The 118,870-nt window shown below is 37.9% G+C and overlaps 2 protein-coding genes, 2 long non-coding RNA genes and 1 pseudogene across 5 annotated transcripts; 3 read left to right on the top strand and 2 right to left on the bottom strand.

Annotated features, from left to right (window-relative positions):
• Positions 1-8,565: 8,565 nt before the first annotated feature.
• Positions 8,566-65,392, bottom strand: PIP4P2 (phosphatidylinositol-4,5-bisphosphate 4-phosphatase 2). Its single transcript, XM_044245338.1, has 7 exons — positions 65,195-65,392; positions 41,356-41,504; positions 36,849-36,955; positions 35,347-35,470; positions 24,186-24,238; positions 10,950-11,040; positions 8,566-10,141 (listed from the first exon to the last, which is right to left on the bottom strand). Exons 1-7 carry the CDS (start codon positions 65,298-65,300, stop codon positions 9,998-10,000), a joined length of 774 nt encoding a protein of 257 aa, XP_044101273.1. The 5' UTR covers positions 65,301-65,392; the 3' UTR covers positions 8,566-9,997.
• LOC122904451 lies at positions 29,714-30,200 on the top strand (annotated as a pseudogene).
• LOC122904452 lies at positions 65,069-71,171 on the top strand. The gene is made up of 2 exons (XR_006384205.1): positions 65,069-65,212; positions 71,000-71,171. It is a non-coding gene; the product is annotated as an uncharacterized LOC122904452 (long non-coding RNA).
• A 19,147-nt stretch (positions 71,172-90,318) lies between these two features.
• Positions 90,319-92,355, bottom strand: LOC122904449. The gene is made up of 2 exons (XR_006384204.1): positions 92,243-92,355; positions 90,319-92,134 (listed from the first exon to the last, which is right to left on the bottom strand). It is a non-coding gene; the product is annotated as an uncharacterized LOC122904449 (long non-coding RNA).
• Positions 92,356-92,594: 239 nt separating this feature from the next.
• On the top strand, positions 92,595-109,713 carry OTUD6B (OTU deubiquitinase 6B). 2 transcript variants are annotated; one of them, XM_044245336.1, is made up of 7 exons: positions 92,595-92,791; positions 93,460-93,611; positions 96,001-96,081; positions 100,688-101,000; positions 102,883-102,944; positions 106,347-106,453; positions 107,244-109,713. In XM_044245336.1, the coding sequence occupies exons 1-7, from the start codon at positions 92,617-92,619 to the stop codon at positions 107,326-107,328; spliced, it is 975 nt and encodes a 324-aa protein (XP_044101271.1). In that variant the 5' UTR covers positions 92,595-92,616; the 3' UTR covers positions 107,329-109,713. The 2 variants fall into 2 exon arrangements, with proteins under 2 accessions (XP_044101271.1, XP_044101272.1); XM_044245337.1 differs by lacking the exons at positions 92,595-92,791; positions 93,460-93,611 and adding an exon at positions 98,714-98,851.
• The last annotated feature ends 9,157 nt before the right edge of the window (positions 109,714-118,870 follow it).

The raw sequence follows: 118,870 nt of genomic DNA, 5'->3' as shown, positions 1-118,870 counted from the left end.
CATCGTACTCCTTTTTTTTTTTTTAATTTATTCATTTGACAGAGACCACAAGTAGGCAGAGGCAAGCAGAGAGAGGGTTGACGGGGAGGCAGGCTCCCTGCTGGGCAGAGAGCTGGATGCGGGGCTCAACCCAGGACCCTGGGATCATGACCTGAGCTGAAGGCAGAGGCTTTAACCCACTGAGCCACCCAGGCGCCCCCATACTCCCTTTGTGGAGGCCGAGAAAAATTAAGGCCATCCCACCTCAGGTTTAGCCTTAGCATAAGTACAGCCATCTCAGACCCCTGTGCCCAAGGGCTGAACTTTCCCCTACTTCACTTTAGTTCTAAGGAGCCCCACCCTACTTTAGTTTCAGAGAACCCCCCCCACCCTGCTTTAGTAACAGGAACCCATAAATACCCCTGCCTTAACTAAGCTCAGGGTCCAAGTCCCTATTCTGCTGCGTCGGGTATACTTGGGCCCAAGCTTAAGTTTGTCAAATAAACCCTCGTTTGATTGCATCAGTGCTTGGCTCCTTGGTGGTCTCTGGAACGAGAAAACTCGTGTAACCTTCTTGGCAGAAAGCCTGCTTCTCCCTCTCCCACTCCCCCTGCTTGTGTTCCCTTTCTTGCTGTATCTCCCTGTCAAATAAATAAAATCTTTTTTAAAATTTTAACAATATAACATATACAATTACATATACATTATACAATTATTTTGTATAGATTACTATATGAAATCAACAGAAACTATTGTGACAAAAAAGTTTGAAGAAAAAAATTTTAGACCAAACTAAAATCAATAATCCATTTAGAGGAAGAGGTAAATTTTAGACAGAGGTAGTAGACTCCAAAACTTTTTAGTAATCAGTTGAAGAAGAATGAATCATATAAATACATTGAAAGTTTGGAAAATATCTTGTTGACTTGGCAAGAGATACTGGCATCTACAAAGGATAATCTAGAGCTCATCATACACTTCAACAACAGCTTGACTAGTTAGCAAGTACTTTCAAGAATATTTAAGGTTAGTCACACTGATCAAGAAAAGCTTAAAATGCTCTAAAATTATCAAGCTCATATAAGAAAGTCAACAGGTTTCCCCAACTTAGCAATACACTAAAAACTGACATGACTAAATAAGCTATGATTAAAATTAACTTTTCTAAATTTTCAATAATAAAAAATAAATTTTGATTAGCTATGCTGCAGAAAATACCAAATTATTTACTCTCACAAAGGAAATGCATTATAAAATTGTCAGATAAAGAGGCAATCAAAATACATAAAAGTACAAATACAGGGAAAAATAAGGTGGTTCAGGCAGTTAATCAAATACTTTTGTGGATTTTTTTAATAGCTGGTACTTAGCAGCTTTTTAAAATTTGTAACAGGATGCCATTCTCTCATTCTAAGTAAATACTTACTTTGGTTTAAAGAAAGATTTGGAGAATGGATTGAGGAAAAGCAAGAACGGAAATAGGAATCCCAAGAAGGATAATTCACAGTTAAATGGGTCTTTTATTAAGTAGAGGTTTTTGTTACCATATATTTGCATATCTTATTTGACCTTCACAGTACCTTCCTTTAAGTTAATAAAACCCAAAGCACAGGTAACACACATAAACAGGTTACCAGCTCTCAAGAAATGTAGTGTCTTTGACGGTATAGATTCACAAACAGTAAATTACAATTCAAGAAGCTAATTGTTCCTATAAAGGCACTCCCAGGGCGTGTGTGTGCCTGATTGGTGCTACTAAAAGCCTGAGGAGTTGGGAAAAGCTGGAGAGGCGTCAATTGTCTAGTGTTTACCAAATGATCTCCTTACTAGCCTCCTGCCAGTAGTCTGTCTCTCATTCACTTATTCCACATTTACAAACCATTTTATGGAGGATACATACAGAAGCACACAGGCATATAATCATTAGAACAAGTCATTAAAAAACCATAATAGAGACTTGGTTCTATTCAGCTTAGCTCAGGGGGGAAAAAAAAGTTTTGAAGACCTGTGCCTGTTAGGTGCCAGGCACTGAGGATACAAAGACAAACTGAAATAAGACAGTATGACTGAAGAACAATCAGCAAGAAGAGAATGATAGTCTTGAGAGTACCTATCAAGTAGGGGTGCTGGGTGGCTCAGTCAGTTAAGTGTCTGGCTTAGGTCATGATCTCAGGGTGGTAAGATCGAATCCCTGGTTTGGCTCTGTGCTCTGTGGGGAGACTGCTTGAGATTCTCTCTCTCCCTCATGCTCTCCTCTCTAAAATAAATCATTTTTTTTTTAAAGAGTACCTATAAACTAATAAAATAAACAGTAGTATGTTATATATATAGTATAAAATTCATAATATAGGTAGTATATATATTATAGTAGTTAGAAGTATATACTTGGAACAGAAGTAGTACAAGGAAAGAAATAATTATATTGGGGGTGATAGAAAGAAGAAGGGTCATGGAAGGGTTCCAAGAGGAGGTACCGCCTGAGTAGAATTTTCAAGGATAAAAAGAAGTTTACCAACTTAGGGATATTCCTTGCAGGAAGAAGGATATGTGCAAAGGCATACAGAAATGAAGCAATAGTGAATACAAAAATCCTAGTAATTCAGCACTGCAGAAACGTAAGATATGAGGCCCTGCTTGAATAAGTGGTTCAGTACCACGCTCCAGAAGGATGAGTCTTTTATCTCCTAAGGGTAAAAAGAGATACTGAAGGACTTTAGATACGAAAAGATCATATGTACACCTAAGTAACTGCTGAGAATGGTCTGAGGAGAGGGACAGGCAGTAGGTAAAGTGAGAACAGCAGCAGAGGGATTGGTTCATAGACCTTTCCGGTAGCCCAGGCAGTGTGGATGAGAACAAGGAAGGTAGGTCTGCCCATGAAGAAAGAGAAGTGCATGAACTTGAGAGAATAAAGGAGACCTGATGGACTGGAAAGGCTGTGAGAATGAGAAGTGAAAATGGCGATGCCAGTTATTGATGTGGGCAGCCAGATGGGTAGAAATAAGGAAAAGATACTGTGAGTTTCCTGAGGAGTGAGGGACTGGGATGGACCTAGAGTATAGGTGGAGGGAGGGGACCACGGTAAGAATAGGTGAGATAGGGCGCCTGGGTGGCTCAGTGGGTTAAGCCGCTGCCTTCGGCTCAGGTCATGATCTCAGGGTCCTGGGATCGAGTCCCGCATCGGGCTCTCTGCTCAGCAGGGAGCCTGCTTCCCTCTCTCTCTCTGCCTGCCTCTCCATCTACTTGTGATTTCTCTCTGTCAAATAAATAAATAAAGTCTTTAAAAAAAAAATAGGTGAGATAAATCATCTGCTATGAGAGGAAGGGGGTCAACTATGGAAAGTGTGATAAAGGGCTTTAGGATTTTGAAGTTTTCAAGTAGTATCTGTGGGAAATTTGCAGGAGCTGCTGGAGACAGGTCAACAGTGCTGAGGAGCAGGTGAAGGTGAAAATTAAAAATCGGGGGCACCTGGGTATCTCAGTCGGTTAAGCATCTGCCCCGCTGCTCATATTCTCTTTCTCTCTCACTCTCTCTCTCAAATAAATACATAAAGTCTTTTTTAAAAAGGAAATTAAAAATCTGTAGTGGTATTAATCTGTGTGTTTGTGGGATTCATTGGAAATATAGGAGAAGATAAGACTGGAAGATAATTGAGAAACTGGAAGGGCTGAAGGTTATACTCATGAATAGTGGTACGAAGAGAGTGAGGATTTTGTCAGGACAGAGGAGGAGTAGGGCCAGAGAGTGGGTATCTGAGCATGAGTTCAGAGATGGAGTGCTTCTAAGTATGAGCACCCACCGTACAGCTAGAGATGAATAACAGAAGTGGAATGGAAGGTCATTCGACTTGAGGGTATCAAAACTGAGTCCAGACCAGAGTATTAGTCCATTCACATTGACAGTTAAATCAATGACATACGGTAAGAATGAAACCAGGTACTGAAGTCGGCATTGATTATGGGAGAGTGATAAGAGATTTGTAGATGGAAGATGGTAGGTAGAGGTACTTTTTTTTTTTTTAAGGTTTTACTTTTTTTTTTTTTTTTTTTTTTGACACAGAGAGAATCACAAGTAGGCAGAGAGGCAGGCGGGGGCGGAGGTGGGGGGGGAAGCAGGCTCTCCCCGCTGAGCAGAGAGCCAGACCCTGAGATCATGACCTGAGCTGGCTTAACCCACTAAGCCATCCAGGTGCCCCAAGCAGAGGGACTTTTAAAAGAAGGAGTAACACATTGCATAAGCTAAGGAATTCTCTACAAATAGCCTAAACTTACTCTTGCTAAAAGCTTAAAAACTAATGAAAATTTAACACATTTTCTCCATAATTATTTCAATATCCAATATCTTCAGCCAAAGGTATATCTGATGTAGAAATACCTGCAGCAAGACTTTTCAGAAAAATTGATTTCAACACTGGGAACTTCGAGTAGTTCTACAACCAAGCATTAGTACCTATATATATGCATAAGCCACTCTAGGTAAATTTACAAATTTCTTGAGAAGAATGTGTATAATCACTTCCTATTTAGCAAGTTACCTTAGATGAGCTTGTAGATTAAAGATTCTCACCTGTCAATTTACAAACCATACCCACTTTTTAGACCTGTAGCCTCATCTGATACCTTAGTCTGTGGGCCAGTCCCAAAAGAATACAGGCTTTTTATTTTTCTGTTTTTCACATGGTATTCCACCCCAAGTCAAATACATGTATACTTATTCAAACATAAAGAATCTTGGTATTTAATTTGTAACTGAGCATGTAAAGTGATTTTTAAAACAAAAAACCTTTACAGATCCTTTTTAGCACTTTGTGCTATTTAAAATCATTTTAATATTGCTATCACAAGAAAAAGAATTTACATTAAAATTCATTGTATGTCAATTTTCTCGTATTTAATATGTAATATTCCTAGCCAGTTTTGTGACTTTATATTAACTATAAAAAAGAAAATAAATACATGTAATATTTTGTTACATAAAATGCTCTAAAATAAAACTGGATATAATTTCAAATTCATGAAAATATTTAAATAGTATTCTATTCTTTGTGAAATCAATACTGAGGTCAAACATTTTTCAGTTTTCTTTCCACAGATGAGTTATAGACAATGAACAGCAGGGGGCACAAAACTCAAAAGGTTTTCTGTACAAAGCAAAGCACAATAAAACCTCATGCTGTGGAAAGCAGATAAATTTTGAAAGCAGATTGTTTGATTCCAACTGGCTCCATCACATATAACCTGAACGACCTTTAATTATTTAGCCTCCCTGACTGAGCTGCTTCAATGGTAGAGTCATAACTATGACATAGAGATTAAATATTAACAAAGCTGTAAGACAGATCAATAAACACCAGTTTTTTTCGGTGTTTATTATGTGTGTGTGTACACATATATATGTACATGTGCACCAAAACACATCAAATAAGTGCAAATTTAGATTTATTGCAATTTTGAGACAGTGCACATGGAAACAGCTGTAATTTCATAACCTACAAGCAAAGTATCGCTAGATCAAAACTAAAACAAAGCTAAACAAAGGAAATGGCATTATTTACTCCAATAAAAAGCTTTTATATATAAGAAAATGTGAATGCTATTGAAAGTGGACGCAAACTGGTGTGTGCACAGTATAGTGCAGTGTTACTCAAGTATGATCCAGGAAAACCTACATCATCATCTGGGAGTACTTGTTTTGAATGCATACACCTGCGCTACTTAAAACCCAGTTTTTCAGAACGATGAGAGTGACACTTCGATTTCTTCTAGTAAAACAGAAACAAGAATATGTGCTTTTCTAGGGCACCTGTGTAGCTCAATAGATTAAGCATCTGACTTCAACTCGGGTCATGATCACAGGGTCTGGGATTGAGCAGGCTCCCCACTCAGCGGGGAATCTGCTTCTGCCTCTACCTCTGCCCCTCACTTGTGTTCTCCTCTCTCTGGCTCAAATAAATAAGTAAATAAATTTTTAAAAAGAATTATGTGCTTTCTAGGCTTCCTATGGCTATTATACTGCATGCGCTGTGAGGCGAGCACTGTGCCTGACATGGGTTATTGGATCTTCAAAATGACACATGTACTCTCACAAATGACTCACTCAAGAATAACTGAGCGTGGTTCCATTTTTTCCCTCTTTTCTAAGAACTAGACTTTTTTTTTTTTTTTTTTACTACTTTGTATAGCCGGGACCAAAAAAAATTCCTTCCTTTTCCAATTAGTGACTATGGTGTATTCTTTCAAATCACATTTTCCCAGCACTTTCTGTGTTTTGTATCTGTACCAGGCATTGGAAGGAATGCTCTACTTTCAAAAAAAAGCCTGGGTAGGGGTTCCTGGGTGGCTCAGTTGTTAAGCCTCTGCCTTCAGCTCAGGTCACCATCCCAGGGTCCTAGGATCGAGCCCCACATCAAGCTCCCTGTTCAGCAAGGAGTCTGCTTCTCCTTTCCCATTCCCCCTGCTTGTATTCCCTCTCTCATGGTCTCTCTCTTTCTCTGTCAAATGAATCAATCAATCAATCAATCAATCTGGGTATAAACTCTCACAAATTTGGATTTAATTAAAAATTTATGTTAATTCATATAGGACTAAGCTTAAATATATGATATATTAACTCTAAAAAATAAGGTTTTATCAATGAAATGTACTGGTTTGGAGTTAATAAATTTATTTTAAAACTCTTCAAGGAGGGCGCCTGGGTGGCTCAGTGGGTTAAGCCGCTGCCTTCGGCTCAGGTCATGATCTCAGGGTCCTGGGATCGAGTCCCGCATCGGGCTCTCTGCTCAGCAGGGAGCCTGCTTCCTCCTCTCTCTCTGCCTGCCTCTCTGCCTACTTGTGATCTGTCTCTGTCAAATAAATAAATAAAATCTTAAAAAAAAAAAAAGGATGCTAAATGTTTTAAAAATAAAATAAAATAAAACTCTTCAAGGATCTAAATGAAAATGTAACAGACATTGGTAATGATAACCACATAACATTCTTATCTATTCATCAAGAGCAAAACCTAACCTTCCAACTGTTAATCTACCAAAGGGGTTTTTTAAAAGTTACTATTGCCTTTTATCACCCCAAGAGAACTCCTCTTAATATTTAGTGTTTAATTTTCCTTAGTTTTTTTAACACATACACGTAAAATCGTTTTCTTCAAAAAGTGAATAACACTGTACATTTTGATTTGTAATATGATTTTGTCGCAATATTTTGTGAACCATTGCCAATTCAGTTAGATGAGAGATTTCAACATCTTGTTAATGCCTACTTACTATTTTATGTTATGAGTATACCATAATTTATTTCACCCATCTCCTATTGCTTAATTTATGGACTTCTTAGTTTCAATCCCTATTATAAGCAAAAAAGTGATAAACATATTGTACAAATCTATTTGTTCTTGTATCCAGAACACCTTTAGAATAAATTCATAGTGATGGAATTACTGTCAAAGATTGTGTGTTTGTGTGTGTGCTTTCTCATATCTTCAGAATTACAAGGATTAATCACTCTTTTTCATTCTTTGTTAATATGGTAGATAAAAAATAGTATTTTTACTGTTTTAACTTACCTTCTTTAATTATTAATAAATTGAAAAGAAGTTCATGCTTTTACTTATCATATTTCTTCTTAATGAATTGCTTCTTCATGCCTTTAGTTCCTTCCCATATTAAAAAGATTAACTTTCTACTATTTTGGAAATACAGTTTATCTTTTGGCTTTGTTTATGTTTTTTTCACACAGAAGTTTTTTTTTTTTCTTTTTATCATATAATCTATCAATCCTTTTGTTTGATTTCTGCTTTGGGGTTTTACTTAGAAAGTTTTCCTTAACACAAGATTATATTATATATTATATTCATTCACCTATATATTCTGTAACAAAATATAAAGCCCAAACCCAAAGTATAAAATTTTTTTTTATTTTTTATTTGACAGAAAGAGATCACAAGTAGGCAGAGAGGCAGGCAGAGAGAGAGGGAGAAGCAGGCTCCCTGCAGACAGCCCGATGTGGGGCTCGAGCCCAGGACCCTGAGATCATGACTTGAGCCAAAGGCAGAGGCCTAACCCACTGAGCCACCCACATGCCCCCCAAAGTATAAAAATTTAACATACCAATTCATTTAACCATTTATTCATTGATGCAACAAATATCTATGAACACAAATGCACTATGCACTGTTCTGAATGCTGAAGATAAAGCAATGAGCAAGACCACCAAAGTTCCTGCTATCATGGAATTACAGTCCAAAAGGAAAATGATCATGCAGCATATAATTTAATGTGAGATTTCAAATTTATGGGAAAGGAATGGGAGGATTAATGGGATTATTCTATATACGATGCGGTTACAACTAGCTGACCATTAAGAAAAGAAATAAATTAGATTTTTATTTCATACCTTACATCAAAAGTATTGTAAGTAGATTTAAAATTTATACTTTTAAAATGAAACCATGAAAATACTAGAAAAAAACATAAATGAGTATTATATAAAGTAACATTAGACATGTTCTTAAACATGAAAACTCCTTTAGAGTAATAACTTTAGGCATTTTGGAAACACCATCTTATTTTTAAAAAAAGGAATATAACAAGGTAGTTTTGAACAATAATCTTTATTAGTGTATTTTCAAAGGTACACATAATCCTGAGCTACTGCATTTAGACATTTATCATTTACTCTTTGAAGTTTACATGTATTTTGCTCCAAATTCTCTGATGAGTACATTTTTATACTAGTCAGGAACATAAATAATTTAAATTATTATTCTTATCTGTGGAAGAGCCAATTAATTTACTCATTATCTCTTTATCTTAATTCTACTACATTAAAGGCTTTAGAACATTATTTCTCAATTAAGCAATTTCTTTTTCAAAACTGCAAAGATGGGCAGTGTGAGAGCTGATTACTCAAATCTTGTGAATTCTTAGAAAACTATGCTGCTTTTTGTCTTTGATCTACTTTCTTGAATAAACTGGGTAACCATCAGACCAGCTATATTTGAGAAGATAAGAGTAACTACCTCTAACCTCAACATTTTAGCTAGTGTAAAATGTCATAGGTTCTCTTCTCATATAAGTAGTCCATAATTAGCCCAATAAGAAAATCTACCATGATCTAATGAAAAGGGGGGCAATCCAGTGTAAATATATCTTTGTTTAAATGGTTAAGTATTATAAAACATGTTATGTGAAATACTTCCTCCAAGATCTATAAAGGAATACATACATAATCAGCTGATTAACATTAAACTTCATAAATCTAGACCAGAACACTTAGAATTAGTAAATAAAAAAGCAGACAAAAATGAAAGACAAAAGTCCTGTGATCTTTGAGAAAAAACGTTTATCCAACATTATCTCCAACTGTGGACAAATAAATATTTTCATTCTTGTATTTTAAATTACTACCAAAATATTGTATCTTTCTACAAACAACAAAAAACAAGCATACAGTATCTAGAAATGATTTTTATCTGACAAGAATGTCAAGTCTTTGAAGGTACACTCAATTTTTTTTTTTTCCTGAATAAGGTCACTATGATCTTAGGTTAAAGTTACAGTAAGCAGTTCAAGCAAAATGCATATTGCTTAGATTTTAAAGCAAGCAATTTTGATACTGTTTAATTAAAATGAGAGTATAAATGTGAAGCTATTGTAGAAACATTTATAAACACTCCTTGGGAATACTCACAGATCGGCAAGTAATGGAATAACTGATTTAAAAATAACGGAAGGGTGATGTTATATGTAATGTTTGGTGACAAATCCAAAAATATCTTTAAGACATGTAAAAGAACATGAAGACAGTTTTATTATTCAGAGCTTGAAAACCTAGCAGCAAAACAAACTATTTGCATATAATGTAGTGCAATGAGCATTTTGTTCATAAAATACTCCCCAAGTCTTGAAACTTTATGCAGAAACCAGAAATGGAATCCATTAGGGTGAATGATTCAAATATGTCCAGAGTAGCTTATCAAGAACTGCTAGATACTCTCACCTGCATCACTGAATTATAAGCAAGCTTATGCAAAACTCTGCTCTGGGTAACTCACTCTTATGGCTCCCCAGTAACAAGCTCGGATAAGGCAGATCAAACCTAAAAGATAAGCAATCGCCCAAGAAACATAGGTTGCGTGAAATCGCCTTGCAAAATCTTGGGTGCCAACCTAAAATAGAAAGCAATACAATAACAAAAGATTAAAAACTTCAAGCAAATATTTGCTTAAAGAGCCTGTGTGGGCTTACAAGTGATTTTGATAAAATATATCCCTGAGGCCACAATATTCCTATGAAATATGAGTTGATGAATTTGTTGATTATCATTGACAGAGTAAAATTTAGCAGGACAATACGGCTAGTTATATTAACTACAAACTTTATGAAATAAACAAAAAAGCCCACTTGAACATGTTATTTCTATAAGTAACTAAATTGTCACCTAAACTCCTTCGTGTTATACGACACGATAGAGTGTTCCTAACAATATGGGACCAGGTAGGACAAAGGAGAATGGGAAGTAAATGGTACCAAAAAAAGATCAGTAACTCCTCCTCCTGGGAGAAAATAATCCCCAGTGTCAACCACTTAGCTTCAGTCGCCTCTAAAAATAAACCATCCCCATAATGATAATAAATCTGTGCTTAACTTGAATAAAGAGAAAGGTTTTTCAGAACTCCATAGTTGACCACTGCTTTTACTTTGCTATGGCACTAAATAAAAACAATGGATTTTTGCTAAATGGATGGTAAAGTCCCCAAGGTCAAGGACCTTGAGAGGAGTCCCAAAACACCTTTGAACTCCATTAAATACGGGTGCATGGACTGGGCTTCTGATTGCCCACAGTCGTAGAGAAGCTTCTGGGATGCCAGGGAGGCAGGCTCTTGGGGGATCACTGAAGTTTGTCTCAGGCCTCATCACTTACTACTGATAAAGGTGAGAATAAAGAATTCTAACAGTGAATAGAGTAATACTCACAGTTAATCCGACTCCAATGAAAATACAAATCATTCCAATGGTAATATAGGCACAGCAGCGTCTTCGGGGAAGTGCGCTACCCACTGAGGAACTGCAAAATCATGAGCAAAAGAGAGCATTATTTCCATGCAGTTTCTCCCTTTCATCCTTGGGAATACTTTTCTATGGCTCTAGTGACACATGTACTTCTGTTTATTCCTTCAATTTGAGAGACAAGAACATGCATAAAAATGCCATTTTTAATGAGCTAATATAATCATAAATGGTAAATTATATTACAGTGGCTTTAACCAAAGTTCAAGCCTTGGTTATTGACAGTATCCACAAAAGAACTACTGTGGTCAATAATGATCTTCCAATATAAAAATACATCTCAAAAAATGTATTCTAGGATGGAAAATATGTACTAGCTTACAAACAGTGCTTGATTTTTTTGCAGTTTTAACAGTATATGTTTACTGTAGAAAATTTGGAAAATAGAATAAAAAATAAAAAGGACAAAATTACCTATAATCCCACTACCATAAATAATTGACATATTTTCCTCCAGCCAATTTTTTTTTTGGTAATTTACCAACATAGTATAAGCATTTTCTGTGTCATTAAATGTTTTCAAATTGGAATTCCAATGGATGAATACAACAGAATTTAGTCAATATCCTACTTCTGGACACAGAATTTTCACTACTATAAACCAGGTAAACATCAATTAAAAACATCTGCTTAGTTTTCTTAAGATAAATTTTTAGAATTAGAATTATAATATTCAAGAGATTAACTTTTCAAAATCTGTTAATACATACTGCAAGAATCTATGGGAAATTCATAAAATCATATACTGTTATCATGCTTCTCAAGTGAAGTTTTAAATCCAGTAGTTTTTAGTCATTTACACTTTTAAGTTTTGTAACTTTCAAAAGGGTGTAAGTAGAGCAGAGATCACCCACCCAAATTAGCACTTTCTTCTTTTCCTAAGCATATATACATAAATACATCATATAGGAGGCACTGTATTAGTGAATGAGATAATGAAGTATCTGATTTGCTTTTCTATGGCCAATCAACATCACAGCTAGCACACAGTAATTGCTCAAGGAATGTATGCTGAATAAATGGAATACAGAAATGCATTACTTACTAGGCATAGTTTGGAAATGTATTATTCCACAGAGGTTAATTTTGCATAAATTAAAAATGGTTTCCTTTAAGCTCCAAATCTTTTTTAAAAAACTGCTGAATGATGTTTCAAATATATATATATACATATATATATACATATATACATATACATATATATACATATACATATATACATATATATGTGTGTGTACTGTACATATATATATATGTATATATATATATTCCTAAATTGTTAACCTGAAACATAAACATCTGGGTAACCTGGGGTCATCAATATAGTGTACAGCTTGCTGTGTGGAGTCACCAAGACATAAGATTCATTGCCTTTATAGTTAGCCTTAGACTACTTTTAATTTTAATTCTTATGCAGGCATTTGGTGATGTTCCCTGCCTTTATACCTCACCACTGGCTGTCGTTTCTCACTTATTTACCTATGTATCTGCTAATACAGATAATTAATCTGCTATGGATTACAAGACAAGTCAGTTTATTAGAATTATATATTAAGTAAGTCAAAAGGTCCTAAATGAATTTTGGAGCCACTTTTCTGTGAGCCAAAGAATCCACGTTAGTACATTAATTTCAGTGCATGAATTCTCCTTAGAAAACCCATGCCCAGTTTTCATCATCCAGCTTACACAATCGCTACCTCTGGGAAGTCTTCCCAGAAAAGAAATAACCTATTGTTACTCTACAACTCAACTGGGACAAATGAGCAACAAGCACCTACTGCATCGATTAGGAAATCTCGTGGTGTCTGTATGCAGAATGTAGTACTGTTCTGCATGTGCTAAACCTCTGTATGTATATGAATACATACGAAACGATGCTTCTGTGACCTGCTCTTTTTTGTTTGCTTTACACTCTACATGAGACTCTTCCATACTTCTATGAGGAGATCACACTTATTCATTTTCACAACTATCTTCCGTTATACGAAAGCACCAGTTTACTCATTCTCCCTGTCAATGGACAGGACAGTCAAGGGGTTTATTGCCTTGATTTTTGGCTACTATAAGAAAGCTGTTTTGAACACTTCTTTATGTCTCCTATGAACATATGCAGGAATTTCTCGAACATATTCTTAGAACAGAATAGCTGGGTTGTACTGGAGACATATCTTCAACTTTAATAAATGCTAAATTTATACCCTCACTGTCTTGATATGAGAGCTTCCAATGTTCCACCCACACCGACACTTCAACACTCGGTATTGTTTTCATGCTTGACAATTTCATGGGTGTGAATGGTATTTTGCTGTGGTTTTAACATGACTTCGGGCAAGACTGAACATCTTTTCAAATGCTAGTTGACTACTGGTTTTCTTTATTAATTGTTTGTTCATATTATTATCGCTTTGTTTTGAGCTCTTTAGCTTACTGACTCACAGGTGATATTTACACAGTCTGCATACTATTCCAGGAAGCTATCTATTCTATTTATATCTTCTTTTAGTCTGTGGGTTTGTTTTTTAAAATCAAGATTAACCTTTACCTAAAAACCAAACAAGAGCCATTACTAAACAAATAGTTTTAAAATATTATGAAAATCCATGAAAAGAAGACTCGGCATCGGTTCTAAACCTGAAAAAGCACACTTTAGAAAGACTATTAATTCTACACTCCTGCCAAATGATGACCTTAAAGTGCCAAACACAAAAAAATCTCTTAGGACCATTTTCCCAATAGGTAATTTGTCCCTAACTTGGCCCCTCCCTTCTCTAACTATACACAGAGTCCTGCTGAAAGTATGCAGTTTTAGCTGACTTTACAATAGAATGTAACAATGAAAACAGGTTCTTGATATTGACAATGTTACCAAGGGTTTTTTGTCCTTGTTGTTGTTGTTTTAAATCCAACAGTTGGTCACAAAGGTAAAGTATTACCAAGGCTCTTTTGTTGTTTCTTGATCATGTCTGACTCATCCAACCTTCAAGCACATGCAAGGGTCAATAGTTTTCAAGCAGCAGAAGCCTGAGGCCACTTAAGAAATAGGATTGTAGGGCACCTGGGTGGCTCAGTGGGTTAAAGCCTCTGCCTTCTGCTCAGGTCATGATCCCAGGACCCTGGGATCAAGCCCGGAATCCAGCCCCACATCCGGCTCTCTGCTCAGCAGGGAGCCAGCTCCCCTTCCTTTCTCTCTGCCTGCCTCTCTGCCTACTTGTGATCTCTGTTTGTCAAATAAATAAATAAAATCTTTTAGAAAGTAAGAAAGGAAGGAAGGAAGGAAAGAAGGAAGAAAGAAGTAGGACTGTGAGGTGAATCCATCTGGGTAAGAACTTTATCCTGCCACTTAGGGGAGGAGTGGGGGTGGGTACCACATGCAGGTGGATGTCGTTCCAGCAGGGGGAGCTAGTAATCCGGATAGAGGTAGTCTGCTCCTGACCCTTTACAAAGCTCCTTCCTTCATATGATATACATTTTAGTGAGTTCATAGATTGTCTCAAAACCACGGTTCACAGAGTGTGCCAATAACTGAGAAAATTCTTGGTTCTTAAAAATTTTTAAACTACACCCACTAGGAATCTTGCAAACAGTGGGGTGAAAACCGTGACAGCAGTTTCAGCTCTGATGGCACAAAGATGCTACTGTCACTGAGGATTCTAGCCTGTGGTTTTAAAAATTCATTTTAAATAACATCTTCTGATAACTGAAGTGAGTTTTTATTCACAAAATCTATATAATGTAAGGTAATTCTAATACAGTAAAACTTATTAACATTTCCCTTTCAGGTTTGTACTTTCTTCTGCCTTGTGTAGGAAATTCTTTCCTACCTGTTATAAAAATATTTTTAAAATCTTCTAAAAATATTAGATTTTACCTTTTCATATTTCTGTCTTGATCCACAAAGGCACAGTCCTTATAATTCTCAATTTTTATTTTACTTATTTTGAAGTCATATTATGTGGTGCACACAAATCCAGAATTTATGTGTGGTTTTTTTTTTTAATTCACTCATTCATTCATTCATTTTAAAGTAAGTTCCATGCTCAGAGTAGATCTTGAACTCATGACCCTGAGGTCACATGCTCTACTGACTGAGCCAGCCAGGTGCCCCTAGAGTTTATGTTTTTGATGAAGTGACCATAATAATAACTCTTTTTACTCTAAAGCATATGAGATACTTAAGGTACCTACTAAAATGCTATAAGAGACATCCAGAATACAGTGGCTTAAACAGTTTATTTCACAGGTAACCTGGGTGGCTCAGTCGGTTTAGCATCTGCCTTCTGCTCAGGTCGTAATTCAGGGTTCTGGGATTAAGCCCCTCTTCGGGATCCCTGCTCCACACAGAGCCTGCTTCTTCCCTCCCCCTCTGCCTGCTGTTCCTCCTGCCTGTGATCTCTTTCCTCTCTCTCTCTCTCTCTGCCAAGTAAATAAAAAAATTTTAAAAGTTTATTTCTCTTACATATGAGAATTCAAAGGTAAATGTACACCTTAGGTTTGGTAGACTGCTCTGTTCTGTGATTTAACTGCTATTGCCAGACAACACAGGTGACGAATCTCCTGCCGCAGATGCCTTTTCCAGCCCAATGGAAGAGGGGAGAGAAAATTAAGACAAGTTTTGCCTTGGGGCGCCTGGGTGGCTCAGTGGGTAAAAGAAAAGTTTTGCCTTAACTGAAACACATGACTACGAACTTCCTCAAGAGAGGCTTGAAAATGGAGTTAGCTGAGTGGCCAGTCAGACTCTGAAAAGTTCTTCTGGTACAAGGAAGAAGAGGAGAGCAATCTGCTCTTTTAATTAATATTAATATTATTATTTTTATGTTGGTTAGTGTTTGTATGGGATCTTTCCTTTGGTGAAGGTTTTGTGATTTGATCTTTTTCCCATTTTTTACTCTCATCCTATGCTCTCGTATTTCACGAGTTTATTCTTCAAACTGCACAAAGACGGACCTCAGTCTAGTCTGATAATTTGTAGCAAGCCCTGCTGACAGTTTCTGTCTAATTACACTATTCTGAAAGCTGATATATATATATGGATTATTTCTGCTCTCTTATATTCACTTTCTGTAGTTTCTGTATTTCCTATGATTTTCCACCCTCTTTTCTGGACTTCTTGTGGATTGACTATAATTCTATTAATTTCCATTTTCCACCTACTATTTAGAAAGTTTTACAATTTATTTGTACTAATTTAGCAGTGACATGTAAAATTTAACATACATAACATTTAAAATCTAAAATTGTAAATCTACCCTCCCAATAAAAATAGGAATTTTAGAGAGCTTTAACTTCAAATATTCTGCTCCCATCTTATATGCTCTTGTTCTGCAATATTTCAATTCTGTTATATTTTTATTTCTCCAAATTCATTGGCATTAATATTATCATTACTGTTATTTTTGCTATTTAATACAATGATCCTGATGACTATTTACAAGATTACTTTTTATTCTTGCCTTGTAGAAATTTCTTCTGGGATATTTTTCTATTTTCCCTAATTCATCCTTTAGTAGTTTCTTTGGTAAGGGTATCAAAATGGTAAATGTTCTCGACTTATTACTGTTGTTTGTGGTTCATTGGTCTGCATTTGAAAGCACTTTTGTTCTGCCTTCATTATTCTACTATGGCTTAGATTGGTTTATAATACCAGTTTGACAGTTAATTTCCCTTAATCCTTTTAAGTATTTTTATATTTATCTTTTGGGTTCCATTGTTGCTGTTAAGATGTTTGTTGACAGAACTCTTATCATTTTTCATAGTTAAAAAGTCTGTTTTGGGGAGCCTGGCTGGTTCAGTAGGTGGAGCTTGCGACTCTTGGTGTCTGGGTCTTGAGTTTGAGCCCCACACTGAGAGTGGAAATTACTTAAAAATTTTTTTCTGTTAGAAAAAAATCCGTCTTTTCTCTCTCTGCTTTTGGTATCTTCTCTTCATCGTAGGTTTCCTGCAATTTCGCTACAATGCATTTGCTTATTTTGAACGGATTTCACTGCTCTTTTTGAATCTAAGGGTTTGTATCTTTCATAGATCTGAAAATCCTTAGGGATTAACTCTTCAAATGCCCCATCTCATTCTTTGCTTTTGCCGTCTAGATCAGATATATTTCAGCTGCTCTCATACATATTTGTCGCAACACTACTCCCACCTGTGTGCCCCTGACGGATTCTGGGTAATTTACCTACATCTCTCTTCTAATCCACAACTTCAGTTTTCGGCTTCATCTGCTGCTTTGTATTTGCATTGTAATTTCTGTAAGTTTTATTGTTGCTTTTAAAATCTATCTGGTTATTGTTTTTGCTAAGTAAATGTGTTATTTTGAGACAACTGCAGACTCATGAATAATACAGAGAGATCTCATATTTTTTTTTATGCAATTTCTCCAATGGTAACCTCTGGCAAACTCTACAGTACAGTATTATAACCAGGATATTGGCACTGATACAATCCACTGATAGTCAGATTTCTTGCTTTACTTATACTCATTTGTGTATGTGTGTATTTAATTCTACACAATCTTATCATATGTGTAGTTTTAAGTATCCATCAGCACTGTCAAATACAAAACAGTTCCAACACTATAAGGATGCTTTTATAACCACACTTACATCCCTCCCACCTGCCTACCCTCTGCACCCACCACATTATCACTAATATGTTCTCTATTTCCACAATTTCGCCATTTCAAAATGTTACATAAATGGGATCCTACTGTAGGCAACCTCATGGCACTTTTTTTTTTTTTTCACTCAGCCTACATTCATCCAAGCTGTTGCATATGTCAATAGCTCATTCCTTTCATTGCAGAGGTAGTATTTCAAGGTATGGAAGTACCACGGTTTGTTTAACCATTCACTCATGGAAGAACATTTGGGTTATTTCCAGTTTGGGTCTATTAAGAATAAAGTTGCTATGAAAATTTGTGTACAGTTTCTTGTGTGTGCCTGGTCATTTTTTAAAATTTAAATTCAATTAGCCAACATATCATACATCATTAGTTTCAGATGTAGCATTCAATAATTCATCAGTTGTGTATAACACCCAGTGCTTATCACTTCATGATCCCTCTTTAATGCCCATCACCCAGTTGTCCCATCTGCCCATCGACCTCTCCTTCCTCAACCCTCAGTTTGTTTCCCAGAATCAAAGAGTCTCTAGTTTTACCTGTTTTCTCATTTCTGTTTTTTTAAAATATTTTACACATGGCTACAGCATATTCTGTATCTAATAATTATATCTGAAGTCCTTGGGAATCTAATTATACTGTTTGTTTCTGATGCTGATTCTGCTTATAGTACCTTGTTTCCTCATGTGGTTGGCAATTTTTGTTGAGAATTTATTTTGGCAGTTCTTAATATAAAAAATTTGTAAGAATGGTTTGGGGTGGCTTCATCACAGAGAATTTTCATTTGCTTTTCCCAGGCTCCCTAGAATGATACAAACCCTAAACCACTTTAAATTGCTTTCGGAGGGGCGCCTGGGTGGCTCAGTGGGTTAAAGCCTCTGCCTTCGGCTCGGGTCATGATCCCAGGGTCCTGGGATTGAGCCCTGAGTTGGGCTCTCTGCTTCACAGGGAGCCTGCTTCCTCCCCCTCTCTCTCTGCCTGCCTCTCTGCCTACTTGTGATCTCGGTCTGTCAAATAAATAAAATCTTAACACACACACACACATACACACACACACACATACACACACACGGAAGATTAGTTGGCAGAGCGTAAGGAAAATGGATATGTGGGTTCAAAGTGCCTATGGACACCCAGGTTGAAATAACAATACGGAAAATAGTGAAAACAGATTGCATATTTATATCTGAAGAGATCTGGGGTGATTTAGTGGCATATTGGTCAAGATTTAATGGCATATATATGACAGAGGAAACTATGAGAAAACCAAGACCTAGTGTGGTCAAGTTGCAACCCTGAAGAATTGCAATATTTAACTACTTGGAAGAGAAAGTGAAGTCAACAAAGGAAATATCAAAGGAATGTTCTCAGACGTGGAAAGAAAGAAGGAGAAAGTGGTACCTAGAAACCAAGAAAAGAACAAATTTTAAGGAAAAAACCGGGATGATCAACAGAACCAAATACTACAGAGAAAAGCAGAATCAGAGGAATGATCAGATCTATTAGAATCTGCAATTGGGGGACGCCTGGGTGGCTCAGTTGGTTAAGCAGCTGCCTTCGGCTCAGGTCATGATCCCGGCATCCTGGGATGGAGTCCCACATCCGGCTCCTTGCTCAGCAGGGAGCCTGCTTCTCCCTCTGCCTCTGCCTGCCATTCTGTCTGCCTGTGCTCCCTCTCTCTCCCTCTGACAAATAAATAAAATCTTAAAAAAAAAAAAAAAGAATCTGCAATTGGGATGTGAATTTTGTCAAAGCGAATTCCTCACCCCCTAGTGGAGCTGATGGCTAACTGCACTTCACCAAAGACAGAATGGGTGCCATTATCAAACGGAAGGATAAGCACGGAAAGGGAGAGAACTGCCTCCATCTGAGAAGAGAAAATGAAGTACGTGAAGACACAGGCAGCAGATAGCCAGGCAGCGTGAAGACGAAGGAGTTCATGGATAGCCTCAGTCCTATCAGGAGTGGGAAGGCAAGTCGTCTGCTGAGGCTGAGTGAGTTATGTAGAAGGTTGGGAGTTTAAGAGGAACAGTAAATTTCTAGAGATAATTGCTTAGGAGAATGGGAGAGGGAACTAATCAGAGACCCTTCAAAATGGAGTATCAAGCAAGGGTTTCACTGTGTAAAGCTACACATTTGGAAAGAGATAACCAATACAGAATTCTTTTCAGATGTCAGTTACTCGGTAAAGGAAGGGAGAAGCAGTGGCCATACTTATCCAAGATTGGTGGTTTGAAGAGTGGAGGGATATGAATTTCAAGGGATGCTAGTCAATCTAGCAAACCTAGAGTCTCTTTATATCTAATATGTTCAAACTGAGTTTAGCATCTGTCTGCCAGACATAGTTCTTCTAAATGCTATCTTAGTAAATAGTTCTATAGCCTCTCAGATGTAAAGTCATCCTCTACCCCCAATCTCTCTCATACCTTCACATTCAATCCTATCTATTCTGTTTCCTTAACATCACATCTACACTTTGACTCCACTGTACCTCAGTACTGATAGCTCCTTCTACAAGGAACCATCCTGCATTCTTTTTTTGCATCATTCACACTCATCTTTAATAACTTACTTCATATGCCACCTCCCAACCAGAAGCCTTCTCTCAAGTTGCCTTTCCCTCCAATCTGGGTTAGAGGCTCTTGAAAGCAGAAAATGATAGGTGAACCTCTTTCAAAGGATTTGAAACTTTATTCTAGTTGACTCTTCTCTTCCTTATACCCACAAGAATCAGTTCCCTGAAGACAAGGTTATACCTTTTATTTTAAGCACCTAGTACCTAGCACAGGACTACTTACTCAATTCATAAATAATTATAAAAGAAAGCACTAAAAACCAAAATAAGAGAAAGTAAGAGCCCACTATTGTTTAAAATGTCAGGAGATGACCCACAAAGGAGGACGTCAGTGATACAGAGAAATGATAGCCAATAATAACTCTCATGGATTAAACTGCCATCTTTACCAGTCTTAGGTCTTTATAATAATACAGTCCAAGTACTACTTCAGAACACTAGGACTACAACTCCCCTTCTGCAGTGGCCACAAGCCACCCACTGAAAGAGCAACCTCACCTTTAGCTCCAATGGAAAAAGACTGATAGGAAAAAAAATGCTTTTGGTCTCTGGATCCACTGGGGGATGCTTTCCTACACATGTTTTGGGATGGTTTCATAGTAATGATTTAGTAACCCCTTTAACATAACATAGCTTTAGGATACTTTATACTTGTGTTTAAAAAAAAAAAAAGAAAAGAAATAAAATTTCTGGGTGGCACAGGGTTAAGCATCTCTCACTTTCCAGCTCATGATCTTAGGGTCATGGGATCAAGCTCCACTTCCGGCTCCATGCTCAGTGGGAAGTCTGCTTAGGATTCTCTCTTCCCCTCTTACAGCCTCTCCCCCTGCATTCACATTCTCTGTCTCACTCTCTCAAATAAATCTATTAAGAAAATTTTTTTTTAATTTTTTTTATTTTTAATTATTTGACAGACAGAGATCACAAGTAGGCAGAGAGGCAGGCAGAGAGAGAGAGGGGGAAGCAGGCTCCCCACTGAGCAGAGAGCCCGACGAAGGGCTCGATCCCAGGACCCTGGGATCATGACCTGGGCCGAAGGCAGTGGCTTAACCCACTGAGCCACCCAGGTGCCCCTATTAAGAAAATTTTTAAAAGTAAAAGAAGTAAGATTCCTTGGACTCTTATCTCAACAGATGACTCATCATTTTGTTATGAAGAAGAACCTTCAAAGGGAAAACAAATGTAGATACAAGCCATGAGTTTCATGTGATAACAGTATCTTTAGTCAAATAAGTAACGGATGCCCTGAACCCTCCCATGTTTAGCATGTGATTCCATTTCCACCTTTGGGTACTCACAATCCCCTCTTGGGAACAGCCGGGGCCAGGAGACTGGGTCACCTATGAGGTGATTCCAATTCCATAAAAGTCCCTTTAAGAATGATTTTAAGCTGACTTATTCCATGTGCATTTCTATGCAAGTTGTTCCTTAAGTAATTGATATAAATTCTTAACATTAATACACTGTCTTGTGATTTTTTTTTAAAGATTTTATTTATTTATTTGACAGATAGAAATCACAAGCAGGCAGAGAGGCAGGCAGAGAGAGAAGAAGGGAGGGAAGCAGGTTCCCTGCTGAGCAGAGAGCCTGACGTGGGGCTCGATCCCAGGACTCTGGGATCACGACCTGAGCTGAAGACAGAGGCTTTAACCCACTGAGCCACCCAGGTGCCCTGTCTTGTGATATTTTAACCAATTATAGACTATCTAGACATTCAACTCTTCTTTATTATTAGCGAAACATTGCCACTGTTCTAAAACAATGACGCAAGCAAATCACGTAGGCAAAATCCTTAACCTCTCTAACAGTTCCTCATCTGTAAAATGAGGGTTGTAATTCCTGCATTCCAGGATTGCTGGAAGGATTACAGCTAATACATCTCTGTAGAGAAAGGAACCATCACTGTGCTTAGCATACAATCTACTAATCACAGGAACTTTTTGCTATTTCCCGTGGAATTTTTATTTATTTATTTACTTATTTTCCCTTTTTTTAAGATTTTTTTTTTTTTAGAGAGGGAGAGAGAGCACACACTAGCATGTGCATGCATGCAGAGGAAGGGGCAGAGGGAGAGGCAGCGAAGCCCAAGCCCACTCCGTGCTAAGCAGGGCCTCCCACTGGGTTTGACCTCACAACCCCTGAGATCATGACCTGAGCTGAAACTGAGAGTCAGATGCTTAATGGACTGAGCCACGCAGGTGCCCCCTTCCATAGAATTTTTATCCCAATTTAATGTTCTTATGAAGATAACTGCCATTTATTTTTTTTCATTTTTGTGAAAATATAGCTAACACACAGAAATATTTATCATTCACATAGATATTCACATATTTATGTGGGGGAGTGTCTCTCAAGTATCTATTTTTCTGTATATTATTTGGGGTTATCCACCTAGCTTCTCCATACAGACTTGTACTGAATTCAACAAGGTTAAGAATTCAGTTGGTTAATTTCACAAATAAATTAAAAGGAAATGTCTGTTCCTCTGAAGCTAGAAATATGCTGTAAATAAGTTACTCTTATAAGGCTAGATTTGGTTGGAATTAGATCTAGCAGAGATAAAAGGAGAGATTTTGTTACATATACTCTACTCAGATACTTTTCAATTCCTTTCTCCTAGAGATCATTCTTAGGATTTCCTCAAAATAGGTAAGGTGTTTATATCATACTAAGGACCACACCAATTAAACTATGAACTCATATTTTCAGTTTTTAAAAGCTGAACTGTCAAAACATTGCAGTTAAATTTCCTTACTAAGTTACAATTCACACAAATAAGTGGAGAACAATAATCGCTAAATTAAAATTTTATCAACATAAATACTGTACAGAAAGAGTTAATAGATAGCAGGCCTGGGATAGCTACCCTTAGAAAGGCCTGCTTTCAGGATTGACCTTGGCTGGCATCTGTGAACTTAAATAAAACGTTCCCACAATTACCTACCTGATAGGAGTGGATCACTGTGCCCAAATTGTCCATGCAAACAATATGATTTATGCTGAATACCTGCTTTCCTTCTGAGAGTTTAGAAATTTGATACGTGCTATGCAGGAGATGCCTTGTGACCAACTCCAATAAAAACCTTGGTCACAGTCTCTAATGAGCTTCTCCAGTAGATAATTTTCACCTGTGTTGTAACAATTCCCTGGTGGAGGAATTAAGCCCTCCTGTGTGACTCTATAGGAGGCGACTCTTGGAAACTAGCACCTGGTGCCTTCCAGACTTTGTCCCATGTGCCCTTTTTTTTTTTTTTTTTTTCTGATTTTGCTTTGTATAATAAATCATAGCTATGAGTACAAATAAATACGAATTCTGATTAATCCTCCTAGAAAATCACAGAATCCTGGGGTAATCTGGGAACCCCCCAACAGAGCTGCCATAAAATATCTTTAATCAAAATATCTTCTATTTTTTCCCATATTTATATTGCCTTTTGTTAATTTCCTTAGGTACACTACTTGGGAATAGAGAAAAACATACTGAATAGTTAAGACAGGCAAATAATTATATACACTTTGCTATCAGAGAATAATCTCACTGGACAAGACATGAAAAAAGTTAACAACTATCTAATTACAAACCTGCAAACATTTGGTATTTTTCTTAGATTACAGCCCATCTTTTAAATATAAATTTTAGATTATTTGCATAGATTATAACCTCTTAGAACATTTATAAATCCTCACCAGGTTACTGATAATTTTAGTAATTTCTTCTTAGAAATTGATTTTCCTTTGGAGAGTAATAATCAAGCCCAATCATTTTCATTTCAAAATGGAATATATTAATCAGTTAAAAGACACTTTTTTTTTTTAGTTTTGGAAGCATAAATATATTAAACATGTATTCATGTCTTGTATGTCTTCAAATCAAAATCTACCAACGTGAGAATTCTGCTCTTTAAACTGTTCTCAAGTACCTCCCAGTAGCATTTCCAGTGGTAGGGAAACTTACATTTTTTTGCAGTGTGGGCATTTTGCCAGAGTGTTGAACCTCAGTTCCATCCACTGTAAATAAAAAGAAAAGATTGAAAAGAAAAACAACTGAAAACTATCCAATCTGATAAAATATTTTTTTTAGTTCAAATGTTACCAGGGATCACAGCAGAAATAACCCCCTTCTCAGGGTTATAGGAGCTTTTCCCTTCAACACTTCTTCCACTCCCTTAAAATAAAGTTTGGGATTCTCCTCTGCAACAGTTCCCATGACTTGCCCAAGCTTCTGACGCAATCTAGGTTGGCTCTATTAATGAAATCCAAACGTACTGCTGTAATTACTGTCATTTCTTCTAGTCTTAGGTCTCAGTTCATTCTCAAGGAAGGAAAACATATTTCATGGACATTTGAAAACATTTTGCCTTTAAATCTTGAGCACTAAGGGTGCCTGGGTGGTTCAGTCAGTTAAGCGTCTACCTTAGGCTTAGGTCACGATCCCAGGGACCTGGGATGAAGGCCAGAGCTAGGCCCGTTGCTCAGCAGGGCATCTGCTTCTCCCACTCCCTCTGCCCCTACCCTCCACCCCTGCTTGTCTCTCTCACACGCTCTCTCTATTGCAAATAAATAAAATCTTCTTTTAAAAAACCTTGAGGACTAGCCTTTGAAATATATGGATATTTAAATTCATTACTAAAATACAGCTATTTATAATCTAATTACATGGGAAACCCACAAAGTAAATAAACTAAACAAATGAGATATGGAGAGAACTCAAGTTAGGCAGGTCTCTCTGTTTTGTCCTTGCTTATTCTATGTAACAAAAAGATACTCCTAGGGTGCAAATTTTCTTCCCTGTGAATGTAGGTAATAGAATGAACTATCTTCCTTGTTACTGAGATACTTGAAATGGTTTACTGGTAGTGGGTTAAAGTCTTTGAAAGAATATGCCATTTAAATTTAAAGTATCTTAACCATCTTAATCTTAACCACAAAATGTATATTCAAAAGTGCCTTTTTCATCTTCCATTTTGCTTGCTTTTCTATCTTCCTTCTTGCAAAGGTTCTATTTCCTTTAGAGTTTTAGGAGAATTTTTTAAGTACTTCAGTTTTATCATCAAAACAACTTTTCTTTTATTAAAATTAACTTCTGCTTATTTTGATTTGGAATCACTTTGGTCTCTTTCCGTAACTTTCCAATTCTAGGCATAGTAGGGTTTCAATAAATTATACATATCCAAATGTTTTCCACACAATAGAGATTAACTTTTAGAAAGTATTTAATGCATAAGTTTTTTCTTAAATTTTTAACAATTATTAAATTAAAAAAACAAATCTGGGTTTTCCTAGACTCCTCTTTCTTCACTTTCATTTGAAACCTCAAAGGAAGTTAGTTATGCTGCAAATGCTCTCTCAGAGTAGGCACATAGAGTCTCAAGATAAATGAAACTTTACATGAATGTTCACTCTCTTTTCAAAATGATTATTTTTCAACATCTGAGAATGCCAAACCAAGGCTACATTTTTTGTTCAAGCACCAGTAAATCTTGCTTTCATACTCACTTTGTAACAAGTTAACTTATTGCAAAACTTATTCTTAATAGTAAAAATGTCAGAATTAAGGTGCTAAACAAAGATTTCTAGAGTTCTACAGAATATTAAGTGAAGAATCCAGAAATCTTACTGGGCATTTTTTTTTCTTTTCTTTGAGAATGAGAGAGAACATGGGGAAGGGACAGAGGAAGAGAGAAAATCTTAAGCAGGCTCCATACAAGCAGCACAACTCTGAGATCATGACCTGAGCTGAAATCAAGAGTTGGACGCTTAATCACCTGAGCCATCCAGGAACCCCTTTTTTATGTTATTGTAATTCATTTTAGGACAGTTGCTAAACTTATAAAGTCATTTCAAATTTTATTTATAAATAACAAATTTAGGTTGCTCATAGTTAAAAGAACCAAAGTAGTTAAGGAGGCAGTTATGAAACCCTTGAGCAAAGAGGAACTCAAAATCCAAGTTTGAAGCCTACTATGTTGGTATAGGAATTCCAGAATTTTTAATGGTCAACCTAAGGAGATGACTTAGTCCAGTATTACCATTTAATAGTGCTCTTCATTTCAGCACAGATTATGCACGGTAAATTGAATTATAACTAAAAACAGTTAAGACTTTATTATGTAATTAGTAAATTAAATAGCCAGCAACATAACACATTGGGTTTTGTTATCTCCAAGTACTCACTTAAATGCAGCAAACTAAGAAAAGCACCTATTCTTAGAAATAATTTTGTCATACTCTATTCAAGTGATTGCAAATACCTGTGCTTATGAAAGGAAGTTGACTTACTGCTGTTTTTTATCTAAAGCGCAGCCTCTTCTCTCTTAGAATTTTATTGCCACAACTTCAACAGGGGAAAAAGACCAAAATTATCTATTTTCTATCAGGAAGATTAAAGGCAACTTCTCTAAAACACCATCATTTTTAGCGGGGGTCATCCAATATTTGACTTATTTTTAACCATTCTATGTAACAGATAAACTTAGTTTCCCCAAGATACACTTTTTAAATCAATCTTAGAAGGCCATAAGAAAGTTATACTGCTAAAAATGGATCCTTTGATAGTACCCTACTGGATTTTATTTCTTAATGGATACAATAAGTGACTGGTGTCATAGCTTTGAATTATTCACTTTAAAACTATTGCTACTCTCTGCAATCACACCAAACCATATGTCCTGTGTCCAAGTAAGGAAAATCTGACCCTAACTGAAGGTACTACCCAGGCTCACTTGAAAGCAAAGTTTGAATCATCATCGGTGATTCAGGTACATACTGTAGATTGTTTTTATTGGGGTGTGACAACCCCCCAGTCAGATACTTGTTGACAAAGCATCTGGACCTGCCTTTCATCAGCAAGAGAGAACACCTGCCCCAAAATTAAACTCCACTGTTCAGTGTCTTAAGAAACTTTTTCATTTTTCATGCAGGGCTAGCTAAAAACTATGTATTCCCTTTATTCTTCTTTTCTAAGCAATATTCCTTAAAACATTATTCTGGGGGTGCCTGGGTGACTCAGTGGGTTAAAGCCTCTGCCTTCAGCTCAGGTCATGATCCCAGGGTCCTGGGATTGAGCCCTGCTTTGGGCTCTCTGCTCAGCAGGGAGCCTGCTTCCTCCTCTGTCTGTCTACTTGTGATCTCTGTCTGTCAAATAAATAAATAAAATCTTTAAAAAAACAACAACAACATTATTCTGACTAGATGATGTCCTCAAAATAGTTTAGAGGTGAAAAATGTTTGTAGGGGAGCCTGAGTGGCTCAGTCAATTGAGCATGTGACTCTTGGTTTTGGCTCAGGTCCTGGTCTCCAGGTCTTCAGATTGAGTACCACCGCATCAGCTTCTTTTCTGCTCAGTAGGAAGTCTGCTTGGAAATTCTCTCCCTCTGCCCCTCCCAGCTCCCAACATAAATAAATAAACCTTTAAAAAAAAATGTTGTAAATACTACATTAAAACTCTTCTTGGATAGTAAAACTAGCACATTCTAAATGTGCTAAAGAAAAACTGTAAAAAAAAACTGTGTTTAGTTTTTTATTTACCCTAGCATGGAACTCTTTATTCACATAGCACCTATTATTATCCTATAAAATGAGTGTTCTATTGATTGTACTTTGGAAAACACAAATCTGACTTTTCTAAACATCCCCCATGGTTCCAGCCAGCTTGTGAAATAGAATGTGAGCAGTATGAATTCATAGTAAATTTAACTTCAGCATTATAACATTGATACATTAGATGATATTATAAACAGAAGGTTGTTGAGGACACAGTCTATTATATTGTTCTTTTATCTTAAGCCATGGAAATAATTCTCTTTCCGGTCACAGTATTCCAGTAAACCCTCTCTTATGCGATCTTTAAAAAAAAAAAAGAAAATCATGAATACCTTTTAATGGATCATGTTTTCCTCCTTTCATTGACTCTAGAACATGCACAGCTAAAATTCAGACTAATTTTAACAACTGCACAGGATTAAATATTATGCATATTTATATTCTTAAATATGATTTATCCTGTTTTTCTGCCCTGGTTTTCCACTGTTCCTGATTCTTTCATATTTCCTTTCCAATGCCACTGAACTTTATAACTTGTCTCAATTGTTTCTAGGCCTCCTAAGGCAAGGCTGAAACAAGGTAGAGAAAAAGTAAGTGAATCCCACAAGTTAAAAGCTTGAAAGACAAAGAACATACTACAGAGGATATAAGACTTTGTGATCAGCATAATAATGAGGATAAGGCAAAATTCTTGAGTCAGAATTAAGAGATCTGCGGTCTATTTATTCTTTATGACACTGAATAGGTCTCATTAATTGGAAACTCTCAAAAGTAATAGCCACCCCAGAGGAATGTAATGTGTTCCCCTAACCACCAAAACCTTCGTTTTCTAGAAATTTTTAAATCATCTTTAAATACCGTGTATTAATTCAAAACAGCCTTTCCTGCTAAAGAATTAAAGATTTTAGACATATTTACTGTGCTAATATGCTAATATGTTTCACTTGCCTGCACTAAATACTAAGTAAATGAGAGCTAGTTTTAGAAGTTAGTCTCTGGGTTGCACATTACTTTAGTAATTTTCTCCTAGGGTGAAAAGAACTAAACACATAAACTGCTTTTTGAAGTAATAAAAACCATGTCACATACATTATCTTTTAACCTCTCCATTTGGATCATTCTCTAGAATTTACTGCCAGATGATTTTAAAAAATTAAATATGAACTTTTTAGTCTTTTTGATTTTCCTTTTTCCCTCATTCCCTTATCTACCCTATTGTCAGTATGTCAATTCTCTCTGAAAAGCTGGATGCTATTTCCAACAATCATCTTCACTTTTCTGGATAATAAAAGGTCAAACATCTAGTCTTGTACCTCTTCAGGGTTACCCTGATGCAATCCTTTCTAAATAGCACTTATATATACAGAATTAACTATAAAGCTCTACTAAGCTTTCTGTTACTCTTAGGGTAATGTTACTTCCTCTAGGCTATTAATTTTGTGTGTGCATTAAGAACACTGCTATTTCCCACTGTAGTCTAAACACATTCCATGTAATTGTTGTTTTAATTGTCTTTGTTCTTCAGTTAGATTAGAAAACTCCATGAAGACAGGAAATGTGCCGTCCTGTTTCCCCAGCATGTAGCCCAGTGCCTGATATGCACTCAGTATATGCTTTTGAACATATGAAATCAACTCACTTAGATTGTGGCTATAAGATTATCCATGGCAAGGATTTAAAATATAAACTACAATTAAGCAAAATGCAAATATAATTACAGAGGGAAACTCTCTGAAGGAAGTTGAAATCTGTTTTGGAAGATTTTAAAACAGTATTTCAAAATATAATTTGCTCACATATAAGAAAGAAAATAAATATATTTAATATATATTTAACTTAGTCAAATCACTTGATATCTATCAAAACCTACGGAGTCTCCTATACTACAGTAAAGCAGTATAACCTCACTCTGTGCAGCTGTAGCTGGGTGGCTACTGGAGAATGTTGGCCCCATTGGAGGAGCGCAGTGGGGTGGTCCACGCAGGATGCCATGGGGCCAGTGCTAACAGACCTTGGAGAAGGTAGTCACTGAACTTCAGGTGCCTCCAGGCACTTGCGCCCAAGACATCCAGTGTGGCCTGCAGAGCCAACATGTGGCGTTGGCCCTGGGGGGTTGTGAGATTATTAAGGGTGAATTCTTTGATTCTACAGCAGCTGATGAGGGAACGTGACCTTGTCACAAATGGTAAGTTCTCATCCTTTTCATGGCTGGTCCATATTGTTCTTACAAAGACAAAAAGAGATCCCACAAATTGTTGGACTTCTCTTCTAGAATCTGAATATGCAACCTTGGGTATAAGACCAAATATTGAGAAAACTTACATTAGAGAGATTCCAGAAAGAAAATCCTGCTTTTGACCTCAGTGGAGCAGAAATCTCGGGAAACTACACTAAAGGTGGAACAGATTGCTCAAATTTTGAGAAATAACCACTACTTCTTCTCGCTGCATTCTATGGATCCCAGCAGGTGTTGCCAACTTAATCAAAGGCACCAATTATGTGGTAGACAGAAAATGTGGAACAAATGGAATGGGTATGCAGGTTGTTTTCAATTTGGGATTATTATAAATAATGCTGTTGGCAACAACAACAACAAAACAAAGGAAAATGTGGATACCCGCAGTTAACAAACTGCAAAATATCTTTAACTGTAGTTCTAAAAATTGCATTCAAATATGATGTACATAGGAAACATCTTAAATACCGTGGAAACTATTCTACTGATAGAGAGTAACTCTCTATGTAACTTCTAAGTTCCAGTAACTTCATGTGTTTTTGCTCAGCATGACGTTTCATATGCTGCATTTTACTAATTTCCTATTTAACTTGTATTTTTAATACAAAAAAATTAGGTATAGATCATGTGAAATGACTGGGTACCTTTAGGGACAATTAAATTTTTCTTTCAGTAAGTATAATAAAAGAGTAATGTTTAATAAAAAGTAATAAAAGCAAGAGTAATGTTTAATACACTTTTCTAAATAGGAAAAAAAAAAGCAGTATATAGTAGTTTTCAAAAAGAAGTTTGTTAACTATTCCCACCAGCTATATCTAATTTATGTACTTAGTCACTGACTTAATCAATAAAACATAAATGCAAGGAAGATTCATCTTCTCCTACTAGATTGGAAAAATCCTAGCAATTCTGATTAAATGTAGTAAATTAGATGCATGCATTTCCATTTCCTTTCCCAAACTTGACCAAAATGATAGGAAACGAATTTAAAAATGTATACGACCACATGGATAAAGAGGAGAAATAACCTCAATTTTTGGACACTGGAAAGTTAATGGAGACTTGGCAGCTGGCTTAGCGAAAGGGATACTGAAAGTTGAGGGCTGTCAGCAGAGAGCTATGTCAACGCAAAGCTGCTTCACACTGAAGAAAGGCAGAGCAATTCAGCTCTTGGGGCTACTACGTGTTTTCTAAGGTGGGGCTGGGAGTAGTGAGACAAACAGCAGTATGGGCTGTAGACTCTTCCCGACACACAAAACCAGAAAGCCCTCTCTCCCCAGTACATGCAAAAACAGAAGGATTTATCCTGAGAAGAAACTGGACTAGAGAGCTTGTGAACGTAGAAACACCAGGCATAGCAGAAGGCAAGAATAAAACATCCTAAAAAGAAAAAAACTAAGTTAAAATCTACGGTTTGAATAGTGGATAAGACATTCTCCTCACGACCTTTCTTAACTCCTAAATGCCATCTCCCAGGCATAACACTCGCAAGAAACTGCGGGATTGTTGCCCTGAGAAACTTGTCCTCAAAGAAGACTTCTTGATACCAAGAGTTGACAATTCTTCAAAAATGAGAAAAGGGAGAAGAAAAAAAGAGTGGAAGAAGAAGAAGGAGGAGAGATGAGGGAAGGAAGGAAGGAAGGAAAGAAGTTTCACTCCTGCTACGTAAATAGAGCTTCCAATCAGTGCTGACCCTCAAATATAAATGAACTCTTCAGTTAAAATCTCTATTACAAAAAAAAAGAAGAAAGAAAGAACGAAAGAGTGGGGAGAAAACAGAGACAAGGCATAAAGAAGAAGAATACCTCAGGAAAAAAAACCCGGAATTAATAGTTTCAGAAAGATACCATAGAAAAGAGAATGCTCTTTAGAAAAAGGAAAAAATCAACCAAAGAACACAGGAAAACTCTTCAAAATTAAAAATTAAGTTAAATAACCTGAAATTAAAAGTTTGGATTAAGATTAGAGGACATAGCTGGGTAAGTTTCCCAGTAAGTAAAGGAAAAGGCAAACTAAAAAGAAAATGTTGAAAGAAAGAAAGAAAGAAGAAAAGGAAAAAAAGAGAAAAGAAAAGAAAGTCAATAATTCAGGTGATCTAAAGAAGGATTCTAGAAAGAATGAACAAAGAAAATAGTGCGGACTTTAAGAGGACCCACTGAGTACCCAGACAATGAATTCAAACATATTCTCCCTCCCTAAGACACATTTTTTTTTTAAATTTGAGAATAGGTGCCATACAAGGTCACATTAGTTTCAAGTGAACAACATAGTGATTCAACTATAAGTTATGCTATACTCAGCAAAAGTGTAGCTACCATCTGTTAATACAACGCTGTTAACAGTATTGACTCCATTCCCTATGATAAGCCTTTTATTCCATGACTTACTCATTCTATAACTGCAAGCCTGTGTCTCCCACTCCCCCTCAACACTCATCCCACTACACACCCCACTCTGGTAAAAAATACAAGTTTGTTTTCTGTATTTATGGGTCTGGTCTGTTTTTTCATTTATTTTGTTTCTTAGATACCACTTATGAGTGAAATCATATGTTTGTCTTCCTCTGTCTGACTTATGTCACAAAGCATAACATCATCAAGATCCATCCATGTTGTCACAAATGGCAAGGTCTCATCCTTTTTACGGCCGTGTAATATTCATGTGTGTGTGTCTATGACATCTCCTTCAACCATTCTAAGACACATTCTAATGCCATTTCAGAGCACCGGAGAAAATGAAAGAAGAAAGGAATATAAAGAGAAAAGAAAATCAGAAAGGACATGGAATCAGAGCTGCAGCTGAACTTCTTGACGACAGTGGGGAAAAATCTTTTTTTTTTTTTAATTTTTGAGAGGAAACAATTAGCGACCTATAATTCTACATCTGGACAAACCATAAAGTAAATGTGAGATAAGATTAAAAACTATTTAAGAGGGATGTATGGGTGGCTTAGTCAGTTAAGTGTCTGCCTTTGGCTCATGGCACCATCCCAGGGTCCTGGGATCAAGTCCCACAACAGCCTCTCTGCTCAGCAGGAGTCTGCTTCTCCTGCCTGCTGCTCCCCCTGCTTGTGTTCTGTATCTCCCTCTTTCTGACAAATAATAAAATCTTTAAAAAAAAAAAAAAAAAGACAGAGAGAGAGAGAGAGAGAGAACTATTTAAGAGGGGGGCCTGCGTGGCTCAGTCAGTTGAGTGTCTGCCTTTGGCTTGGGTTGTGTCCTCAGGGTCCTGGGATCAAGTCCCGCATAGGGCTCACTGCTTGGCAGGGAGCTTGCTTCTCCCTCTCACTCTGCTTGTGTTCTCTCGCTCTTTCTCTCAAGTAAATAAATAAAATCTTTAAAAATAAAAACCATTTAAGAAGTAAAAGTTGTCAAATTTATTTCCTTGCATTGCATTTTCTCAGAAAGCTAAGAATGGATGTGCTACACCAAAATGAAGGAATAAACCAAGAACTGTGAGGAGGACCCAGGATCCAAGACAGGAAAAGGAAAAAGGAATTCCTAGGATAATGATGAAGGGAAATCCCGTGATGGCAGCTGTTAGCTGGAAACCTCAATAATAGATTCCTGATGTGTATGACTATATTGATAGTAATTTTACAGTCCTTTAAAAGAGTATGGGAAGAAATAATGATTTGTACATAGAAAAGTAAACAAATTCAAAAGGAGGAGAGACAATTCTTCTTTTTTTTTTAAAGTAATCTCTACTTTCAATGTGGGTTTCAAACTCATGACCAGGAGATCGGGATTTAGATGCTCTACTGACTGGGCAGGCCACCAGCAAAGCACTCCAGAAGGACGACAGACAATTATTAACAAAAAAATTAACAAATTCTGAAAAGCCATACAGTACTGAAATATAGTATATAATACCTGGCTCAGCTGTGAACATAATTTACCTAATCATAAAAAAGGTAAACACTAAGTATTATTTAATTAAGTAAAATATTAAAATTTTACTGAGGCCACGGAGTAAAGAGAAGGACAAAGACTGGGGGAAAGGGTGTTGGGAGCTAAGTCTTCAACCTGCATTGTACAGGGTGATAGGGAATATCTAAAATTGCCTAATCAAAAGGAAAAAAGAATAAGCAAACAATTTAAACACATGTAGGTAAATACCAGGAGAGCTGCTGAAAGAGTTCAAAGTATGTGAGGAACGGTATTTAGGGATGCTATTTTCCCTATCAATGTTATAATCCCATTTGACATTAGAATTATGTACATGAATTACTCTACTAAAAAAAAAAAAAAAAGTAGAAGGGAAAAAAAGCAAATCATCTACACTGTCTTAAATGGGCTTGTCTCCTAGTTCATCCCAAGGCAGTAGATCTTGTGATGGGAGACCCCTGTGTCGTCAGACCTGCCCCTGCTCACACTCTGCAAGTTTTCCTTAACACTTAGGTTCTAAGGAAAATATGCTGTCTCCTATGAAGGCTGAATAACAAAAGAAAATCTTCCCGACAGAGTAAAGCACTATGAAATTAACTTTTAAAAACCAAACTTAGGGGGTGCCTGGGTGGCCCAGTTGGTTGAGCAACTGCCTTCAGCTCAGGTTATGATTCTGGAGTCCTGAGATCAAGTCCCGCATCAGGCTCCCTGCTCAGCAGGGGGTTTGCTTCTCCCTCTGCCCCTTCCCCTGCTCATGCTCTATCTCATTCTCTCTCTCTCTAATTTAAAAAAAAAAAAAAAAAAAATCTTAAAAAAAAAAATCACCGAACTTAGGGTTTAAAGTCAAAAGTAGTAACACAAGAGCTCTTGTTCTTTACAAGAACTTTTGCACATATATATATATATATATATAAAAAACCACTTTCACCTTCTTACTTTTTTTCCAAGTAGTTTACCTAATTATGGACACCAGAGTTAATTCCCTTTACTCCAAGTTTCACTTTTAAAAATCAGGGAAAAATTAGTAAATTATAATAAGAATTTTTCTCAACTCTAGAAACCACTAAGCAGGGCCACTACATGAGATTGTGCACTTTGTTTTTTGCTGAGGGGAGGTGACAGTAAAGCTAAGATTTAGCCACTTACCAACCAAAGACACCCATGTTGTTAAGCCCAGAAAGAAAGGGCACTGTTTCCCATTAGCCTACCCAGAGAGGCCCCTTTTTGCAAATGAACCAATCAGAGGATGCACCTTTTGTCTAATTCACTAAAGATGTAGGACACCCTAGCTGAACCTCTGATTAACTGTCTTTCTTAAAAGGGCTTTCTTTTAATCGTCTGATTAATTTGGACTTGGACAAAACTAGAAGAGCTTGAGCCGTAGTCAAAACTATATGATCACATCTACATGTACAGACTGATGCCACTATGACAAATGTCTGGTTACCTACCAGGAATGTGTTTCCACAATGCCCACACACGACCCTTGTACCTTCTGGCTGGACTGGCAATGCAGGTTGAGCTGGCTGTTCTTCAGAAATAAGCATTACTGGGCTAAGGTTAATTATGCGTCTACTGTGGAGAGAGAAAGAAAACAATTTCATTATCCCACAAATGGATGGAGTGCAAAACCTGTAATATATGGTACGGCACTGAAAATAGATTACAATTGTTTTATAAATTTTCAGGCTTCGAAGCCAAATTCACAGAAAGTGGCAATAATTTCGAAAGCAAAAAAAGAAAGCTGTTTCATATTTGTGATGGAAACCATATATTATGGTGTTGTTTCTAACCAATGGCCTTGGGAACCATTTAACTGCCATTTCCAAATTCTTACAAGTTCCAATCAGAAAATCGTTATCATTCCCTATCTAGGAAGACAAGCTGAATTTGGTAGAAGACTACACAAGTTAAAACATCCTACATCAACAAATACGCATGTACCATGAAGGTGCCAAAGTGCTCACAGCCAAATTTCTCTGGGTAAGCTAGAGTTCTTTGATGTCTGTTTAACCAGAGATGGTCAAAAAGGAAAATGGGTGGTTTCTTTCCTATCTATTCCATCAGATGGAGTTGCAAATGACACATATCATGGTTAAAAAGCCAGAAATCACAGAAAAAACACAGTGAATGTTTTGATATACTCCTATCTAGGCACATCTATAATGGCATTTGATAATGGCCAATAGCTCCCAAATTTCTTGCATAGGTTATGCTCAGCAAACACAAGTATAGCACACAGTGAGGTACACAATGATGATTAACACACTTCCAGGTTAAGATGAATTAAATCAAAGGTAAACTAGGTGGTTACTTTTGGGGTTTTTAAGTTTCTTTTTCTTTTAAACATATTTATTTGAATCGATCTTAATCACATCATATATATTCACATCATATATATATATATATATATATATATATATGTATATACATGACAGTTAGGTGTCCCCTCCCTTCACTGATAAAACAGATATCTAAAGTGGCTTGCAAATAGAAACACCTTTGCTGCAACCGTTTAAACACCTGCCTGCCTGCGTTCCAGACTGGGTTTACTCTATCTGCTCAGATAACACTGGTCTGCAGGCTGCAACCAGCAATCTCAAAATACCCTTATTACAAGCGTTCTTAATAACATCACTGTATAAATAACAATGGGGATAAGGGGTTACTTATAAGTTTAAGGAGTCACTAGTCTATTACAGTGCATTAAGTACTTATTTAACATCAAGAAAACTTTCATTGCTCATTCAAGAATATTATATCTTACAAATACTTGTGATCATTAATTTCAAACTAAACACATCATTCTTTTAACAAAGAAAAAATAATAATCTCAGTCCTGTAATTAATTTGAGGACAAAGACTATTTAGAACAAAGCCTGGCACATATGAGTCTTTAATAAGTACTTGTTGGATGAACAAATGAATGAATGAATGAATCTTTATCTCTTACCAGTTAGGTCTCGGACATCCTATTCGCCGAGATGTGTCCTTACAAATGAGGAGACAATTACAAGGGCATCTAACATATTTCTTCCCTGTTGGGGGGTTTTTGATTGGCTAGATAAGGGAAGAAAATGCAAACACAGCAAATTAACCGAAGGACAGATTGCCAAAGCTTGTTTGTATATAAAAAGGAAATGACTCCTTAAAAACTTAGGCCCCCCATAGTGCTACCAAAGTACAGGTTAAGGAAAAATGCATCATAAGTGGTTTTAAATAGCTCAAATGTTGGCAAGCACTCTATGAAAATCTGGGGCTGCACAGATGTAATTGTGAAGGGCATATTTCAAAATTAGTTGGCAGTGCCCTTTTAATATGAGAAGAAAAATTAAGTTCACAACAAGAATTGTTTTCCCTTTAAAGTTTAAAGACCAAAGTCAACTAACTGTGCTACCAGGTGCAAACATTCACTGAAGTTCCTTGACCTACCTATTTGGGAGGTGCAAACTCATTAGGAATATTGGGCAAAAAGTAGTATATAACAAATTTGAACTTTCCTTCACTGCTAGAATGTAAGAAATGATTAATCTTATTACATCTTTTAACTTAAAAAAGGAACAACTTGCAATAATTCTTAATGTTACCATTTTTTAAAACTTTACAGTAAATTTAAAAAGCAAGAATAGGGGCACCTGGGTGGCTCAGTGGGTTAAAGCCTCTGTCTTCAGCACAGGTCATGATCTCAGGGTCCTGGGATCGAGCCCTGCATCCAGCCCCTGCTCTCTGCTCAGCAGGGAGCCTGCTTCCCCCTCTCTCTCTACCTGCCTCTCTGCCTACTTGTGATCTCTGTCTGTCAAATAAATAAATAAAATTTAAAAAAAAAAAAAGGAAGAATAAATACCAAAGAAAACCCTCCTTTAAATGAGGAATTAGCGGGATGCCTGGGTGCCTCAGTCGATTAAGCATCTGCCTTTGGCTCAGGTCATGATCCCCAAATCCTGAGATTGAGACCCATATCAGGCTCCCTGCTTACGGGGAGCCTGCATCTCCCTCTCCCTGGGCTGCTCCCCCTGCTTGTGCACTCTCTCTCTCTCTCTCTCTCTCTCTCCTTCTCTCAGTCAAATAAATAAATTAAAAATCTTTAAATAAATAAACAAGAACTTAGGCTTGTTAGAGTAGATAACCAATGAAGCAGCGAGACGACTAGCTCATCACTCCTGGGCATACCTACCTAACTGCATAGCTTGAATCCAAACATCCGGGAATATCAGACAAACCCAAACTGGAGAAACATTCTATAAACCACCTTGCCTGTACTCTTGGAAAATGTCAAGGCAATCAAAGACAAAGAAAGACTACATTTCAGACAAAGGGATATTAAAGAGACATGATATCCAAATACAACATGGAATTCTGGGTTCACTCCTGGACCATATTGTTTGTGGTTTTTAATGGAACCATTGAGCAAATATGAGTTAGTTCCAAAGACCAGATAATAGCCATTGTATTAATGTTAATTTCCTGCATTTGATCATTGTACTATGATTATATAAGTGGATGTCCTTTTTTTTTTTTCTTTGTAAGGAAAATTCACACTAAAATGTTTAGGGGTAGAAGAACACCATGTCTGTGATTGTCTTAAAAGTTTCTTTTTAAAAAAAGATTATTCATTTAGAGAGAGAGAGCCAATGTGACATGATATTAACGTATTTGCAGAATGTGAGTACAGGGTTCATGGAATTCTCTGTACATAATATGTACTATTTTTTGGTACCTTTTCTGTGAATCTGTAACACATTTCAAAAAAAATGAGAAATTTAAGTAAACAATCTTATTAGAAATATATAAAAATTATTAGTAAGTCATCAACAATTTATTAAACTATGTAACAGATAAAATCTGAATATCTAAAATTTATAAACATCCAGAATGTGTTACTATCCAATCTAAAAATATCAAGAAAACCAGAAATTGGGTTAATTCCTATACATCCAAATTTCCCCATTAAGTAAATATGTACTTGGCAAATGACAAACTTTTTTATATTATAGTCCCAACTTATTTCTAGACCTCAGTTCCCTCATTTATAAAATAAGGTGAATGAACTAGAAGAACTGGTCTTTATTGTCTGCCCACGCCTTGTCATGTCTGACCTACAGGGAAATGGGGGTGAAAATGGCATTGTCCTTATGCATAAGTTCTAATGTTCTTACTTAGTAAAATGACCTTGTATGTCCCTGGCACTGTGCTGGACACTTTACCCCTGTAATCTCAATGCAACTCTATTAGGTAGATGTTATTATTACACCACTCTACAAGGGGAAACCACAGAGTCCCAAGGATAGATAACTACCAAGCAGCAGAGCCAGGTAGGATTCAAGACCCAGTCCATCAGCCTCTAGATCTCAGACTCATAATAATCAATCATGCAGCCAATTAGCTCCACTCTTCCTCCAGGACTTCTCGACTTTTCCATTAACTAGCTCTAAAAATTGCTTCTCCCTTAACCTTAAATTCTGTATTCTCTAAACCTTGCTAAAATTTTTCTGTCTTTTCTCTTCCCCAACTTCTCTCATTTCTTTCCCAATTCTATCTACTAAAATAAGAAGGACTTTCATTAGCCTTATTTTTTGTTTGTTTGTTTGCTTGCTTGCTTTGTTATGTTTCTTTTTCTTTTTCTTTTTCTTTTTTTTTTTTTAAAATCTCCTCAGAAATATCAGGTTCCTATCAGGGGAACAGACTCACTGATCTCCTGTTTTAGGTGACATGAGGAGAATGAACCATAGTGAAACTGAGCAGGAGACAGAGATAGTGAACAGAAGGGAGTTAGTTGCTCTGTTGGGGCATTTACCTGTTCTTTTCGACCCAGAATTTCTCCAGAGAAGCTGCTAGTTGCCTAAGACCTCTTCACTCATAAATTCAAGATCAATTACACTGCAAACATTGGCAAATCATCTGTTAAAACACTCCTCACACACATTTGCCCTCTCTTCTCTTTCCCTGTAATGTAACTGATTCCACACATTAGTATTAGTATTTATTAGTATTCCACACAGCAGTATCATTAGATACTACTCATTTTCTCTAGAATATTGAGAAATACTTACACTTCCTTACTTAACAGGAGTTATAATGATATAAAAATGTCAGTGCAATTTTCTTTATGTCCAGAAGTAGTTTATTTGTACCCACATCCTATTGTTCCGGAATAATGAACTCATCACTTTTGAGTATCCAGATTGAGGCTGTTAGCTAAATCCAGAGCCTGTTCTGTTTACCTCCAAGAGTAAATATAAAGCTTTACAAGTTTTTTTTTTTTTACTCATCAAAGAAAAAAAATTTGTAGGGATGGTGGAACAGAAGAAAAAAATCAACAGTAGCATCAAATCGAGAAAACACCTTTCAGGTATTGGGTGTTTTTGTTTTGTTTTGTTTTAAATTGTCAGCTATGTCTCACAACTCTTATTTGGTGGTTAACTCTAAAATGAACACTACGGAGGTTAATGTCAGGTTTGCTAGGGAGTGTTCAACCTAAAAAGAAAAGAGCTGTTTTTGCCAGTATCACCTCTATTTACACAGTAAAGCTCATCTCCAAATGATGTCCCTTATAAAAAATACATACTTACAATAAAACATATTGCTTCACGACCTAAGGTTTTATTTTATGACTTTTCTATAAAAGATATAAAGCCCAATAAACATGTTTCATTTTTCTTAGAGACATAATAAACTCTGGCTGATTTTTTTTTTTTGAGAATTTTCTAAGAAGGAAAAAATATACAAATACCAACAACTGATATTTAATTGCAGATTTTGAGAGACATTGAAATTTTTAAAATAAAGCCTAACCATAAAAGTAGAAATATATTTAATCTAACTAATACCACTTCATTACTTGAAACTAAATATTCTACTTAAAATGTAGTTGTTCTTCTCCAGGTTCAGCTCAAAAAATATGTGCTCTTCAAATTTTTTGAACATTTCTCTAAATTACTATCAAGCAAATAGCATAAAATACCAAGCTATTTGTAAACACTTTGGCACAGGTGTCAGTAATAAATGCATAATCTAAAGTCCAGAAAAACCATACAGACATCCTACAGATGTAAAACAAGTTTAAATAATTTTCGACATCTTAAGTACAAAGTCCACATTTGAAGTAAAATTTGGCATATCTTTGTTTTGTGAAAATCAAAAGGTATTTAGTTGTGATGTGGATAGACACTGAGGATAATTGTAAGTACCTGACTAGGATCAGTCTCGTGTTAGAAAATAAAGAGCCAAATGGCATTATATTTAAATTCACCATGAGATTTTCATAATGGAATTAGCTTTAAACACCCAGAGACATGATTGATGGTAAAAGAGAACTAGAGAGAAGAAAGAAAGGATGAGAAAATATGGCCATGTCTATATGCAGGCCACATCTACCTTTAAGTAACATTACTGGAGTACTTCCTTAAGAGACAAAACGTCAGATAATAATTTATGCTTTATTAATGGAAATCCTCACTTACCGTAGCTTCATTGCAAACCGTGCACTTAACCACATGCTGGTGAAGCTTGCCATCTAAGTTGATGAGAGATTGGCACACGCGGCAGTTTATTACTGGAATACCACTGGCATCAGGGCTGGCAATGGCTGTATACGGAGGTGGGAGTTCCGCTGAAAAGGTTATCAGTCACTGAATCAGAGCCAGCGTTTTACAGAGAATAGAGGCAAAGCAGAAACTATCACAAATGACCTCATTCTTGTATTTATGTTTTCAGAGCTAGCCAACTTATCCTAGTTTCAAAGCACAAACAACACATGGGACTACATTGTGAAACAGAATAATTCTTCCTCTGATAAAACTAAATCATGTTTGCCTCAGTCTACTCAAATGATCTTTATTCCTTTTACTAACCTATACACAATATACCCACTCTGTTCCTGCATAAACTCGTAGAGCTTGTAATGGGAAAGTGATGATTCACGCCTAAAGAATGTGACGCTAATGATCTGATTACCAAGAAAGAGAAATAGTCAGTGAGAGCAAAGTTTCTAAATCACTTACAAATACCCATAAATTGTGCAGCTGCCAGGCTGTGTTTACAAAGGGACCAGTATGTAACTGTTGGTCATGTCAATAACAGGTCAGTCTTGGGGGCAGTTAAGGAGAGACAAAAGGAAAACTAAACATATCATCATGGAACAGAGCTAACTAGAATGGAACAATGCTAATTTGCAACATACAACAAAAACAAACTTAACATTTTCTTATCTCAAACTTGTAACGTTAACATTGAAAATCCAGGAAATACACTTAAGCATTTATGGGTAAAAAACATGATGTCTGTGATTTGGTTTAAATACTCTAAGACAACAATGGTTTAATAGATGAAACAAGATTAGCAAAATATTGATAATGAATAAATACAATGACATAGAAAGTCATCTTGTTGTTGTGTGGAAATTGCCAGAACAGAGGCACCTGAGTGGCTCAGTTGGTTGGGCAATCTACCTTTTGGTTTTGGCTTTTGTTGTGATCTCGTGGTCCTGGGACTGAGCCCCATGTGTGTCAGGGTCTGTGCTCAGTAGGGAGTCTGCTTGGGATTCTCTCTCTCCCTGTCCCTTTCCCTCTGCCGCTCCCCACTGTGTGCTCTCTCTCTCTCTCTCTCAAATAATTACATAAACCTTAAAAAAGAAAAGAAAATTACCAGAATACACACACACACAGTTTTTTGAATCCTAAGTTTGCCTGATTGGGTGAAGAGTGGAAGCCCAGTTTCAGAATCATGCTCATCTACCAGAAGTTGTAGAAGTCAGAAAAAGAGAATCCAGATGCACTACTGTGGAATGGGAATTTCGAAAGGGGACACCCTGACCGCATTGTGTAGTTACCTCAATTACAGGCATAGGAGGCCCTTTCGAGGAAAGGTATAGTCTTAGGACTTCTAGACAGGGCCACACCTCAACACGTGATTCATGACTGAAGCCCCACTAAAGAGAACAAGTATTGCAAAGGGCTTCTGTGATACTGTAAAACTCAATCACTATAGCTAATCATGAAAAGACTTATTTTTGAAACAGAGATTTTCCTCTGCACAGAATAGATTCTGAATTCTGTGTTATTTTTTAAAGCATAGCATAAACATAGTATGTTTAAAATTCACGTATTGCCACCTGGCATCCTTGAGATTTATCATATAGATTTTGTTTTAGACTAGCAAAGGATTAGCAATCAGGGGTGCCTCGGTGGCTCAGTTGGTTGAGGCTCTGACTCTAGGTTTCAGCTCAGGTCATGACCTTGGGGTTGTGGGAGTGAGACCCCAGTCAGGTGCCATGCCCAGCAAGGGGGTGGAGTCTGCTTGAGATTCTCTTCCTCTGCCCCTCCCCCCACTTACACGCACATGCACTCTCTCTAAGATAAATAAAAAATAATAATAATGAATGATTCATGATAAGCTAAATTTCCACAGCAGTTAGGCCCTGAAAGAGGCCACTTTGAAATGACAACATGCATACATTTCTGGGAGGCTTCTACCAGAACACTGCCAAATACTGAACTTGAAAAGAAGCTATAGATGTCTTAAATTATAAAAATAGCCTTAAATCCTTGAAAGAATTTAAGGTTGATCCAGAGTGATTTGTAATGTATTAATCAAGAAGGAAAAACAGGTTAAAGGAACAATGACTCAACAGTACATTGGAGCCCTTGCAATTTGCAGATTACTTTATCAGAGCTCAATAAAGAAGGTATTGTTCTGGGGAAACAAATACATACCTCACTAGAAATTCTAGACACACTGCCTGGTGTTTAATAATAAAATATTGCTTTAATAATTATTAGCATTATTAATAAAAGTAGTTTCATCTCTTGCCTTTTCCTGAGTTATGAAGTAACATGAAGTAGATTCTCCCATCATTCCAGGTCTCCATCTTACATAATATGACAGAAAAAAAATTTAAAGACAAGAGAATTTCACCAAGAAAACAAGTGCATTGAGGATGAGGGGATAAAGGAGAAGCCACACACTGCAGCATACACAAAAGGCCAGGAAAGCCCATCTACTCCAACAGGCAAAAGCTTTGCTCAAAAGAATCTAAAAATCCAGGGACGCCTGGGTGGCGCAGTTGGTTAAACGACTGCCTCTGGCTCAGGGCGTGATCCTGGAGTCCCGGGATCGAGTCCCACATCAGGCTCCCAGCTCCATGGGGAGTCTGTTTCGCTCTCTGACCTTCTCCTCGCTCATTCTCTCTCTCACTGTCTCTTCTCTCAAATAAATAAAATAAAATCTTTAAAAAAAAAAAAAAAAAAAGAATCTAAAAATCCCAATGGGGGGGTTACAAAAGCATTTAAAGTGCATCACAGCCGACAAAACCCTGTGAATTTTTTCTCTAAGATTTGTACTACATAATTTGTAACCTGTCAAAAAAAAAAAAAACTTTCGATTATGACAAAAATACGCTTGAATCTTCTGGAGGCTTGAGAAGAAGAGGGAGGGGAAAAGAAAAACAAGTGAGGATCAGAAATTTACAATGGGAGAGACTGTAAGCATGAGACCAGAGCTGTGTCTGGCTTGTTTAGGACTGACTCCCCAGTACTTGTCTCAGTGCCTGGTCTACGGTAGATGTCCGGTGACTATCCATTGGATGGGTGGGTGGATGGATGGGTGAATCACTTGAAATTTATCAGACACATCAATTTCTCTTGCGAAAATAACACTAAGTATATTACTGCTGCTCTCATTGAAGAGGAGCTTGGGTCCTAGCAGGTGAGCGAGCCTCACTGAAAAAAGGGTCTCTACTATAGAGGAATACCCTCCAGATCATGCACTGACAGAGGTGAGGTAGTCAGGAGACACTGGTCTGGCCCACCAGATGAACAGAATCAATCCAAGAGATCAACAGAATGACAGATGCTGCAGCCTAACTGCTCCACTCAACAGTACTTCCAGGCCTTTTGTCTCAAATTTCTGTCTCAAACTTCAGCCCTAAACCAATGTAGAGATATGTCTTATACTTTAGCCACCCCCCGCCCCCGCAAAAAAACCTTCATCTGTAACTCCCTCTCCTTTTGTGAGGGACTTTTAATTTCCAAGATCCATTCCACAGTTAGTAAACCTGTAATAATTGGCGATTTAGATTGTTCATTCTGTTTCTTTTCACTTTAAAAGTTAACAGATCACATATGGTAGTTGTGTACCATACCTATTTCAAATTTCTGCCCTGGATAAAAGGTCCACTGTCATCTCAGAACTGAGGATCATTAGACATTGACAGCCAAAAAAGTCTTCATTTTGGAAGAGGCTTTTTATTTAAACAATGGTCATTTTCTCTATGGGGTTTACCTAAGTGAAAAATCCTTTTTTCCTCCAAGTGAGCAGTATTTGTTAGACCAGTAGCCCCCAATCCTGAGAAACACCTTCAAAGTTCCAGAGTTACACCATGCTAAAAATTAAAGCAGTATTAGGAATAACACAGTCTACTTTTTTCACCTTATGGAAGAGAAAACTGAGGCCCAGAGGTTATAACTTTTGAATGATTTGTATACAGCCTTCAGCAAAGTCAAGAGCTGAGTGCACTCCCAGAGGTTTCTCCACAAAAACCGTTGTCTCTCTTGGAGAATAATTTAATACAGGCAAAAACATAAGAATTAGTGAGAATCCTGTAGAAACACTACTTGTTTCCTGTAGAAACAAGAATCAGATCTGGACTAAAAGGGAAGAGGAGAAGGAGGTGGAAGACAGGGAAAATAAAAAATGGGACAGAGTATAAAAGAAGAATCCATTCATGATAATAAAAACTTGACAGAAAAACCGAGATTCGTAAAAGAGCCAATATGAAAGAATACGGACCACAAGGCATACGTAATGGTCTTACTGAAACACTCCGAAAGAACCATTATTGTTCTGTAAACCCACATGTGATCAAATTACATTTTCCCTTCATGAACACAGACCTAATTTACCTATTTCTATCAAACAACCCCTTGTCCTGCTACTTCATCCTCGTGTATTAATCCATACTTCATTTTTTTTTTTTTTTACCAAAGATATCCTCCAGCATTTTAAAGGTTGAAATTGTTTTTGCTGGACTGCACTGACCTTTCTTAGCTCAGTTATTCCTTTATAAGCCTCTTCGATGGCAATATTTTCCAGTTTAATTCACTTACTTCACTAATGCACTCTATATATTCCCTCCTTCAGGCCCTTGACAAAGATGTGGTCTCAAAATTGAAAAATGACATCCAATTAAAATGAGAGCTATTTTAGGACACTATGATTAAGGATGAGCAGGCAAAGTAAAAAAGGGCCAGCCTGCGAGGAAAGCCCTGGCTGGCTTTTTCTCCTCCTTAGGAACTTTGTGGAGAATATGGATAAGGGACAGAGGGAGGCTGGCTGGTATGGGTTTCTACTTCCAGGCTGAAACCTCTCCAGTTCAGCCCTGCATGAGAAGGGGAAGATCACGACCTGCTCTATGAAACCAAAGAAACAAAACTATTCTGGAAAACTCTTGGGTTCTTCTAGTACCATGAAACCCTCAGAAGGTTCCATTGGGCTACAGCCAGCATGGAAGGGTAAATGTCCTACTTACTACGTTACTGACCCTTCGCTCCGAATCTAGCCTTCTCTGCTTTGTCATGCTGGAGCCAAGCTCTGCAGACCACATTGGAACTCTGCCAGCTGGCAGCAGGCTACATTCTGTGAACAGGAAGCCAGTACAGTTGAGGGAGGAAGAAGGGACTTACAGCCCTTTCCTCAAGCGTACAGTCTTTCTCCAGAGCTCAGGAACATCAGCACCAGTTGGCCGACCAACCCAAACTCTAAATTATTACATCTTAATGACTCCAATCACTTCCCTCTGTTCTCTCAGCCCTAGACACCATGGCAGATTCTTCCCGCATCTGATACCTACTTGATACCACAGGATAGCATTTTTACCTTTTAGTTACCTAGTTAACAACTTCATACCTAATTAACAATTCTATTATATTCCACTGTGTGGTTTCTATCTCCAGGTCTTAACTGATAGAAAAATTCATGCCAAGAGTAATCTCAGGAGACTGACCCTCAAAAATGGGATTGGGGGGCGCCTTGGTGGCTCAGTTGGTTGGGCATTCAATTCCTGATTTTGGCTCAGGTCTGATCCTCGGGGTTGTGGGATCGAGCCCCACATTGGCTCCATGCTCAGTGGAGAGTCTGCTTGCGATTCTCTCTCACACTCTCCCTCTGTCCCTCCCCCTGCTCTCTCTCTCTCTCTCTCAAATAAATAAAAAAATCTTTTTTTAAAAAATGGGAATGGAGAAATGGTTTGATCATGCCTTGGGTTCAAATGCAGTGCTGAGCTCCTTCACCAGTGGGACAGACAGAGTAAGGTAGAAATTGGTGGCTCTCAGTGGCATCCTGATGAGTCAGATTATCCCCCACAGATGACTGGGACGGTTATGGCTACTTCACTAGACCATTAGGGCAGGAATAATTACTATCCAGGTTGTGATATGGGGTGGATTCCCATGAATACCTTGGAGAATTTACAGAAAGAAAATGGGAAGCTCAGGTCTTTAAACTCTCAGCTCAAGTCATAATCAGAGAACCCAGAGAACTTCTACTGCAGCCCTAGAAGTAACCCTTATGTCCAATTGTCACAGGGCTTACATTGCTATAAATCAAACACAAATTTAATAGCGTAGACTGCAAAATTATAATGTCAGGTAAATCCACAGCAGTACCAAGCTCTCTTGTGAAAGCTGGAATGCTGATTGTGAAGGAGTGGACCCCTGAAACATGGAATAGGGGCATCTGGTTGTGGCCAAACAGAAATGAGAAACCCCGAGTCCCTCTGAGCCTCCCTTAATGAGTAGAAAGCTGCCTTTCTACTTGTGTTTGAAGAGACACGCCTTCCCTTACAGGAAAACTGTCTCAGGAATGGACAGCCATCTTCCTTAAGACTCATCCTCTCCTGTGGTTGCCTCAAAACACAGAACTAAGCTCACATCTCAACATGTTCCAGGAGGACAAGTCAAAAGCATGACTCAGGAAGCACTAGCTTATACATCAAGAGAATTGCAAGGTTTTGAAAATATATATGTTCAAACACCTGGAGAATATGTGTGGGGGTAGATCCCAAGAGCGTTAAACCAAAAAGGATGGAACTTAACACTGAGTTGAGCCAAATTTAATTATATGGGTGCATTTAGCAGATACCCTGGATTGGATGTTAGTTTTAAAGCTGGAAGTAGCTCTCTATCCATTTCCTTGTCTTTTGGTGAGACTCGGCCTTATGTTCAACGGAGCTGGGATGTCAGAACATCCCCAGCATGGCGCAGAAGAAGAATCAAAGGTTTAGGGTATTAGAACGTTGGAGTGAATTTATCAGATGAAACGCGCATGCCCATACCATACTACGTCGATTCACTTTTTTTCTACATTGGACTGCTGCTCCCAGGCAATCCCAGTTTTGTAGCTGAGGGTGTGATACAGAGCCCCACCACAAGCTTTGAGGCCAGAGAAAGTGAAGAGACCTTCAGCTCTACTCGGGAGGAAAGCAGCAGCCCACCAGGCACTCTGTGGTGGGTTCCCGGGAGGGAGTGAGCAGTCCATGGGTCACACGCATGTACTGTGAGCAGGGCACAGTGCTGGAGGTACATCAGAAACACCTCGGGGAGTGAGACTCAGGGCTTGCAGGGCTCATGTTCTTAACATGGCGAAAGACAGCAAAAGTGCAAGTACAACTGCGTGTGGAAAGTGCTCTGATAAGGATGGGTACAGGGGCTTTGCAAGCACAGAGGAGGACATCTAACCCTAACTAGGCAGAGTATGCAGCAGGGGTGTGGGGTGGGGGCAAGGGATGCCAATGGTAGAGTCATTCCAGTACAGTTTAGCTTTCCTCCAATACCGTAGCCTTTCTCCAAATTGTTACCTTTAACTCCTTTCTCCGAACAGCAGCTCTAGAAAAACAACCAAACCTTATTGAGTGTGGCTGTAATATCAGCTTGGAACCAACATCCGAATGCCTCCGATGCTGCTTATAAGAGCTAATGTGCGCCCGCTGACCGCACGTCCCACAGCAATAGCACACCAGGCGTTCTTTCCAGCAGGTACTGATGAGAACTGAATTCCACTCTGAGCTATTAAGCTTTTGTCTGTCCCTCCCTTCATGGTCTCCGGCATTTGGGCCCTATGGAAACACTGCCACATAACTGGAGATGCTGGCAAGAAAAGCCCAATGACCTGCCAATGACCAGTTCCTGGATGACAAAAGCTTCTGACGGACCTCGCTGTTTCCCATAAGGCAACATTTCTGCCTCATTCTAATAATGCATTTCATCTGGAGCACTAAGCTTTCTTCAAGTATTGACAGTGAATAAGTTATGTATTCCTTTTTTTTTTTTAAGATTTTATTTATTTGATAGAAAGAGAGAGAGCGCAAGCAGGGGGAGCAGAGCCACAAGAGGGAGAGGGAGAAGTAGGCTCTCCCTAGATCAGGGAGCCTGATGGGGGGTGGGGAGGACTGAATCCCAGGACCCTGAGATCATGACCTAAACTGAAGGCAGATGCTTAACCAACTAAGCCACCCAGAGGCCCCAAGTTATGTATTCCTCTTTCACTTTATCAACTACTGTATTTATTTGATTTCAAAATATGCAATTTTTTTCTGACATGATTTATGTACAATCATACTGTTTACATGGAAGGCCACATTTATAATTTGTTACTTACAATACTGCTTCTAAGAAAGCATGTGTTTCAAGAAAAATGTGTTTTTCAGTACAGAAAAACAAATTGTTGTTCCCAGGGCAAAAAATGCATTTGCCTAGAAATTAAGAAACTCCTCCTATAGGTAAAAAACTCCTATTCTGTCATTCTTCGGAGACAGCTCATTTTTACTATGAATCTACATTTTTTATTCTTATTATTATTTTTTTTTAAGATTTTATTTATTTATTTGACAGACAGAGGTCACAAGAAGGCAAGAGAGGCAGGCAGGGAGAGAGAGGAGGAAGCAGGCTCTCTGCGGAGCAGAGAACCCAATGTGGGGCTCGATCCCAGGACCCTGGGATCATGACCGGAGCCGAAAGCAGAAGCTTTAACCCACTGAGCCACCCAGGCACCCCTGTATCTACATTTTTTAAAGACTGTGCATTTCCGGACATTGGGGAGGGCATGTGCTTTTGGGTAAATTGGAAGGGGAGATGAACCATGAGAGACTATGGACTCTGAAAAACAATCTGAGGGGTTTGCAGTGGCGGGGGTGTGGGAGGTTGGGGTACCAGGTGGTGGGTATTATAGAGGGCACAGCTTGCATGGAGCACTGGGTGTGGTGAAAAAATAATGAATACTGTTTTTCTGAAAATAAATAAATTGAAAAAGGAAAAAAAAAAAAAAAAGACTGTGCATTTCCAAAAGAAAGGAAGACACTCCTTTACATATAAGTAAGTATACACACTAAATGATAGCTTAAAGGTTATAAATATTCATAAATCAGTTATAAAATATACTCAACTATAACTGAGCCCAAATCTGTTACAAGACATTTTAGATAAGAGAGAATTCGAGAAGGGAAAATGACCTCAGTATATGGGGAAGAGAAAAAAATTCAACCAGATTTGTAATTTTATTTCCTTCAATATATGAAATAGCATGGCAGAATGTTAAGTTCCAACATAATCAGGGCACCTGGCTGGCTCAGTCAGTAGAGAGCATGTGACTCTTGATCTCGGGTTTGTGAGTTCAAACCCCACTTTGGGCATAGAGATTACGTTAAAAAAACAAAAACAAAAACAAAAACAAAACAAAAAAAATGGGCACCTGGGTGGTTCAGTCGGTTAAGCGTCTGCCTTCAGCTCAGGTCATGATCTCAGGGTCCTGGGATCAAGCCCAGTCCATTTTCCTCCTCAGCAGGGAGCCAGTTTCTCCCTCTCCCACTGCTACTCTTCCTGCTTGTACTCCCCTCTTTGTGCTCACTCTCTCTGTCTGTATCAAACAAATAAATAAAATCTTAAAAACAAAAACCCAAGGTCCAGCATAATTAGATAGTAAGACATATGAATGATATTATACTCAGTATATATTTTTTTAAGATTTTATTTATTTATTTAACAGAGAGGGAGATCACCAGTAGGCAGAGAGGCAGGCAGAGAAAGAGGAGGGGAAGCAGGCTCCCTGCTGAGCAGAGAGCCTAATGCGGGGCTCGATCCCAGGACCTGAGATCACGACCGGAGCCGAAGGCAGAGGCTTTAACCCACTGAGCCACTCAGGCACCCCAAAGATTTCATTTATTTATTTGTCAGAGAGAGAGAGAGCACAAGCAGGCAGAGTGGCAGGCAGAGGCATTAAGAGAAGCAGGCTCTCTGCTGGGCAAGGAGCCTGATTCAGGACTTGATCCCAGGACTCTGGGATCATGACCTGAGCGGAAGGCAGTGGCTTAACCGACCAAGCCACCCAGGCGTCCCTCAGTATTTTCTACCTTAAAATATTTCACCCATTTAAAAAATGATATAGGGATTAAAAAGATTCTAGATGAAGTCAATAGTTTCATAATTTTGGAATTTGGCACATATTCACCATAAATCTAAGCAAAATCAGACACAAAAATGGAGTGACATGAACTTATTTATTTTTTAAGCATATCCATTTTTATTTATATTTATTTTTAAGCATACAGTAAGTACATAAAGATATTTAGTAAATAAATAAGCCCATGTGAGGCTCCAAGGTGAGCATGGAGTCTGCTTGGGACTCACTCTCTTTCCCTCTCTTTCTGCCCCTCACCCCCTTTTCAAGTTCATTCTGTAAAATAAAATAGAATAAAATAAAATAAAATGGAAATGGAAATGTTAATGTTGAGAGATACTGCTTTGGGAACATAGATCTTCCAGTAATAGAGATTAGAAAAGATTATATGAAAGAAAATGGCTCTGATGAATGAGCAGAATTTGAATGTTTTAGATTCCAAAGTCCCTTTCCTACTCATCAACTCATAGGAAGTAAACAGTATATTCTTACCTAGAAAAGACTAAAAGCGACTAGTAAGTGATACCAGTATGAAGCAACGCGTATGGTCTTAAGGAAAAGCATATACACACAGTGATGTGTTTTCCATTTTGGAACAGATCCCCCTCATTAAGACCTTGACAAGCTGGAGGGGCACCTGGGTGGCTCAGTGGGTTAAAGCCTCTTGAGTTCAGCTCAGGTCATGATTCCAGGGTTCTGGGATCGACCCCCACATCAGGCTCTCTGCTCAGTGGGAAGCCTGCTTCCTCCTCTCTCTCTCTGCCTGCCTCTCTGCCTACTTGTGATCTCTGTCTGTCAAATAAATAAATAAAATCTTAAAAAGAAAAAGACTTTGACAGGCTGGAGGAATGGATCAAATCAAGCACACTGAAATGCAAGGCGCAAGGGTAAGGAGCTGTATAGAGATGTGGGGCATGCTCTAACATATAGCACTTAGGTCGTCTTGTATTCAGGTGTGTCTAATAGTTTAATAATAGCCTATGCCTTCATTTAGGGCTGGTAACAAATATAGATACTCTTTGGTTGAGCATGGCAAAGTATTCTATATGGAGAATCATAAGAATGGGATCCCAGAATTCTGTAAATTTGAAAAATCATTTTCCTATAAGTTTTTGAAATATTTTGTATTAATTGGTAGAATCCATTCAGCTCAGTAGAAGTCAGTGCTTTCTGGGAAACATCCTATGGCCTAAGATTAATAATGACTCAGGAGTTTGTGAAAGTCTTCTCACTTTAAATCTACTCACTACTGGGATTCCTGGGTGGCTCAGGCAGTTTAGCGTCTGCCTTTGGCTCAGGTCACGATCCCAGGGTCCTGGGATCAAGTCCCACATCGAGCTCCCTGCTTGATAGAGAGCCTGCTTCTCCCTCTGCCTGCCACTCTCCCTGCTTGTGCTCTCTCTGTCTCTCTCTCTCTCTGACAAATAAATAAAATCTTAAAAAAAAATTTACTCCCGGGCGCCTGGGTGGCTCAGTGGATGAAGCCTCTGCCTTCGACTCGGGTCATGATCCCGGGGTCCTGGGATCGAGCCCCGCATCGGGCTCTCTGCTCAGCGGGGAGCCTGCTTCCTCCTCTCTCTGCCTGCCTCTCTGACTACTTGTGATCTCTCTCTGTCAAATAGATAAATAAAATCTTTAAAAAAAAAATCTACTCCCATTTCACATTGTGAAATCTTAGCATTTAATCTCTGAAACTATAAAATTTCATCTTGTCACATACCTTCCCCCAAATTCTCCCTCAGTAGAAATCATGTGGTCAAATGCTGAACAATTAGAGGCTTTCTTGTACATGGTTTTAAAATCCCTATTATGAGTCTACCATACTTAAATATCTCAAATTGACCAAGTATGGAAGGAAGAAAGATTTTCCCAGAACCTTTAGAAATACATGCTTTGATAGAACGCCCTAACCAGTCAGATGGTACATACAAATACGTTCTACAGAATAAAATACTCCATGCTAGTTGGTCTTCCAACACTCAAAAGAGCCAAGTGATACTCTTTAATGTTCAATATGCTATCTTCCCTATTTTCAAAGGATGATGGAATAGGAATTTAAGTGAAACAGTGCGGTCAAGATAATAACCACCTATACTTTATAAAGTTATAGATATATTCTCCTAGGTGTATCTAGATTCCTTACCAAGAACAACTGTGTCATAGAATATAAAACCAAAAAGGAACATACTAAATCACTCCTTCTCAGGTAGGAAACTGAGGTACAGAGATGCAAAGTAACTATTCTAAGGTCAGCAGCTGATCACTGGCAGAGAGAACTCAAGTGTCAGGTCCCACAGGCTAAACCCTACCTGGTGGCAAGATCACCTCTGACACTATAAAGGGATTTAGTTACATGATGCTTGACAAACTTACCTGAAGGCCAGGAAGAGGAGCCATGCTTTCCATTTCTTTTACACTTTTTTTTTTTTTTTAATTCTTACAGAGAAAAAGAAATTCACTTTACAACAGCAATCAGGGAAAGGAAAGAATCTAGAAGAGTGCCAAAGCAACACGAACTCCAGTGTATCTCCCCACCTTCCCCCCACAAAAAAAAAGTAGAGAAGTTGTCTCTAAAGAACAGAAAACAACAGGCAAAATATATTCTGTCTTAAGAGCTGTTAAAGGAAAAAAAAAAAAAAAAGAGTCTTCTCAAACGTTTCAGTAAACAAATCTATAGGGGCACCTGGGTGGCTCAGTGGGTTAAGCCTCTGCCTTCAGCTCAGGTCATGATCTCAGGGTCCTGGGATCAAGCCCCGCATCAAGCTCTCTGCTCAGCAGGGAGCCTGCTTCCCCTCTCTCTCTGCCTGCTTGTGATCTCTGTCTGTCAAATAAAAAAATAAAAATCTAAAAAAAAAAAAGTTAAAAAAAAAAAAGCTGTCAAAGGGATGTCATTCCCAGTGTATGCAACATCTCTTCATCCTCACAAGAGTAAAACACAAAGCAGCTGAGCTCAAAGCTGTATCCAGTGTTGTCTGCTTTTCCCATTTGGATCACTTCCCAGAGAGTTGCTTATTGCCCTCAAAGACAGTTATGAACATCCATCTGGCTAACTCGCCTCTCGAACATCTGTATCCATCTGGCTAACATCTGTATCCATCTGGAAATCTTGCAAGACTTTAACAGAATGCTCTACCCTAAAAGTTTGACATTCCTGAAAACAACATGCAGAGTCCTTAAAAATAAATGGGAAATCGGGAGCATCTCCTCTCACCACAGTGAGTGTTATCACATGGGTGATAAATAATTGTTGAATAACATCTACTCTCCAGCCCTGATGTCTCCTTACCCTCCAGACTTGTGCATTCAGCTGCCTACTTAACACCTCCAACTAAGTGAGGACTAAAGGTGCTTCAAAAACTCAACGTGTCTAAAACAGAATATTGATTTCCACTGTCCTTTCCCCTGCCCCCATACCTAACTCCTTCTCCTGTTTATCTATCTTAGAAAAAAAGCAGGTTTTTTTCCCAGTTGTTGGGTCATTTCTGGAGATTTGTGACTCCTTTCTTTCAACTGATTCAATCCAAGAGCACATCCTGCTGATCTATGTTTAATATGGCCTGAATCCAACCACATCCCACTGTTTCCATCACCTCCACTCTGGTTCAGACCACCATCACCTCGTGCCTATGCCACATCAACAGCTTCCTGATTAGTCTCAGGTGTTCTTAGTGTCCTATTTCCCCCCCCAATAATCCATTCTCCACAAACCAACTAGGATGACTTTCCTTTTTTTTTTTTTTTTCTTTAAGGGGGGAAGAGGCAGAGGGAGTGGGAGGGAGAGAATCGTGAGCAGGTTCCACACCCAGCATGGAGGCCAATGTAGGGCTTAGTCTCAAAACCCTGAGATCATGACCTAAGTTGAAATGAAGAGTTGGATACTTAACAGACTGAGCCACCCAGGTACCCCCAGGATGATTTTCTTAAAAACAAAGTATTTCACGTCTCTCCTTTGCTCCAAAACCCTCCATGGCTTTCCATTACCCTCAGAACACAGTCAGATCTCTGATGGTGACCTACAAAATCTCCTCTGTCTTTCCTAGTCCAGTCCCCCAGCCCCTTCTGCCATATTTAGCCCCTAAGTCACCATGCTCTAGCCCACTGCCCACCATGTTTTGAAACAGCATCGTATTTTATACTTGCTGTTCCAGTGGCCTGGCACATTTCTCCTCTGTCTTCCAATGGTTGATCCCAACTAATTTTTCAGGTCTCAGCAATTGTCATCTCCAAGGTCTCTTTCCCAGAGCAATCTGAAACACTCCCCATGCAGCCAGCCACCCTCCACCCTCATGCCCTGCTTTATTTTCTGCACTCTCGGAAATTATAGTGCTCACTGGATATAACTCTAATGGGAATGAAGGCTCCCAGAAATCTGAAACAGTATAATAGGCACTCAAATATTTGAAAGGATGACTGAATGAATAAAACACATCTTGATTAATGTATTAAAGATGCTGGGTAGAGCCAGAGCCAGGAAGAAATGTGGGCATTATAAAATAGAATAAAAAAAATCATGGAGACTGATCTCTGCCAAATAATAGAAAAGGATGAGAGTAGGAAAAGGGCTTGCCACAATACTGGACAGCTGGAGGGAGATACCCTTCACCAATGTTTAGGCTCCTTAAAGATGTGGCCTCAGTGAAGCAGATTTTGATTCAAGAACCGATTTAAAAAAAGTCTACTAAGCGTGGCCTGAGCTTCAGCATATCATGAAATCAAGCTTCAGCAAGACCCTCCTCGCTCAGTATCACAGCTGGTGCACACCCTATCGAGGCCTTCACGGAGTGGCAGGTAGCTGCTCTCAAATATGCCTCATCTTTCTCCACTCACTGTGACAACCTGGCTTCCAGCAGGTTTCAGAACCCTTGGCAAATGAAATGTTAATCTTAATGATTACCATTGATTGATTAATCAAATGAAAAGTTAATCTTAATCTTACAGTGGGTTAAGCATGTGGTGTAGATCCCTGGGTCTACATTTTCTTTTCCTGCCAATCCACAGCCAACCCTGAACTCTGCAAGGATGCAAGGAGGTTCAGAAATGTGATAGACTGCCGAAATATATTCGAGAACTCTCAGTGCAATGGACTGATGTCCCCTCAAAATTCAGGTCAAACCTCTCGACCTCAACGTGAGAGTTGTAGGAGGTGGGGCCTCTGGAAGGTAACTGGGTCATGAGAGTGGAGCCCTCATGCATGACTTTTTAGTACTGTTAGGAAAGGAATGAGAGGGCGCTCTCATGCTCTCTCCACCACGTGAGGAGGATACAGGAAGTCAGCACTCTGCAACCTGGACACCAGCTCTCACCACACACAGAATCTGTTGGCACTTTGATCTTGGACCTCCCAACCTCCGAGACTGTGAGAAATAAGTATTTGGTGTTTAAGCCATCCCGTGTATGGTATTCAGTGACAGCAGCCTGAACTAAGACAATCAATAAAATTCTAGTCTGGTACAGAACTTAGTTGTAAGTGAAATGAGACTTTGCCCCACTTTACGGCACCACTTCTAACTTTAGATTTTTCCAGGTAGAGGACAGAAGAGGGTCACTAAAAATATACCTTATTTACTATGCAGTTTCTAAGTGAGGAGTACAGGAGTACATAGTAAATAACTTATCTCTTAAACCAGAAGCCAATTTATGTTCTAGTCACTGAAAACATTTTGTCAAGCAATTTCAAATTTACACATTTTTAAAAAGTGAAAAAGATGAAAAGAAAAGGACAAGGCCCTTTTAATTATGTTACATAGGAAACCCAAGTGTTTCAGAATAAGGGAATATTATTAGCCTCCTCTTGGAAGTGAAGTGGCTTTGATTTTACAATTAAGTAAATCTACATTAGAATACTACATTAGATGGAAATGAATACTGCTTCAATTCTTTACAAAAGATTTGAATATAAACACATAGAAACAACTCTCACTGAGGTCACTAGTTCAAAAGACATTTTTGAGTCCTTATCTATTTGCTCTTTTTTGCAGCTTTTGACATGTTTGACCACTTCTTTCTTGGAGGTGTTCTCTCCTCCTTGACTCTGTGATATTAGAGTCTTTCCGTTTTCCTCCCACCTGCCTGGAAGCTACTTCTCAGTCTCTTTGGAGACTCATCTTTCTCTAACTGGTTATTGAATGTGGGAGTTTCTCAAAGCTTCAGTCCTAGAGCTCGCTTCCTTTTTTTTTTTTTTAAATATTTTATTTATTTATTTATTTATTTATTTTTTAAAAGAACTTTTTTTATTTCTAAAGATTTTATTTATTTATTTGACAGAGAGAGAGAGATCACAAGTAGGCAGAGAGGCAGGCAGAGAGAGAGAGAGGAGGGGAAGCAGGCTCCCCGCTGAGCAGAGAGCCTGATGCGGGACTCGATCCCAGGACCCTGAGATCATGACCTGAGCTGAAGGCAGCAGCTTAACCCACTGAGCCACCCAGGCGCCCAGGCTCTCTTCTTTTTATTTTATTTTGTCTCCCTAAGTAGTTTCATACATAGCTCCTCAAACTTTTTTACATTTTAGTACCCAGAGAAAGTGACAATATATTTATAGTCATGCAGAGCTGGAGGCCTCTGCTGTTCTAAGAACTGAGGAGAACTCATATCTTAATCCTTGTATGTTCTCTCAGCACATTGCATGGCACATCGGGTGGGGCCTTGGGAAGTTCTGAACTGACATCCATATATTTAGTTGTTACCAATATGTCAATAACATAATTTTTTATTTTTCGGCCCGGGCTTCGTTTCTCTGGTCTACACCTGTGGAAGCAATTGCCTATCCGCCATCTCTTCCTGGATATCTGAAAACATCTTAAATGTATCATAGCTAAAACTAAGCTCATGATCTGCGTTCCCCAAAACCTGATGCTCTTCTGGTGTTCTCTGTCTCCGCACAGGCAATGACACTGTCAGGTTGTGGACACCGGAACTCTGGGAGATAGCCTTGCCGCTTTCCTCTTACTCTCACAGCCAATCCACAAAAAGCCATCTTGACTTGCGTAACGTCGTCTTGTCTCTCCACCTCCACCACTGCCTGGAGCCACGCTGTCACGGCAGTTTATCTGATCTGCGTGAATCAGACGGTAGCCGCTCCGAGCCATCTATCCTCATTCTATCCTCAACCTATTGCTCCCCTCTCGTTCACTCTTTAATACAGAAATAGACTGATTTAAAAAATGAAAAAATGAAAATTAGGTGCCCACCCAGGGGCACCTGGGTGGTTCAGTCGTTAAGCATCTGCCTTAGGCCCAGGTCATGATCCGGGGGGCCTGGGATCAAGCCCCACATTGGGCTCTCTGCTCAGTGGAAAACCTGCTTCTCCTTCTCTCACTCCCCCTGCTTGTGTTCCCTCTCTCGCTGTGTGTGTCTCTATCTCTGTCAAATAAATAAATAATCTTAAAAAAAAAAAAAAAAGACATTGTTCCGGGGCACCTCAGTGGCTCAAGTGGTTAAATGTCTGCTTTCGGTTCAGGTTATGATCCCAGAGTCCTGGAATCAAACACGGCGTCGGGCTCCCTGCTCAGTGGGGAACCTGCTTCTCTTTCTCCCTCCATCACTCCCTCTGTCTGTGCTTGCTCTCTGTCAAATAAATAAAATCCTTTTAAAAAATCGGTGGGTTGAGCCGCTGCCTTCGGCTCAGGTCATGATCTCAGGGTCCTGGGATCGAGTCCCGCATCGGGCTCTCTGCTCTGCAGGGAGCCTGCTTCCTCCTCTCCCTCTCTCTGCCTGCCTGTCTGCCTGTTTGTGATCTCTGTCTGTCAAATAAATAAATAAAATTAAAAAAAATAAAAAAATAAAAAATAAAAAAATAGACATTTTTCCAAAGAAGACATACAGATGGTCAACAGACACATGAATAGATGATCAACATTACTAGTCATCTGAGAAATGCAAAGCAAAACCACAATGAGTTATCACCTTACACCTGTCAGTAAGGTTAGTATCTTTTTTTTTTAAAGATTTTATTTATTTATTTGACAGAGAGAGATCACAAGCAGGCAGAGAGGCAGGCAGAGAGAGAGAGGAGGAAGCAGGCTCCCTGCTGAGCAGAGAGCCCGATGTGGGACTCGATCCCAGGACTCTGAGATCATGACCTGAGCCCAAGGCAGTGGCTTAACCCACTGAGCCACCCAGGCACCCGGGTTAGTATCTAAAACACCAGATGCAACAAGTGTTAGTGAGGATGTGGAGAAAAAGGAACTCTCATGCATTGTTGGTGAGAATGTAAGTTGGTGCAACCACTGTGGAAAATAGTATTGTTTCTCAAAAAATTAAAATAGAAATAGCATATGATCTAGTAATTCCATCCACTACTGGGAATTTACCAAAAGAAAATGAAAACAGTAATTCAAAAAATATATGCACTCCCATGTTCACTGCAGCATTATTCACAATAGCTAAGATACGGAAGCAACCTAAGTGTCCACCAACATAGGAATGGATAAAGAAGATGTGGTATATATACACACAATCAAATATTATTCAGCCATAAAAAAAGAATAAGATATTGCCATTTATGACAATATGGATGGACCAAGCCAGTATTATGCTAAGTGAAATAAGACAAAGACAAATACTGTATGAGCTCACTTATATACGGAATCTGAAAAAAAAAAAAAAACACAAAAACAAACAAATAGTAAAAACGGATCTATAAATACAGAGAACAAACTGATGGAGGCCGGCGGGAGGAGGATGGGAGTTATGAGGGCGGGCAAAATGGAGAAAGGGAAGTGGTAAATACAGGCTTCTAATTATGGAATGAATAAGTCACATGGATAAGAGGTAGGACACAGGGAATATAATCCATGGTACTGCCATAATGTATGGTGACAGATGATAGCCACACGTGTGGTGAGATAGCATATCATAAACACTAATCACTCACTGTGTTCTTCACCGAAAATGAATGTAACGTTGTGTGTCAGCTATATTTCAATTTTAATAATAATAATAATGATCTAACCAGAGCATCCCTTTGCTGAAGGCAAAATTTCTCAACATGACCAAAAATACCCAGCCTGGACTGAGCAATATGTATTGTTCTGGTCCTCTGTTGGTGCAGAACACACCACCCCAAAACTTATTGACTTAAAACAACAGTTTAATACTACCTTTCATGAGTCTGTGGATTGTTCTGCCTGAGCTGAATGGTACTCATCTAGACTCTATCAGGCAGGTACAATAAGAATTTGGCTGGGGTTGGAATTATCTTAAGGCCTAGCTGGGCTGGGCATCCAATATGGTTTCTTCACTTACACGTCTGAGAGCTGGTCAGGCATCCCTCTCTCCATGTAGCCTCCCCAAGTGGCAGTTAGGGATTCCTCAATGCAAGGTAGTCTCAGTGCATTCAAATTCTTACAAGACAAGTTACTTTCTTCAGGGTGCACTTTATAAGAGACCAAGGCGAAAGCTACAAGACCTCTTATGACCTAGTCTCCAAAGTCACTCAGCTCTCTTTTGCTTTATTCTAGAAGTCAAAATTGAATCACAAGGTCAGTCCAGAATCAAAGAGGGGACCTACCCAAGGACTTGAATACCAAAAAGCAGGATTCTTTGGAGGGAGAGGCGGGTCTTGGAGAATATCAACCGCACCCACTTCTCCAATCCCGAGTTGCAATAGATTCCCTATTGGTGCTTTCACTTGAGCCACACTGGCCTTGTTTCAGTTCCGTGTACTTACCATACTCTATCCACCCAAAGGCTTTTGTACATACTGTTTTCTTAGTCTAGAATGTTCTCCCAGGCCCTGCCTTTGCCAAGTTCAACTTTAAAAACCTCAATGAAGTCTCAGGAAAGCTTTTCTGGTCTTCCCTAACCAGGTTAAATCTTTTTATTACATACTTTCATGGCACTGGATACATTTCTGGCACTATCCTCAACTCACTGCACTTTGCATTTGTTCAAATGATTATGTCATTTATGTCTCAATATCCTCCATTAAACTGGAAGAGAGGTCATATCTGTTTTTCCCATCCTACCACACAGAGCTTGGCTAGTACTCAAATATTTCTTTGCTGAATGAATGACAGAAATAAACTAAGTATATGAAACTGTCTCTGTATAACAATTCCTTTAAAATTGTAGTGAAGTAGATAATCACATTACCATAGTAAATACATAGATAAATAGACAACCCCAAATATAAACTATTTTCACAGAGGAAGTCTTATAAATGTAAAGGTCATATTCTTTTGCCATATCCTACTTGTAAAATTAAATAATAAACAAATCCATTAAATATAGCAAATTATGCAAGTTTTGTGGTATTTTTTCCAATCTTTTTTTTTTTTAGAGAGATTTTATTTATTTATTTGACAGAGACAGTTAAAGAGGGAACACAAACAGGGGGAGTGGGAGAAGGAGAAGCAGGCCTCCTGCCCAGCAGAGAGCCCGATGTGGGGCTCGATCCCAGGACTCTGGGATCATGACCTGAGCCAAAGGCAGACACTCCTCAATCTTCTTCTTCAAATGAGCCTAAAACTGTCTTTGATTTTAATTTCTGTGCCTTTACAAAGGGTGACACATGTACCAAATGGAGTGTTTTAGTCATAGGAAAGGTGATCTCCTACTCTATACAGGAATCCAATACTGACAGTAAAGAAGCATTCCACTTGGAAACACAGGTGGACTGTTACACAGACCACACGTAGTTTTTCACTGTGCTAAAACCAAATGCAAAATACTGCTTTCTACTACATTATCAATAACCTGTTTATAAATAAACACTTCACCATCTTTTAACTTAAAATGGAATGTTTCAGGACACCTGGTTGGCTCAGTCGGTTAAGCATCTGCCTTTGGCTCAGGTAATGATCCCGGAGTCCTGGGACTGAGTCCTGTGTTGGGCTTCTTGCTCAGTGGGGAGCCTGCTTCCCCCTCTTCCCCTCCCCCTTGCTCATGCTCTCTCTCAATCTCTCTCACTCTCTCTGACAAATAAATTACAAAATCTTAAAAACATAAAAATAAAAAATAAATAAATAAAATAAAATAGAACATTTCAGCTCAGAGTAAGAGCGAACATTCCTGTTCTTAGGTGGTGACACAAATAGCAAAGGGTTCAATGGAAGAAAATATTCACTAGTTATGGCTCTTAACTACTTAAAAAAAAAAAGTCTGTGTAATTATGAATGGTATTATAAACCAAAGTTCATTACCAAAAAGTACATTCTATTCTGGTCTTTTGAATCCCAACCCTCAACTCTAATTCTTGTCAACTCTTGAAAACATTTGGTCTAGCAACAGAGTGTTTCCTACAGTAATAATTCAGTCCTGTGTTTCTTGATTCTTTTTTCCCATCTCAACATGGGCTCCAAGAAGGGATGGGTTTGGTCCGTTTTGTTGACCTAGAGCAGTCTGGGGCACATAGTGCTGCCCAATCAATCAATGAAGGAGTAAATAACATTGGTCTCCTAGAATCAGATCTTATGTATTACTCAAAATATTTATGAAGATGCTTACTTGTTATTCAAGAAAAGATATTCTGACAAAAATGTCAATTCATAAAATGTCTTTACATCTCAATTATGCTCCTTGCTTCCTAGGTATTATGCCAGATGAACTCAGTGTTTTTTAATTATCTAAATCATCTAACCTGTCTTATTCACCAGTTTAAAAAATATATATGTATAGTCTACCATAAAGCAGAAAGGGCTTTTTGCTAAATCATTTGTTAAAAACAAGAGAACAGGCTCAAAATGGAGGCACTTTGCTAAGGTCCATCTCACCAACCAGAGAGACTTAGTTACACTTTGGCTTCTCCCAGGAAGCGACTCTTAAAGTCAGTCAGGAACTACCTTATTAGCAGTAGTGAGGTCAGGTGCCTGATAGACCACTGCCATGCCCTAAAGGAAAGTGATCTTCCCACAACCAATCCACTTTTTTGCCAGTATAACTTCCTTTTCCCCACTCCCTTCTGCCTGGGCAAGTTTTTCATTTAGCTCACCTTTTTAGAGCTCCTTTCTATCGGCTGGATGGGATGCTTTGGTGTCACGAATCAAATAAAGCCCGTAAGATCTTTAAAATGTACTCAGTTGATTTTGTTCTTTAATGCATTGAATTTCTTCAGTTATTTAACTATCTGGAATGAAACTTTTTTTCTCAGGGGCTGAACTGCAATTTGTACCTTATTGTGTAGTTTGAGGGGGTCTTATCAGATTAGTCAAATATATGGCAAATGATAAAGAAACCCATAAACAGGTCCATGAGCATGAATATTTTGGGGGAATAATTTAGCCACTATGACTAAAAACACAAAAACAAGGACATAAGATAGAAGGCATTAAAATCTATTATAGGACAGTTGCTTAAATCTAAACTTTGTCTTTTAATAAATGGCAAATATTTTGCCTTTAAGGGTTGTTTAATGAAGTTGAAACACTCATTTATAAGTATTTAAACTTATTCTAGACCATCCAATTTAGACGACAGTGAAAAATTAGTATCAAATTTCTGCATTAAAGTCAATTCCCCCAACTGATATCCTTTGACAGAAGTTTAATACAAACACGACTTGCGGGTTTCTATAGGTGAGTCTCTGCTCCACTTTGCACCTTACTTCTCAACTCATTGATCACACTGAATTATTCACAGCTAAACATCTTTTTCCTTTGTCCTGTTTCTTGTTAGGTGTTGATTAAGACCTAGATTGTTCCTTTTAAAGTTGTTATACATGAAATGGAAATTTTAAATACAAATCAAGTTCAACCTGCTCTACAACTGGCTCCAATTCCAGACTTGAACTTAGAAAAAGTTGTGTTACAAGAAACACGATCTGCCTATATTTTCCAAAGCATTACCATTTGTCTCCTTGGGTTTTTAAACTCCTCTCATATTCAGCCAAAAAGAGAGAGAGATGCACTTAAGCTACATTTTCAAGTGCCATATTTGACCATTCTTCTCACAACTCTAAGTGGTTTTTTCAAGCCTTGCCTTCCCTTTTCTATAAATCCTGACTCCACCTTCTTTCTACTATAGAAGCCACTAAAAGGCTTAGAACAAAGATAAATCTTTGAATAGTTTGCTAACAACCCCCACCACACACACACACACACACACACACACACACACACACACTTCTTCAGATCCATGAGCTGTCAAATCTTTTTGGATTCCATCTTGAGAAGCGAAATAAATAGAAGTATTAACTTGGGTTACTTTTAGAAGTAAGTTCATTTCAGTCTCACCCAGGTATGCAGCAAAAATATTACATCTTCCTCTCTATGATTCTTCATTCCCCACGAAAGCTAACACATACTCCTAAGAAGGGGGAGTAATAAGGAAGGGCAGAAATTTCAGACATATTAGGTATATTGATTAATTCTATTCCTTTTGGTAAGACAATTCCCTGATTGAACAGAACATGGGGGGCGGGGGAGAGCGGATAGTAGGATATGCATATTTTTCAAGCTAAGCCCTTTCAAGGACAGATCCCAAGGTGAGCAGTACTCGGGGTTTCTCTGCCATCTGAAAGGATTTATGAATGATCGTGAAAGATCTGCACCTCCTCCAGTGGCACTTAGGGGCTGCTCTGAAACGGTAAAGCCCAGCCTGGGAAATTCATGTCACATCCTGTACCCCTGGGTAAGAAGTGGTGAAACACACATACAGACACACACCCCAGAGGGTGAGAAGGGGTGAAATACACACGCACACACTCAACGCTCACGCCCCACGCTCACACCCCACCCTACCCCACCAAAAGCCCTGCGGGGAAGCTCTCAGGCAAGCAGGCGCTGGCTCGGGAAGGCGCAGTCAGCATCCCTCTCTCCCAGCCCAAGTGAGAGAATCGCCTCCACCTCAGAGCTACAGCTCCCGGGTCTTTAGCATTCTAGGCTTTTCCTTACGAAGTAGAAAGGTCCATGCTGGCCTTACCTCTGGGGCTGCTTTCCTGTAAGTACGGCGGGGCCGTGGGGGTGACATTTCCCGAATGGGATGCTGACAGCAGAGGCGAGCGTTCGTCCACCCCATCAGCAGCCATGACTGCTGCGGCAGCTGCGGGGCCGGGGGGGAAGGCTGAGCCGGGGTTGCGGCTCCCGCGGAGGTGGTGGCTACTGCTGCTACCGCGGCTGCTGCTGCCGCTGCTGCCGCCTCCGGGAGGACCCGGGATGTGTCACAAGGCAGGAGGCTGGGGGAGGGGAGGGTGCGGGTTCGGGAGGCGGGGGAAGGGAAGCGCGCTAGGGAAGCCTGTCTGGGGGAGGGGAGGGGAGGAAGAAAGAAGGATCCCGGGAGAGGGGAGGAGGGGGGAAGGGGAAGGAGAAGGGAAGGAGGAGGAGCCGGGGAACACAGTAGGGCTGCCAGGGAAAGGCGGGGAAGGGAAGGTGCGGGGTGACCGAAAGGGGGGTTGGAGGAAGCGAGAGGTAGGGGGTTGCAACTCTCCCCTCTCTTTGTACTTTACGTTTCCTTAACTAACGAGGAAAAGGGGAAGAACCGTAAGGAGCAAACTGAAAGGGGGTAAGAGGAAAAGGCCTGTGACTTGATTACAGAAAAACTACAGCACACACAAATCTGAAGTTTAGCTCCTGGAGGGGGCAGGAGGAGGGATTCTGTGCTTGCCAACTTTGCAGCAATTATCCAAGAAAGCTTATTCCTAGGGTTATCAATTCCTTCTTGGGGGCTGCTTTTTTGGTTAGAAAATCACTTCTCCACATCTGTTGTCTGAGAGGAAATAAATTTCTGCAAGCGTAGTGCCATTCCTTGCTTGTCCTTGTTTTTAAATATGTGTTTGGCATTCTAGTAACAGTACCTTACCGAAACGATGCAGAGTTTGTTGGCTATTACAAGTTAAGTTGACAAAATACGTTGCCCTTTTAGTTTTGTTTTTGGACTATATTGTCCCTGATACCTTATACAAAAAGGAAGTTTATGAATGATGTAGGCCAATTTAAAAAATGTTTTGGGGTTGTTGGTTTTTTTTTGTTTTTTTGGTTTTTTTTTGAGCTAGTGTTTTAAAATAATCTTTCACGTGTAAAAGTGAGTAAAAAAACAAAAGAAAAGCTAGTCATAGTTATGAGCAAGCTTTCATGTTTACATTTTTCTTTTCTTATTTTGGTGGTTTGCTAAAATGGTTTAGAAATCAAAGTTTTGAATATGCCTGACAAAAATGCAATAGAAAAACAGGGAAGATCTCAAAAGATCATTTTTCTTCAATGATTCTTTGAGTCATTCAACAAACATGTATTATGTGCTTACTGGGTATACAAAGATGAATAAGTAGAGCAATGAATGGTCTTGATCCTCCCGATGTCTGTGTGGTAGCACAGTCAAAAGCAAACAAAAAATGAGGCTGGAATCCCCCCTTGTAGATTTCAAAGGGTATGAGGAAAGCTGACTTTAGACATTTGAAACTACTTCTCATATTACATTAAGAAGGGTCTTCGTTTTGCTCTCTGAAGACTCTTCAGAGAGTCTTTCTTCTCAATCTTTCTTCTCAATCTCTGAAGACTCTTTCTTCTCAAAAAAAAAAAAAAAATCCATTTGGCATCTGCTGGAAATCCTAAGGGAAAGTCAAAGAATAATGTTTTCTACTATGCAGCATCTCTTATGGGTCAGTAGTATCAAGACTGACCCATAAGGGTCCCCGGATGATGTCATCCAAGGGCATTTCTAAATCTCTAGGAACCTGAAAAGTGAGAGGTCAAGATGAGGCACCCCTCTGCAAAAAATGAACCGTTTACAAAATGAATAGCAGGTTTTTTGTTTTTGTTTTGTTTTTTTACAATTGTGGGCTGGAAGCTATTGAGTTAAAGAAACTTAAGAAGAATCCACAAAATTCTATGACTATGGTGTCCTGTCCTGTCACCTATCACACTATGGGAACAGTGTATTTACATTTCCATTATCCACCTACCCTTTATTCCCAACTGACTTTGTGAGTCAGAAACTGTAAATGACTCATTCATTATTGTGTCTCCCTTATCTAACAATGACTGGCTCATTAAGAAGTAGGGGATGCACATTTGCCAAAAAAATAAGCAAAGGAGTGTATGAGGAAATCCTACATAGAACCAAATTGTCTTACTAAAGCAAATTGTTACCAGGAAAAACATGGACCATTTCTTGATTTTTCGGTGAAGATGACAGTTTTGCCATCTAACCGGTGTTTTCATTATTCCATTATAATGCTGCAACTGGGGTTTCTTTACTGCCCAGGTATAAAGGATTTTTTTTTTTCTTTAGTTCTTTATATGGCTTCTCTGTCCATTTCAGAACTCATTAGAGGGCGACACGGCTCAAGGAAATCACTCACACTATGAAAGTTAGAGAGTATACTGAGATTAAATTTGCAGCAATGCAAAGTTTCATAAAAAGGAAAAACTTTTATTAGGTGAATATCACTTCATTCTAGTTTTACAATAATATAATAGTTCATGGTTACTCAAGAAACATTAAATACGGGCATTAAATAGGGGCGCCTGGGTGGCTCAGTGGGTTAAATCCTCTGCCTTCAGCTTAGGTCCTGGAAATCTCTTCTCAGCGGGGAGCCTGCTTCCCTTCCTCTCTCTCCGCCTGCCTCTCTGCCTACTCCTGATCTCTGTCTGTCAAATAAATAATAAAATCTTAAAAAAAAAAAAAAGAAAGAAACATTAAATAATACTCATCTCACTCCAAGGCATTTTATGATTATGAGATGTTTCCATCTCTACTCAGGGAATGAGGTAATGTGTCCTTTGGAATAATAGTACCGTATAAACAGATGATGTGTGGGCCAGTAAAACAGTATCTTACTACTTACTTCAGCTACTTAAGCTACAATTCCAGCTATCTACTACTGAGCTATACCACAATCCAGTGGCTTAAAACAACATGATTTATTATTTGTCACGATTCTATAGATTAGCTGTGTGGTTATTCTATTGGTCTTGCTGGACCTCTATTCAGGAAGCTTCATTTAGCTGGCAGATTGGCCAGGGGCTCTCTCAGCAGGAACAGCTTGGAAAGGAGAGGAGGGGAGGAAGGCAGGAGGGTTGTTCTGTCCCATCTCTGCATTTAGTCTTCCGATCCATACCACAGGCCCCGTAGTCTCAGAGCAGTATTTGAAGAGGGTGAGAGGGGGCTTGTGGAAGCTGTGGTACCTTTTCAGATCTAGGCTCCTGGTTTCAAGCAATGACACTTCTCCCATATTCTTCTATCTCCTTCAGCTTGCCTCCTGCTTCCCGCCCAAAGGGAGTTAGAGGCTCAGAGGCCTCTTTTCCTAGACAACTTCCATTGTGATAATCAATCACTATAAAGATTAAGCAACTTCCTCATTTCCACTTTTTTTTTCTCATTTCCACTTTATAAGCCATCTAATAACATCATGCCTCTGAGCTTCATCTCACTGTTGGATTTGAGGACTCCCAGTCATGAACTTTTTTTTTTTTTTTGAGATTTATTCATTTATTAGGGGCAGGGAGGGGGAGTGCAGAGGAAGAGGGAGTGAAATCCTCAAGCGGACTCCCTACTGAGTGCGGAGCCTGCCTGGGCTAGATCCCAGGACCCTGAGATCAAGACCTGAGCCTAAACCAAGAGTTGGGCATTTAACAGACTGAGCCACCCAGGCGCCCCATTCGTGAACTATTCTTTTGTGTACAATAAACTCTAACTAAATACTATTCTACTGATCTGGTTTTAATTTTTACTATCTCGGGATTTTGACAGAACTATAAAATAATACACTGATGTTGTTTAAGCTGCTGAGTTTGTTGTAATTTTTTATGGCAGCAATAGAAAAATGCCACCTCCCACCAAACAGCTAAAAGAAGCTAACTGTTACTTTCTGTATTCTACAAGGAAATGATGTTAGTGAGATCAACAAGTTCATTAAGTACCTTTACTACCTTCCAAGGTACCACAGGCAACAGTTAATCGGTCCGCCTCTGTCCTCTGGTCTCCAGCAGCAATTTCCTCCCTGCTTTCTTTCCTAGCTTGCACCAACAGTCTCCTCTCTGCCCTTTTCAGTATTCACCTGCTGCCTGGCCCTAAAGACTGCCATGTGCTTTGGATTTTGTTAGAACAATACTAATTTCTGTTACATTCATCTCTTGCTTTATACTTTACCAATTTGTCGGATTAGCCTATTATTTTGTACTTCTGGTCCCACTTTGTCTGGTTTATCTATTGCTTTGGAAGAATCATCATCCTAAAACTTAGGGATTAAAATAAAGATATTATTTTTCAGAAAGGTGCATTCAGCTGGTGGCTCAGCTGCGGACTGAGCTCAGCTGCGGACTGAGCTCAGCTGAGAAAGCTGGGTGCCTGAACCTCTCTCTCTCCAAACTCGCTTTCATCCGGGCTTCTTTCTTGTGTGGCAGTCTCAGAATAGCGTTTCCCAGAGGGCAAAGGCAGATGCTGCCAAAGCCTCCGGAGTCCCAAGTTCTGGAACAGGTACAAGGTTACTTCTATCACTTTCTATTGGTCAGAGCAAGTCATAAGGCCAGCCCACATTCAGGTGAGCAGAGAGGTAAATTGAGTCTCTTGATGGGAATTGTGGCGTATCAATACAGGGGGGCATAATGCAGGGAGGTGTCGTTATACAGTGACCTATCACAGCTAAAACAATATTTGATGTAAGAAAAGCACCGAGAAGGACAAAAGAGAGCTCTTCAAGAAACACCATGCTTTGGGGTAGAAGTTCAAATCGAAATTTTAAAGTCCCAAGAAGTGTATTTTATGAATATCTATGTGATGGAAAGTATGTTCATATTAAATATTTATCACAAGAGTTATAAGTGCTTTTCTCAGTGCATATCAGAATGCTTCCTCCACTCTGTCATCCTGATCTCTCAGTCTTTCTCCTCTGTACTGGGGTAATCCACTCTTGGAAATCAATTATATTTGAATATAATTCTATATAATTTGAATTCAGTACCTCTAAGTGGTGATCTTGGTTAAGTTAGCTTAACTTCTCTATACTTTGGAAATCCAGTACCTGCCATGGAGAGACCATTGTCAATGGCCAGGTAGTGTGTCCAATAGTTAGTGCCAAACAGCCCAAGGAACACTACAGTGGCTGCTTAAATCCCTCTAACTCCTCCCTGTGTCCACTCCCTGGAGAAGCTTGGAACTAAAAAAGGAAGGAAACACCTGAAGCCTAGAAGTAAACTACATTCTTTTCCCCAAGGTAGAAAAATGAGAATGAAGAGAAGTATATTCCCTCCCCATTTCAGGTCTTTTAAACCACAATGCTAGCAGATGACAGACAGAAGGAAATCTCTTATTTGGATATGAAATTAGAGTTATAGACTGAATGGACTTCTAATCACTGAAATTGACCAGGAAGTTATAGAATTTACCCCAGAGGTGAGAAGAAATCTGTTATAGGAGGCAAGGGAGAATTTAAAATGGCCGTGTTAGGAACAGCATTTGGAGGAAACTCTATTTCTTAATTTATACCTCATTGAGTTAAGTTTGTTTAATAAGTTGAATGGATGGATGGATGGATGGATGGATGGATAGATAAGGAAAAATACATGACTGTTGCTCCAAATTCAAGCTCTCCCTGACTAAAACATTTTGACTAAGAAATCCAAGTATCTGGTACTAAATGCTGTGACTACAAAGATGAGATAGGGCATTGAAGAGGTAATTAAGGTTAAATAAGGGCATAACAATGGGGCCCTAATCCAATAGGATTGATGACTGTATAAAAAGAGACCCCTGAGAACTTGTGCTCACTCACATATGCTTGCTCTCTCTCAGTCTCTGTCTTTCGATGAATCAGCACTAACGAGAGCCCAGCTGAGGATAGAGGAGGCAGCCATCTGCAAGCTGGAAAGAGAGTCCTCACCAGAAATTGAGCCCTGTTGGACCTTGATCTTGGTCTTCCATTTTTCAGAACTGTGAGAAAATAAAAGTCTGCTGTTTAAACCAAGCAGTCTGTGGCATTTTCTTTTTTTTTTTTTTTAAAGATTTTATTTATTTATTTGACAGAGAGAGATTACAAGTAGCCAGAGAGGCAGGCAGAGAGAGAGAGAGGAGGAAGCAGGCTCCCTGCAGAGCAGAGAGCCCGATGCGGGACTCGATCCCAGGATCCTGAGATCATGACCTGAGCCGAAGGCAGCGGCTTAACCCACTGAGCCACCCAGGCGCCCTGTGGCATTTTCTTATGGCCACTCCAACGGACCAAGATAATCTGCAAAGAATAAGATTGCTTTTTAAAAATCCTCTCGGCGGGGCACCTGGGTGGCTCAGTGGCTAAGTGTCTGCCTTCAGCTCAGGTCATGATCCCAGGGTCTGGGATCGAGCCCTGTGTCGAGCCCCACATCGGGAGATGTGGAGAGCTCAGTGGAGAGCCTGCTTCTCCCTCTGCCTGCTGCTCTGCCTACCTGTGTTCTATCTCTCTGTCAAGTAAATAAATTTTTTAAAAAATCTTTAAAAATCCTCTCAGCCCTCAGAGACACCCATGTTCACAGAAAAACCCATTTGAGACCAGAGAAGCAGTTGACAAATGTTAAAATACATTTTATGATGAGAAACTTCCCATTCATATGGTTTCAGAAACCAGTTGGGTAAGAAAAATAACCGTTACCTCTTTAGAAATTGGTATTCCCAGAGTTTCCTCCTATGAAATACAAAACCACATTTTTAGTTTTATTTTCTGCACATCTAGGGTTTTGATTCTGTCTTCTCTGACTGTCTGACTCTTCACAGCATCATCCCAGTTTACGTAACCAGTCCTATATATTTTTTTTGATGTTTCAGAATTTTTGCCGCATTTTATTCAGTCATTCAGCAAATATCTGTTGAATGTCTACCATGTGCCAGGCACTGTTCTAGGGGTTACAAAACCCCTTACCTCATTACAGCAGAAGACAGTAACACTCAGTTGAATGAGGATATATAATGCATTAGATGGTGATAAAACGTTATGGGGGGAAATCAAGCAGCGGGAAGGAGGAGAGAGATGGAGAGGGCGCATTGCTTTTTTGCACAGAGGAATTACGTAGGCTTCACTGTATCTGAGCAGAGATGTGGACAGTGAATAGCAAGTTCCTGAGGAGGGATCACACTTGGCATATGTGAGAACAGCAAGGAAGCCTTTGCAGCCTGAACAAAGTGAGCAGGGGAGTGGCAGTGGGGTGGGGGAACAAAAGATGAGATCAGAGAAGTTTGACGTTGGCCCAGGTGGGACAGATCATAAGCAACCAGTTTGGTTCTGGAGCTCTTGGAGGCCTAGAGTAGAGGAAGGACTTGATATGGCATAGGTTTTAAAAGGATCACAATTAAAATAAAATAAAATAAAAGGATCACAATGGCTACTTGTGTTAAAATTAGACTATAGGCAAGAAAGGAGTAAAGGTAGAAAGAAGGTGTCAGATTCTAGGTATATGTGAAGGTCAACCTTACAGGATTTCCTGATGGATTTCATGCAGTGTATGAAAGACAGATGTTGGGGATAACTTCAATTAATCTTTGAACACTTTTCTGATAATTTATTCCAGATAAATTTTTTGAATGGGAAGTCTAGATCAGAGACTATGCACATGAAAAAATCTCAGGGTGTGTATTGTCAGTTGCCCTCTAGGAGTTGAAAACATTTTTTAACTCCACTTGTGGTGACTGAGACTATTTCTCGGCAGTTTAGAAAAATAACATGGTCTATTATTTTTAATATTGATAGTTTAATATGAGAAGTAGGTTTTTTAACTTATTTAACTTTATCCTTAATGATTATTGAATATTGAATATTGGTATTGGCCATTTTTCCACTGGGGAGTTCATCTTTTCTATTACCACTTAAAAATTTCATTTATGAGGTTATTGATCAAACCCATTCCCTTTTCTTCCTAAAAACTGAGCTAAATTATATTTCCCGGACATCTTTTTACTTAACGATAGTTGTATGTCCAAATTCTGGCAATGGGATGTTTGTAGAAATGATACAGACTACTTTTAGCCTGGCTTATAAAAACCTCCCTCTCAGATCCTCAAAAGCTCTTTTCCTTTCTAAGAGAGATTGCAGGAAATGACCCCAAGGAAACCGTGGGATCACATGTTGAAAATGGGACAAGAAGGAAGGATCTTGAGACACTAAATCACTTCCTTACAGGAGAGTTGCCCACCAAGAACAATGATTTTTGAAGCATTTTGTGAGAAAGAAATGTGCTTTATTGTGTTAAAAGCCACTGAAATTTCAGAGTTTATTTATTATGGTAGGAGGTGTTTTCCCTTACAAAGAAAAACATAGAAAGAGTTATAAAGAATGTCTTTATCTTTATATAGCAAATATACTTATTTTTTTCCTGTGTGGAAAAATGTAAAATTTTCTTCTTTGAGTGTACACTGACCCTGGTGCTCCTGGTACTAAGAGAGTAATCCATTCCACTCAATTCCTTCCTTGAGTTATAATTCTAAAAAAAGACGTAATGGACTAAAAACAGGTCAAATCTCTCCCTCTCTCGCCCTCCTCGTTCTCTCTCTCTCTCCCCCTGTCTCTCTCTCTCCACACTCCCCTCCCCCACCACTCCTCCCAATCTCTCACTTTCTCCAACACCCACTGCCGCACTCATCCCTACCATTTTGGAAAGAAGGGGTCAGATTCTGGATATATTGTGAAGATCAATCTAACAGGATTTTATTCTTTCTTTTAATTATTTATTTTTTAATTAACGTATATTATTTGCCCCGGGGGTTACACATTTCACAACACTCACCATAGCACATACCCTCCCCAAAGTCCATAACCCAGCCACCTTATCCTTACCCCACCATCCCCCAGCAACCCTCAGTTTGTTTCCTGAGATTAAGAGTCTCTAATGGTTTGTATCCCTCCTGATCCCCTCTTGTTTCATTTTTTTCCCTTTCCACCCCCAACCACCTCCTGCCCTGCCTCTCAAATTCCTCATATCAGAGAGCTCATATGAAAATTGTCTTTCTCTGATTGACTTATTTTGCTTAGCATAATGCCCTCTAGTTCCATCCATGTCATTGCAAATGGCAAGGGTTTCTTTCTCTTGATGGCTGCATAGTATTCCATTGTATATGTATACCACATCTTCTTTATCCATTCATCTGTTGATGGACATCTAGGTTCTTTCCATAGTTTGGCTATTGTGGACATTGCTGCTATAAACATTTGGAGGCATGTGCCCCTTTGGATCACTACATTTGTATCTTCAGAGTAAATACCCAGTAGTGCCATTGCTGGCTTATAGGGTAGCTCTATTTTCAACTTTTTGAGGAACCTCCATGCTATTTTCCAGAGTGGCTGCACCAGTTTGCATTCCCACCAACAGTGTAGGAGGCTTCCCCTTTCTCTTCATCCTCACCAGCATGTGTCCTTTCCTGACTTAATTTTAGCCATTCTGACTGGTGTGAGGTGATATCTCATTGTGGTTTTGATTTCTATTTCCCTGATGCCAAGTGATGTGGAGCACTTTTTCATGTGTCTGTTGGCCATCTGGATGTCTTCTTTGCAGACATGTCTGTTCATGTCTTCTGCTCATTTCTTGATTGGATTATTTGTTCTTTGGGTGTTGAGTTTGCTAAGTTCTTTATAAATTTTGGACACTAGCCCTTTATCTGATATATCGTTTGCAAATATCTTCTCCCATTCTGTCAGTTGTCTTTTGGTTTGGTTAACTGTTTCCTTTGCTGTGCAAAAGCTTTTGATCCTGATAAAATCCCAATAGTTCATTTTTGCCCTTGCTTCCCTTGCCTTTGGCAATGTTCCTAGGAAGATGTTGCTGTAGCTGAGGTCCAAGAGGTTGCTGCCTGTGTTCTCCTCAAGGATTTTGATGGATTCCTTTCTCACATTGAGGTCCTTCACCCATTTTGAGTCTATTTTCAGGTATGGTGTAAGGAAATGGTCCAATTTCATTTTTCTGCATGCAGTTGTCCAATTTTCCCAACACCATTTGTTGAAGAGGCTGTCTTTTTTCCATTGGACATTCCTTCCTGCTTTGTCAAAGATTAGTTGACCATAGAGTTGAGGGTCCATTTCTGGGCTCTCTATTCTGTTCCATTGATCTGCGTGTCTGTTTTCTTTCTTTTTTTTTTTTTTAAGATTTTTTAATTTATTCGACAGACGGAGATCACAAGTAGGCAGAGAAACAGGCAGAGAGAGAGAGGAGGAAGCAGGCTCCCAGCTGAGCAGAGAGCCCGATGAGGGCCTCGGTCCCAGGACCCTGGTATCATGACCTGAGCCGAAGGCAGAAGCTTTAACCCACTGAGCCACCCAGGCACCCTGCATATCTGTTTTCTAAAAGGATTTTCTGATGGATTTCAAGTAGTATATGAAAGACAGATGTCGAGGATGACTTCAGTCAATCTTTGAACACTTTTCCGATATTTATTCCTGATAAATTTTTTGAATGGAAAGTCTAGATCCAAGACTATGCACCTGTAAAAATCTTGGGGTGTGTATTGTCAGTTACCCTCTAGGACTTGAGAGCCATTTTTTTTTAACCCCACTTGTGGTGACTGGGACTCTCCTTTTCTCAGCAGTTTAGGATTATAGGACCTGCCTGATTAGTCACCAGACTTTTAATTGGCACGTTGCCACTTTTGTTTCTTTGCTATATACAATTCCTCAATTCCCATTTTCCAGGAATCACTCCCTTTGGATATTCTTTCTGTTGCAACAGCTTGAATGAAGTACCTATCCCCTTGATACTCAGTCAGCTTTTGAAAGTTCAACACTTATAATAAATAAGGCAAATGGTTTCTTAATTTATTGTCTTTTGATTTTTGTCTGTGTTGAAAAAAATTTTTTAAAGATTTTATTCACTTATTTGACAGAAAGAGCACCAGCAGCAGAGTGACAGGCAGAGGGAGAGGGAGAAACAGGCTCGCCACTGAGCAGAGCACCCAGCATGGGGCCCAATCCCAGGGTCCCGGAATTATGACCTGAGCATGGGCAGATGCCCAACCAACTGAGCCACCCAGGTGCCCTGTGTTGAAAATATTTTTAATGACTGCTTTATTTTTCAATATATGTTGTGTCTGTGTATGATCTTCCTTTATATGCTCTGAAATTTATAGCCCATGAAATATCAAACTGTATTCTTTTGCTGATAGAATCCCATCCTCATCCTTTCTCATTTCGTGTTAAATCATGTATCTCATACATGATACATGAGTTAGCAGAGTACCATTTCTTGCCTTGTCCTTCTCATGTGTTACTGGGCCTTTACTTTCAAAGCTACTCTTTGGGTCATCTGATTCTTAAGGTTATGCCTCAGGTCATTCAGTCTTTCCAAGGCATCCTGTTCTGTCTGCCTGAGTTATTTTGTCACTGACCTTTCATGTCACATATTCTTGCTGATCCCCAATCACCCTCACCACACTAATGAACACTAACTGGTCCCATGCAGCTGTCTCTGGCCTGCATGACAGGAGGAACTTTTTATTTACCAGTAATATCACATTTGTAGAATAACGTAAGGGAAGTGTATCAGTTTGCTTTGCTGCTGTAACAAATTACTGACAATTTAGTGGCTTAAAATGGTGCAAATAGGATAGTATAGCTTTTTGTTCACTAGTTGTGAGTGTGTACACTCTGTTTTTATAGATAGCACACAGTACATTCTTTTCAAATTAAAAAAAAATCAAAACTATTATTATCTTACAGTTCTGGAGGTCAGAAGTCCAAAATGGTTCTTACTAGGCTAAAACTGAGCTGCCAGCAATGCTTGGTTCCTTCATGGAGGCTTCAGGGGAGAATCTATTTTCTCACCTTTTCTAGGAGAGAGCACCTAGAAAACACCCATATGCCTTCACTCTTCACTCGTGTTCTTTTCCTCCAGCTGCAAAACCAGCATGTTCAAATCTGACTCTGCCTCTCCTGCTTTTATCCACATATAAGGACTCTTGTGATTATATACATGGAAATTCTTTCCATCTCAATATTCTTAACTTAATCACATTTGCAAAGTCCCATTTGTCATGTAAGGTAACATAAACCCAGGGATTTAGGATATCGTGTGCCCCTATTCTACCTTCCTCAGAAGGACTTCTCCACACCATAACACAAAGGCGAATCCTGTTGTGGTTCCTTAGCTGAATCTTAAACTGAATCTACTAATGCAGACAAAAATCACAATTCTTTTTTTTTTTTAATTTTTTTTAATTTTTTTTAAAGATTTTATTTATTTATCAGAGAGAGAGAGAGGGAGAGAGCAAGCACAGGCAGACAGAATGGCAGGCAGAGGCAGAGGGAGAAGCAGGCTCCCTGCTGAGCAAGGAGCCAGATGTGGGACTCGATCCCAGGATGCTGGGACCATGACCCGAGCCGAAGGCAGCTGCTTAACCAACTGAGCCACCCAATTCTTAACTAAATTCCTGACTACTTTGTATTAGCAACGCCAAACAAACAAAAACTAAAAGAAAGTAAAATACATGAAAACAAAAGTAGTACTCTTTATTGCATATAAAATACATAATCCCTTATAGAAATACCATTAACCTCAACTCAGAGTAACAATGAGAGATAAATAGGTAACCTTTAGTTGGGCTGATACAAGAAAGACCAGCGTTTTTATGTGACTTACTCTTTGTTTCTAAAAGCAGAAAATATCTCTTAAAGATATTGATATGTATTCCCATTTAGGAAAAATTGATAAAAATAGAACATAAAAGCTCTAAACAGTCTACCTTTAAGTTTTCTCCTATTTCTAATGAGCCAGAGGATTAGAACATAAATCTATACAAAATGCTTCCCAGGATTAGTAAAATAACATAAAAGTTTTAAATATTTGAAATTCTTTCATTACAATAATATTAGAGAGAGTTTCAGATTCAACCACTGCTTGATTTGTTTTCTCTGAATGGCTATTCTTATCATCTGCCCTTTACTTCAATCATAAAAATCACTCATTGACTGATTATTTTGTACCAAGCACCATCCTATGTGTGGGGACATAAAAATGTCCCTGGGGGGCCCTGGATAAGCTCAGTTGGTTAAGCATCCAAATCTTGATTTCGGCTCAGGTCATGATCTCAGGGCTGTGAGATGGAGCCCCTGTTGGGCCACAAGCTCAGCAGGGAGTCTGCTTGAGGATTCTCTCTCTCCCTTTCTCTCTGTCCCTCCTCACACCGATTTTCTCTCAAATAAATAAATTAAATAATAAATGAATAAAGCATGACTTCTAATTTTGAGGGGTTTACAATTGAGTGTAACATACCCTTAGAAAATTAAACCACTTCTGCACTAATGGATATATGAAGAAAACACCATGAAAACACAGTTAAGGGATGCTCTAATTCTTTTTTTTTTTAATCTATTTATTTATTTGAGAGAGAGAGAGCATGTGAGTGAGGGGAGAGGCAGAGGGAGAGAAAGAGGGAGAGAAGCAGACTCCTCACTGAGACAGAGCCCAACAAGGCTCCATCTCACCACCCAGGATCATGATCTGAGCTGAAATCAAGAGTCAGTTGCTGACTTTTGAGCCAGCCAGTTGCCCCAGGGAACATCTAATTCTTAAGCAGTCACACCTTAGAAAATAATGTACTTAGTCTCAGCTAAAAATGCTATTACTAATAAGGCAAAAGAACAGTGAATAGAATGGCATCTAGATGTTTTAGCAAGTAATGGAATAAAGGAATATTGAGGACTGGAAAATGATATGAGCCACAGATTGCACTAAAATCATTGTTATTGATACCAATATTTTGATTACTAATCTTATCTCTCTGGAGAAAATAAAATTGCTTCTTGGAGCAACAGATTGCTTTTCCAAATGGTTTTTACTAATACCAATCTGGACAAGTGAAAGAATTTATCTTCCAGGACTGAATTTAACTTCCATGTTTAATTTGAACAAATATGAACTACTTATTAGGAAATGAATTTCTTGGTGTAGGTAGTTGCATGGTTGTCTTTTACAAATTTGCTGTGGAAATTCTAAGCTAAATGTGCTTTAAAATGCACCATTACTCAAAAGCCTATAAGAGTGCTCCTACATTTAAACAAAATACAGCATGAAGAAGTTTACACTTGAAGAGGTAAAGAATTATAGTAATGTTACTCTTACTATTGGAAAATTCTCTGTGCCTTCTCTAAAAAGAACACACCAAGTTTACTAAACAAGACTGGCAGCAATCATTTATAACCGTAAGAACTATTAACTAAATGAGAGAAAACACAAAACACAGAACAAATTTGTTTAAAAAGCAGAGCTGAGGAAAGTAAATACAGATGACGGATGGATAGGCAGGCAGATGTAGATGATAGATATGCAGATGACAGGTAGGTAGGCAAGTGGAGAGGTAGGTAGACAAGTTATGTAAATGTAGAAACCAGCCATGAAGTTTAAAAAAAAAAACAAAAAGGTAAAATTTCCTGTTCTAAAAATCCAACCTCAATTGAGCCTACTAATTTTTCAAAAACTTAATTATTTTATTGTATTATTTTAATAACACTTTCTACTTTTTCTATTATTATAGAAGAATTTTAATATTTGGAAAATGGAGAGAGGACAGACTATAGAAACCCCCTTAATCTTGGGGCACCTGGGTGCCTCAGTTAAGCTCTGCCTTTGGCTCAGGTCATGATTTCAGGGTCCTGGGATGGAACCCAGCATTGAGCTCCCTATTTGGCAGGGAGCCTGCTTCTCCTGCTCCCTCTGCTGCTCCTCCTGGTTGTGTTCTCTCACTCTGTCAAATAAATAGACAAAAATCTTAACAACAACAACAACAACAAAACACAAAAAAAGAAAACTCTCTTAACTCATTACCCAGTTATGTCCACTCAGAATATTTATCTGTATATTCTTCATTATTTGTCTATGCAAACATAAATTATACATAGGCAAAATTAAAGTCCTTCTGTAAACTTTGTTTTGTAAATTTTTGTTTTTAAAAATGCTATATTTCTCACGTCTTTAAGTAGATTTCAAAAATATAACTTTAATAACTGTACTTTATATCTTTTTTAAAAATTTTATTTATTTATTTGACACACAGAGAGAGAAATCACAGGTAGGCAGAGAGACAGGCAGAGAGAGAGGAGGAAGCAGGCTCCCCACTGAGCAGAGAGCCGATGCAGGACTCGATCCCAGAACCCTGGGATCATGACCTGAGCCAAAGGCAGAGGCTTTAACCCACTGAGCCACCCAGGCGCCCTGTGCTTTCTATCTTTTTGTGGATATTCCATGATTTATTTACCTAATTTCTTAGTATTAGACAATAGTATTATTTCCATTTTTTGCTATTAAAAATGTTGTAATAAATAAATTGCAATAATTATATAAAATTTAGTTCTTCACTATAAAATGTCTATTAGTAAAAGTGGAATTGCTGGGTGCCTGGGTGGCTCAGTGGATTAAGCCTCTGCCTTCAGCTCAGGTCATGATCTCAGGGTCTTGGGATCGAGTCCCGCATCGGGGTCTCTGCTTGGTGGGGAGCCTGCTTCCTCCTCTCTCTTTTTGCCTGCCTCTCTGCTTACTTGTGATCCCTCTCTGTCAAATAAATAAAATCTTTAAAAAAAAAAAAGGGCTCTAAAAAGGTGTCAATTTGTTTATTCTAGTCTCCCTCACAACAAATGTAATACATAAGAACTTGTGTACCTTTTTTATTTACATAACTTGAATAATTCTATATGCATTTTTCTATATCTTGTTTTTACCTAATCATTTTTTTGGAAGATCTTTCCATATCAACATATAAAGATCAGTTTCACTCTTTTTATTTTCTATTTTTTTTTTAAAGATTTTATTTATTCATTTGACAGACAGGGTTCACAAGTAGGCAGAAAGAGAGAGAGGAGGAAGCAGGCTCCCCGTTAAGCAGAGAGCCCGACGTGGGACTCGATCCCAGGACCCTGGGATCATGTCCTGAGCCGAAGGCAGAGGCTTTAACCCACTGAGCTACCCAGGCTCCTCTGTTTCACACTTTTTAGATTAGCATTCATTTTCAGTACATGAATTTCCAAACCTTGATTTATCCCATGCCATCATGAACAAGTACTTTTGGGAGGGCACAGAAATTAATCATCAGGCAGAAGATGGGAACTAGGGTGAAAACCAGTATCAGAGAGGCACTGACCTCCCAGAGAGAAATAGGAGTCTATTGGATGAAAAAATAAAAGTATAAGGGAAATGGTGGTAGGGTGGGGGGCATGTGTGGAGAAGATAAGTAAGAATAAGGAAAGGGGAAAAAAAAAAAGTGAGAGAGAAGACATACAATGAGGTAGCCATGTCAAGGCAGCAAAGACAGGACCAGAAAGGAAAAGGAAGGGAAAGCTGGCAACAAAAGAGGAATGTCTGTCTATTATCATTATAATTTTACAATTTATAGTTTAAAATATGCTGTGCATACAGACTCTCATTTCACAGTAAATCTGTGCAACAAATAAGTAGGACAATTTCTTATGAAATATCTGTATCCTTCCTTTTTTAAAAATTTATCTGTAGTAACCTCTACACCCATTGTGGGGTTCAAACTCATGACTCCAAGGTCAAGAGCTGCATGCACTTCCAACTGAGACAGGCTGGTGCCCCATCCATGCTTTCTAAACCACAACTCAGACTTGCTTGGCTTTGAGGCATCCTAGGAAATAGCAATTAGTTGGAAAAGGAAAAGTGAGATGTCAGAAGCAAGAATAAAGAATTGATAGGAGCATAGGGCACGCTGTAGGAGCAGGTCAGCACCATCCAAGTGGTCCGGGAAAACTGAAGCGTGTTCCAGATCAAATCAGTACTCAAGGACTTCTGATCTAGCTGTTGAAGCACAACAGCAAGGGAAGCTAGAAGGAACTGAAAACCAACATCAGGAGAGCAGTGATCCAGCTGATGAAGAGTTAGGAGGCACAGGTCTAACCTCTGTGGATAAAGGGCTAGGCTAGCATCGGCTCAACAGGTTGATGGGTGTCAATGAAATAGGTTTATGTTGAAAGAGAGGCTGCCAGGTCACCGCAGAAATCAGAAGCTAGGGGCAAGCGGGGCCATCACCCACTCATGGGAATGGACAAATATAGGGAAAGGCTCCACCTTTGAGGACATAGATTTATAAGCGCGGAGTCCAGAAGCAGACACCAGATGGTATCTTTTTTTTTTTTTTAAGATTTTATTTTTAAGAAATCTCTACACCCAATGTGGGGCTCAAACTTACAACTCTGAGATCAAGAGTCGTATGCTCCACTGACTAAACCAGTCAGGTGCCCCCAGATGATATTTTTATCATGCTCTGTGGATAATAGGGATTTTGATCTATTTCCTGTTCAGATCAGGAATAGCAAGATACAAAACTGAGCCAACTGGGGAAGCCAGGGGAGGGCATACTTTATTTCTACCTTGAGTGACATTTCTTAACAGTAAGGTGTATTATCTCTGATTATGATTATAGCTAATATTGTTTAATGAGAGCTTACTGCTTTATGTGAATTGTCCCAGTGTATCCTCAAAGCCACCCTTGAAGGGTGTACTACCATTACATACATTTTACCAAGGCAGACGGTGGAGGTCTAAGAGATCATGTTGCTCACTCATCCTATTTATTACTAGCCTTAGGCATTAGAATTGGGATCTCAACCCAAGTCATCTAATCCCAAACCCTTTGATTTTAAACATAACTGCTTCCCTTATAGAGAGATTGCACATATTGAGAAATATGGAGCCATATCCAGATGCAAGTATCTATTACAATCCTTTAACCTGGTTATTTTCAGCCACAGTCTGCCAAAGTCCACCTTTTTAAATTCTATGAGATTAATCTGCTCTTGAATCTGAAAATTCAACCATCTACCTCGATTTTACATTCCCACTCTGTCTTCATTCACCCTAAGATGAGGTGCATGTGGTCACACATCTTAGCTGCTTTCCTTTTCTTTGTCTTCTTCTCCCAAATGTTTTAACCTATTATTTGATCCATTTATTTCAATCTCTCCTTATGGAGCATTAACATAATAAAGATGCTTGTCATCACTAAACACAACTTTTGAAAATAGCTCTTAGAATTAAATTGGATTATGTTTAATACAATTACCTTCTTTTTCCCCTCTAGGGTTAATTACAGATTTTTTTTTTATATTTTAGAAGTATACATTGCAATCTCTTTATTGTTTTTAAGCAATGCAGAATTTCACTGCTGAATTTCAAGTTTTAAAAGTAAGATGATCCCTCAGTTCTAAGAACTTCAGGAACTACCAAAATAGTTCTCTTTCAACCACCGCAAACTTCCAGGAGCTTTTATGTAGTATTAATTATATTCTACGTTGTTTCTTTAAAATTAAAGTCTCTGTTATAATAACTGTAAATTTTGGGGGGGAGTTTTTTAGGCAAAACTATTTTATTAAACATTTTTTTGAAATAAGGAGAGAATTTCTGTCAGGCAAAAAATCAGTCTAGAAGTTTACTTTGATGACCTTACTAATGGTAGGTGAGGGTTTACAGGAATACTGTTTAGATGGAAAGCATCAGAAGAAATCAGGAAGCTGCTCTTCATGAATAAAAGCAAAGACATGTTCTTCCCTCTGACCCAGAGATGGGAAGAGTTAAAAAAAAAAAAAAATTGAAGAGATAAAAGCCAAAAAGAGAGAATGGAGCTAGAAAGACCAGTGATTTTGCATGAACTAGCAGTAACAAGATAGGAAACAACTTAAAAAAAAAAAAAAAAAAAAGCTTTTACAATATCAACAGAGCAAAAAGTATACAAAAATTAATCTCACAAAGCAGTACCTAAGAGCCTAAGATCCTTAGTAACAAAATATTAAAACTGTATTAAAGAGGGGTGCCTGGCTGGCTCAGTTGGTCCAGCGTGCAACTCTTGATCTTGGGGTTGTAGGTTCAAGCCCCACACTGGGTATAGAGATTAGTTAAAAATAAAATCTTTAGGGGCACCTGGGTAGCTCAGATGGTAAAGCATCTGCGTCTTGATTTTGGCTCAGGTCATGATCCCAGGGTTGTGAGATAAAACCCCCAGTAAGGCTCCATACCCTTGAAAGCTGTTTAAGATTCTCTCTCCCTCTGCCCCTCCCCTACTCTAAAAGAGAAAAAATAAAATCTTCAAAAAAAATCTTTGGGGCGCCTGAGTGGCTCAGTGTGTTAAAGCCTCTGCCTTCGGCTCAGATCATGATCTCAGGGTCCTGGGATCAAGCCCCACATCAGGCTCTCTGCTCAGCAGGGAGCCTGCTTCCTCCTCTCTCTGCCTACTTGTGATCTCTGTCTGTCAAATAAATAAGCAAAATCTTTTAAAAAAATCTTCAAGAAAATAAAATGAAGAGCATTTTTTTTATCATAGTGATTTTGCATTTAATTTTTTTATTATGTTCGGTTAGCCACTCTATGGTACATAATTAGTCCTTGATACAGTGTTCAGTGATTCATTTAAAAGGGCCAAAACAACTGTGTAGAAAAAGAAATGCCACGGTGAGAAGCTTTATAGGAGTTAGGGTAACAGTGAGTGTGTGACTAGAAAGGGGCAGTACAAGGAATTTTCTGAGGTGATGGAACAGTTCTGTGTTGATTGTGGTGGTGGTCACATGACTCTATACATGTAGCAAATTTCATAGATTTCTACCACAAACACACAGAGTGCTCATAGGACTAGTGAAACCCAAATAAGATCTATGGTTAATGGTATATGATCAATGGCACTTTCCTGCTTTTGATAAAATACAAAAAGCTGGCTAAAAGGTACATAAGAATTCTGTTATTTCTGCCACTTCTGGGTCTAAAATTAAATCAAAATATAAAGTTTTTTAAAAGTCACATTCTAAGACTCATGAGTCAAAGAGCTCAAAGGAGAAACTAGAAAGTAGTTGGAATTAAAAAAAAAAAAGGTAAGATACACAGTATGGTAACTATAGTTAGTAGTACTGTGTTGTAGGATTTGAAATTTGCTGAGTTCATTTTAAGCAGTCTCAATACACACACACACTCACACATACACACACACAAAATTTAAGTCTGTGAGGTGATGGATGTGTTAATTAACCTGATTGTGGTAATCATTTCACAATGTATGCACATATCAAATCATTATGCCGTGCGCTTTAAATACGTACAATTTAGGGGCTCCTGGGTGGTTTAGTTGGTTGAACATCCACCTCTTGATTTCTGCTCAGGTCATGATCTCAGGGTTATGAGATGGAGCCCTGTGTCCGGCTCCCTGCTCAGCAGGGAGTCTGCTTGAACTTCTCTCTCCCTCAGCCCCTACCCTCCTGCATAGGCATGTGAATGCTCTCTCTCTAAAATAAGTAAATCATAAACAAAATAAGTATGTACAATTTTGTCTGTCAATTATACCTCAATAAATCTTATAAAAATCCTAACTTTTTTAAAAAAGAAAAATAAATAAATATTAAAAATAAATACTATAAATACTACAAGGTAAAATACTTTAATGTAATATTTTAAGGACAACTTAAATGTTGAAAAATTAGGGGGCCTGGGTGGCTCAGTGGGTTAAGCATAAGCCTTCAGCTTGGGTCATGATCTCAGGGTCCTGGTATTGAGCCCTGCATAGGGCTCTCTGCTCAGCAGGGAGCCTGCTTCCCCCTCTCTCTCTCTGCCTGCTTGTGATCTCTGTCAAATAAATAAATAAATAGAAATCTTTTAAATGTTGAAAAATTACAGTAACCACTATGAAGGATTAAAAAGTGGAATTGGGGACGCCTGGGTGGCTCAGTTGGTTAAGCAGCTGCCTTCGGTTCAGGTCATGATCCCAGCGTCCTGGGATCGAGTCCCACATCGGGCTCCTTGCTCGGCAGGGAGCCTGCTTCTCCCTCTGCCTCTGCCTGCCTCTCTTTCTGCCTGTGCTCGCTCTCTCTCCCTCTCTTTCTGACAAATAAATAAATAAAATCTTTAAAAAAAAAAAAAGTGGAATTGTCTGAGGAAATATGTAAATAGTAACCTGTACTAACCAGACAAATAGTTATAGCTGATACTTTAATATGGTTAAAAAAGAATATAATTTTTTATTTGTTCTACCTGATAATTTATAGTTTTTGTTAAAGTGGTAAATTATTGTAATTTGTAGCTGTTTACAAAATAAATTTAAATTTTCTTTGAAATCTAAGAGAGTAAAGTGTTGGAAATTTTTGATGTGTTTTGTTTTTCCTTTCATAGAGCTTTTCATTTTTATTTTTAAATTTTTTTTTAGAGTTTATTTTATTTTATTTTATTTATTTATTTGACAGAGATCACAAGTAGGCAGAGAGGCAGGCAGAGAGAGAGAGGAGGAAGCAGGCTCCCTGCTAAGCAGAGAGCCCGATGTGGGGCTTGATCCCAGGACCCTGGGATCATGACCTGAGCTGAAGGCAGAGGCTTTAATCCACTGAGCCACCCAGGTGCTCCTTTTTTAGAGTTTTTCATGCTTAATTCTACTTGCCATGCTTCTCAGAACAGACACCACTGATTACCTAATTTGAATATAATCAAAATGCTAGGAAGAAAGTACTTAATGACATGTCTTAAGCCTTCCTTGATATAAACATCACAATGACAAAATCTAATCTTTTCCCCATCATGATAAATAAAGCTGATTTAAGTTAAAATCTAATTTTTTTTAAACAAAATTAAGGGCATTACATGAATTCCTACATAGACAATAATAGTCCTGCCAAGAAAATTACATTACCCAGTGTGCTACCCTAACCATTGGAATTGTTTCTGGGGAGTGGATAATTACCACAACAAACAATGGAGTTGATTTTCAACAGTAATCCCCTGTCTGTTTCATATTTGAACTCTGGCTACTTCTTGTGCTGAAAATTTTGTTTTATCTTCTGATGCATTCTGCCTCATTACTTAGATTCCCAAACTCTCATGTTCCTCTAGAATCTAGCTTCCTTTTCACCTTTTATTCCATGTCTATTCTCTGTTAACATACTAAGTGCTTTGACAAGAACAACCAGTCAAGTGTCTCTGATCACAATTCCTGGAATACTGGTGGGAAACATTTTAAAAATTGGAAGAGACTTTAGGAGAAAACCCCACATTTAGAAAGAAGAAGTCAAATTTATTTTCTAAAGGAGTTAAGCAAAGAAGCAAATCTTGAGATCCAGCAAATAACATTTTTGATGGGCCCAAATACACTTAACCCAGAACAGGTTAAGTGTGTTCTCTCTCTCTCATAAATAAATCTTTTAAAAAAATGTTTGAGGGCCAATTAAAAGAAATATGTGGCAACACTGGGAAGGTCAAACAAATATGATATTAGACGAGATTCAGCCCTCTTGATGTCTGTTTCCTTCATCATAATGAATATTTCTCATTTTAAATTGATAGAATCTTTGTCCATTAACACTTGGGATATTTAAAGGCAGATGGCCATCTATTTGGTTCCTTTCACAGTACATAACAGGTACTTAAAAAATATTAATTGAGCAGATTGACTAAATGAAATCATTCACACTTTAAACTAAGTTATTTAGTTTCTGTGTAGAGACAAAAATTAAAAAATGAAGCTTTATTTATGTATTGGTAACCATAAAAGTGAGCAATTTTGAGCACTTTCTATGTAGTAGACACTTTGTAAGTATCACCCTACCAAATCATTATGACGATTCTATGTAGTAAGACTATCATTGTCCCCTAACTCATTCAAACAGTTAGTAAGCTACAAAGTAATAAAGGGAAGAGATATAAAATAACCTAATTCTGACTCCGGAACTATAAATCTCAATCTTCTATTTCACTGTAACACCTTCCCATCAAACACAGATATCCCTTAAGCTTTAATCTCCTTTCCAGGGTGATTCCTCATGGCCTCAAATACTGTCTTCAAATCAGAAAACTAAAATCTAAATTTCCAATCTTGTTATCTCTTCTGGCTCTAGACCTGAATTTCCAAATACCTGACTTATCCACCACATCCCGTCACAAATCATGATCAGTATGTTACACACAAAACTCATTTTTCCCTCCATAAGCCATTGTTTTCTGGGTATGTACCTTAACTGAAGTAATAAGCATTCTTCCTTATCATATAAACTAGAAGTTTATCCTCACAACGATCTTCTAAGTAGGTGCTGTCGTGTGGACAAGGTAGGATTACATAGATGACAAAAATTATACTCTTGAAATCAGATTTGGCTAATACTTACTATGCAGCCTTAAGCCAATTACTTTTTGAGCCTCACTTTCATGGTTAGTAGACACAGCGAAGGTCTTATTTTTCTACTTGAAAGTGTGTCCAGACTGGCAGGATCATTACATGGGAGCTTTTAAGAAATATAATCTCAGGGGCGCCTGGGTGGCTCAGTGGGTTAAAGACTCTGCCTTCAGCTCAGGTCATGATCTTAGGGTCCTGGGATCAGGCTGCATTAAGCTCTCTGCTCAGCTTCCCTGCTTCCCCCATCCCTCTCTGCCTGCCTCTCTGCCTACTTGTGACCTCTGTCAAATAATAAAATCTTAAAAAAAATATATAATCTCAGCTTTATCCCAAATATGTTGTTGTATTATCTGCATTTTAATACATCTTCAGGCAACTGGTTAGCATATTTTAGCCCACAATGACTAATACAAGAATGTTATCATCTTCAGGGGAGTTCAACATTAGAGAATCCAAAAAAAGTCCTGTCTGTAATTTACTAGAACTGCTGTTTGAATTGCTGTAATCCTTCTATTTATCACTTGTCACCAATTCTATAGTTAAATAAAGGCCTTTTACAGCTTTTATAAATCTTTGATTTCACCCAGAAATCTTGAACTATCTGTACAACTTGAATTTAAATCCACCCCAAGGTTATTTTATTCACTAGAGAGACCTATTACTATTATTAGAGAGGCTCATTCCTTTACCATTTGCCATGCTATACTTCAACATTTCTAAATTTGGATTGTTCAACTTGAAATTTCCATGTCCCAACTTTATAAATTTCCAAGACAGGAGGAAAACAGAAGTACCTGTCTTACCCTGAAATATTTGGAAAAACCAAAAAGACTTATAATTCAAATGCAAGAACTTTTATATAGTAACACTGTTTCAGCAAAACTATTTCTAGATTCTAATGCTACTTAACATTTATTAAACATTCATAATGTACAATGCATTATGTTCAGTGAGAAAGTTTATAGATGTTTAATGTATTTTATAATCTAATCCCATGCTATTAACCTGAGATAATTTCTTTCTTTTTTTTTTTTTTAAAGATTTTATTTATTTATCCGACAGACAGAGATCACAAGTAGGCAGAGAAGCAGGCAGAGAGAGGAAGGGAAGCAGGCTCCCTGCTGAGCAGAGAGCCCGATGCGGGGCTCGATCCCAGGACCCTGAGATCGTGACCTGAGCCGAAGGCAGCGGCTTAACCCACTGAGCCACCCAGGCGCCCCATAACCTGAGATAATTTCTAATAAGCTCCTAGATAATGCTGATATTGCTTTTCTGAGGAGCAGAATTTCCGTATAAAAACCACACTGCCAGAAATACTACATGGAGGTCTAAGAAAGAGACAAAACGTGTGTGTGTATATGGGGGTTGTAGTGGTGAGAAAAGACTTTGGCTTCTCCCTCTTCAAAAATGAGCTGTTTAGAACTTATGTGAAAACTCAGTTGGGAGAAATCTGTCACCAAGATGTTAATTGTGGCACTTGAAATAGTGCCTTATTTGGCACTATTATTAGAGTGCCACTTGTATTGGAGAAAACCGACTACTTAGAAGGTAACAAAATTAACAAATTTCAATTAGTAAGTCTATCTTAGGGGCATATTCCATCCTTCACTTAAATGTCTTCACTCCATTTCTTGCCTTTTGTACATTCATTCCATAACATATAATGTATAATATCCTTATTGTATCATTTCCTAAATTATAAGTCTTTGTTACAATTTTCTTTAACCCAAGGTATTTAAGAACATCCCAAAATTCCAAGAATGACTTTTCAGCTTTTAAACTTAGTTTCTAAGCTTTCTTGCAAAGTAGTCATTTGTGCAATGTACTCTTGGATTGAAGTTTTCTCTGTATTCTAGTACAAGATCATTTAGAAATGTTTCAGGATAATTTGAAAAGAATGCAAAAGGAGCAAAATAATACATATTATACACACATACACACTCCTCCTAATTAATGTATTCCATTTCATTACTTTACTAAAGACTGGAAGTGTTGAAGTCAGTGTCCAATATATGTACTGCCATATGTAACTGAATTAAGAATTATTTTATTAAGTACTTGAAATACACATATTTTAAAAACTATCAGAAAAACTACAACTCATATCAAGACAGTGAACATTTTACAGATGAATGCCATATTATTTACCACATAAAGCTTCTTAAAAGTTACATCCCACACTGTTTTATAGTTTGTTACAACTTAAATTCTGATAAAAATGTTGTTCCCTAGTTCAATTTCTATGACTTAACAGTTTTCATTATCTTTAAACTCCTTTATCCTTTGTTTTATCCAAATGTGAAGATCCAGGTTCAGAGATTGATTTTTGACCCAATTTGAATCTTTTTAACAGGGGTACTTAGTCCGTTTATGAGTGTGGTAATTCACCTGTATCTCTGTTAATCTATTTTATGCTAATTTTAATGTTTCCTTGCTTTGTTTTTTCACCACTTTTCCAATTCATAAAATTGGTACATTCTAATTTTATCTGTAACACTTATCTCCTTGTCAAATTTACTTAGAATGAACTACTACATGAAACGGTTACTACTGGTTTTCCCAAGGCAAGATGTACATAAAACAATGCTTTCATCTACCACTTCCCCAGTCAGGGATTTAGAAATTTTCTCTTTACACTGTCAATATTAACATTATAAACAAACTTGTTACTTTCCCCACTCTGTAATTAAAAATAAAGAACACAAAACTGTACCAACTTCCCATTTTATCAGATTAACACTTGGAATGCCTTTACTATAGGTGTCCTTCCCCACCACAGTGACAAAGCCCTTTTATTTTGTAGCTGTAGAGCATGCATACTTTTATCCACATTACATACTAAAAACAGTAGTCTCTAAATTGAACATTTAGCATATCTCTTCAGTCTAAAACAAGACAAACTGAAATTACAGACCCAACTTAAGAATTTATCTTTGCATTTAGTTTCATAACTCTACACATAACAATTTAATCTTAATGATATTTAACTAGCTTTAATGTTTACCCGACTTTTTTTTTTTTTTTTTTCCATACAACTGCCTCACTACTCGTTTTTGCGGGCTGAGGTAACAGCATTTAACAAATAAAGAAAAAAAAAAAACTCTCTTAACTCCTGTGTATGTGGGAACGTCCTCCAGTTGCCTTCATATATAAACCGTAACTTGGCAGGATATATAACTCTTGGCTCAAAATTATTTTCCCTTAAAACTAGAGATATTGCTCCCCTGCCTTTCGGCATTTAGAGCTGAAAAAGAAAAATCGGGTCAGTCTTTTATCTCTTATAGTTAACTTGCTTTCTCTGAATACTCGTAGAATTTTTCTTCTTTATCCTTCCAATTTTAAAAAGTCAATGGGATATGAGTAGGTGTTGCTTTCTGTTGTTTTACTGGTAACCTATTAAACTTTTCTATTTGCAGATTTAGCTTTTTCTTCGAATTTGGATAATTTTCTTCAATTAGTCCCTATTGTTTCAGCTTCATTTGCTTTGTCTTCTGTTTCAGGTATTCCTATTATGTATATCTGCTGAACCGATGCTGTAGATTTCGCTTCTAATCTTTTACTCTTCCTCTTCTCCTGCCTGCGGTTTCTCTTGTTCTGCATTTACTTCGGTAACTGGATTTTGTGACTGATCAGGCTTGCACATTTCCGTTATGTCTTTCAACTCCCTGATACGTCTAAGGCGCTCTGACATTAGCTGCTTTATTACTGAACACAGATTTTTAAGCTCCTGTGTTACACGATACTCAAATCTTACTCTTTCTCCGGCTTCCACTGCTATATCCGTTTCAAGAGGCGGCATTTTCTCGATTATAAACTGTTTCTCCCGAACTCAGTTATTTCGACCTTTAAAACAATAAACAAAACTTAATTTCCTACTGTTTGAGTCAGCCCCAAACTTCCCATTGGTAATTATCAACAGTTTAATTCAAAAGTTTTCTTCCTCTCTCTTACCTTTTGAACAACTCTCCTTCGCAACGGGACCAAAAGTAAAGACTAAAATAAGCGTTCCGAAACACCTCACAAAATAAAATGAATGTCCAAAATGGCTTCGGTTACGTCATCACTGTGCGCCTCACGTCAGAACCAATAGCCAGATACTTAGCGTTATTGCTGAGGGGGCTATAGGGCGCTAGCCAATCGCGAGGCAGCAAACTTCATCGGACCAGGCCACACCCCCACGCGCCGTCGCTCTTCTCCCGCCTCTTCGGAGCTGGGGGTCATTGAGAGTGCGCATGCGTTCATCCCATCTCTTTTCCCTTCGGTCCAATGACTCGGCTTAGATCCGGTACCGCCTCGAAGGCGGGCCTGGGTTCCAGGCACGGCCAATGGCACCCCAGGTGAAGGTTGAGGGGTGGAAAGTGCGGGGTAACCGGTGGTGCAGGTTTCTACCAGCGCATGTGCAAGGCTACCTGGTCGTCATGGAGTCAGTCTTAGCGGAGGAGCTTGATGAGGAGGAGCAGCTAATGAGAAGGCATCGCAAAGAGAAGAAGGAGTTGCAAGGTAAGGAGGGAATGGGAACCTAGAAATCTCTCGGACCCAGGAAAGGGCGCGTGGCGGGTCGGTTCTGCGGAATCTCGAGAGGCTTCTGATCTGGATCCTCTTAGACTTTCCCAAAGTAGCCAGTGGCCTCACCCCTTCTAATGCCCTGGCCGGATGGTCCCTTAATCCGCCGAATCTTCAGAAGCTTCCTTTTCTCAGGCCCACCGCGTCCCCTCTACCCCACGCCACCGCCGGGTGCTGGAGTCTGAGAATTTCGTTTTGGGCCCAGATTGTTCACCCCCTCCCCTGTCTCCCTTTCCTGTTCCTAAGCAGTTACTGATACTGGGCGCTAATGGACGCGTTTTGAAATACCTCACCTCGATTTTGAGGACTCAAAGGGATGCTTGAGAGATTTAAAACTAGAGCCTTTTTTTTTTTTTTAAACTCCCTATCACACTAAACTAAACAGAGGTACGTTTTGTTAATGAGGATTTTTTTTTTTTTTTTTGAGGTGCTCTCTCCCTCATCTGGGCTCTTCTCTGTAAATGTCTGATTGTTATGTAATTACTGTTCTTAGCTTACATTACTTGTGTACACCCTTCTCCCCTTACCATCCCCTTATTGTCCCTATTTCTCATTTCCTCTCAATCTCTGGGTTGTTGACTTAATGATTTTTGGTGGATTTTCAGCTAAAATTCAGGGTATGAAAAATGCTGTTCCCAAGAATGACAAAAGGAGGAGGAAGCAACTCACTGAAGATGTTGCTAAGTTGGAAGCAGAAATGGAACAGAAACATAAGGAGGAATTGGAGCAACTGAAGCTGAATTCTAAGGGAAGTAAAGTATGTAAAGTGATGTTTCTCTTTGCCTACAGCATCTGAAAGCTACTGTCCACCTCTAAGAAACTGTTCACTATATGAAATCATAAAATTAGAGGGAAAGGAAGTTACAAAATCATGCTCATGCATTACTTTTCATTAATATTTCTGTGACAAGGTTTACTTGGTAATGTGTTTTTGTAAGGGAGGTCAGAAAAAAAGCATACACTTCAACTATGTACTTGCCCCCCAAATGAACCGATGGAAAAGTGGACCAGAGGAATCTTCACCAAGGGAAAGTTGGAAGATCAGACTTCTAGCCCCAGAATTGCCATTAAATAGTATGGCTAACTTGGTTAAGTTACTTCCTAAGCGTAAAATTCTCCGCTTATAAAATGATACAAATACTTTAGCTGTTTAGCACAAGATTCTGTAAGAATCAAGTGGGACAGCAAATATGAAATCATGTTAAGGTTATATGAAAATTTACTTTGTTTCTTGGGTAAAGTAGAGCATACTGTCTTTTTTTAACAAATACTTATTTTATCATTGTAGCTAATAGTGTGCCAAATGCTATAAGACAGCATGTGCATTATTCTCATGTAATTTTTCTTAGTAACACACTATGAGGTATTACCCATGAAGTAAATGTAGATAATCTCATTTTTCAAGGCAGAAATAGACTCAGGGATTAAGAATTTCCTTCTGAATTCATAACAGCTATTAAATGCCAGAGCCAGAATTCAGAATCAGGACTGTCTTACTCCAGGATGTGAATCTGAAATCTGTTAAAACTTTGTGTGGTATGGTGGTTTATCACATGGGTTTGAATATCAGCGATCTACAGAGTCCATAATCTTACTCCATTTTTGATAGAAAGTTCTTATGGCTGGATAAAATTTTATCTACCGTAAGTTAGTTTTACTTGGTTTATTTTTGGTCTGCTGTTGATAGTGAAAACAACTTGTCTGTACTGATTTACAGTGGTCAATGTATTAAACATGGTCTCATTTTCTTTCGCCTTATTAACTAGTCATTAGGATCCTGACCTGTGCCTTAACATATTTTATTTCCGAGTAGCATGGCATGATTCTCCAGATATTTAATTGTGTTCTTGCAATCATGGTATTTCTAACTATCTCCTCATCTTTTCTGTTAGTGATAGAGTTTTATTTGCTTTCCAACTTTCAGTTTTGAGATTCTGTCTCAATGAATTCTTCTCAAAGATTTCTTTGAATATATTCTTCAACTGTTAAAATACAAACTCCCATTTTACTTTGGGGTGTTATCTTTTTCATTAACTTAAACTTGTTTTCTTTCTGAACACTATCTGAATTCTCATGTCATTGCTTTCCAGATGCTTCTCTGTATCTTGCCTATTGTCAGTATGGCAGTTTGTAGATTTCAGCAGATGCCTATGAAAAAATACACGAATGCTAATTTTATTAAAGTTGATGTAACCACTCTTTGAAGTCTTAATCTGGTTTTCATATTTTGATAATTTGGGTATAGCCTTAGAGACTGCTATCTCTTTTGTTATTAGAGTCCTCTGTATGCTTGATGCATTTGTTATACCAAAAACTTAATTGAAGTTACATTTGCAGTAATAAAATACTAGTACTAACACTGATTATTAGTCTAGCATCTTTTTTCTTACTTCAGCAAACACATGATAGCCATTTGGTGATTAAGATTGGTTATGGTATCTGAACAATACATTAACTTTTCTACCTGTAGTTACCAGTTTGTAGATGGAAGAGGATAGAGAAAGCTCAACAGTGTTCATTAGGTTCTGGCTAATTGAGATGGAGAAAGGGTTATGAAGGTGGTAATGAACTGATCCCGTGCAGGACCTTATTTTGTTTTTTTAAGATTTTATTTATTTATTTAAGAAAGAGAGAGACTACAAGCTGGACATCATGCACACAGAGGGAGGGACAAGCAGACTCCCCACTGAGTGCGGAGCTGGACATTATAACCTGAGCTGAGATCAAGAGGCTGACACTTAACCAAAGTAGCCACTCAGGCACCTTAGCATAGGACCTTACATATCCTATAAGTACTGTCAGCCTTTAGAGAAGGAAAAGGTGAACTGCTCAATGACTGTAAGTTGGCACTTACAGGAAGTATTTAGATTAATGAAATAGGAATTTCAAGAAGGAAGGAAAGCTTGCAGGGATGAGCATTTGGAGAGCTTTAAGGGAACTTTGTGGGACTCTGACAAATTCTCCCTTTAAAATAGAAGAAGAAAACCATGTCATGTAATATTGTACCTAGTACTGTTATTCAAATTTGAATTGTTTTGTTATACATATTGGTGATTTTCTTTCTTTGTGATTTTCAATTTAATAATCTAATACTTAAAGAAGAACTTTATTTTCCATTAACTTGGTAATGCTTTTGTTTCCTTCAGATAGATTCTGTTGCTGTTAACATTTCAAACTTGGTTCTTGAGAATCAGCCACCTCGGATATCAAAAGCACAAAAGAGACGGGTATGAATGTCATGTCACCAAGTAATTAAGTTAGTGCTATATGCTTATTAATATCTTAGGTATTGTATACAAAAGGAATAGAAAAAAAAAAGATGGAGTTTCTTGCCAAATACCTGAACTAATATTTTTTAGTCCTTGGTATGTGCCAGATACAATGCTAGGCTTATAGATTACATGAAACCTCATTTAGTCCTAGTTATAATCTGGTAGAGTCTTATCTTTATTTTGAAGAGAAGAAAATAGGTCTAAACAGTATAAAATAACATGTACAGTTTTCAGGTCTCAGAGAGTAGGGATAGGAAGGGAGTGTGCAAAAGATATTTTTACAAATATATTATCCCACACTTAATAATTCAGAATCGTATCATTGTGAGCTCAGGTAGTTCTGTTCTGGTTAAAAAGTATGGTGCTAAGTGGTGAAACAAGGATTTGAATCTAGAAATTAAGCAAGATACACAGGTGTACAAAATTCTCAGAATTACGCAGGTATCTATGTAATGTTTAGTTGCAGTGAAAAGTCAGAGAAGGAAAAGTTCATTTGTGCCAATTACTAAAAAATGAGTTGGAATTTTAAGGAAGTACAGTTAATTAAATAGGATATTTGAGTAGGAGAAACAGCATGCATAAAAATAAATGTGGGCATGAAATTTTACATCATCAGAGAGCTATAAGAAAACTGATTTGTTGAAAGTAGTGAGTTCATGAAATCAAAATTATGGGAATGAAATTAGATAGGTTACAGCTGTTCACTTGGAAGAAGAAAAAAGGCTTTAAATCTAGTATGGTTAATCTCAAATATTGTTTTACTAACATTTGATATTTTGCAGCATTTAAATGTTTATTTTTAGCTAATTTAGCATTTTTTAAATTTAGTAGTACATAATTTTAATAGGGCATGGTATTTGGTGTCAGACATATGAAGGTTTTAATCCCATTTACTGTTGTGGCTTTGGGTAAGATTCTTAACTTTTCTAAACCTCAGTTTCATATGTACAAAATGGGGTAAATAATACCTACCTTACAGAGTTACGGGAAATATTAAATAATATACCATTTCCAAAGCCCAAACACAAGACCTGGAGAACTAATGGGTCAGCAAATGATAGCATTGTTTAGTGTGTTCAGTACTGCATAGTGTGCCTCTTAGAAATTCAACCCAAGACTGTATCTTTTTTTTTGTTGTTTGAAAGTTGATTAAGTTGCATTGTCAAACATTTCTCATACTTCTGTAAGATTTTATTTTCTTAAGTCATGAAATTTAGATTTTATGGTATCTTGGAGGTTATCTATTTTAACTCCCTCCTTATAATGTGTATTCTTTTTGTAAGAGCCTTAATTATCATGTAGTTTCTATAGATCAAAAACAAAGGTCAGAATTTTTGCTTGCAAGGGGCATAACAAAATACATGTTGGTACTGCCTCTACTTAGTAATTGATACATCTTAGAGTAGCCTGTTTCATTCTGGAAAACCTAGGTCCCAACTGATTCCTGTCTTTATCAAATCTTACTCATCCCCAGCTGGACCCTTAGGAAACAAAACAAATAAAAAATTAAACTCCCTTACTTTTCTCAAACATTTGTTACTTTTCTCCTAAAATTCTATGTAGCTGAAATGCATACCTTTTCAACTATACTCTCAAAAAACTTAGTATCTTTTATGGTCAGCTGCTTAAACACTTGGCAAGAAAACACCCTTGAAGTAATGCCTGAGCTTTTTTATTGCTTTATTATATTAATAGTATTAATAGGATTCTGGAACTGAAAACACTTAAAAGTTTATAGTATATAAGAAAATGAAACCTGAACTTTTTTTTTTTTTTTTTTTTTTTTTGCCCGAAACATCAAGGTATGAAAAGCCAATAAATTAATTGTGTTTGTCTTTGGGAGAGATATAGTTCTGTCTTAGAAAAACTTGATAAAACTTTATGAAGATTATTGGAATATTGTAGAGCAAATCTCTTACTTTGAATCTAGAAAAACACAGGGAGTATTTTATTTAATTCATCAGGCTTCAATGGAAGAAGCTCTTTGGTATGCTGAAAAGAGCCCAGAGTAGAACTTAGAAGAATTGGGTTTCAGAAACAGGAAATTTGGGAGCTGGAATGAAATCTAGTTCAATTTCTTTATTTCACAAATGAGAGAGCTGAGGCCCAGTTGTCTTAGTGGCAAACTGAAAGTTTGATACAAACCCAGGACTAATACCCAGCTCTTACGATTTCTCTTCAGAGATGATTTTGCTGCATTACTATATTGACATGACTCTAGTTTTACTGACAATATATTTATGAGTTAATTGCTGTTTTCATTTCAGATATATGTTTTCATTAGACTTAATTGTTGCCATTCTGTCTCCAGCACTAAGGCTGTAGAAACTGCAGTGCTTAGTGCCATTGGGAAGCTGTCCATGGCTGGGAACAGAATCCAATGTATTTCCCCCCTTTTGCCTGGAAAGAAAACACAATTGCTATGTAACACTGAAGCAGAGCTTGAGGGCAAAAATGAAATGCTTGGATTAGTATTTTAGAGGCTTAAACGTTTTTTGCAGAAGTATACAATTCCACTCTTCTAGTAACTAGTATATAACATCATTAACTCCAGCTCCCATCTGCTCCAACTTTTATTCTGATTTAGGTGCCTGGATAGAAGGAGCGCTCTGTGTTGTCCTTGGTCCCACTCTGCTTCTAAACCAGCTGTATGGCCTTTGGAATTCTTTCTGCGTGCTGTTTCCTCAGAGGAAAATGAGGGGTTTTGGATTAGATGATATCCAAGGTGCTTATCCTCCCTCTCCCCTCTGAAAATGTTCTGTAGACTTTCATAAAGTAACAGTGCCATCTTGTGTTTTAAGATTTTTATGCTGCTGTGATGCATAGTTGTAGATATGCAGTGAAATAAATTTGTTCGTGTTACTTCTGGCATGGTTGGATTTGGGTGGAACAAGCTTAAATAGGTGTATGTTTTATCAGGGAGGTAATAATGTTTTGATTCAGGTAATTTACAAATCACTTTAGGTTCCAGCATGGCACATAACAGGCAAGTAGTTCAAGTGTGTGACATTAAGTTTGAAATTTGCCTTTCCATTAATTTTTTCTGCCCCAAAGAGGAATGAGAGCTAGGGACATGAAAATCTTTACTTTTCCCTTCTTTTTCTTGGTTTACCAAATCCTTCACTGTAATTTGCTACCAATATCAAGATGTGGAATTTTACTTAACTATTTTTATTCTCTTAAATTGAAAAGCATTCATGAGTGCTCGCTTCGGCAGCACATATACTAAAATTGAAAAACATTCATGACCTGTATATAAGTAAAACATATTCATGATCAAGAATTAGAAAGATGTAGAAAAGTGCATGTGTGCACATGCACAAAACAAAACTTACTTTGTAAACAAAAACCAGACCCTTAAATACAGAGAACAAACTGGTGGTTGATAGAGGGGTGGTGGATGGGGGGGATAGGTGAAGGGGGAAAACAACTTCCTTTGTAATCCTATGATCCAGAGAAAAGCAGTCTATTTTGTGTATATCTCTCTAATTTTTAAACTATGAATGTACAGATTTAACATATATTAACCATATACATACCTTTTTTTGCCCTCAACCTCATTTTTTGACATGTTTCTATGAACTTTGTTCAGCTATGAAACATGTCATACTTTCTGGATTTGTTCCTTGCTAGTATAACTGTCCGGATTCTTTTTCTCTTTTCCCCTAGCCTTTTCATTTCTACTTCCTAACCAACCTTCATGTTACAGATCTCATTGCCCTACTCCTACACCATCCTTGCATATGTTGCCATGGAAAGAGCTCTTCTGACATTTGAATAAGGAAAGCATGTTGCAGAATGTAATATGATACCATTTTTTTGTCAAATTTTTTTTCTATACTTTTTTAATGAGTACATCTATATTTGTTAAAATGCTTAGGAAAAAAATTGACAAAGATACTCACCAGACCTCTAGAGCAAGCATTGAAATTGGCAGTGGTCCTTAGGGGAACTTCAGTCTATCTGTAGCATTTAATTTTTCATAAGAAGAATTTTTTTATCTGTTATTTTAATTAAGTGTGTGTGTGTGTGTGTGTGTGTGTGTACACGTACACACAGTTTTTTTCTTTAGTCTAGATAAATAGAATTCCTGTATGCTTCTAAAGGCTTTGGCAATTGATGCCTCACTGGTGATATAGCATGTTAATGCTCCAGTAGTTGAGTGATAAGTTGAAAAGCTTGGATTAGCTTGGCATAAATATGATAGTGATGTTGCTTTAAGGGCTAGGATAACTCAGTCTTATGGCAGTACTTTAAAATCAGTAGAGATTTTAGAAACTTGTCTTGTAGTTTTTAAATAGACTTCAAAGAAAAATTTGAAGGCTTTTTTTGTTCTAGTACAGAGCTTGGTGTTGGGTACATGCAGATGAGAAGTTGCCCTTAAAGGAGGTCATAGTATAAAAAATTCCTTAAGTGATGAGATCATCAGTATGATAATGCTTGTGGGAGAAGGGAGGAAAATGGCAGAAAGTTTTGAGAGTCTTACATTTCTATCCCCTTCATAAATGTGAAACAGTCCTAATTATTGTAAATTTACTTTCTTGTATTCTCCTCCTCCCAGGACAAAAAAGCTGCGTTGGAAAAGGAACGGGAAGAAAGGATAGCTGAAGCTGAAATTGAGAACTTATCTGGAGCTAGACACATAGAAAGTGAAAAACTTGCTCAAATATTGGCAGCTAGGCAGTTGGAAATCAAACAGATTCCATCTGATGGCCACTGTATGTATAGAGCCATTGAAGATCAGCTGAAAGAACAGAAATGCCCCTTGACTGTGGCTGCCTTGAGAAGACAAACTGCTGAATATATACAAGGCCACGTGGAAGACTTTCTGCCATTTTTAACAAATCCTAATACAGGAGATATGTATACTCCAGGTAATTTATTTTTCTTCACTGTGTCTCCCTCCCTCCCCCACCACTATGTCTTCTTGCTGCTGTTAAATAAAATGATTCCTGAGGGAGTGAGAATAAGAAAAACCCGTGATAGTCCTTACAGAGGGAAAAAAAATCTTAAAATTTAGGCTGAATTATTTTTTATAATTTTAATATATACTAGTACATTTTACTTTATTAAGATCTTTTAAGCACTTAACTATTTTGGGGTTTAATATATTGTTTAATTTAAGATAGAAATAGGAATAGGATTCATTATCATTATCGAAAAAATTGTTTATGAGTTCACATGTCACAAATTTGGGGCATAGAGGTAAGCATTGACTAGTCTGTGGAAGTATTGGGCCCAAAGACCATAAGCACAAAGATGGGAAAAGCTAAATCCTACTTTTATCCTGTACTTTGGGAGATTTAATTTTCTCAATAAGCTGTAATATTTAGGCAAAATTTGACTTTGCCAAACCAAAAATGAATGAGTTGATAACCTGCCTTATTATTCTTTATAATACCTTTAATAATTAAGATAAAGTATTTATGGAGAGGTGTAAAAAAAGGCACAACTGGCAAAGGAGAGAGCAGGTGAAAATCTCAGAGTGTGGGGGGGACACGGAGATGGAACAGAGGGAAGTTATTCCTTAAGAGAAGCTTATAGGTGTGGTAGTATCCTCTGGGAGCAAGTTATATGGCCAGAATGGGTTGGAGAAGAGAAGGTTAAGGTTGGCTTTCCTTGAATGGAGTCCCCAACTCTGCGAGTTGCAGGACAGTGGAAAAGAGGTGGCGACTCAGCCTGCTGAATTTAAAAAAAGATAAAAGACTTAATTTCTTATTCATTCAACCAGATATTTATTGAGGGCGACTATGTGCCAGGAACTATTCTAGGTACTGTTCTGAGCATTGGAGATACAGCAGTGAATGAGGCAAATGCACAGACCATCTTTTCTATAGATGCCCTTAATATTTTTCCCTTCCTCTAAGCAGGGAGGATATTTCTTTCCCATTTTAACTTTCTGTATAAAAGTTTGTACGCTCAAGATGTTCCATTAAACTGTGAGTTTGCCAACTCTTACGACTTATCCAAGAAGCCCTTTCTTTGACTAGAACTGATACTGAAGCAAATAAAGTAAATGCCTTCAAAATAAACAGTGAAGGCACTCTGGTGCGGTGCTATTGCTGGGAAAGGAATTTCAGGTCATTTCTACGTTTACCCTAATTTTCTTCTCACGTTTCTTATGGGGTCTCACAGTAGACCTGATTTTATAAAGGCTGCACTGTTTTAGTTGTTCAGTGTATTTTTTCATATGTAGATCTGGGCTTTAAAATACATGTCAAGATGGTGAATATGGGGGCCCCTGGGTGGCTCAGTGGGTTAAGCCTCTGCCTTTGGCTCGGGTCGTGGTCCCAGGGTTCTGGGATCAAGTCCCGCATCGGGCTTCCTGCTCAGCGGGGAGCCTGCTTCCCTTCCTCTCTCTCTGCCTGCCTCTCTGCCTACTTGTGATCTCTTGTCTGTCAAATAAATAAAATCTTAAAAAAAAAAAAAAAAAAAAAAAGATGGTGAATATGGTGACAGTTTTGGGGGTTGCTTGGGTAAACAGAGAATAGCCTTGCTGGGTGGTTAAGGTCCCTGGGCTTCAGTCTGAGAGAGAGAAGCAGAAATGAATAGCTTTGCTCTAGATGGAGAGGTGGTAGAAAGTTGAAGCGAGTTAAGTGTGGATATGGGAAGTGGATTAAATTCTGGAGAGTGCAGGTAGAGGAAGGAACTCAAGTTCACAATTTGAGTAATGATCAGGAATTGTGGGAGGCATAAAAGGGATCTTGTAACATGAGTTATGAAAATTAAGTGTTATCGTCCCATTTATCTCTACAGAAGAGTTTAGCAAGTACTGTGAGGATATTGTCAACACAGCTGCATGGGGAGGTCAGCTTGAGGTAAGTTTGTAATCACTTACGGTATTTGTGGATTGTGAAATTTAATTTCTGAATCCCATATGTCGTATTCAGACATCTTTTCCAGATGATCCCAGTTACTGAGTATCCCTTTTCCCCTTTTCTTTATGTATTTGCTATTTCTCTGCTGATGAAGGATTGAAATAGGGAGTACATTCTTAGACCTTTGATTTAATTAGGTATCTTTGGGAAGTAAAGCACTATTTTATTTTAAATAGCCCAGTGTGTAATCTGTGGGTTGGTGAGGCTAATCTTGTACCTGTTGGTTTCCATTTGTGATGCTGCTTCTGGCAATATATTTGGTTTTCTGGACTTCAGAAAGTGAGGATTTTATTCAAGTACAGTAAAATTTACCCTAAGTGACTCAGGTGATGAATCGCTATTATAAAGTGACTTATCCATTACATTAGAAATAGAAAATAGTATTTTTATGTGAAATTACAGGCCAGATCCTATCACAACACATTACAATTGGAATTCCAGTTAATACTGACTGACTGACTTCAAAGCAGTATCTAATGCCTTAAAATTCACTTGTAGGAAAACAGTATGGTCAGTCACATGTAGGGAGTTAATCAGGATTGTTTTTATCTATCTATCTATCTATTTATTTTTAAAGATTTATTATTTATTTGACAGAGAGAGAGAGAGAGAGATAGATCACAAGTAGGCAGAGAGGCAGGCAGAGAGAGAGGAAGGGAAGCAGGCTCCCTGCTGAGCAGAGAGTCTGATGTGGGATTCGATCCCAGGACCCTGAGATCATGACCTGAGCCAAAGGCAGCGGCTTAACCCACTGAGCCACCCAGGCGCCTTCAGGATTGTTTTTAAAGCTTCAATTACTTTATTGTTAACTCTGTTTCATTAAAAAAAAAAAAAGTAAACAGAACACTCTTTGGTCCAAGTGGTAATGAGGCAGTCTGGGGTATTCAAATGTCAGGGGATGAGAGAGAAAGTCCTGGGTTTGGGTCCTGGCTTTTCCTCTCTTTCAGTTTTGTCATCTTGAGGGGTCAGCCAACTCTCCTGAGCTCAAGTTTCCTAATTAAATGTGGGTAATAAGAGCCTTGTGTGTACTTGGTAGGTCATTTGTGGACCTTAAATAAGTGTATGCATAGAACTTTGAGGTGCCAGTTGGTTGAATCTAACAGTGTAATTAGTATTGTGTAGTGATGGTTACTCATCTTGAATAGTTTGTGGCTCAAAGTATTTCACTTCAAGAACTTTATTTTTTGGAAGAAATGGCATGAATGCTTCTTCAAAATCTTTTTCTCAGTGCTCTATTTGTTCCTCTTCTGAACCACCAGAGGGAACTATGTCCATTCATTTTGTATGCCTCTCCTGGGTCTCTGAAACTCAGGAAATTTTCATAGTAGCTTTGTGACTACATTAGGAGTAAAGATGCTTGCGCTTTCTTTTGAGAATCACAAATTAATAGGAGAACTAGAGACCTAAGCAGTTCTTCTTAAGTTGAGAACAAAACTTTAGGGGCATTTAGGGGGCTCAAGTCATGATCTTAGGATCCTAGGATGGAGCCCCTTATCAGGCTCCCTGCTCAGTGGGGAGTCTACCTGTCTCTCTGCCCCTTCATCTGCTTGTCCTCTCTCTGACTCTCTCAAATAAATAAATAAAATATTAAAAATAAATAAATTGAGGAAAAATAACCTTTAAAACATCTTTTGAAGGACATTCCTAAGTTTTTGGTTTATGAATTCATTTGAAATAAGATTTGCTGTTTTTATAATGGAGTAAATTTAAATTATTAAAAAGAAATTCTTTACATGATTTCAAAAGACTTAGAAGGGGTGATTTCAGAAGATTTAGAAAGGTTATTTCCAGAGCTTGTTTCACACCCTCCATTCTGGTTGGCTTTTAAAAAATGTTATTTCAGGTATTAAAAAAAAATGTCCCAAAGGAACATTTTATGAGATAGAGCATGGGATTAAGTTTACTGTTGTGCAGCATAGAATTTTCTCCACATCCTTGAACTAATTTCTTACTTTTGTTAAAACTTTCTGAAAGGACCGTGTTCTAGACAGAATGCTTATAATTAGGTAAATATATAGATGAGGGCACTATGAGTGAGGACTATAAAGTGTTTAATTTATGAACTGGGGGGGTGCCTGGGTGGCTCAGTGGCTTAAAGCCTCTGCCTTCGGCTCAGGTAATGATCTCAGGGTCCTGGGATTGAGTCCTGCATTGGGCTCTCTGCTCAGCAGGGGGCCTGCTTCCTCCTCACTCTCTCTGCCTGCATCTCTGCCTACTTGTGATCTCCGTCAAATAAATAAATAAAAATCTTAAAAAAAAAAATGTATGAACTGGGGTTCCACAGGCACAGTTAATCAGTTCAGTGGCAGGTAATTTTATTTCCTTGTGCTGAACTACAGCAGGCATCTTAACCATTCTCTGCTTCCGATTCTAGCTCCTTAAAATGTGTAACAGTAGTACCTATTCCATGGGGTTATTGTGAGGATTGAATGAATAAATATACATAAAAGAGCTTTAGTGTCCTTGGACAGTAAGTCTAACCAATGTTACTACCAATACTTATTATTAACTATTACTCATCTGACTTTAGGTTCTAATTTTTTTATTTTTAAAGATTTTATTTATTTATTTGACAGACAGAGATCACAAGTAGGCAGAGAGGCAGGCAGAGAGAGGGGGAAGCAGGGTCCCCACCGAGCCCGATGTAGGGCTCGATCCCAGGACCCTGGGATCATGACCTGAGCTGAAAGCAGAGGCTTTAACGCACTGAGCCACCCAGTCACCCCTAGGCTCTAATTTTATAATGTATGATATGAAATTAACATTGTGAATTAATCAGATGGAAAGCCCATGTAAGGACAGTACAGTTCATATACATAAATCAGTCTAGTCATGCTTTGAAAATTATGAAGCTGTGGTTATCAGCACTGGTACACTGGAATCATCTGAAAAGCTTTAAAAAAAATAGTAAACCTCCTGATCTTCTCTGTTCTTCTCTCTTTCCCTCAGCCCCTCCCAAACTGTAATTGATTTGGTCTGGTGCCTGAGCAATAGTATTTTTAAAAACTGGCAATTTTCAAACAACATTCAAAAGTAGAGAGACAAGTATAATGAATCCAATCTACCCTGTTCTCACTTCATTAACTATGGTACTGCCATTTCTAAAAAGCTGTCATGCAGCCAGGGCTTGAAACTTCTGCATTTGATTTAATAAATATTATATTTGTTTTTCAACAAATATGTATTATGTGTCCACTATGTGGCAGGCTTGTGGTGTACAGTGAGGAACAGAATAGATCCCGGTTGGATGATGGTTGCCCTATTCATGCATACTCAGTATTTTATGATTTGAGTAAGATTGACCTTTTTATTTTCCTTACTAACACATTTTCTTTCCTATAGTTAAGAGCTTTGTCTCACATTTTGCAAACGCCAATAGAGGTAATACAGGCAGATTCTCCTCCTATTGTAGTTGGTGAAGAATATCCAAAAAACCCATTAATACTTGTGTAAGTACCTGGAAATTTTTACTTTACATTTTTCATAGTTAAGACAAAAAGAATTATTCAAATATTTTGGTTGTGTATGTTGATTAATCAGAAAAAAGTATCTTTAGCTGCATTAATTATGCTTATCTTATGTTAAAGGCAATAATAGAATTAGAAAACATTTTCAATATGTGATTTAGATAATTGTTTAAAAAACCCCTAGTGGTTTATTCTTGTGTATGAGTTAACAATAAAATCATTTCTAAAGGTTACAGATTTTAGCCTTAGTTTTCATATTGTCCTAGTTTCACATGAATAATGCTAAGTTTCAGCAAGTGTAAAAGCTGAAATATATTCATGTTGCCTAGTTGTTTATTCTTCAGGAATTTTTTCTTTATATTGTAAAAGTATTTTACATGAATGAGAATTCTTCTCTGAAAGCATGGAGAGTTTGCCATTGGCTTTAGTACTAATTAGCCAAACCTACAAAGGCAGTCACTGATAGCATAAATTTAGGTAAAAGTTTAAGCTATTGAGTATTCCGCACTTCAGTATTTCACGTTACCCTCCCCACCCAGTGATTGTGTATTCCCTGACTTAAAGTCAGTTACAGAGTTATTGAACCAGGTTTTACTGACTGCTGATGCTTTTCAAATGGTGTTGAACTTTTAAGTAATATGTCAATGAAGTCTTTGAGTGATACCCCTGTGGAGTGATTCATTCAGACTGTTTCATTTTATATACATAATAAACATTTATATACAATGAATTACTTTCATCTAAACTACTCATTTCTCCTTTCTCATTTCAGATATATGAGACATGCATACGGCTTAGGAGAACATTACAATTCTGTTACACAGTTGGTGAACACAGCTACTGAAAATTGCAGCTAGTTTACAAAATGTTGCACAATTATGTTTTAGTACAGTGTGCCGATCTGACTATTCTTACAAGTGCTGGATTGTTCTAACATTACTGAAAAACACAACTACCTTAAATCAGTTTTATGGGAAAGCTACTAAGAGATTTTTTTTAAAAAAATGTGTCAGAGATAAACTTTAACCAGTGTTCGCTTAGTGGTATTTTAAAAACACTTGTGAGTCCAGTGTGGAGAACATCACTTACAGACCTGATATTTGCTGATATTTTTATTAATATTAGGTCCTGAACATTCTGTTCTGCACTGAAAATAAATTAAAAATTTTGTTCTTATTAGTAAAAGCTTTCAGTAGCCATTTTAATGTAACTTTTCTTGAAGAAATTAAATGACTTGGTCTCTTTGTCATTGGAAATATATGGTAATGGTGATAGCAAATTTAATTAGTGCTTACAAATGAATCTGATTTCAGTAACTTGGTACTGATGGGATTCATACTATGAAACTTTTTTTATATAGCTGTCAAAGTGAAGCTAAAAAGTTTGCTTTAATAACTAAAAATTTTAAAATATTTATTCACATGGGAATCAGGTTTAAAAAGTGAGACAAATTCAAAGGCAAATAGGTGTTCCCTACAGATCAGACTTCTAAAGGATTACACATTTGTGTGCAAATAAAGACCTATCAGATTACTCTCTCTAATTTATGTTACTCCTTGCTGTTTCTTAAACTTCCTAATGGAATTACTACCACCATTTTTTTTTTACAGTTTTTTTAGTGTCTCTTCTTTACATTTTATTTTTATTTTTTATTTTTGAAGTAATCTCTTTGCCCAGAGTGGGGCTTGAACACATGATCCTGCGATAAAGAGTCGCATGCCCTACTGCCTGAGCAAGCCAGGAGCTCCAATACCATCATTCGTGATTAGCTTTATAACTACAAAGTTTTATATTCTTTGTTATGTTTTCCTCATCCTCACTTAGCTGCATATGTTTTCTTTGCAGCCTTTTCCATAAGAAACAGTTTGTGGCCTCTCTTATTCTTTAGCTTGAACAAACGGAAGAAGTAGCAATGTAAAAGGGTCCAAGGCCAACCTGACTTCAAATTCTTCCTCATTTCCGGTTTGTTTTACAGAACCTTTCTTTTTGTTTCATTCTTTAGGATTAGAAGAAAGCCTTTGTTACTTGTTATTTTAGGTAGCCTTTTTAATGATATCTATCCTTTTATTCAGATACTTGAGAATGTTTGTGTTACATGTAGGGATAAAGTTGAAAGCCACTGTTTGGGAGCTATGACTGTGGTAGTGAAGTCCGTGTACAATACTTCATGATATGAATGATTTATCTGTATCTGATTTCAGGTTACCCTTAACACTGTTCTGCCTAAGATGACAGTATCCATATAATAGAAATATGTCTCATTGATAATTTGTTATATAATTAAGTATTAGGAAAATGAGTCCTTTTGGGTTTGATCTAGTTTTCCCAAATTAGGAATGAGTAGTAAGATTTAGCATCAAGTTCATAATATTTGAATTTTTCCTCCATGAGTGCAACTAATTTTTGTTAAGTAGATACTGGGTTTTATAATATTAAAACCGGGTGTGAGCCTCACATTTCCAGCTGGTGACCATGTGTGAAGCTGGTAGGGACTATAGTTAGCTAGAGCAAATAAGTACAGCTGGAAGGTATTCCATTTCAAAAGATGAAAAACCATTCTGTCTGCCAAACAAAATGTATTCTGAAGGCTGACTGTTTTGGAGTTCTTGATCTGAAATTTGGGGGGCCTGAAATTTATAAAATTATTTAATTATACTAAATGGCTTGCCTTTCTTATGAAGTAATCTGTTACTTTAAAATCAAAAGATAAGCATTGAGAAGTAATAAGACAAGTATCATGAAACCTAGTTGTTACAAATGCCATCTATATTTAAAATAACTTATTGGTAGCTATTTTTTTCTAATATGAATGGAATTTTCTTGATTATAGTTTTATTTTTATTTTTTATTTTTAAATGGCCAATATGGTTATGGGTAAGATTTGTGTGGTCAGCTTCTGTTCTTTTCTAAAACTTCAGATAAAAATCATTTTAGCTGTAACCAAAAATTGAAGTCTTTAAAAAATGGCAGATGTTAATTTAAAAACAGCATATACTAATTTAGTTTGCTGTGTGATTATGGTCTAATGGAAGTTTCATAAGCTTTCTTTTCTCCTAACTCAGAAAAGTATATGTCAGAGTTTTTGAATATGTCTTTAGCCAAGAATTTTATCCACTTAACATATGTTTACAAACTTATATAAAGCAAAAAAGAATGTATGTAACTATAGTGAGCAGTATAATTTTGCTCATATTATCTGATGTTTGCCAAAAGAAGAATAAAAGCTATATGAATTAAATCAACATTTGTTCAATTGTTATTTTTAATTGTTCTTCTCAGATTGTTTTAGAATTTTACCAGGCTCTATTTTGTCCTTACATATAATTGAGAATAATACAATCACATATTCTTGCTTTAAGGGATTTCGAATAAATACATCAAGCATAGCATTATGTCTCAGACAGAATAGAGGGAGATAAAGTGATAGGCATTTAAGCCATGGCTCTTAGAAATCAGATTGAAGCTTAAAACCTCTTAGAATAATGAAGGACAATAGAAGAATTTAGGACAAAAGAATTTGAAGAATATTCTAAGACTTGGGTGTTAAAGAAGAAAAACAAGCACTGTGTATAAGTGTGAAGCAGTAAGGAAATTTGTGCAAATTAATGCTGGCACATCATTGTTAATATATTATCTTGGTACGGGTTCTCACGAACTAGCTGAAGGAGTGGAACACTTGTGTTTCTGAGAATTAAATTGGTAATTTCATAATGTTTTTACTTTTATTGAATAAATGAGTGTGGTTTTTCTTCCTTTCCATATTGTTTCACATTCATTTTTCTTTCCTGTCTTACATCTTGTTTAAAATCTTTTTCCATCTTGCAGAAAAATATAACTCAAGGAGTTATTTTTATTTTTATATATTTTTTAAAGCAACTTGTAGGAAGTATCATTTCTTGTTCACCATTGTTCCCACCAATTTGAAGGCCTTTGAGCTGCCGTTCGGAGTTGAGCACTTCACCTACCCAGCTTTGCCTAGCTTCCTATCCTGGTCTTACCTTAATTACCTAGCCAAACTCCCATCCAGGCTGGGCTGGGTGCCGCACTTCATACATGTTGATTTCTAGTAACTACACACTAGTAATTATTTGTATTTAGTTTATTATTATTATTTTCCCCTGTCTGTAAGTGCTTAGAAGCAAGAACTTTTTGGCTATTAATAAAATATCTAGTACATTGCCTGACCTCTATAGTAAGTGCTTCATAAATGTTGACAGTCATATGACTAATTGAAAGGATAGGCTGTGACTCTGAGGAGTTGTCTTTAGACTAATGGACCATCAGGAGTAGGGAGAGGTATTGACTTAGCATTGTGCTTGCTAACAAAAGGGCTGCTTTCTTTTTTTTTTTTTTTTTTATTTATTCATTTGACAGAGAGAGATCACAAGTAGGCAGAGAAGCAGGCAGAGAGAGAGAGAGAGAGAGAGAGAGGAGGAAGCCGGCTCCCTGCTGAGCAGAGAGCCCGACGTGGGACTCGATCCCAGGACCCTGAGATCATGACCTGAGCCGAAGGCAGGGCTTAACCCACTGAGCCACCCAGGCGCCCAAAGGGCTGCTTTCTAATTTACCTAACCCCTTGGATGAATTCTAGTCTTTTAAGTTGATTCAAGGGAGGAACAACCCAAGAGAGCTTTCTTCTTTCTTCTGAGACTGTTAATTTGCTTCATGTCTCAATTAGGACAATCGATTTTAATCTATGAAATACAAAGGTCCTTTAAGGTAAGTGTATAAACCAAGAAAATACTACAAACTTTGTAAATACACTGACCAGGAAGTTTATAGTTGTCTTATTTCAGTATAATCAGGAGGATTAGCATACCTTACTGAAGCAAATTACTACCTTTCTGCTGAAATTATCAGTTCTCTGAACAGGGATGACTTACAACCTTTCTCCTCATTTTTATTATCTGTGTTACCTTTATCTTGACAAAAGGAAACTCCAATTACTATTTATAATCTTAACCAATACAGTATCACCATGAGGACTGATGAGAACCCAATGTGTAAGTTTACTGACAAAAATAACCTAGTTTTAAAAAGTAAACTGCTGTTTTTGAATCAGACATTTCCCCCCTGAAATCAGAAAGGCATTCTACACCTCTACCAGAGTTTCTCAATAGTGACTACAGACATTCTGAGCTGGATGATTTGTGAGGGCCATGCTGTGTGTTATAAGATACTTAGCTCTGCTGGGCTTTGCCAGCTGAATGCCAGTAGTACTGTCTCCAGAGATGTGAGGGAGAAAAATATCGCCAGACATTTTAAATGTCTTGGGGACAAAACTGCGCCCAGTTGAGAATAACTTAGTAAATCTTTATGTTTTCCTGCTAATGAGATTGGAAAATTCTAAGGAAAACCATTTAAAATAAAAATTGGGCACATGAGACAGAGTTACTTGTCTGATAATTTTGGCAACTGCCTAATGCTAGACTTTAACACGAACATCCTTTGAAAAGCTCTGGACCCTAACTTTTTCTGTCCTATGTTCATACTGTATCCTAACCCACTGAGATGTGTTTGACTTTTGAGACCACTGGTGGTAGGAGTCAGGATAGACTTAAGTCGGAGTGTGGTAACAACTCAAAAATCTTGATGGCTGTTCTAACAAGGAGTATTTCTTGTATGGGCTATATTTCGCCAGTTGGTTGGGAGCTGTGCTCCATGTCTATACCCTGGGACCTAAGCTATCACTGTCTTAAACTTTTCTAGGAGACTGTTCTGGGTTTGACTCCAACGATGTGGTTCAGAAGAAACACTCGTTTCCATTCATTGGCTTGAATTTGTCGTATGGCCTCACCCAAATAGGAAAGTACCCAGAGAGGCAACCCTGCCATGCATGTGTACTGGAAAGTACCACATGTACATTTTCACATGTATTGGAAGTACTGGAATTTGGGATCAGACCTAGTGTCACTTATTTTTTAAACTTGTGCATATATTTATCCTTTTAGAGCTCCAGTTTGCTTTTAGGAAATGGGAATAATAGTAACATTTGCTTTAGTAGGAGAATGATACAAATAAATATGGAAGTTTAGATAATGAATCTAGGATTTTCGTAAGTGCTCTATAATTTATGGCAAATATGAAAATAATGGTTATTTTGCTGTGTTTTGTATATGTGGGGGTTTTGTTTGTGGTTTTTTTTGGTTTGTTTGTTTGTTTTTGCCTATGTGTCACCTGGAAGGGAGGCGGGTGTGATAGAAAAGCTAATGATTTGTTTTGGAAAAGTGGGATCATCAAGGTGGTTCACAAAGCAGAGCCTGAGATGCTGTAATGAGGGGAAATTTCAGTGCTGCTCATGGTCTTCAGCATAGAAGATTTTTTGTAGCTTGCAGGCCATTATGAGTCCCAGGAAGAATCTGAGATAATAAGGTAAAAATTCTAAAGTATTTGTTTCACTTCTTATCTGTTATCTCAAAGTTTGACTTTTATATTCTGTTTGGAATTGAACTGTCAAGAATCTTGATCAGAATAGAATTTTCAGGTTTGGTTATGATATTCTTTAATGGATTTTTAACTTTTTAAGTATTATTGGTGAATTAATGTGAATTAAGAAAACACTTTTACCAAGCTTCACAAAGAATACCCACAACAACCTGGGTTTAATACCACCACTCCACTGAAACCGCTTCTAAAAGTGGTACTAGTGATCACTTACCTGTTCTTGCATCTTCCTGGAAATCTCTGTGGCATTTAATGCTGTAGACACTGGCTCCTTGAAATTCTGTCTTGCCGTTCACAATAATGTTCTGCTCATTCCTCCTCCTTAGGCTCTGTTCTGGCCATACCTCTTCCCTTGACTGGCTTTCAGGATGTTACCCTTGACTCTTTTTGCCTTGCTGCACCCGAACTGCTATCCTGGGAAGCTGAATGAGGTCCGGATAGGTATTTTGTTTGAAGTGGTTCACAGAAAATTCAAAAGTGAATTAGTTAGCAGTATTTAAGAACTGGAGGATTCCACTTAAAGGCCATGTTTCTACTTACAGAAATCAGAACTGTCAACGCTGGGCCAGGACTCATGGCAGCACTCAGTAAGGACTGAGTTGAGGCTGTGGCCTTTAGCCAGCACATGGACTTGGTTTGCCCACCACCATCCCCAGCTGGTCTGGGAAAGTACAGTTCATGTTTCAGTCAAGGGTGCCTCGTGCTCAAGCCAGAATCTTGCTTGGCATCATACCATCTCCCTTTAGGTTCACCTTTTTGTTCTTTAATTCTATCCATAGAATGTTACCTTGTTGTGCTTGGTTTTATCTCACTTTCATTTCTACTTTTAATTTTAATTGGTTACTTCCTTCTGCTTTTTATGTATTTAACTTTTGGTAGAAACTTCCAAAAATTATGTATAAGTGTATTTGTTTGTGTGTGAGTGTTTAAGTAATATATGAGAGGTTCATCTAACCTAGTGGTAATCTATTGTTGATCCGTAAGCTGATACCATTTGCAAAATAAAATTTTGTGTAAGATGATGAATTTTTCATAAAGCAAATTCATTTGATTTCAAGAAATATACATAAATAATTTTTAACCAGAGAGCTTTAAAATGTCCTTTGATGAAATTATGGTGGTAATAGAGGAAAGTGAATTTTTAGAAATGACTTTATTTGGGGCTGCCCAGGTGGCTCAGTTGGTTAAGCATCAGCCTTCTGCTCAGGTCATGATCCGAGGGTCTGGGGATCAAGCCCCATATCAGGCTCCCTGCTCAGTGGGGAATCTGCTTCTCCTTCTCCCTCTGTTCCTCCCCCCACCCCCCACTTAAAAGATATATATATATATATATATATATATGGCTTTATATAACAAAATATACTTGGCAAAATTAAGAGTTGATAGCTGAATTTCTTACAAATTATTTCCTTTGTTAAATTTTGTGAACCACTGGTATATTTCTAACCTCATGTCCAATGTAAGAATTCTTTATATAGCACTGCTGACAAATCCTCACCTAGTTCCCTATTTGAACTCCTTTAATGAGAGTACATTCAGATATCTAAGTAATAAGTTGAAATAGCGATGGATAAAGGATAGTGTAGTGCAGGTCACAGCGGAGAGACAGGTCCTTGACACACTAGACATATATTAGCACCTTAGTCAGTCCCAAAATGGTGCATGCACATCTGAGATTTAACAAAAGGTGGAGATCTTGGTTTAAAATGTACAAAATAGAACTACATTTTATTGAGCATTTACTATCTATGTGCTAAATGCTTTACATAAGTGGGCTTTAGTCCTTGCAGGCCAGCTTGGTATTCTCATCCCTGTTGTAAAAATGGGAGTGAGAGGGGTGCCCGGGTGGCTCAATTGGTTAAGCAGCTTCCTTCGGCTCGGTCATGATTCCAGGGTCCTGGGATCGAGCCCCACATCAGCCTCTCAGCAGAGAGCCTGCTTCTCTCTCTCCCCCTCTCCCTGCCACTCTGCTTACTTGTGCTCTCTCTCTAGCTGTCAAATAAACAAATAAAATATTTAAAAAAAATGGGAGTGAGACTTGAAGACTTTGAGAGTGAACAACTTGCTAAGCCACAATGCCAGTAAGTGGCAATTGTGACATCAGAAGGCAGGCCTTTGAGAATCTGAAATCCTTTATATTTATTATTATTATTTTTAAAGGTTTCTTTATTACTTAGGGGGAGAGGGAGAAAGAGTCTTAAGCAGACTCCAAGCTGAGCGTAAAGCCTGATGCTGGGCTCAAACTCACGACCCTGAGATCACAACCTGAGCTGAAACCAAGAGTTGGATGCTTAACAGACTGTGCCAGTCAGGCACCCTGAGAATCTAAAACCCTTTAAATCAAAGCTTCCATTTCCATATTTAAAAAGAAAACAAACCAAGAGAAAGCCAGTGCCCTTTTTTATTGCAGGACAGAAAATTTCTACAGTAGCTTCCTAGTACATGAAGCATCTGCTCATGTTTGAAAACTTTTACCCCACATCTCACACCACATTTAAATCACAAAGTAAGCTTGCCAAAACAATTCAAGTGTGTTGGTTCCTGCCATAACCTGTGTTTATGAACAACTGTTTTTAATGCATTTTTACACCTCTCAAAATCCTTTGTCACAGGGGCTCCTGTCATAGGAATTAGCCTGTTTCTTTTGTAGTATAGATGTTAATAAATGTTAGTAGATGTGTTGTAGATGTTAAGTATATAAGTTTATATATATAATATATAATAAATATATAATATATAATTAATATAAATTGGATATATAATTATATATAAATATAAATATATAAAATTTAAATAATATAAATTAAACTCATAAATATAAATTAAATAAAATTTATGATTGTTTTGAAGTTTTTGAGATTCTAGGACGCTATATATTTTAGCATTCCTACAGCACTGTATACTTCTAAAGTAGTTTATAATCATCAGTTAGATATTTCCCACACAATCTCAGTGGAATAGACTGGTATTCTTGTTATTCTACTGATGAGAAGAGAGATAAAACCAGTTTTACTTGCAGTTTACAGAAGTCACTTTCACATTCTAGATTCACATTCAATTTAAAGTTCCTAGTTTTGTGATGAGTTCACAGGATGATGCCTTCTCAAAAAACTGGTGATTTTTTTTTCAATTTTCCTGCAAATAGATTGATTTCTGGTTGCTGGGAAAGCTGGGGATGGCCGCATTCCATGAGCCCAACCCAGCAGAGCTCTGAGGCCATTTCAGCTGAGTGTTTATAGGGAGCATGTTTAAGATGTAGGTGAAAACTCCAAAGTCTGAAATAGTAAACCCCATCCCCTTTTTCTTCCTGGTTTTAATGTCTTCATAAACCAGGTTTGTGTCACAGCCTTATCCTACCAAATATTATCCTACTCTCATTTCCCCACTTTACACCCTAAATTGTGGCTCACATCTAATCAAATGTACCTACGAGATCAGGTTCTAAAGGCAATCCTACCCACATTACACCCTATCATTTTCTTCCCCCGTCCCTTTTTCCTCTCACCTAGAATAGTACAAAAATCTCATAATTGCTTCCTTGTCCACAGAGCTACTCCCTTATACTCCCCCTTCCTTCATGCTGCCAAAGTGAATTTTCCAGAAATACAAATCTGAGACTGTCTCCTAACCTAAAATTTCCAGTGGCTCACCAGGCCTAGGGGTTGAAGTCCAGTCCTTAACAGCATTTAAGGGGGTTCCTTTATGATTGGTCCTGTGTACCTCTCCCCCATCATTTCCATTCACTCCTTTCTTTAGACTTATGCACTAGAATTACTTATATTCCCCATGGTCCCATGTATTTCATGCCTGTGAACATTTTTCTCACACTCCTTTTATTTAAATTCATCCCCCACCTCCTTACATTTATTTCATCAACTGCTTAATTCTTTTTAACCTGTTACGATTAGACTCAGCAGTCAACAGCAAGAAATCTTCCTTGAACCAAGATGCCTCAGTGCTATCATGGTACCTAGCATGTAATGGGCACTTAATGAATATTTGATTATTATAGCATTTATTTTGCCATATTTATGCATGTCAAATCATTATTTTGTATACCTTAAGCTTATATGTCACATATCAGTTATATCTCAGTGAAACTAGAAAACAATACTTGATGAATGAATCACCAATTTACATTTCTGATTTCCCCCTAGATTCTACGCCCCTTGAAGATAATGACTTGTTATTCATATCCATATACTAAGCATATTGGACAGTGCATAACAGATAGTTAATGTTTTAAACTTCTGTGTCTTCACATGTTTTTTCTCCTATATTTTCAAGAACATTAATTTGTGCTACTAATAGACTTTATATAAGGTACTCTTTCACACAACCCCTTAGCATAAAATTCACTTTAATTTAATGAACATTTACTGAATTCTATGCCAAATATGGTGATAGAGATTGCAGTTCAAACACATAGCAAGAAATATGACTTGAACAATATTAAAAAGTATTAAGTCCTAAATTAGAGTTTGTATAAAGTCCCCTTGAAACAAACATGGAAACAATTCTGCTCAGAGAGAAGGTCACAATTCAAGGAAAATGATAGAGGAAATACTTGAGCAGACTCTTGAAAGGGTTAGGAATAGTTAGGAAGTGACCAGGAATATAGGCCAAAGGAATGGCATAAGCAAAGGACTACATATATTTGATGCTTCTGATGAATGGCAGTCATCTAGAGACAGAAGGTTTGTGAAAGGGAATGACATCTAATGACACTGGGGCTAGACTGGTACTTTAATTCCAACTCAGTTGGCATTTTAACTTATAAGCAATGAGGGGCCAATGAAAGATTTTTATTTATTATAGCTTTATCATAGAGTAAGATGTATTATAAGATGATTGATGGCCGTGACAATGTATGTAATGGCAGAATGGCAGAGAATATAATGGCGGCAGGCAGTAATACAGTAGAGATGATGAGACCATGTTGTGATAATAGCAGTAGAAAGAGAAGCAGATAAGTGTGAAGGGTGTGGTGTGGTGGATTTGTACTGGATCAATTTAAACTTAGACTATATCTCAGAATCGCCTTTCCTGTATAGTTTCCCAGTCCTAGCCACAAGAGACATGTTGCACATTTGGAAGGCACAAGGCAAGCAGACGCTTGGAAAGTTAGCATGAAGGCATTGAGTGTCAGTAATGTGTTCTGTTGCTGATCTGCTGGCTCACTTCATTGGTGTGAATTAATAACGGAACCTGCAGCTTCTCCCACTTCTGCCAGATCTTCTCCTTCAGTGTCCCCGAATCCTGGAGCAAGCACAGCACCAGACACATCAACAATAGCCCTATAGAGATAGCTTAATCAGCTACCACAATTATCTAAGGCAGAAGGCTATATGATTCTTGTTGGTCTTCTCTGATAAAGAATTTGCTGCTAAAACAAAATACACCCATGTAATGGGTTTTGGGACTAGGACTCAGGTTAAATTAGAATTTTTATTTTTATTTTATTATTTATTTATTTATTAAGATTTTATTTGAGAGAGAGAGAGAAACTGTGTGTGTGAGTGGCAGGGTGCAGAGTAGAGAGAGAAGGAGAGAGAATCTCAAGCAGACTCTATGATGGAGCCCAGCATGCGGCTCAATCCCATGACCCTGAGATCATGACCTGAGCCAAAATCAAGAAATCGGGTATTTAACTAAGTCACCCAGGCACCCCTAGAAGTATCCAATTATGATTTTTGTGAGATACATTATTTCATTAGGATTTGCAAAAATGGTGATTTTCCTAAATCTAGTTTTTCCCTCCTCATTTATAAGCTTTTATTTTTTCTTTGAATAGGAACCATATTAACCCTTAAGTTATATTAAAAGGTACTTATACTGGAAAAGCAGAATAAATGCTTCATTTTTTTCCTTTATCCATTTGCAGACTTATGAGTAAGTTTCTCAGCAATCCCTTTGTAATCAATGAGTTTCTTTTATTTTTAAAATACCATTATG

Source organism: Neovison vison, chromosome 4 (assembly GCF_020171115.1).
Source record: "Neovison vison isolate M4711 chromosome 4, ASM_NN_V1, whole genome shotgun sequence".
Classification (NCBI taxonomy): domain Eukaryota; kingdom Metazoa; phylum Chordata; class Mammalia; order Carnivora; family Mustelidae; genus Neogale; species Neogale vison.
The sequence above is the reverse complement of the archived record's forward strand: the minus strand, read 5'-3'. Positions and strand labels throughout refer to the sequence as shown.

What these genes read in the sequence shown, in the direction of transcription:
- PIP4P2 (XM_044245338.1), bottom strand. Translation starts at nt 65,300, where the DNA reads ATGGCTGCTGATGGGGTGGACGAACGCTCGCCTCTGCTGTCAGCATCC. An exon ending in ACAGGAAAGCAGCCCCAGAG is followed by an intron (nt 41,505 to 65,194) that starts GTAAGGCCAGCA and finishes TAACCTTTTCAG; the next exon opens with CGGAACTCCCACCTCCGTAT. An exon ending in GGATGTCCGAGACCTAACTG is followed by an intron (nt 35,471 to 36,848) that starts GTAAGAGATAAA and finishes CTCTCTCCACAG; the next exon opens with TAGACGCATAATTAACCTTA.
- OTUD6B (XM_044245336.1), top strand. Translation starts at nt 92,617, where the DNA reads ATGGCACCCCAGGTGAAGGTTGAGGGGTGGAAAGTGCGGGGTAACCGG. An exon ending in AGGAGATATGTATACTCCAG is followed by an intron (nt 101,001 to 102,882) that starts GTAATTTATTTT and finishes TTATCTCTACAG; the next exon opens with AAGAGTTTAGCAAGTACTGT. An exon ending in CATGGGGAGGTCAGCTTGAG is followed by an intron (nt 102,945 to 106,346) that starts GTAAGTTTGTAA and finishes TCTTTCCTATAG; the next exon opens with TTAAGAGCTTTGTCTCACAT.